The sequence below is a fragment of the Macaca fascicularis genome, chromosome 16 (assembly GCF_037993035.2).
Source record: "Macaca fascicularis isolate 582-1 chromosome 16, T2T-MFA8v1.1".
NCBI lineage: Eukaryota > Metazoa > Chordata > Mammalia > Primates > Cercopithecidae > Macaca > Macaca fascicularis.
The window spans coordinates 6,757,405-6,892,982 of NC_088390.1; the positions used below are offsets into that span (position 1 = coordinate 6,757,405).

At 42.7% G+C, this 135,578-nt stretch overlaps 3 protein-coding genes and 1 pseudogene across 9 annotated transcripts; 3 read left to right on the plus strand and 1 right to left on the minus strand.

The window, feature by feature from the left end:
- The first annotated feature begins 28,365 nt into the window (after positions 1-28,365).
- Positions 28,366-28,855, plus strand: LOC107127715 (large ribosomal subunit protein uL23 pseudogene; annotated as a pseudogene).
- Positions 28,856-34,365: 5,510 nt separating this feature from the next.
- Positions 34,366-53,748, plus strand: XAF1 (XIAP associated factor 1). Of its 4 annotated transcripts, XM_005582681.5 has the most exons (7): positions 34,366-34,430; positions 36,744-36,879; positions 37,639-37,695; positions 38,188-38,383; positions 39,925-40,010; positions 48,027-48,368; positions 50,769-53,748. In XM_005582681.5, exons 1-7 carry the CDS (start codon positions 34,399-34,401, stop codon positions 50,823-50,825), a joined length of 906 nt encoding a protein of 301 aa, XP_005582738.4. In that variant the 5' UTR covers positions 34,366-34,398; the 3' UTR covers positions 50,826-53,748. The 4 variants fall into 4 exon arrangements, with proteins under 4 accessions (XP_005582738.4, XP_045231431.2, XP_005582741.3 ...); XM_045375496.3 differs by lacking the exon at positions 39,925-40,010 and having other exon boundaries at positions 50,769-52,386; XM_005582684.5 differs by lacking the exon at positions 37,639-37,695 and having other exon boundaries at positions 50,769-52,386.
- Positions 53,749-57,547: 3,799 nt separating this feature from the next.
- Positions 57,548-65,314, plus strand: FBXO39 (F-box protein 39). 2 transcript variants are annotated; one of them, XM_005582678.5, is made up of 3 exons: positions 57,548-58,662; positions 64,459-64,635; positions 64,963-65,314. In XM_005582678.5, exons 1-3 carry the CDS (start codon positions 57,640-57,642, stop codon positions 65,089-65,091), a joined length of 1,329 nt encoding a protein of 442 aa, XP_005582735.1. In that variant the 5' UTR covers positions 57,548-57,639; the 3' UTR covers positions 65,092-65,314. The 2 variants fall into 2 exon arrangements, with proteins under 2 accessions (XP_005582735.1, XP_065388716.1); XM_065532644.2 differs by having other exon boundaries at positions 64,459-65,314.
- On the minus strand, positions 63,726-103,575 carry TEKT1 (tektin 1). 3 transcript variants are annotated; one of them, XM_065532645.2, is made up of 9 exons: positions 103,495-103,575; positions 102,100-102,323; positions 91,411-91,576; positions 88,082-88,210; positions 87,404-87,547; positions 85,080-85,302; positions 78,600-78,796; positions 77,869-78,078; positions 63,726-64,699 (listed from the first exon to the last, which is right to left on the minus strand). In XM_065532645.2, exons 2-8 carry the CDS (start codon positions 102,287-102,289, stop codon positions 77,871-77,873), a joined length of 1,257 nt encoding a protein of 418 aa, XP_065388717.1. In that variant the 5' UTR covers positions 102,290-102,323; positions 103,495-103,575; the 3' UTR covers positions 63,726-64,699; positions 77,869-77,870. The 3 variants fall into 3 exon arrangements, with proteins under 3 accessions (XP_065388717.1, XP_015293034.1, XP_005582750.3); XM_015437548.4 differs by lacking the exon at positions 63,726-64,699 and having other exon boundaries at positions 75,003-78,078; positions 102,100-102,259; XM_005582693.5 differs by lacking the exon at positions 63,726-64,699 and having other exon boundaries at positions 75,003-78,078.
- Between the last annotated feature and the right edge of the window lie 32,003 nt (positions 103,576-135,578).

Here is a 135,578-nt window from a genome sequence, read left to right on the forward strand (position 1 = left end):
ACCACCTCGCGCTCTCCAAGCCTCTGCTGCGCTACCCGGGCAGAGGTGCGTCCCGGGGCTGCCAAGCGGGGCGTGTTTAGGTCACTGGTGCTACCCGCTTTGGCGTGAGGCGCCCTCCCGCGTCCGCACCTGCTCTTTCCTGGGCTCTGAAGGGTCCCGGATGAAAATCTCTGCAGGCCTCTGGGTCTCTCAGGTCCATCTCCCCGATCTCCCTCTCCTTTCCATCTCCTTACTTCCGCCCCAACCATGTCTCTCCGGGAGGTGTCCCCGCACGCCCCGCGCCCTCTGCACCGCGGGCCTCGTTTCCCGGTCTCCCTGGCTTCCTCGCCACATACGCCCCGCTCTGGGTGCAGGACCCCCTTTCCCCGCTCGCACTCTCTGCCCCTGAGCTCCTGGGCGATCGCAGAGGGAGGCCAGGCCACTGTCCTCCGCGGTCCCAGGGGCTCTCGCGCTCCAGTGGACACTGCGCCCCGCGGACACCCGGCGGGCAGATGCGGACGCGCGTCTTGGAGGGGCCCCACCGAGCCCCAGCAGCCACAGCTGCCCACCCGACCCAGGTCAGAGGGAAACGGAGGTCTAGAGAGGAAGGGACACAATTAAGGCGACACTGAGACAGTCGCCCATGTATTCAGCCCGCCAGGCAACAGACGGGTACTGAGCACCTCTTCTCCGCGACGCCCTGTTTTGGGCACTGCAGACACACGGATGCAAAGACATCCCCACCTCTGTGATTTTCTTCTTTCCTCTCTTCTGCCTGCCTCTCACTCTGCAGCTTCCCTTCGGGGAGTCTCTTCCATGCTGGTGGCTTAACCACAGCCTGCTCCTTAGTGATTACCATCCTGTGCCTTCAACCCAGCCATGATGCCAGAGTCCCAGATTTCCGTATGTCCAACCTTCCGCAGACTGGAGGTGTCTGGGGCTGAAAATTCAACACATCCTGAATCAAGCTCATGAGTTCCTTTCTGTGACCTGCATCCAAGGACATGCATTCCCCCAAGCCCATCCGTAATTGCCCTCCTCCTGTCCTCCTCTCTTTGTGATTCTCATTTATATAGCCCTAGGTTTTCCCGCCTTTCCTCTTGTCCCCAGGGCACTTCGCACAATTTGTACCTCTTATATTTATTGGTGTAACTTTTTTTTTTACTTTTTATTTTTTTAAGTGTTATTTCATTTTTCATTGACAAATCATTGCCTATATTTACAGGGTACCATGTGATTTTTCAATATATGTATAATTGTGGTGTGTTCAAATCAGGCTAATGAGCATATTTATCACTCAAATATTTATCATTTCTCTTGTTTTTTTGTTTGTTTGTTTGAGGCAGAGTTTTGCTCTTGTCACCCAGGCTGGAGTGCAGTGGCCCGATCTTGGCTCACTACAACCTCTGCCTCCCAGGTTCAAGTGAATCTCCTGCCTCAGCCTCCCAAGTAGCTGGGATTACAGACATGCTCCACCATGCCTGGCTAATTTTTTTTATTTTTAGTAGAAACGGGGTTTTACCATGTTAGCCAGGCTGGTCTCGAACTCCTGACCTCAGGTGATCCACCCATCTCAGTCTCCCAAAGTACTAGGATTACAGGTGTGAGCCACCGCACCTGGCCCAAATATTTGTCATTTCTTTGCGGTGAGAATATTTAAAATATCTTGTAGCTATTTTAAAATACATGATACATTATTATGATGTATTTTCTATTTACTGTCTGTTTTATTCATCACCACCTGTCTAGCTAGTGCCTTTCCCAGTACCTAATCCAGGGTGTGCACTCAAACCTTTTTTTCTGGGATGCATGAATGACAGCAAGTAAACAACTTCGGTTCTTTTTTCTTTTTTTTAAATTTTACTTTAAGTTCTGGGATACATATGCAGAATGTGCAGGTTTGTTACATAGGTATACATGTGCCATGGTGGTTTGCTGCACCCATCAACCCGACATCTAGGGTTTAAGTCCCGCATTAGGGGCTTTGTAGGTATTTGTCCTAATGCTCTCCCTCCCCTTGCCCCACACCCCCCAACAGGTCTCAGTGTGTGATGTTCCCCTCCCTGTGTCCATGTGTTCTCATTGTTCAACTCTCACTTATGACTGAGACCATACGGTGTCTGGTTTTCTGTTCCTGGATTAGTTTGCTGAGAATGATGGCTTCCAGCTTCATCCGTGTCCCTGCAAAGGACATGGGCTCATTATTTTTTATGGCTGCATAGTATTCCATGGTATATATGTGCCACATTTTCTTTATCCAGTCTATCATTGATGGACATTTGGGTTGGTTTTAAGTCTTTGCTATTGTAAATAGTGTGCATGTGTCTTTATAGTAGCATGATTTATAACCCTTTGGGTATATACCCAGTAATGACATTGCTGGGTCTAAATGATATTTCTGGTTCTAGATCCTTGAGCAATCGCCACACTGTCTTCCACAATGGTTGAACTAATTTACACTCCCACCAACAGTGTAAAAGTACAACTTCCGTTCTTAATACAACTGCTTCCAAGGCGATTCACCAGAGCATGGACTCTGAGGCTAGAGTGCCTGGGCTTATATCCTGCCCTAGCTCATCCTGGCTGTGTGCCTCAGACAAGTTACCCTCTCTGAGCTTATCCTGTCATAAATGGAGATAATAGCACCAACTTTGATTTTAAACGGCTGTTTTGGAGATTATATGAGTTCATGCTCAGAGAGTGCTTAACTCAGTGCGTTGGCATATAGTCGGCTGTTAGTAAATATCTGTTCTTGCAATTGTATGCAAAATACCCTGGTTGGTGGGGCCTTAGGAGAAGGATCCACCAACTGAGCCTAAAGTAATGAAGGAAGGTTTCATAGAGGAGGTGGCATTTGAGCTAAGACTTAATGGCTAAGTAATAATTTGCCAGGCAGCAGTGGAGGACAGTCAAAATTAGCACCAAATGAAAAAGAATGTTAAGATTGTTAAGAAAAATTCCAAGGTCAAAGTGCTACAAAAACAACAACAAAAAGTCAAATGAATGGAGAGATTATACCAAGTTCATGGATAGGGAGACCAAACATTGTAGGACTATCCATTTCTCTAAAATTAACCCATACATTCAATTCAATTCCAATTAAAATCCCAACGGGATTTTGGGTTAACAAGCCTAAGATTCAGTTTAAATAGCAGGTAAGCCAAGAATAATTAAGACACTTCTGGAAAAACATAGGGGAAATCGTTATTTAGACTTGAAGAATGACTAAGTTGTAATATTTGATGTAATCATTAACTGTTGGCATGAGGTTAGGAAAATAGTAGAATAGAGCCTAGAAATAGACCCATGGTTGCCTGGAAACTTTATTTACAACAGAGATTGCATGATCTACCCAATGTGTATTCTCAGTTGCTGGATCAATTAGTTTTTAGCAATACAGACATTTTTCTTTCACTAAGTATGCTACACACATATAGGAGAAGTTTGAGCATAATTTCTAATAATAAGGTTATTTCTGATTTTTTTTTTTTTTTTTTTTTTTTTTTTTTGAGATGGAGTCTCGCTTGTCACCCAGGCTGGAGTGCAGTGGTACAATCTCGACTCACTGCAACCTCTGCCTCCTGGATTCAAGCAATTCTTCTGCCTCAGCCTCCCAAGTAGCTGGGACTACAGGCACGTGCCACCATGGCTGGCTAATTTTTTTTTTGTATTTTTAGTAGAGATCATGTTTCACCATATTGGTCAGGCTAGTCTCGAATTCCTGACCTCGTGATCTGCCCACCTTGGCCCCCCAAAGTGCTGGGATTACAGGTGTGAGCCACTGTGCCCAGCTTATTTCCAATTTTTTAAATTTATGAGTCTTATTTAATTATTCCCAAGAGTTGAACATAAGAGTTCAATTTACGCACACAAATTTATTTACCAAAGGAAAGCCCTGCCTCTTGTCATACTCCTACTTCACAGATAACTTAAAATTTTAGCCACATACTACATTGCACTATAAAAAATGAAGTAATGAAAAAGAAAGTGCATCCAAATTTATATCTTGTATTGGTAACTTACCATAAAATGCATAAACTATATTAGGTCATGATAATTTTATCTTGATGTAGCTACTTTTAGTAACCTGTTAAGGGAGGAGACCACCCCCTCATATTGTCTTATGCCCAATTTCCTCCTCCAAAGAAAAAAGAAGTAAAAAGTAAAAGGCAGAAATGAAATCCACAGGCAGACAGCCCAGCGCTGCGCCCTGGGCCCTGTAGTTAAAGATTGACCCCTGACCTAACTGGTTATGTTATCTATAGATTCCAGGCATTGTATAAATTCCTGTCCTGTTCTGTTTCATTCTGATTACCGGAGCATGCAGCCCCCAGTCACATACCCGCTGCTTGCTCAATCGATCACAACCCTCTCACGCAGACCCCCTTAGAATTGTGAGCCCTTAAAAGGGACAGGAATTGCTCACTCAAGGAGCTTGGCTCTTGAGATAGGAGTCTTGCTGATGCTCCCGGCCGAATAAACCCCTTCCTTCTTTAACTCAGTGTCTGAGGAGTTTTGTCTGCGGCTCGTCCTGCTACACTATCATCAGGTTGTGTTCTGAATTTCTCAGGTCTTACAACAGTATTTCTCAAAATATAAATCCAGACATTAGAATATGCTTCTTGAATACGAAAATAAATTATTCCCTGACTTAAAGTATGTTACTTACCTACATAAAACTATTTGGGAATATTTAGTTATAATGGTATATAGTACATAATTGTGTGATGCAACTTTTTCCCCACTTGAATCATTTAATATAATTTTAATCTTAAAACTGAGATAGTAAACATTTACTTTTTGGTATAAAAATTCTAAAATGTGGTGTGTTACATTAATTTGACCTCAGGTTCATTTTGCAGTTACCGGAGAAATGGCACCCTCTGTACTATTTTGTAACACCTCGTGAGTCAAACTATTTCAAAATAAAAAGCAGTTTTAATTCATGGCAAATAAAAAATATACCTCAGACTGATGAATCCAATTCTTTCCAACTTATTTTGATTTTAATTTTTTAATTATTTTATATTTATTTATTTATTTTTGAGACGGAGCTTCGCTTTTTTGCCCAGGCTGGAGTGCAGTGGTGTGATCTTGGCCCACTGCAATCTCCGCCTTCCAGTTTCAAGTGATTCTCCTGCCTCAGTCTCCCAAGTAGCTGGGATTACAGGCACCCGCCACCACCCCCAGCTAATTTTTGTATTTTTAGTAGAGATGGGGTTTCACCATGTTGGCCAGGCTGGTCTCGAACTCCTAATCTCGTGATCCACGAACCTTGGCCTCCCAAAGTGCTGAGATTACATGCATGAGACACCACACCCAGCCCCTGCTCACATTTTATGACTGATGTGGGTAGCTAAGAAAATCGTGATACTAGGTAGGCTGGGTGCGGTGGATCACGCCTGTAATCCTAGCACTTTGGGAGGCCAAGGTGGGCGGATTGCCTGAGCTCAGGAGTTTGAGACCAGCCTGGGCAACAATGGTGACACCCCATCTCCACTAAAATACAAAAAATTAGCCAGGCGTGGCAGCATGCACCTGTAGTCCCAGCTACTTGGGAGACTGAGGCAGGAGAATCGCTTGAACCCAGGAGGAGGAGGTTGCAGTGAGCTGAGATCACGCCACTGCACTCCAGCCTGGGCAACAGAGTGAGACTCCGTCTCCAAAACAAAACAAAAAGGAAAATTGTGATATTAGGCTAGGCACTGTGACTGGTGCCTGTAACCCCAGCACTTTGGGAGGCCAAGGCAGGCAGATTGCTTGAGTTCAGGAGTTTGAGACCAGCCTAGGCAACATGACGAGACCCCCATCTCTACTAAAAATACAAAAACTTAACCGGGTGTGGTGGGAGGGTCGCTTGAGCCCAGGGGGTGGAGGTTGCAATGAGCCGTGATCGCTCATTGTGATGAGATTGTGACATGCAGACAAGCCAAGAAGTGCAGTAGGTGATTAGGATTTTCTTAGATTTTGGATGCTTTCATTTGTATCTTACTTATTTAAACTTACTTAAATAAGTTTATTTACACTTACTTGGGTATGGTATGTGAGTATTTCTATGGACAGAGCTGCTCCATTGATCAGTAGAGTAGCCTTATCAGTTTTTTTCCACCCCACATTTTAACTTGGGAACACTGTTTTATTTATAAACAAGCTTTGATTGCTAAAAAGGCAGGTCCTGAATGTTGTCAATAGAAAAGAGTATTGGTCAGCGTTCCCTGGGTTAGACTTACAACTAACTATATTTTGGGGGGTGCCGCAAGTCAGCTGGGAGTCTATGGTTTGGCAACTCTGCTCCAGGCTGTAGGTAGATGGTGGGTGACTCCATGGTCCTCTCATTCCGTGCTGTGGAGGGGCTTCACCCAGATTGAGGAAGCAGAGGTTCTTGGGGACATGTTCTCATCACAGGAGCCAAGAGTGCTGGTGGGAATTTGCAGTACCTCTAAAAGCTTCTGCTCAGGTACAGCACGCTCACCTCTTTCACCTTCTGCTAGCCAATGCAAGTCTCATGGCCAAGTCCAAAATCAATGGAGTTGGGGAAATATACTGTGTCTATAGGGAGGGGTGGCAAAAGTGGGGGAAATTAATCATTGTGAACAAATAATATAATCTACCACCCACAGTAAATATTATTAAGTCCAGTGTCTCTCTCTTTAAAGCGTGTGGAAATGGTATCAACTTACGTGAGTTAGAAGAGCTCAGTTCTATGAGTTATATAAATTCGAAGATGATTGGCACAGGGATGATAATTAACATATATATTCAAATTGGAAAATGAAATCAGACTCTTTTGGGGGGCCGGAATTTAGTCTGATTCAGGTGATTGACAGTCAAGACTAACTTTGCCAATTAGGGTTTACAAAGGATGCTTCCCATAACCAGCTGAGCTAAATTTGTAGCTCCGAGGTTTTGACAAAAGTATATTTAAAACACATGTACCAGAAAATCATTTTATATCATGTTGGCCAACGTGTGTTGAAATTAACATTTTTATTACCCAAGAGCTTTCTGAGTATACTGAGTCTTAAAAGATGCTTCTCGGCCGGGCGCAGTGGCTCACGCCTGTAATCCCAGCACTTTGGGAGGCTGAGGCAGGCGGATCATGAGGTCAGGAGATTGAGACCATCCTGGCCAACATGATGAAACCCCGTCTCTACTAAAAATACAAAAAATTAGCCTGGCATGGTGATGGGCGCCTGTAGTCCCAGCTACTCAGGAGGCTGACGCAGGAGAATGGCGTGAACCTGGGAGGCATCACGAGAATGCCGTGAATTCAGGAGGCATCATGAGAATGGCGTGAACCTGGGAGGCATCGCGAGAATGCCATGAATCCGGGAGGCATCGCGAGAATGGCGTGAATCCGGGAGGCATCGCGAGAATGGCGTGAACCCAGGAGGCATCGCGAGATTGGCGTGAACCTGGGAGGCATCGCGAGAATGGCGTGAACCCGGGAGGCATCCAGTCACTGTACTTCAGCCTGGGCGACAGAGCCAGACTCCATCTCAAAAACAAACAAAAAAAAGATGCTTCTCACAAGGATCACTTCAACACAGGAGTTCAAAGGTACCGTGAGCTATGATCATGCCACTGCTCTTCAGCCTGGGAGACACAGCGAGACCCTGTCTCTAAAAAAAAGAAACAAAAGGAATATAGGGATAAATAAACCCCAAATTTAGTTTAGCTTTAATCTGTGGCCAGGGGGCATGTGATTAAAGAGTGTGATGCTTCGGCTGTATCTGAAGTGTTTTATTATTTGTAACTGGCTATGATACAGAGATATTTATCATATCATCCTTTATTCTTTTAAAAATATTTTAAAGATGGCATCATAAACATTTCTAACATTTTAAAAGGGACTCAACGTGCATTTAATACTAGAAATATATTCATAAGGTGCAACGTATAAGATAAAGAAAAAAAATATTTCCGACAGAATAAGGAGAGCTGATGTCCCACTTACTGAAAATGTAGTCCCCTCCAACACGATCGTTTTTTTTCTTGGAGGCAAGGGTTGTTAGGTTGGACACAGAGAGCAGCCCGGGATGGCAAGGCTGTACTGTGTGTTTTTTACTTACGCAAATTTCTTTTATCACTGTGTGTATAAATGACGTCTGAATTAAAATGCAAACTTTGATCTCTTTCCAGATTGATGCTGGGTCCAAAGTTGTGTGTCACTGTAGTATTAGTAGCCTTGAATTCCACAGTTTCCTTCGGGCTGAGTGAGGTTTCACATTTTCTCCTTCACTCTCTTTAGTTCCTTTTTTTGCTGAATGGCATGCAATTCTTAAGTCCTTTCTCCCTCCTCCAGATGCATTCATCAATAGAAAAGATGAAAATATTTGTGTTGGGGGGCTATCTTTCCATCAGTAAAATGTGTACTATTTATTTATTTATTTATTTATTTATTTATTTATTTATTTATTTTTTGAGACTGAGTCTCGCTCTGTCGCCAGGCTGGAGTGCAGTGATTTCGGCTCACTGCAACCTCCGCCTCCCGGGTTCAAGCGATTCTTCTGCCTCAGCCTCCCGAGTAGCTGGGACTACAGGCACCCGCCACCACACCCGGCTAATTTTTGTATTTTTACTAGAGACGAGGTTTCACCATATTGACCAGGATGATCTCCATCTCTTGACCTCGTGATCCGTCCACCTGGGCCTCCCAAAGTCCTGGGGTTACAGGCATGAGCCACTGCACCCGGCCAAATGTGTACATTTTTATGGCACGTTGCATATCATTGTTAAAGATGCCATATAAAGTTTACCCTCTGAATTAAATTAGACGATGATTTCTTTTTTAAAGAAAGTTGTCAGAATCCCAAAGAAGACATCTGTGTTGGGAATGGAAGGAGAGGATTAGTGTGAGGTATTTCAGAAAAAGACTCTGTAGGACAAATTTTTCCTCTCTACTGGAAGATTCTCAACAGTGTACACACATTTGGTAACGTCTATCTCAGCAAAACCCTCTCTTCCTTACACGCCGGTCCCTCACCTGTTTTTCTCGTGGCCTTGGTGGCAAAGCTCCTGGGAAGGGTTGTTTATACTCACTGTCTTCACTTTTTCTTTGCCCATTCTCCACTGAACCCATTCCAGTCAGGATTGTGTAACTCCATTCAGACCGTCTGTCAAGGTCAGCAGTCACCTCCAAATCACTGATCTCGTGGCCACCTTTCAGTCTTTATCTCTCTCCCCGTTGGCAGCATCTGTTACTACGGAGCCTTCTGTCTTACAACACTTTCTCGACTTGCCTCCCAGACACCACACTCCTTGGTTTTCCTTTCACCTTCTCAGTGACTTCTTCTCAGTCTCTTTTGCGAGTCAAGTTCTTCTGAAACTCCAAACACTGGAGTGTCCCAGGGTTCAGCTCTTCCCTGATTTCATCCAGTCTCACGGCTTTCAACACCATCACATGTAGACAGCTCCCAAATGGATGTTTCCAGGCCAGCCCCAGCCTCTCTCCTAACTCCACATTTGCGTCTCTGGCAGCCTACTTGACAACTCTACTTGAATTTCTAATGGGCATCTCACACATAACACATCCAAAATCACTCCAGAATACCATTCCCCAGCCCAAACTGGAATCTTTCCCATCTTAGCAAATAGAAAGTCCGTTTTTTTCCAATTGCTCAGGCCAAAAGCACTTGGATTGGGCCAGGAGTATACCTGTAATCCCAGCACTTTGAGAAGCTGAAGTGGGCGAATCACTTGAGGTCAGGAATTCAAAACCATCCTGGCCAACATGGCAAAACCCCATCTCTACTAAAAATACAAAAATTAGCTGGGTGTGGTGGCACGTGCCTGTAATCTCAACCACTTGGGAGGCTGAGGCAGGAGAATTGCTTGAACCCGGGAGGCAGAGGTTGCAGTGAGCCAAGATCACGCCACTGCCCTCCAGCCTGCGTGACAGAGTGAGACTTTGTCTTCCCCTAAAAAAGCACTTGGATTATTCTTGACTTTCTTTCACACCCAGACTTCCAACCCAGTCCTCTGGGCTCTAACTTCTAAATATATCTATCATGCAATTATTCTCACCTCCATGGGAGCCAACCTGATCTAGCCCTCATGACTAGATTTCTAACTAATCTCCCTGCCTTCATACTTACCTCTGTTCAGTCTATTCTCAGAACAGCCCCCAGAGATAACCTTTTAAATCATAATTCCGATCATGTCACTTCTGTGCTCAAAACCCTCCACTGACTTTCCACCTCACTCACCATAAACTCAAGGCCTTCAAAATGGTCATGTGTGTATTAGTCCATTTTCGCATTGCTATAAAGAGATACCTGAGACTGGGTAATTTATAAAGAAAGGAGGTTTAAGTGGCTCACAGTTCTGCAGGCTGTCCAGGAAGCATGATGCTGGAATCTACTTGGCTTCTGGGGAGGCCTCAGAAAAATTTCACTCATGGTGAAAGGCAAAGCAGGAGCAAGCATCTTCAAATGGCTGGAGCAAGAGGAAGAGAGAGAGAGCAGGGGGAGGCACTACACACGTTTTGTTGTTGTTGTTGTTGTTTGTTTTTTTAGATGCAGTCTCACTCCATCACCCAGGCTGGAGTGCAATGGCGCGATTTCGGCTCACTGCAACCTCTGCCTCCCAGGTTCAAGCGATTCTCCTGCCTCAGCCTCCCAAGTAGCTGGGATTACAGGCGCCTGCCACTATGCCCAGTAAAAGTGGGCAAAGGATATGAACAGACACTCTCAAAAGAAGACATTTATGCAGCCAACAGACACATGAAAAAATGCTCATCATCACTGGTCATCAGAGAAATGCAAATCAAAGCCACAATGAGATACCAATGAGACACCAGATAGAATGGTGATCATTAAAAAGTCAGGAAACAACAGATGCTGGAGAGGATGTGGAGAAATAGGAAAGCTTTTACACTGTTGGTGGGAGTGTAAACTAGTTCAACCATTGTGGAAGACAGTGTGGCAATTCCTCAAGGATCTAGAACTAGAAATACCATTTGACGCAGCCATCCCAGTACTGGGTATATACCCAAAGGATTATAAATCATGCTACTATAAGACACCTGCACATGTATGTTTATTGTGGCACTATTCACAATAGCAAAGACTAGGAACCAACCCAGATGCCCATCAATGATAGACTGGATTAAGAAATGTGGCACATATACACCATGGAATACTATGCAGCCATAAAAAAGGATGAGTTCATGTCCTTTGTAAGGACATGGATGAAGCTGGAAACTATCATTCTCAGCAAACTACCACAAGGACAGAAAACCAACACCACATGTTCTCACTCAGAGGTGGGAATTGAACAATGAGAACACTTGGGCACAGAGCGGGGAACATCACACCCCGGGGCTTGTCATGGAGAGGGGGGCAAGGGGAGGGATAGCATTAGGAGAAATACCTAATGTAAATGATGAGCTAATGGGTGCAGCAAACCAACATGGCACATGTATACATATGTAACAAACCTGCACGTTGTGCACATGTACCCTAGAACTTTAAAAAAAAAAAAAAAAACAAAAAAAAAAACCTTTTCTGCTCACCCCACACAAGTAGCAGTCCCAAGCATAATTCACAACTGCCTTTCATGCTTTGTTTATTTTCACCACCTGATAGAGCATAACTATTTTGTTTGAATCTTCTCTTCCCTAATAGAAGATAAGTTCTATTAGACCAGAGACCGTCTGTTCTGTTCAATGCCATAGCACCCATCACCTGGAATTTTCTCTTCCATGGTCGGTGCTCAACAAACACTTGTTGAACAAATGAAGGTGGGAAGAAGAGGGACAGGCTAGTGTGACTTCCAGGTTTCTGGCTTGGGTGGCGGGTGGCTGGTGATGTCATTTACGAAGATAGGGGTATTTCAGCAGAATGGAGGTGGATGGAGGTGGGGAGGGCAAGCTAGTGAAGTTTTATTTTTGCCTGGTTGGATTGGAGTCATCTGCTGTCTGGAAGGCAGATAAGTAATTTAGATTTCAGGGGAGTGGTCCTGCTGGAAATGGAGAGTTGGAAGCCATCTGACAGTGATTTCCCCAGAGAGAAGATTTTACCCTGCAAAAAAAGAAAGGGCTCTGCCAGAACTCTGGGAGACACCAGACTTTAGCAAATGAAAGGAAGAAAAGATGCTGATGGAGAGGACAAAAAAGGTGCACCAATGGAAGAAGGAGGAAAACAAAGACAGAGGAAACCAATGGAAATCAAGGATTGGAAGGGCTTCAGGAAGGAGAACCAATGGACATCAAGGATTGGAAGGCATTCAGGAAGGAGAACCAATGGAAATCAAGGATTCAAAGGGATTCAGGAAGGAGGGAGGGGCCTACAGTGCTGACTGTTGAGTGCATGAGGACTGGGCAACAAGGTCATTGCAGATGGAGTGGAGTTCAGTAGCAGTGGAGGCAAAAGCCAGGTTGAAGCAGAGTAGGGAGAGAATGGGAAGCCATACAAAGCAACACCAGCAAGATTAGACTGCTCCTTCCAGAATTCTGACTGTGAGGAGAAAAGAAAAGCGAGGTGTACTTGAAAGGACGAAAGGGTCAAAGGAGATTTTCTGTTTATTTGCTTTTTAATGGGAGAGACATGCACACATTTATATGTGGGGGTGGGAGGAGAGAAGAGGCTATAGGAGGTAAAGAAAAGAAATAGGAATAGGAATGCTATGAAAGAAAGCTATGGAGGGCTGGATAGAATTGCCTTTGATGGGAAGAAGGAGATTGGGTAAGGGATGAGTCAGAATGCAGAAGTGCAGGTATCAGGGAAGATAGAGCTGTATCAGTAAATAAAGCCAAAAAGAAAGCAGAAGAAGCTGTGCATGTTACCACAAAACTAGTGACGGGACACTGGGACCTCTGCTGATGTTATACTCAGAAAATCCCAAAGCCTTGAGGACTGAGCTGGCCAACAGAAAGAAGCAGGAAGCCCAGACTCCACCTTCCCTTTCTTACAAATCTCTTGCAATGCATCTGATTGTCGAAATGCGAATCACAGCTGAATCCCTGGCTGCAAAGAAAACTGCAATGTGGGAAAGTACACAGGAGGAGGGTAGAATGGATGTTGAGTCCCAGTGTTCCATATTCAGCCACCCATGTTTTATATATTGTTTTTTATATATAGACACATACACACACACACATAAACAAATATATATGATAATGTATTTTTACATAAAATATAAAATTATAAAACAATGTATAAAACATATAAACAGTCTAATAATATTTTTAAAATTTAAATATATAAAGATATTTTTACATATACAATTGTTATGCATTATATGTTTTATACGTGTATATATATATATATATTTTTTGAGAGACAAGGTCTCACTCTGTCACCCAGGCTGTAGTACAGTAATGTGGTCATAGCTCACTGCAGCCTTGAACTCCTGGGCTCAAGGGATCCTCTCTTCTTGGCCTCCCAAAATGCTGAGATTACAGGCGTGAGCCACCGTGTCAGGTCTATATTTATTTTTTATATGTAAATAAAAATAATATGTAAATATTTTATGTGTTTTATGTAAATTATTTTATGTAAATTATTTTATATGTAAATAAAAATTACATTTATATGTAAATAAAATTTTATTTGTATGTAAATAAAATTTTATTTATATGTAAATATAAATAAAAAATTTTTAATATAATTAAAATTTTTATATATAAGTATAAAAATTATTTACCTATAAATAAAAATTTTATTTATAGGTAAATAAAAATTTTATATGTAAATAAAAATAATTATAAAAATAAAAATTATGTAAATAAAAATAAAAATTTAGACACATATCATCTTTACTGAGATAAAATGCACATCTCATACAATTTATCCATTTAAAGTATACAATGAATGGTTTTTAGTATATTCACAGAACTGTGCAACCATCATCACGATCAATCTTAGAACATTTTTATCACCCCAAAAAGAAATCCTGGAGGTGGAGCAAGACGGCCAAATAGAAGCCTCCACCAATCATCCTCCCTCAATTGCCTCCCTTCTGGACAGCAAGTGACTCCAATTCAACCAGTCAAAAATGATATAGGTTCTGCTATATCATTTTGAATTCTGGCTTCTACCACCAGTGCTACTGAACTCCAGTCCATCAGCAATGACCTTGTTGCTCAGTCCTCATGCTCTTGACAGGTGGTGGTGCAAGATGGCTGAATAGAAGCCTCAACTGTCTACACACATAAAGCGTCATTGCAAGAACCGAAAATCAGGTGAGTGATCACAGAACCTGGTTTTAACTTCATATCTCTGAAAGAGGCACTGAAGAGGGTAGGAAAGACAGTCTCAAGCTGTTGATGCCGTCCCTCCCCCATCCCCTGACAGTGGTCATGTGGTATAGAGAATTTGTGCATTTCAGCAAGGAAGAGTACAAGCTATTGTGGGACTTTGCATTGGAACTCGGTGCTACCTTATCACAGCAGAAAGCAACACTGGGCAGGACTCAGCCAACACCCACAGAAGGAGCATTTAGACCATCCCTAGCCAAAGGGGAATCATCCATCCCAGCAGTTGGAAGCTGAGTCCTGGTGAGCCTTGCCACTGCAGGCTAAAGTCCTCTGGGGTCCCAGATAAACTTGAAAGGCAGTCTAGGCCACAAGGACTGCAATTCCTAGGCAAGTCTTGGTGCTATGCTGGGCTCAGAGCCAGTGTCTTACCAGGGCATGAACCCTGTGAGATACCAGCCAGGGTGGCTAAGGGTGCTTATGCTACTCTTCCTCCAACCCCAGGCAGTGCAGCTCATAACTCCAAGAGAGACTCCTTTCTTCTGTTTGAGAAGAGGAGAGGGAAGATTAAAGACGGCTTTGTCTTGAATTTTGGATACCAGCTTAGCTACAGTAGGATAGGGTACTGGGCAGAGTCCAGAGGCCTGATTCCAGGCCCTAGGTCCTGGATGACATTTCTAGACATGCCTTGGGCCAGAAGAGAACACACTGCCTTGAAGGGAAGGACCCAATCCTGGCAGAATTCATCATCTGCTGACCAAAGAGCACTTGGGCCCTGAATAATCAACAGTGGTAGCCAGGTAGTACACACCATGGGCCTTGGATGCGACTCTGAGATGTGCTGGCTTCTGGTGTGACACAGCACATTACTAGCTATAGTGGCTATGGAGAGAGATTCCTTTTGCTTTTCTAAAGCAGAGTAAAATGGACTTTGTCTTGCAACATAGGTACCAGCTCAGCCAAGGTAGAGTAGAGCACCAAGCAGGCACTTAGGGTTCCTGATTCCAGGCTGGGCCCTTGGTTGGCATTCCTGGACCTGCCATGGGCCAGAAGGGAGCCCACTGCCCTGAAGCGTGAGACCCAGGCCTGGCAGCATTCACCACAAGCAGGCTGAAGAGCCCTTGGGCCTTGAGTGAACATTGGTGGTATCCCAGCAGTACCCCACCTTTGACCCTGTGGGCCTGTGGTGGTGGTGGCCATGGGGAGAGACTCCTCTGCTTGTGGAAAGGGAAGGGAAGAGTGGGAAGGATTTTGACTTGTGGCTTGGGTGCCAGCTCAGCCAGGTAAATTCAGCCAGCTCAGTACAACACCAGGTAAATTCCTAAAATTTCTGACTCCAGGTGCTGGCTTCTAGATATCATCTCTGGACCTGCCCAGGACTGGGGAGAACTTGCTGTCCCGAAAGGAAAGACATGAGTGTAGCTAGTTTTACTACCTGCTAATCGCACAGCTCTAGGACCTCAGCGGACATAGGTGGTATCCAGATAGTGATCACAGTGGGCCTTGACAAGACCCAGTGCTAGGCTGGCTTCAGGTCTAACCAAGTGCAGTTCCAGTGGTGGTGACAACAGAGGTGCTTGTGTCACTCCTGCCCCAGCTGCAGGCAGCTCAGCACGCAGAGATAAGCTCTTTATTCGGGAAAAAGTAAGGAGGAGAGCAAGAGCCTCTGCCGGTAACCCAGCCAATTCTTCTGGATCTTATCAAAGACCACAATGTAGATCCATTCTGCTATTAAGAGAGTCTGATGCTTTCTTGAGTATGACAGATGCATTTTTCAACTCCAAAATTTCTGCTTGATTCTTTTTAATTGTTTAAATCTCTTTGTTAGATGTATCTGGTAAAATTCTAAATTCCTTCTTTGTGTTATCTTAAATTTCATTGAGCTTCCTCAAGCTATTTTGGGGCACATGTTCTCAGGACCTCCTGAGGGCTGTGTCATGGAAAAAAAAAAAAAACCAGCTATTTTGAATTATCTGTCTGAAAGGTCACATATTTCTCTCTCTCTGGGATTGGCCCCTGGTGTCTTATTTAGTTCATTTGGTGAGGTCACATTTTCCCAGATGTTGTTGATGCTTATAGATGTTCATTGGTGTCTGGGCATTGAAGAGTTAGGTATTTATTGTAGCCTGTGCAGTCAGAGCTTGTTTGTACCCATTCTTCTTGGGTAGGTTTTCCAAGAATTTGGAGGGACTTGGGTTTTCTGATCTAAAATTTTGGTCACTGCAACTGTATCTGCACTTGGGTTATCCCAAGCCCAGTAACACTGTGGCTTTTGCACAATTGGTCAAGCAGAAGAAAAAATCAGTGAGTTTGAAGACAGGCTATCTGAAAATTCATAGTTGAAGGAGTCAACAGACAAAAGAATGAAGCACACCAACGAGAATTAGAAAATAGGCTCAAAAGGGCAAATCTATGAGTTATAGGTATTAAAGAGGAGGTAGAGGTAGAAAGTTTATTCAAAAGGATAATAACAGAGAACTTCCCAAACATAGAGAAAGATATCAATATTCAAGTACAATAAGGTTATAGAAAAACCGAGCAGATTTAACCCACAAAAATGACTACCTCTAGGCATTTAATAGTCAAGCTCCCAAAGGTCAAGGGTAAAGAAAGGATCCTAAAAACAGCAAGAGAAAAAACACAAATAACATACAATGGAGCTTCAATACATCTGGCAGCAGACTTTTCAGTGGGAACCCTGCAGGCCAGAAGAGAATAGCATGGCATATTTAACGTGCTGAAGGAAAAAAAAGATATGCTACCCTAGAATAGCATATCCAGTGCAAATATCCTTCAAGCATGAAAGGCAAATGAAGACTTTCCCAGACAAATAAAAACAGAGATTTCATTAACATCAGAGCGGTCTGAAGGAAATAAATGCTAAAGAGAATTCTTCAATCCAAAAGAAGAGGACACTGATGAGCAATAAGAAATCATCTGAAAGTACAGAACTCACTGGTAACGTTAAATACACAGAAAAACACAGAATATTATAACACTGTAATTGTGGTGTTTAAATTACTCGTATCTTAAGTAGAAAGACTAAAAGATGAACTAATCAAAAATAATAACTACAATAACTTTTTAAAGACATAGTAAAATAAGATATAAATAGAAGCAACAAAGTTAAATAGTGGAGGATGAAGTTAAAATATAGAGTTTTTATTCGTTTTCTCTTTGCTTGCTTGTTTGTTTATGCAATCAGTATTAATTTGACATCAGTTTAAAATAATGGGTTATAATGTATTATTTGCAAGCCTCACGGTAACTTCAAACCAAAAGCCAAACAACAGATACACAAAAATTAAAGGTGAGAAATTAAAACATACCACCAGAGAAAATGACCTTCACCAAGGCGAACGCAGGAAGGAAGAAAAGACCAGAAAGCAACCAGAAAACAAATAACAAAATGACAGAAGTAAGTCCTTACTTATCGATAATAACATTGAATGTAAACAGACTGAACTCTCCAATCAAAAGACATAGAGTGGCTGAATAGGTGAAAAAACAAGACCCAATAATCTGTTGCCCGCAAGAAACACACTTCACCTATAAAGACACACATAGACTGAAAATAAAGGAGTGGAAAAAGATATTCCTTACCAATGGAAACCAAAAAAGAGAAGGAGTAGCTATAACTATATCAAAATTATATTTCAAGACAAAAGCTGTAAAAAGAGACAAGGCCATTATATAACAATAAAGAGGTTAATTCAGCAAGATAATATAATGATTATAAAAATATATGCACCCAACACTGGAGCACCCGGATATATAAAGAAGATATTATTAGAATTAAAGAGAGAGATAGACTTAATAAAATAACAGCTGGAGACTTCAGTACTCCACTTCCAGCAGTGGACAGATCATCCAGAGAGAAAATCAATTAAAAAAAAATTGGACTTAATCTGCACTATAGACCAAATGGACCTAATAGATATTTATAGAATATTTCATCCAATGGCTACAGAATACATATTCTTCTCCTTGGCACCATTCTCAAGGAGAGATATGTTAGGCTACAAAAAAAGCTTTAAAACACTCCAAAAGATTGAAATAATATGAAGTATCTTCTCTGACCATAATGAAATATAACTAGAAATCAATAAGAAGAAAAATTTTGGAAATTATAAAAACACACGGAAATTAAACAATATGCTCCTGAATGACCAGTGTGCCAATTAAGAGATTAAGAAGAAAATTGAAAAATTTATTTACAAAATGATAACAGGAACAATATGCCAAACCCTGTGGGATACAGTGAAAGCAGTACTAGGAGGAAAGTGTGTAGCTATAATAAGCACTTACATAAAAAAAAGTAGACAAACTTCAAATAAACAATCTAATGATGCTTCTTAAAAAACTAGAAAAGCAAGAGCAAACCAAATCCTAAATCTGTAGAAAAAAGAAATAATAAACATCGGAGTAGAAATAAATGAAATTGAAATGAAGAAAACAATATAAGGATCAATGAAATGAAAAGTTGGGTTTTTTTGAAAAGATAAAGTTGACAAAGCTTCAACCACACTAAGAAAAAAAATACAGAAGACCCAAATGAATAAAATCAGAGATTAAAAAAAGGAGTCATTATAACCAATACTGCAGAAATCCAAAGGATCATTAGGGGCTGTAATGAGCAATCGTATGCCAACAAATTGGAAAATCAATTAATAGAAGAAATTGATAAATTCCTAGACACATAAAACCTACCAAGATTGAACCATGAAAAAATCTAAAATCTGAACATAACCAATAACAATGAGTAATGAGCTCAAGGCCATGATAAAAAGTCTCCCAGCAAAGAAAAACCCAGGGCCTAGTCATTTCACTGCTGAATTCTACCAAACATTTAAAGAAGAACTAATGCCAATCCTACTCAAACTATTCTGAAAGAGGAGAAAGGAAGTCTTCCAAACCCATTTTCCAAGACCAGTACTACCCTGATACCAAAACCAGACAAAGGCACATCAAAAAAAGAAACTACAGATGAATATCCCTGATGAACAATGATGGAAAAATCTTCAACAAAATACTAGCAAACTGAATTCAACAACACATTAAAGAGACCTTTCATCATGACCAGGTGGGATTTATCCCAGGGATGCAAGAATGGCTTTAACATATGCAAATCAATCAATGTGATACATCATATCAACAGAAAAAAGGACAAAAACATATGATCGTTTCAACTCATGCTGGAAAACTTTTGATAAAATTCAACATCCCTTCATGATAAAACCCCTAAAAACACGGGGTATAGAAGGAACATACCTCAACATAATAAAAGCTATATATAATAGACCTACAACTAGTGCCATATTGAATGGGGAAAAACTGAAAGCCTTTCCTCTAAGATCTGGAACACGACAAGGATGCCCACTTTACAACTGTTATACAACATGGTACTGGAAGTCCTAACAAGAGCAATCAGACAAGAGAAAGAAAGAAAGAACATACAAATTGGAAAGGAAGGAGTCAAGTTATCCTTGCTTGTAGATGAGGTGATCTTACGTTTGGAAAAACCTAAAGACTCCACCAAAAAATTATCAGAATTAATAAACAAATTCAGTAAGGTGCAGCATGCAAATTCATCATATAAAAATCAATAGCATTTCTATATATTAGTAGTGAACAATCTGAAAAAGATATCAAGAAAGTAATTCTCTTTACAGTAGCTACAAGTAAAATTAAATACCTAGGAATCAACCAAAGAAGTGAAGGATCTCAACAATGAAAATTACAAAACCCTGGTGAAAGAAATGGAAAGGACACCAAAAAATGGAAAGTTATTCCATGTTCAAGGATTGGAAGAATCAATATTGTTAAACTTTCTGTAGTATCCAAAGTGATCTACAGATTCAATGCAATCCCTATCAAAAATACCAATCACATTCTTCTCAGGAATAGAAAAAAAAATTCTGAAATTTATATAACCCAGAATAGCCAAAGCTATCCTGAACAAAATAACAAAAGTGAAGAAATCGCATTACCTGACTTCAAATTATACTACAGAGCTGTAGTCACCTCACCAAAACAGCATAGTACCAGCATAAAAATAGACATATAGACTAATGGAACAGCATAGAGAACCCAGAAACAAATATATACATCTACAGTGAACTCATTTTTGACTAAGGTGCCAAAAACACACATGGGAAAAAGACATCCTCTTCAATAAATGGTACTGAGAAAACTGAATATCCATATGCAAAAGAATGAAACTAGATGCCTATCTCTTGCCATATATAAAAATCAAATAAAATGCATTAAATACTTAAATCTAAGATCTCAAACTATGAAACTACTAAAAGATAACATTGGGGAAACTCTCCAGGACCTTGAAGTGGGCAAAGCATTCTTGAGAAGTACCCCCATAAGCACAGGAAACCAGAGCAAAAATGAACAAGTACGATCACATCAAGTTAAAAACTTCTTCACAGCAAAGGAAGCAATCAGCAAAGTCAAGATACAACCCACAGAAATATTTGCAAACTGGCCAGGCGCAGTGGCTCATGGCTCTAATCCTGGCATTTTGGGAGGCCAAGGTGGGCAGATCATGAGGTCAGGAGTTCAAGATCACCCTGGCCAATATGGTGAAACCCCATCTCTACTAAAGATACAAAAAAATGAGCCAGGAGTGGTGGTGTGTGCCTGTAATCCCAGCTGAGGTAGGAGAATCGCTTGAACCTGGGAGGCAGAGGTTGCAGTGAGCCGAGGTTGCACCATTGCACTCCAGCGTGGGTGACAGGGTGAGACTTGGTCTCAAAAAAAAAAAAAAGAAAAGAAAAAGAAAAGAAAATATTTGCAAGCTATCCATCTGACAAGGGATTAATAACCAGAATAGATAAGGAACTAAAAAAACTCTATAGGAAAAAAATCCAATAATCCAATTTTAAAATGAGCAAAATATCTGAATAGACATTTCTCAAAAGAAGACATACAGATGGCAAACAGGTGTATGAAAAGATGCTCAATATCACTGATCATTAGAGAAATGCAAATTAAAACTAAAATGAGATATCATCTCACCGCAGATAAAATAGCCCTTATCCAAGACAGGCAATAATGAATGCTGGCAAGGATGTGGAGAAAAGGAAACCCTCATACACTGTTGGTGGGAGTTTAAATTAGTACAACCACTAAGGATAACTGTTTGGAGGTTCCTCAAAAAACTAAAAATAGGTTAGCATATGACCCAGCAATCTCCCTGCTAGGTGTATACCCCAAAGAAAGGAAATCAGTATTATCAAAGAGATGTCTGCACTCCCATGTTTATTGCAGCACTGTTCAAATAGCCAAGATTGGAAGCAGCCTGAGTGTCCATCAACAGATGAATGGTTAAAGAAAATGTAAGATATATACATAATGGAGTACTATTCAAGTATAAAAAAGAGTGATATCCTGTCATTTGCAACAACATAGATGGAACCGGAGGTAATTTTGTCAAGTGAAATAAGTCAGGTACACAAAGACAAACTTCACGTCTTCTCACTTATTTGTGGGAGTTAGAAATGAAAACAATTGAACTCATGGAGATGGAGAGTAGAAGGATGGCTACCAGAGCTTAGGAAGAGTAGTGGGTGATGGCTCCAAAAAGCTCCTAGAATGGATAAATGAATTCAGCAAAGTTTCAGGATGCAAAATGAATGTATACAAATTAGTGCACCAACAGTGACCAAGCTGAGAGTCAAATAAAGAACTCAACCCCTTTTACAATAGCTGCAAAAAATAAAATACTTAGGAATATACCTAACCAAGGAAGTGGAAGACCTCTACAAGGAAAACTATAAAACACTGCAGAAACAAGTCATAGACAACACAAATGAGTGGAAACACATCTCAAGCTCATGGATAGGTAGAATCAATATTGCAAAAATGACTGTACTGCCAAAAGCAATCTACAAATTCAATGCAATTCTCATCAAAATACCACCATAATTCTTCACAGAACTAGAAAAAAAAATTCTAAACTTCATACGGAACCAAAAAAGAGCCCACATAGCCAAAGCAAGACTAAATAAAAAAGAACGAATCTGGATGCCTCACATTACCTGATTTCAAACTACACTGTAAGGCCATAGTCACCCAAACAGCATGGTACTGGTGTAAAAATAGGCACATAGACCAATGGAACAGAGTAGAGAACCCAGAAATAAACTCAAACACTCACAGCCAACAGGTCTTCAACAAAGCAAACAAAAACATAAAGTGGGGAAAGGACGCCCTATTCAACAAATAGTGCTGGGATAATTGGCAAGCCAGATGTAGGAGAATAAAACTGGATCCTAATCTCTCACCTGATACAAAAATCGACTGAGGATAGGCTGGGCATGGTGGCTCATGCCTGTAATCCCAGCACTTTGGGAGGCTGAGGCGGGTGGATCATGAGTTCAGGAGATCGAGACCATCCTGGCTAACACGGTGAAACCCCATCTCTACTAAAAATACAAAAAATTAGCCGGGCGTGGTGGAAGGCACCTGTAGTCCCAGCTACTTGGAAGGCTGAGGCAGGAGAATGGCGTGAACCCAGGAGATGGAGCTTGCAGTGAGCTGAGATTGCGCCATTGCACTCCAGCCTGGGCGACAGGACGAGACTCCATCTCAAAAAAAAAAAAAAAAAACCAAGAGTATAATTGGGTTGTTTGTAACAGAAAGTATAAATACTTGAGGTGATGGATACGCAATCCCAATGGGAATATTATGCCTTGCATGCCTATATCGCAATATCTTACATATTTCATAAATATATATATTTATATATATATATATGCATTGGATCTGTAAATTGCTTTGGGCAGTATGGCCATTTTAATGACACTGATTCTTCCTATCCATGAGCATGGAATGCCTTTCCATTTGTGTCATCTCTGGTTTCTTTTAGCAGTGTGTTGTAATTCTCATCGTAGAGATGTTTTACCTCCCTAGTTAGCTGTATTCCTAGGTATTTTATTCTCTTTGTGGCAACTGTGAAAGGGATTGCCTCCAGTCCCTAGTAACCTTGGACTCTCTAGATCCTGAAGGCAATAATGCCTAAGGCTGTGAAAAAGCAAAGATGGTGGCCTGTCCCTCCCCCTGGGAGCTCTATTCCAGGGAGGTGTAATGCTGCTACCAGTAACTGGCTGGAGTTCCAAGCTAGTGGGCCTTATCTTGCAAGGTGCCATGGAAGCAGGGCCTACAGATGGTCAATGCTCAGCCCCCTGGATTTAGCTCCTTTTCTAGGGGTAGAACCTCCCACTTCATTAGAGTTGCAGCTGCTTTTGCCAGGAAGTCCAGTTATCTAAAGTTCCGGGGGCTCCATGTATGCCTGAGTGGCTGCTCTGCCAAAATTCCACGTAGCTCTGCATGTCAGAATGCAGACCATGGTGGAGTGGGTTCATGAAGGGATCTCCTGATCTGAGAGTTGCAAAAATATATGGGGGACACATGGATCTCTGGGGTTGTTCACTCACTCATGGAGGCTCCCCTGGCTCTGTGTCACTCCTGGGCAGGCGATTGTCCTGCCTTGCTTTTCTCCATTCTCTGTGGGTTAAGTTGTTTTCCTGATGAATCCCAATAATTATACCTGGATGACTCAGTTGAAGGTGCTGTATTTACTCACCCTTTCTATTTGTCTCCATGAGAGTGGTGCACATTAACTGCTTCTAGTCATCCATCTTGACCATCCTTCTCCCTGACTGCCTTTCTTTTGGGTATATACCTAGCAGTGGGATTGCTGGATCATATGGTAACTCTATTTTTAGCTTTCTGAGGAGCCTCCAAACTGTTCTTCACTATTAGTACAATAGTAATTGTACTAATTTACATTCCTATAAACAGTACGAAGGTTTCCTTTTCTCCACATCCTTGCCAGCATTTGTTATAGCCTGTCTTTTGGATAAAAGCTATTATAACTGAGGTGAGATGATATCTCATTGTAGTTTTGATTTGCATTTCTCTGATGATCAATGATATTGAGCACCTTTTCAAATGCCTGTTTGCCATTTGTATGTCTTCTTTTTGAGAAATTTCTACTCAGATCTTTTGCCCACGTTGAAATTGGATTACTAGATTTTTTTCCTATAGAGTTAGTTGAGCTTCTTAAATATTCTGGTAATTAATCCCTTGTCAGATGGGTAATTTTCAATTATTTTCTCCCATTCTTTCCATGGGTTGTCTTTTCACTTTGTTCACTGTTTCCTTTGCTGTGGAGAAGCTTTTTAACTTGATATGATCCCATCTGTCTATGTTTGCTTAGGTTGCCTGTGCTTGAGGGGTATTGTTCAAGAAATCTTTACCCAGTCCAATGTCCTGGAGAGTTTCCCCAATGTTTTCTTGTAGTAGTTTCACAGTTTGAGGTCTTAGATTGACATCTTTAGTCCATTTTGATTTGATTTTCAGGTACGGCAAGAGATAGTGATCTAGTTTCATTCTTCTGTACATGGATATCCAGTTTTCCCAGGACCATCTATTGAAGAGACTGCCATTTTCCCAAAGTGTGTTCTTGGCATCTTTGTTGAAAATGAGTTCACTGTGGGTGTGTGGATTTGTTTCTAGGTTCTGTATTCTGTTCCATAGGTCTACGTGTCTGTTTTTATGCCAGTATCACGCTGTTTTGGTGACTATAGCTCTGTAGTATAATTTGAAGTCAGGTAATGTGATTCTTCCAGTTTTATTCTTCTCAGGTAGCTTTGGCTATTCTGGGTCTTTTGTAGTTCCATATATATAAATTTAAGATTGTTTGTTCTAATTCTGTGAAGAATGCCATTGGTTTGGGTTTGGTTTTTTTTTTTTTTTTTTTTTTTGAGATGGAGTCTCGCTTTATCGCCCAGGCTGGAGTGCAGTGGCCGGATCTCAGCTCACTGCAAGCTCTGCCTCCCGGGTTCACGCCATTCTCCTGCCTCAGCCTCCCAAGTAGCTGGGACTACAGGCACCTGCCACCTCGCCTGGCTAGTTTTTTGTATTTTTTAGTAGAGATGGGGTTTCACCATGTTAGCCAGGATGGTCTCGATCTCCTGACCTCGTGATCTGCCCGTCTCAGCCTCCCAAAGTGCTGGGATTACAGACTTGAGCCACCACGCCCGGCCGTCGTTGGTATTTTGATAAGGATTGCACTGAATCGGTAGATGACTTTGGGTAGTATGGACAGTTTAACAATATTGATTCCTTCAGTCCATGAACATGAAATATTTTTCCATTTTTGGTGTCCTCTTCGATTTCCTGCATCAATGTTTTATAGTTTTCATTGTAGACATCTTTCACTTCTTTGGTTAATTCCTAGGTATTTAATTTTATTTGTAGCTTTGTACACAGGATTACTTTCTTGATTTCTTTTTCAGATTGTTTGCTGTTGGCATATAGTTCACCAGGGATACAGCAGTAAACAAAATAGGCAAAAATGTTTTTCCTCGTGGAACTATATTCTAGTTGAGAAAAATAGATAAAAAGCAAATCAAATATATAGTATTATGAAGAAAAACTAAAGCATGGAAGCAGAATACAGAATATAATGGAATTGGGCAGAAATGTTAGATTGGTTGCTTTGGAAAGGCTTTACTGAGAAGGTGTCTTTTGAGAAAAGACCTGAAAGAAGTGAAGAAACTGTGTCCACACGGATTCCTGGGTAATAGACTTCCCAGTGAATGGCTAATGCAGCTGGCTTCTGTAGTGGAAGCATGCATGGCTAGTTCCTGAAACAGCAAGGAGACAAGTGTGGCTGCAGTGGAGTCAGCATGGTGGGTAAGAATGAGATATGAATGAGAAAGACAACAGGTGAGAGAAGGTTATGTAGGACCCTGTAGATTATAGTAAGGGCTTTGGCTTTTACTCTGTGTAAGCTGGAAAACTGTTGGAGGATTTTGAGCAGAGACCTGACATGTTCTGACTTACATTTTAAGTGGATCACTGTGGCTGCCGTACTGAGAACAGACTTTGGGGGGCAAGAGAAGAAGCATGGCTAGAGTTTTGTTGTTATTATTGTTATTGTTTAATTTTACTTTAAGCTCTGGGATACATGTGCAGAATGTGCAGGTTTATTACATAGGTATACATGTGCCATGGTGATTTGCTGCACCTATCAACCTGACATCTAGGTTTTAAGCCCCATATGCATTAGGTACTTGTCCTAATGCTCTCTCTCCCCTTGCCCCCACCCCCCAACAGGCCCCGGTGTGTGATGTTCCCCTCCCTGTGCACATGTGTTCTCATTGTTCAATTTCCACTTATGAGTGAGAACAGAAGCATGGATAGAGTTTGAAGATCACTACAACAATCGAGGTGAGAGATAAGGGTGGCTTTGACTAAGGTGATAACAATGGAGATGACAAAAGATCAGGTTCTCAGTATATCTTGAAAGCAAGCCAACAGGGTTTGCTGAGAGACTAGATGTGGGATGTGAGAGAAGCAGCAAGGATGTCTCCAATATTTTTGGCCTGAGCAACTGGGAAAAAAAGATGCCATGAACCCACTTGGGAAATATCAGAAGACAGCTTTGGATATGTTGAATTAGCTAGCCTATTGGATATCAAAGTACAGATGTCAAGTTGGCATTTGGAGAGGAAGGATTTTGCCCCACAAAACCTTGGAAGGCTTAGAAACTGGGGGCACTGATTTCCATGGACAGTAGGTGTGAGAGTAGGGGCTGAAAACTGTGTGACTGGTAGAAAAATCTGCAAATATATAAGTTAGACCTCAGGTTCCCTATTCCAATACTAGCGAGTTCATTTTTGAAGAAGCTGAACCAGAAAGTCCCTGGACTCAGAACACCGGGTACTGTGCAGGGCTGGATGCAAACATGGAGGTTAGGTGAAAGTCTACGTATTGAACAGTGAGGTCTGCAGCTCCTCATCCCCATGCACTTCTCAGGTTTATATTAACCAGGCAAGCATTTGTAAGATCCTTCTCTGAATGGCCCAAGAGAATAGACCTGCAGATACTGACATCTGGGGGTCAGTTAGATGAGTGAAGGAAGTCAAGTACCCAATCCTCTATAATAAGCTAGGGTTTCACCATATTGGCCAGGCTGGTCTCGAACTCCTGACCCTGTGATCCACCTGCCTTGGCCTCCCAAAGTGCTGGGATTGCAGGCGTGAGCCACTGTGCCTGGCCAATAAATTGTATATTGATCTTGGAAAGAAACAAAAAAAGCCCAAACTGAGATTTGAGAATCAAAGTTTGCCTTTGCATCCAGGCAGTTAACTGCCTGCAACAAACAAAAAAAATTTCAATGGTTTCAGAGGGAGCTAAAAGAAACCAGCATCTATACAACGTAATATTTACAATGTCTAGAATTCAATCCCAAATTACTTGACAAGCAAAGAAACAGATAAATGTGATCCCTTATCAAGAGAAAATACAATCAAAAGCCCAATCCAAGATGACCCATATGTTGTAATTATTAAATAAGGATTTTAAAACATCTATTGTAACCATGCATAATGATGTAAAGAAAAATATATATTTGTAATAAATAAACAAATGGAAAATCTCAGCAGATAAATAAAAACTGCAAATAAACCAGGTGGAAGTTCTAAAATTGATTAAAATATCTAAAATTAAAAATTAACAGCAGCAGATAGAAGATAACAGAAGAGTCAGTGAATTTGAAGATAGATCAACAGAAATTATCTAATCTGAAGAAAAAAATTAAAATAGAAGAGATCCTCAATATCAAAATCTCTGAGATACTTTTAATGAGTCCCAGAGAAAGAGACAAAGAATGGGGCAGAAAAAAATCTTGCAAAACAATAGCTGAAATTTCCCCCAATTTGGTGAAAGACATTAATTTACAGGCACAAGAAATTCAGCAAACCCCAATCAGGATAAAGATGAAGAAAACTATGCGTAGACAAATCGTTATCAAACTGCTGACAACCAAAGACAAAAAGAAAACCTGATACCTTTCAGAGAAAAATGACAGATTACATACAGGGAATGACAACTCAAATGACCATGTACTTCTCACCAGATACTATGGAAGCCAAATAATTATGCTTGATGCATCCCCAAGCATAAACTAAAAGGGAATTCGAAAAAATATTCAAAGAATTCAAAAGGCGGCAAGAAAGGAGGAACGCGGGAACAAAAAAACAAGGGGTATACAGGAAAAATGACAATAATGTTGCAGACCTAAATTCAACTGTATCAACAATTATATTAAATGCTAATATACTAAGCACTCCAATTAAAATATGGAATTGGACCCTGTTCACAAGATGATGCCAAAAGCCAAGAAGGAAGCTCCTGCCCCTCCTAAAGCTGAAGCCAAAGCAAAGGCTTTAAAGGCCAAGGAGGCAGTGTTGAAAGGTGTCCATGGCCACATAAAAAAGAAGATCCACCAAAAAATCAAGATCCACCCACCTTCTGGCAGCCCAAGACACTGTAACTCTGGAGGCAGCCCAGATAGTCTCAGGAGAGTGCCCCCAGGAGAAACAAGCTTGACCACTATGCTGTCATCAAGTTTCTGCTGACCACTGGGTCTGCCATGAAGGAGACAGAAGACAACAACACACTTATGTTCATCGTGGATGTTAAAACCAACAAACGCCAGATCAAACAGGCTGTGAAGAAGCTCTGTGACATGGATGTGGCCACGGTCAACACCCTGATCAGCCTGTTGGAGAGAAGAAGGCATATGTTCAACTGCCTCCTGATTATGGTGCTTTGGATGTTGCCAACAAAATTGTGTTGAGTCCAGTTGGCTAAATCTAAATATATGTATGTCTTTTTCACCATAAAAAAATATGGAATTGGAAGTAGCTCCCCAACTTACTGCTTGCTGAGGAAAAGGCATAGATCATCCATTCCCATTGCTTCCATACTCATTTGATATGTATCTACCCAAAAGTAATATGCTGTTTCACTCCCCTGTACTCTGCCTTCTGCCTCAAATGCCCTTCCTATCTCACACCATCCTCACCCCCAGCATTCAACACACACACACACACACACACACAAACACACACACACTCCCTCATGTCTTGCCTTTCCATGAAAGTGATATGATCTGACCACTCCACTTACTGCAATAAAAATAGATCATGTTTACGCATGGGTGAAATTATATCTTGCTATGCAAGCTCACTAAGAGCTGAGACTTCATTTTGTTTGTGATTGTAGCCCCTGAGCTAGGTGTATTTAGCTATTATGTCTAGGTGTATTAGGCTATTTAGCTATCAAAAACATTAATCAGTAATCAAAATTAAGTAGTGAATATGGTAGACTGTTCCCCACTAATAAAATTTATAATAACAAACTTAAAGAGTAATTCAAGCCAGACTATGTCCTCTGCTTTATAAAATAATATCCTGCTAACTTGGCATGACATAGTATTTTTTTTCCTGACAAATACTCACATATTTGCTCAAACAAATTAATATTCTTCCTTTGATTCACTTTTTTTTGGAGGAAATAAGTTCACATGTCAATGTAAAAGCTGATCCTTACAACCTCTCCTCCAAATGAATTTTTATATCTTCATGATAACAAGATAATTAAGGAACAATAAACTTTTCTTTAACTTTGTCTTTTTTTTTTTTTTAGACCTAACCCTGGCCTTCCAAATGGAGCCCTCGTTACTGAGATAGAAAAACAATGATATGCTGCTAAATATTTAACAACCAGATCTTGGGGATGGGGAGATACTCTGATTTGCAGCATTTGCCCGTTTCCATGGTTTAAATACTCTCATTATTGCCAATTTTAAGATATCGACATGATCTTACAAATGGAACATTAAGAAGAGCTGCACAAGTCGGGCGCAGTGGCTCATGCCTGTAATCCCAGCACTTTGGGAGGCCGAGGCGGAAGGATCATGAGGTCAGGAGTTCAAGACCAGCCTTGCCAAGATGGTGAAACCTCATTTCTACTAAAAATACAAAAATTAGCCTGGTGTGGTGGTGGGCACCTGTAATCCTAGCTACTCGGGAGGCTGAGGCAGAGAATTGCTTGAACTCGGGAGGCAGAGGTTGCAGTGAGCCGAGATGGCACCACTGCACTCCAGCCTGGGTGACAGAGCGAGACTCCATCTCAAAAAAAAGAAGAAGAAGAAATGGACACAATATCTCGGAGCCAGTGTGAATCATTGTAAGAAAGACTACGTGATGTCAAGGTCAGGGTAGGAAGAAATACTTGTAAGTTTCCATTTTTAAAAATTAAAACACTAGTTATTCTCTAAAATGAGAGTCTGAGTGATTGTTCATTACCACAACTTAACCATATGAGTAAGTTCACCCCAAATTCTGAATGAAAAGACTCTGAGTCTCTAAACTTTTTCTCTTTCACGTCCCCCACTCCACCATAAAAAGCAACAACAACAAAAAATTGACATATATGGTCATTTGTCCTGAGTTCCATGAGATTTGCTGCAACCAAGGTGACTATACCATGATCAAGATATTAAAAAATTGGTTGCATGCAGTGGCACATTTCCGTAATCTCAGGACCTTGGAAGGCCGAGGTGGGAGGATCACTTGAGGCCAGGAGTTCAAGACCAGCCTGGGTAACATAGTGGGACCCCGTTTCTATAATTTTTTTTAAGTTAGCTGGGTATGGTAGCGTGTGCCTGTAGTCTGTGTGAAGGCAGAGGGATTGCTTGAACCTGGGAGTTCGAGGCTGCAGTGAGCTATGATCACTACTGCACTCCAGCCTGAGTGACAGAGACAGACTTTATCTCTTTACCATATATATATAATCTGGGAAAAGGAGAAGGCTCATAACACTGACCCTCGTAAACGTCAGGGAAGAGACCTGGACATCTGGGCTGTGATTGCTGATTGGATGGGAATGGGTTGGTGGCAAAAGTGGGTGAGATGTTTTAACCCGGGGCGGGGCACAGGGGAAATGTGAATGTGTGAAAAGAGATTTCTCACAGAAAGAAAGGAAGAGAAAAGTACTGGTCACTCCCCACAGAGAATGCCATGGAGTTGCTGTTTCTTGCCCATGAGTTTAATGACAAGCTTCCTTCCCCTTCACATGCCAACTAAGCAGCAGCCAGCAGGCCATTCCCCGTCTTTGCTGCCCAACCAAGCGTACAGTCTTCCCCAAACACAGTCACAGATATTCACAGGCTTGAATGCCATCCAGAGACTAGTCATTTGATGCAATTGCCTGTGGTCTGACAAACAAACTCCCACCCACACACGTTTTGCTTGAGGAGTCTGAAATCTACACATCTCCCGGGACTCGGGGCCCACTCTGACCACAGGATTCTTCTAAAGACACCACCGACAGAAGTGTGTGCAATTGCACCATATAATTTTTGTCTGGGAAGTGAAATGTCTCTGTTGTTACATCATCTTCCTTAGCGTAGTGATCCCTCAAAAGAAGAAAGCCGAAATAAGATCCCTTCTCAAAGTCAACTATTAAAACAATCCTTTTTAAATATTCTCTCCTGTCTTCCATATTGTACAAGTAGAGCTCTCACACAATTTCTCTTCTGATCTTCAAAACGATTCATGGAGGGGTGTATTATTCCTGTGTCCTAGTCCAGCCAGGACTTCCTGCTCCCCCTTTCCCCCATTCCTGCAAAGGTGACATGGCCAGCCGGGCCAATTCACGTCTGAGAGACCAGCTTCCTGTGACAACCTTCGCCCGCCTCCCCTGACCCACGGGCCCTGACACAATGAGACCGCTGGAAACTCCCAACAACGGCCAAGCGGGTAGCCACAGTGTCCTGGAAAGGAATTCTAAGCCCACAACAGAGCATTTCTCATCTAGTTTTTTTTTTTTTTTTTTTTTTTTTTTAATGGGATTGGGGTTGGCAACCAGCCAAAGACGGGTGGCAGAATGATGAAATCATGCAAGTCCACGGCACCGATTGATGTTGTAGTGGAAATGGGGACAGGCTTTTGTGCTAACCAGAATGTTCCTCATACACTGTCTGATTAATAATAGTGATGGCCCAGGAACAGCCATGGTAGTCAAAGAGAAACATTGCTTTATCTGTAATATTCTATTTTTTTTTAAAGAGCATATATTCATATATTCGTTATGTAATATAAGTTATCTTGAGAAATGAAAAGAAAATGGCCATTGCTGCCGCTTGCAGAGCCCTCAGACTCGGGGCTGTTGTGTGAGTGGGGGAAGATTTCTAACTCCTGCTTAATTATCTCAAAACACCCCATCCATTCCGGTCAGTCAGCATTTGACTGCCTGCTACTGCAAAGCCCAGTACTGCACTGCCTAATAAGCGCAAAGCCCACAGGTCCCTCCAGGAAGGCAGGGGTGGTTGGTCAGAAAGAGCTGGCTCTCAAATCGCCCATGCCTGGGACTGGATGGGGAGGAGTTGAGACAACAGACACACAGCCAACTAACCATAACCAGAGACGAAGGAGGTAGGTTCTAGATCAGTGTTGCCATAGGAGTTGGTCCTGAAGAACTGCTGGGATTTTGATGGGGAAGGGAAGGGGTGGTGTGGGTGGGACAGTCTGCAGGAGGAAACATCTTGGAAGAAAATTAGGATGTAGATGAAAAGCAACCTATGGTCACTTCTAATTCCACCCCCATACCCTGGCCACACCTTCCATTCCTCTAAGATGTCCAATCTATACACCCCTGCCACCACCCCTATCCCATCTCAGCAGGAGACAATGTGTGAAAAGAAAGCTCTTCGTTTTTATTTCTTTTTTCCTTCCTTCCTTCCTTCCTTCCTTCCTTCCTTCCTTCCTTCCTTCCTTCCTCCCTCCCTCCCTCCCTCTTTCTTTCTTTTGACAGAGTCTCGTTCTGTTGTGCAGGCTGGAGTGCAGTAGTGCAATCTCGGCTCACTGCAACCTCCACTTCCTGGGTTCAAGCGATTCTCCTGCCTCAGCCTCCTGAGTAGCTGGGGTTATAGGCACACACTACCACACCCGGCTAATTTTTGTATTTTTAGTAGAGACGGGGTTTCACCATGTTGGTCAGGCTGGTCTCCTGACCTCGCGATCCACCCACCTCAGCCTCCCAAAGTGCTGGGATTATAGGCATGAGTCACTGCGCCCGACCTGCTTATTTTTCATTCTTAATATTCACAGACTGCCCAGAGACAGACAGGAATGGGCAGTGAGGGTCAGAAGGATTAAGGAGCTTGCCTAGCCAGTGAGGAAGGGAACAAGATAAGATGCAAACCTCAGTCTCTGACTCTTGGTGAAGTGCTCCCTACCCCAACCAGCTGTCAAATGAGGTGGACGGGGTCTTGATTAGGTACATAGACACCTGAATAAGATCAACCTGGTGTGAATCCCAGCTCTGATGTTGAGTGATTGACCTAGTCTCTCTCTGCCTCCATTTTCTCTTTTTTTCTTTTCATTTTTCTTTTTTGAGGCAGAGTCTCACTCTGTCACTGCCTCTGTTTTCCACAGGAAAATGGAATCAACCATGCTTACCTGAGGGATTAAAACGAAGACAATGCCTACCTAATGCTTAGAACGGTGCCTGGAACCTAGACGATGCCGAAGCAGTCCTTCATGCTTCCCTCCTATCGCTGTGATCATCAGTACCACCACGCACTGCTTCTCATTTAGTGCCTGAGTTTTAGAGCCTGCCTGGAAGCTGGAGCCCTGCCTGGACATTTCCCTTAATTTTGTTACCCTCCTCAGAGAGGCGGCACCCACCCCACTGGCAGACTCCTCGGGAATTCTCTGGGCCTGCTTGTCATCACTCCAGACGTTGTTTAGAGTCCTTCTGTAAGCACAGCTGTTTCTAGTATCTGCAAAAACTCTTAAGGGCCCCGGGGAGGATACACACCAGATTGGGTCTGGGCTCACACTACCCTGCATCCCCAGAGCCTCCCTGGACGCTGTTTGCGAAGTCCTCACCGCCTCAAGTCCAGGAGCCATTTTTAGGGAACAGCATTCAAGCTCAACACGGCAAGTTCCCTCTTTCCTGCAGAGGGAGGAGCAGAAGGGAGCCGGAGATGGGGGAGAAGGGTGGGAGGTGGATGGTTTGGAAAAGGGATGGAGACCCAGACAGAGCGAAGCCAGTCAGCCAGGTTAAGCGAACAAGCTGCTGCCCAGGAGAAGCCTGGCCTCAGGCTTCCTGTGATAGCAGCAAAGAATGACCGCAGAGAGCGGCAGCAGGTGCTGGCCATGCTGTAGAGGGGCTTCCTGGGAGGGTCCAGCCACAGGAATCAACGGGGAATCCTGAGCCGAGAATTCTGAGGGTAGGATCTCCTCCCTCCCTGAAGCTGTGGGCTGGGCCGTCGGAAGACTTTCAGTTTTGTTTCCTTGCCTGCAAGAAACGAAACTCAACTGAAAGACTCCAGAGAGCAGAACATGGAAGGAGCCTTCTCGGTGTGCAAGAACTGGTAAGAAAGCGCTTTCTCCAGCAGCAGACCCCGGCTGGTGAGGGAGAAACGCCGAGGAGATAGGGCTGTTTCTGAAGGGAGGAGAAAGTAGTTCCGGCATAAAAACACTTAGGAGGACAAGCAGCTGGAGACCGTGGGCCCCGAGGGTAGGAGGGTCTAAACGTGATAATCTCTGGGCGAGGGTGGACAGCATTACCTCCACTTCACTGCAGCCCCTTCCCCCCAAATTTTAGGCTTCCTGGGACTGTTCTGAAGACAAATAGCCCGGCCAGTGGTCCCAGCTGGGCTACTCATACTTGTGAGACCTTGGGTCCTAATCTGGGGTTCTGATACTCTGACCTTCACACCAGTCTGTGAAAGAAAGGGTCCCACGGAGATTCTCCAGGACTACTCTCACCCTCCTTGAAAGGGAGCCGTGGGGCAGAGCAGGGAGGACAGAGCAGGGGGCTGGGACCACACCTCTAACGGGGCGGGGCGGGGGCGGGGGCGGATTCTGACCCGTGGAAAAGCCCCATTCTCAGAGCTCCCTACCTGTGGCAGGGACTTGAGTGGGACCCTCCCCGGAGAGCTTTGCTCCAGCCAGACCCTTCAACTACTCTGGTTTCTCAACCAGCCTAGGAGGAGCAGGGGGAGAAGGGACCAGGCCAGGCAGAGGAGAGAGAACAGAGGAAGGGAAAATGCTGCCGCCTGTGTGCCCGCTGCCTGGGCAGAGCAGAAGCAAAGAGCTTGTTCACATCAAGAGGAGTGAGGCTTTGACAGTCCCTCTCTGGGCACGCCCCATGTGCCAGGGACATGGGCATGCAACTGTTCTCGTCCTCTGGGCCTTTATGGCTACCGCAGTTTATCTGTAGGTCAAATATACTTCTATAAGGCTGTTTTTAAAATGAAACATTTCACTTTAAATAATGTAAATAATTAAATTATTTCAATTTCAACAATTCGAGAGAAGTGCCAACTTCTCTTGAATCTTTTTTCTTGTTTTCTGGTGCCCCTCTTTGGTCCACAGTGTTAGGAACGCAGCCCTGCTAGGGCAGCCTTGCTCCCCATTTCCCTTCTCCCGAACTGCCACGAGCAAGAGTTGATGGAAGTGAAAAGGGTCATTTATTTCTTTCTTCGTTTTTTTTTTTGTTTTTTTTTTTTAAGATGGAGTTTCGCTTCCTTTTGCCCCGGCTGGAGTGCAATGGTGCGATCTCAGCTCACTGCAACCTCCACTTCCCGGGTTCAAGTGATTCTCCTGCCTCGGCCTCCCGAGTAGCTGGAATTACAGGCGTGCGCCACCACGTCCGGCTAATTTTGTATTTTTTTAGTAGAGATGAGGTTTTACCATGTTGGCCAGGCTGGTCTCTAACTCCTGACCTCAGGTGATCCACCCGCCTCGGTTTCCCAAAGTGCTGGGATTACAGGCGTGAGCCACCACACTTGGCTAATTTTGTATTTTTAGTAGAGATGGGATTTCTCCATGTTGGTCAGGCTGGTCTTGGATTCCCAACCTCAGGTGATCCACCCGCCTTGGCCTCCCAAAGTGCTGGGATTACAGGCGTGAGCCACGGCGCCCAGCCGAAAGGGGGCGCTTCTTGGTGAAGAGGATGGTTGGAGAAAAACGCCCTGCCCAGGAAGTGGGAGGCTCAGAACCCTTCCTGCATTGTGGTCTCTGGGAAGAACCTCGCAGTCTCTGTGAGTTAGCGCAGGTGAACCTGGAGGCAGGAGAGATGGGAAGCTCTCGCTTTGGAGATTCTGGAAGTTGACATGGCCCTGGCAGGAAGCATGAGCCTAGCAGGGCTGTGTTCCTAACACTGTGGACCAAACAGGGGCACCAGAAAACAAGAAAAAAAGATTCAAGAGAATTTGGCACTTCTCTCGAATTGTTTAAATTGAAATAATTTAATTGTTTACATTATTTAAAGTGAAATGTTTCATTTTAAAAACAGCCTTATAGAGGTATAATTGACCTACAAATAAACTGCACATTTTAAAGGGTAATAATTGGTAAGTGTTGGCCTATGTTATACACATCCATGAAACACCATCACCCCCAAACCTCCCCCGTGCCCCTTGGTAATTCCTCCCTCCTGCTCCTTCCCATGCCCCGCCCCAGCAATGTAAGAGCTCTGCAGAACGTCCTTATTCTTATTCGATGCTGCCCCACTGTTCTGGTTTTGGACCCACACAGGGAGTGTGGGGCAGGAGGTCATCATCATCACATGTTCAGTGCTTAAGGCCTCTGGAGATCGAGCCCTGGGTATGAAATACAGCTCCATGTTTTATAATTTGAAAATAAGTCTGCTTTCCCATCCCCCCACCTTGACCCTGTAGCAAAAGACACGTAGCCTCTGCCCACTTCGCCCTCCATGAGGCTCACTGCCTGCGGTTCCTGGTCTTGTGCCCGGAGTGTGAGGAGCCTGTCTCCAGGAAAAACATGGAGGAGCACTGCAAGGTTGAGCACCAGCAGGTGAGGAAGTGGCAAGGATGGGGTCTGGGAATCGGGGCAAGGGTGCAGTCCTGCCTGCAGGAGAGATGGGGTCTGAGAGTCGGGGGACGAGGGCCCAGTCCTCCCTGCAGGTGAGATGGGGTCCGGGAGTCAAGGTGAGTGTTCAGTCCTCCCTGCAGGAGAGATGGGGTCTGGGAGTTGGAGCGAGGGCTGGGGACTTAAGGCAAGGGTCCAGTCCCCCAGGCAGAGACTCACTTGAGGGTCATGGGAAGTCATTCAGCCCCTCCACACGAAGCCCCGTGGAAAGGAAATGTTAATCCTGCCTTTTCATGCTAATCTGAGTCTACCTCCAGTTTTCCCATTTCCAATCCTTTCCCTATAGGCTTATGGATCTGGCACAGGCAAGAGGTTCTGGTTTCAGGAAAGGTTGGCTGTTCTCTTGAGATCTCTAAAGAGAGGACGTGAAAAAGGCCCTGGAAGGCAGTCAGGTTGAGCTTCATTTCCCGCCTTTCCATGTCCATTCCTCCTGGGGCCCCTGATCTGTCTCTCTGGAGATACTCAAGCTCAGGCAGCCATTGCAACTCAGACTGGTCTGACAAACCACTTCTTGAACACTGGGCTGGGTGCTAGAGAGAGACTGAGGTAGGCACACCGGATCCCTGCCCTGTAGGAGTTCACAGACCGAAACCCAGAACACTGTGAGCCAAAGTGGATGTGGGGCAGGCCCTGGGTGCTGGGTGGACCCACATCTGGTGTGTGTGTGTGTGTGTGTGTGTTTAGGTTGGGTGTACGATGTGTCAGCAGAGCATGCAGAAGTCCTCGCTGGAGTTTCATAAGGTAAGAGCCCCATGTGGTCCATGAGTCCAACAGAGCTCAGATCTCCGGAGGGCAGTCCCCCACTCTGGCCCTTCTCATCTGCTTTCTCGTATTGGCCGCAATTCCCTAGGGAGATGGGCACAAGTCCTTGATCTGCCTACAGTCAAAGAGGCCAGTGATCGGCCAGGTGCAGTGACTCGTGCCTATAATCCCAACACTTTGGGAGGCCGAGGTGGGCAGATCACGAGGTCAGGAGTTCAAGGCCAGCCTGACCAACATGGTGAAACCTCGTCTCTACTAACAATATAAAAATTAGCTGGGCATGGTGGCGCATGCCTGTAGTCCCACCCACTCAGGAGGCTGAGGCAGGAGAATCACTTGAACCCGGGAGGCAGAGGTTGCAGTGAGCCAAGATCAAGCCACTGCTCTCCAGACTGGGTGACACAGTGAGACTCTGTCTCAAAAAAAAAAAAAAAAGGCCAGTGGTCATGCCCTTCCTGCTCCCTCCCACAGGCCAATGAGTGCCAGGAGCGCCCTGTTGAGTGTAAGTTCTGCGAACTGGACATGCAACTCAGCAAGCTGGAGCTCCACGAGTCCTTCTGCGGCAGCCGGACAGAGCTCTGCCCAGGCTGTGGCCAGTTCATCATGCGCCGAATGCTCGCGCAGCACACAGATGTCTGTCGGAGTGAACAGGCCCAGCTCAGGAAAGGTGAGCACACGACTGGGGTGGAAGAGAGACGTTCCAAGGGCCAGAGCCTTTCCTGGATGGGATGCAAGGAAAGGAAGCTCTCAACAGGATGGATGACAGTGTATTTGCTGTATATATCTCAATTCATCTGACTATTCTAATTCTAAACCATGCCTCAGGGTGGCCTTCCTGTGTATCTGCTATGGTCTTCAAATGACTGGTCCAGGGAGACCAGGAGGCCGGGGCTAGAGCCTGGCTGCCACAGAGTTGAGTAAAGAGGCCACGGAGAAGCTGGGCGGGGTGGCTCATGCCTGTAATCGCAGCACTTTGGGAGGCCGAGGCGGGCAGATCACCTGAGGTTGGGAGTTCGAGATCACCTTGACCAACATGGAGAAACCCTGTCTCTACTAAAAATACAAAATTAGCCAGACGTGGTAGCGGGCGCCCATAGTCCCAGCTACTTGGGAGACTGAGGCAGGAGAATTGCTTGGACCCAGGAGGCGGAGGTTGCAGTGAGCCGAGATCACACCATTGCACTCCAGCCTGGGCAACAAGAGCAAAACTCTGTCTCAAAAAAAAAAAAAAAAAGAAAAGAAAAGAAAAGAGAGACCATGGGGAATCCTAGGAAACAGGGGGCTTTCTTTAAGTGCCTCCAGCACAATCCTAGCCTGGCAGAGATCCATTGCATCCTTTTACAGATGAGAAACCTACACACAGAATAAAGCAGGGGCTTGCTAGAGGCAGAAATAAGACTGGACTCCCACATTTCCTGGCACCGAATCTAAGGCTTTTTCCATTATCAGCAATGGCCAGAAGGGAGCTGGCGATAGCTCCTGGCCTGGGGGCCTATGTATTGGCTCCCTGGTACCATTTTATGTTCACTTGACTCACTCACCTCTTTATGAGGGTATATTTACTGTCACACAACCATCAGTGTGATAGATCCTTTGGTGCATTTGCTGGTTGTTTTGGTAACATGGGAGAGAGTCTAAAACTCCCCAGTCCATAACCCTCTCCTGATAAACAATCAATCCAAGGGCAAAACTGGCCAATGCAAACCTGAAAAGTGTGAGAGTCATGTCCATTTCCTTCATCCCAGCATGGCTGGACTTCAACAGAATCAAACACAATCTTCACAACTTCAGTGCAACACAACACAACACAACACAGCTTCAACACCATCAACAAAGATGTGTTCAACCAACACCTGGTCTGATCACAGAGGCTGGAAACTGGTGGAATGAAAGAGCAGTCAGGTTGGAGTGGGTTGGCATCCGCAGCTACAGCTTCATTCATCGCCTCAGAAACCAGTCCTGCTCCAGGAAAATGTCTGTCCATTAGGGTTGCTGCTGCCCTGAGTGCACATCTGCGGCCGTAAAGGAAATGATGTGGATGACTCGGCCACGAGTTGCCTGTGTGGTCAAGGATGCCGGCAGCGCAGAAAAGTCGAGGCCAGGCAGGCCCGGGGGTCAGTTCACGCTCATGAGTACAGGCCATGTAGGCAGGTGTGGGAGAGCTGGGCTAGCCATTGACAAGGTGTTGTTGTTTCTCTGCTTATTCAGGCGAAAGAATTTCAGCTCCTGAAAGGGAAATCTACTGTCATTATTGCAACCAAATGATTCCAGAAAATAAGTATTTCCACCATATGGTGAGTAGCAGTTAGTAATTTTCTGGTGGTGCCAATAGTTCGTCCACATTCTGAAAAGTATCACAGGAAAGGCAGACTCTGGGCCCAATTTTACATAGCATGAGTATTAAAGGGTCCTATATTTATTTTTTGCTTTGTTCAAAAAGATATTTTAGTGACTCGTTTAGGCTAATAAAGCACACACAATTGGTCTTCATTTGTGCCCAGCCCTTCAAAGGGGCCTCCCTTACCACTCTCAACACCCCCTAATCACCTCTGACCATCTCCAACCTTCACGGCCTGGACATTGCAATTTGGTCCTCAATAGGGCCTGTCCTACTGCTTTCTGTCCCATGTGGGAGTCTTCTCTGTCAGACTGTGAGTTTCCTACAAAACTGAATGACTTTTTCCATTTTCCTGATTTCAGGGCTTGGTGCAAAAAGAGGACTTTGTAGAGATGCAGTTATGTGATTGACTGACTGACTGATTTTGCCTGGGAACACTCACAGGCTCTTCCCTCCATAGCCCTAAGTGCCTTTTAGTGCACTGCTGTGCCAAGTTGCTCCCTTCTTTTGCACAGAATGAAGCATTTCCCCTTTGGGAAACTTACCAAGACTTCTCTCCAAAGAACTCTTCTCCTTGGGCAGAAAGTTGTTTACCTTTCTGAACACTTCAGTTCCTAAAACTACAGAATATCAAAACTAAACAAACCACAGAGATGATCCAGCTTTTTGCTCTTTTTTGTTTGTTTTTACTGTTGTGGTAAACCACATATGATGTAAAATTTGCCATCGCTGTAGAGACATTTGGTATGTTCACAGTGTTGTGCAATCTGGTTCTAGAATATTTTCATCATTCCAAAAAGAAATCCTGTACCCATTACCAGATACCATCCATTCCCTCATCTTCCCAGTTCCTGGCAACCACTAGTCTGCTTTCTATCTTTATGGATTAGTCTATTCTGGACATTTCACATCAATGGAGTCATATACTATGTGGTCATATATAACCGTCTTCTTTCACTTAGCATAATATTTTCAAGGTTTACCCGTGTTGTAGTTGTGGTGTGTATTAGCACTTTATTCCTTTTAATGGCCCTTTTTTTTTTTTTTTTTTTTTTCTGAGACAGGGTCTCACTCTGTCGCCCAGGCTGGAGTGCAGTGGCGTGATCTCGGCTCACTGCAACCTCTGCCTCCCAGATTCAAGCGATTCTCCTGCCTCAGCCTCCCGAGTAGCTGGAACTATAGGTGCCCACCACCATGACTGGCTAATTTATATATATATATATATATATTTTTTTTTTTTTAGTAGAGACGGGGTTTTACCATGTTGGCCAGGCTGGTCTCAAACTCCTGACCTCAGGTGATCCGCCTTCCTCGGCTTCCCAATGTTAATGGCCTTTTTCATCCCACATTTTGTTTCTCTACTTGTTGATAAAATTTGGATTGTTTTCACCTTTCAGCTCTTTGCTTTTTGAAGTGCAGTCTGTGGACCAGCTGCATCAGCATCACCTGGGATCCTGTTAGAAATGCAGACTCTCAGGCCCTCCCCCTAGAAATGCTCAATCAGAATATGCAGGGTCACATGATTTCCCAGGCATGTCAAGTCTGAGATGCGCTGCCCCAGCCACGGGATTCTCAGCCTTGGCTGAACATGGAAATCGCCTACTGACTTGTTTTCCTTAGTACTGATGTTTATTCGATGCTATAAGTGGTCCATGTCTTCTATTTGAATGAGAAAATACTTGGTGAGCACCCAAACAAGAGTGAAGCTGACGACTCCCCTTCAAATGTTCAGCCTGGCAACCAAGGCCCCTACCTACATACTTATTTGAAGGCTGCAGGGAGGTGGGGAGCTCCAGTACACATGGAACTGGATTTGTGCTCAGAAACTCTGAATTTTAGTTCTGCTCTGCCCCTTACTGGCTGTGTAACCTCTCTGAGCTTCTTTCTTCTTTGGAGGAAAATGGGGATAATGGTTTATCCTCGTTCAGGAAAAGAAGACATCCATGACCAGCCAACACCAGATCTATCTCCTTTGCAGCATCCACACTCACTCACTTTGCCTTCCCACCTCTTAACCATAGAGGAACTTTCTTTGTGCCCATCTAAAGCCTATCTCCTCCTACTGGTATACTATATCCTCTCTTTCTGCCTACACAAGGTCACACAAGGTTTTCGCTACACTGCTCCAGCAATTCTCCCCTCTCTGTCCTGCAACAGGGAGAGGTTAAATGAGCTGTACCCACAGGCAACAACAAAGTCTCAAAACTCTAGGACGTCCTAACATTTCTTACAATAAGTTTTTAAAGGGGTACCACTACTGAGTATGTATATATCAGTGGTGAATCTTTGGCCTTGCACGAAAATAATTTTCTTTTTTAATTTTTGAAAATTAAGGATTGAAATCATGTATACTAGGTGGTTTGTGGTTTTCAGTCTTTAACTTTTTATTAACATGACCTAAAACCAGAAAAACATGTAATACTTCTGATCCCATTTCCTACAAGCTACTATCTTGCTTCTTTGTTGCCCTCCTCAGAAAAACATTTGAACTAGTTGTCTATAGTCACTGCCTCCATGTTTTCTTCTCCCGTTCTTATTCCCACTCCAGTCTTGCCCTCCAGTGTAACCAAATCTACTCTTGTCAAAATCAATGACCTCTGCATTGCTAAATCCAATGCTCAGTTCTCAGTTCTCAATTTATGGGGACCATTTACTGCTCATCACTCCCTCTTCCTTAACGTACTTTCTCGGCTTCCAGGGTACCATACTATTATGGTTTTCAATGACCTTGGTGGTCTCTCATTCTCTACCTCCCCAACCTCTTAATTTTGAGGGGCCCTGGGGCTTAGTCTCTGGTCTCTTCTCTACCTATATTCACTGCTTTATTTCATTCTACCTCCTGATTTTTAAAAATGCCATATGTAGTCAGACACTTCCAAATTTATAGCTCAGTCTAGGCTTTTCTCCCCAAACTCTAGATTTGTATATTACTATTTACTGCATCTTCACTTGAATGCTTTATAGACATCTTAAATGTAACACATCTGAAATGGAATCCTCTCTGCCACAGCTTGGCCCATCTCAATTAATGGCAACTCTATCCTTCCAGTCGTTCAGGCCAAAATCTCAGTTTCACTCTCGATTTCTCTTTCCCTCCATGTTGCTGATATGAACCATCATCTTCTCTAGCCCAGACGCTGCAGCAGTCTCCTAAACAGTCTTCCTACTTCTCACCTTGCCCCCTGCAGTCTATTCTCATCACAGTGGTCAACGTGATCCCTGAAAAATACAAGTCAGATTGTTTGGCTCCTCTGTTCAGATATCTGCACTGATTCTTGCCCCATTTTATGCAAACTCAAAACTACAGTGACTTTAGAGATCTATGTCATCTTTGCCTCCCTTCCTATCTCATCACCTCTTTGATCTCACGTACTACTCCTGTTCAGCTTACTGGCCTCCTGATCGTTTCTTGAGCATACTATGCCTTAGAGCTTTTTCACTGGCTACTGCCTCTGGCTGGAAGCTACCTCTTCACCTTCCCCACCTTATTGCAGGAGCTAACTCTCTCACTTCTCTCAAGTGTTTACCCAGATGGCACCTGCTCAAGGAGATGTACCACAACAACCTATTTAAAATTGCAACCCCCTTTCCATCACATATTTACTACCCCCTTACCTTCTTCTATTATTTTTTTTCCATAGCATTTGCCAACTTCTAACATATTATCTAATTTACTTACTTATGATGGCCCTTGTTAATTATCTCCCACCACCTCAGTAAAACTATAAGCCCCACTGCTCCCCTTCATGCTAACTACTCCCCACACACAAATACTCTACTTTCACTTTTAGCTGTTTCTTCCAGTAATCACCTTCATATGTCTAAAGAACCTTCTTACATTTTGTCCAATTTTAGATATTACCTGTTGACTCATAAGGATTTAGGAATATAGATTTCACTTTTTTATACCACCCATCCCACACACATACCTCCAAAGTTCTTCATTTCATCCTTTCAATTGATTGATTTCACTCATTCTGGTTAAATAAATATTCAATATTACATTAGTATAACCACATAAACATTATAAATGGTTTTCCACATGAACTGTGATTATGTGTGCTTTCTCCTACAACTTTTTGTTTTCCCTGGACTTAATAATTGCTTCAGTTTTTCATTTGCTTCACTTTCTAGGTACTTATCATTAAATCATCCCTAATATTCTCTAGCAGATATGAAAATTCCCCTGAGTACAACTAAACACATCAGATAGTCTATCCATTTCATTTTGGGAGCATGTGATTCTCCAGGCTTGATGATTAGCTCTTGGTCTGGAATTTCTTCCACTCTCTCCACGGTTGGAGTTCTGATTCCCAAATCTCAGGTCTCATCTTTCTCTTTCTTAGGTTACTCCTTGTTTGATAGAACATATCCTAAATAGTTTCTTGAGAAAGAAAGCATGAGAGGCAAATTTTTAAGACCTTATATGTCTGAAAATGATAGCTTGAGTGGCTATAGAATCTATTGACCATCTTAATTTAAAAAAAAAAATTTATTACAATTCTGATTTGGCCACTACACATTGTATACATGTACAGAAGATCATTCTGTATTCTGTAAGCATGTATCATTATTACTTGTCCACTAAAAATAAAAGAAATAAAGTTAATTACAAAAAAATTCAAACAAATATGAAAGTAGAAAGTTAATACAATAAACATTCATGTATTCACTCCCAGATACAACAGTTGTTGTTCTAAACAAAGTTAATAAAAATAAATCTACTCTTAGATACATTACAGATAAAAGGCAAAGGTAAAGAAGAAGATTACAAGCAAAGGAATGGCAATTAGGCTGAAAGAAAATATATCAACAGCAATAATAGAAGTGGGTATGCAGTGGAATAATCTTCAAAGTGCTAAGAGAAAATAGCTGTTAACATGTGGAAATCAAAAGTTTTCCAGACTTGAACTATTCTGTTTTCTTTTTTCTAAAGTATGTTAAAGCAAATCCAAGATATCCTGTTATTTCACCATCATTCTTTCATATCTCAAAAATACAGTCATTTTCTTAATCACGATGCCTTTATCACTCTCAATGACATTAACAATAATTTTTCCCCAATTGTTTTGAGGCCTTGCATTTACCACTCTTGTTCATTACTACTGCTGGTGCTGCTGCTGCTTGCTTCTCCCTTGTCTTCTATTGGATTGAGCAAGATTTCTTTATTCTCTTTCTTCTTTTCTACTGATTCAGCAATTTTACATTCTGTTTCTATCATTTCAGTAGTTATCCTTAACATTTTAATATGAATACTTAATAAAGTCTAAAATTAGTCATTAGCTCTACTCTCCTTACAAACAGTATATAAATTTGAGAACATGTTAATGCTGATCCTCTACTCCTATCTTACATGAAAATACTGCCAGAATTTTGTTTCATTTTGCTTTCATACTACCCCTCTTTAGTGATTATTGTTGTTATTTATGTAACTCATGCCTGTTTAGATATACTCACAAGTTTTTTGTTTTTGCTTTTTTTCTTTCCTTTTTTGAGACAGAGTCTCACTCTGTTGCCTGGACTGGAGTGCAGTGGCATGATCCTGGCTCACTGTAACCTTCGCCTCCAGGGTTCAAGCAGTACTCCTGCCTCAGCCGCTTGAGTAACTGATACTACAGGGGTGTGCCACCATGTCTGGCTAATTTTTGTATTTTTAGTACATATGGGGTTTTTCCATGTTGGCCAAGCTGGTCTCAAACTCCTGATCTCATGTAATCTGCCCACTTCGGCCTCCCAAAGTGCTAGGATTACAGGCACGAGCCACTGTGTCCAGCTGGATATACTCGCAAGTTTACCTTTCTCTTTGCTCACATTCTTTCTTGGATCCTAAGCTTTCCTTCTGGGTAAGATTTCTGTCTTCCTGAAACACATCTCAGCAGTTTCTTCACCAAGAACCTTGAGTAGTAAATCTTCAGTTGCCTGAAAATGTGCTTTTTGTTTTTTGCATTCATGAATGATAGTTTAGCTGAATATCAAATTCTAGATTAACAGCTATTTTCTCTTACCATTTTGTAGATTATTTCACTGCTGTCCCACTTCTGTTATTGCTGTTGATGTATTTTCTTTCAGCCTAATTGCCATTCCTTTGTATGTAATCTTTTTATTTAGTTGATTTCAAGATCCTCTTTGCCTTTTACCTGTAATGTATTTAAGAGTAGATTTATTTTTATTCATTCCGTTCAGAACAATGTACTCAAATGTGTTTGCTTTTCTCCTGCTCAGGATTTCTCTTTCCTTGATATAAAGATTTATATCACTAATCACGTCTGAAAATTCTCATCTATTATCTCTTTGAATTCCCAACGTTCCCCAACTCTCCCACATTCTCTCAACTCTCCTTCTGGAACATAACACATGTGTATTAAACATTCTCATTCTAGCTTCATGTCTCTCTTTTTTTCATGTAATCTTTCCCCTTTTAATAGCCTTATGTCTCTTAACCTTTCATATTTTCTCTATTTCTATCTCCTGTATTCTGGGTAATTTCTTCAAATTATCTCCAAGTTCATTCATTCTTTCTTGGCCAAATCTAATCTGCTGTTTTTAGCCCATCCATTTAGATTCAATACCTGCATTTTTCATGTCTAGAAGTTCAGTTTATCTTTCTTTCAAATTTGCCTATTTTTGTTCTCACTACAAAAAAAAAAGATAGGTATGTGAAGTAATGGATATGTTAATTAACTTGACTTAATCATCCCACAATATATACATATATTAAAATATCACATGAATATATAAAGTTATTATTTGTTAATTACAAATTAGAAAATTTCTAATTTGCCTATTCTGTTTTTCATGAGATGTTATTCTTTTCCCAGAGTTAACCATTTTTTATTAATTTATTTTACAGTCTCTATCCTATAGTTGCATAACCTGAACTTCTTGGAGGCTAATCTTACTACTTTTGTGTCTGTGATTCTTACTCAAGGTGGATTGCTTCCCTGTGTGTTTGTAATTTTGGATTGTGAGTTTTTATGTGGCGGGACTCTACCTATGAGGATCCTCTATGACCTATTTTGAGGCTCTTGTCCCTCCAGAGGAATTTTGTGATTGCTTCTGCCAGACATCTCAATGTTTGTGTTAATTCTTCTGCTCAGGGATTCCCAGACCATGAGGCTAAAGTAAATCCTAATGCCAAACACAGGAATGGCATGGACCTGTGATTTTGAGTTTTCAGGGGCATGAGTTTTCTTCTCCACACTCAAATACCGGCCCAAGAAAGAAAGGCTTCCTTGCCACCTTCCTTTTCTCATTAGGTGATACTTTTCCTCTTACCCACCACAATTTACCCTTTAAAGCTTCCAGTTTTATGCAGGGTCAATAGAGTCTTACTTCCAATTCCCCTCCTGTGTGAATGGGATTTCCTCTCATCCAAGCCCCTAGTTACAAAATTGACCCCGCGTCTCCCATAACCAGTGTCAACTCCTGTGCTTAACCAGTCCATTTGTGCTGTTATAACAGGACATCACAGACAGGGTAATAATAAAGAACAGATAATTATTTCTAACAGCTCTGAAGGCTGGGAAGTTCAAGATCAAGGCACCTACCATTTGGTGTCTGGTGAGGGCCTTCTTGCTGCCTCCTAGCATGGTAGAAGGCAAAAGAGTAGAAGGCTGGAGCCAAATGCTTCATGAAGCCTCATTTATAAGGACCCTAATCCCATTAACAAGGGAGGAGCCTTCATGATCTAATCACCCCTAAAGGCCCCACCTCTTAATACCATCACGTTGGCAACACCTGAATTTTGGAGGAGACACATTCAAACCATAGCAACCAGTCAGACCTTCATTCCTGGAATGCAAAATTTTCTTTCTTTCCCGCAAAGCCAGCTATTAAATTGAATGTCTGTCACATTTTATACAGCATATAACAGTGTTTACAGTGGGAATTTTTGTGTTATCTAGTCTACTGTATTTTCTGACCATTAAAGCTGAAGTCGTTTTAAAATTTGATATATTATTCACAATTGCAGGGTAAATGTTGTCCGGACTCAGAGTTTAAGAAATGCTTTCCTGTTGGAAAGCCAAAAATTCTTCCTTCATCTCTTCCAAGTCAAGCTGCTGAAAATCAAACCTCCACGATGAAGAAAGATGTTCGTCCGAAGACAATTAGTATAAACAGATTTCCTCTTCATTCTGAAAGTTCATCAAAGAAAGCACCAAGAGGCAACAACAAAACCTTGGATCCACTTTTGATGTCAGAGCCCAAACCCAGGACCAGCTCCCCTAGAGGAGATAGAACAGCCTATGACATTCTAAGGAGATGTTCTCAGTGTGGCATCCTGCTTCCCCTGCCGATCCTAAATCAACATCAGGTACTCAGCCTCTGTTTTCTGCTTACCGTGCTGTACACCATCTGCACAGTGTCTCTAAAAAATCCAACATCTGAAAGCCACAACAAATGTTGTGACTGAAAAGGCTCTTTTCTCTGACTCCTGCTTCTCTGGGTGCCCAAATGCACTCTCTCGTAGCACTTACCACCTGGTTTATTTGCATCACCTCCGAGAAACTGAGTCACCTTTGACTCAAGCCAGGTCTTTGAAGGTGGAGCCAGGTCCCTCATCTCTGTGTCTTTAGCTTCTAGGCCAGGGATTGACATACAGCAAGTGCCCCAAAACGGTTGAGTAAACGAATAAAGCAGTGGATACCCAGTCTATCTCTCTCATGGTGTAGACATGCCAGTGAGGCCCAGAGATGAGATGTCTTGGTCAAGATCCTAAGCCAGTCGGTGGCTTACCTCCAGCAGATCAAGGTTTGCTTCAAGAAGATCAGGGTTTGTAGGCATCTCCCTGAATATCCTGATTTTTACATCCTAGGTTATTTTCTTTTTTTGAGATGGAGTCTCGCTCTGTCGCCCAGGCTGGAGTGCAGTGGTGTGATCTCGGCTCACTGCAAGCTCCGCCTCCCGGGTTCACGCCATTCTCCTGCCTCAGCCTCCCAAGTAGCTGGGACTACAGGTGCCCACCACCTTGCCTGGCTAGTTTTTTGTATTTTTTAGTAGAGACGGCGTTTCACCGTGTTAGCCAGGATGGTCTCGATCTCCTGACCTCGTGATCCGCCCGTCTCGGCCTCCCAAAGTGCTGGGATTACAGGCTTGAGCCACCGCGCCCCGCCCGTCCTAGGTTATTTTCTAGTAATAACAACAATTGACATTAGACGTTGTTAACCATGGTGTGCCAGTTACAATGCAGAGCTCTTTATAATCTTCATCATAAACAATAGGCATGTATTTCATCCCCATTTTAGTGATAAGGTAAAGTAGCTCCCCAAGGGCTGTACAATTAGAGGGTGGCAGGATCCAGCCTGAGTCCCCATGTATATAGCTCCAAAGTTTATGCTCTTAAGCTCCAGACTAAATGCCTCACTTAAAAAAAATTTTTTTTTTCAAAATACAAAAGTACTAGATTTTGTTGGAGCTAGTTAACATAATATCATCTAAAGAAGTATAAAAGCAAAGCTAACCCTACTTCTCCAACCCGTACCCTGAGATACCAATTTGGACAGTCTTATGGGCATCTTTTCAAAGCTCTCTCTTTGTGTATACAAACCTAAACAAGGTTTTACTCGTTTCTTTTTCTGCACATACTATCTTACTATACCTATTACTCTGCCACTTGCCTTTTTCACTTAGTATATGATGCATGCTCCTTACAAAAGACTTAGTAGGCCAAAACCTTTTTTTTTAACTTCCTTATGCATCTATGTATGCACATAAGCATATAATTTTACAAAAATGCGTTGATTTCATATTTGCTGGGGGTGTTACTAGTGCCTTTTTTCCTGGCCTCCCACGATTTGGTATATTTCCTTTCACAATTTTCTCCATCCTTATATAACAGAGTTGCCAGATTTGGCAAATAAAAATACAGGACAGTCAGTCAAATTTGAATTTCAGAGAAACAAAGAATTGCTTTTAGTATAAGTATGTTCCATGCAATGATTGTTTTGCTGAAATTAAAATTTAACTGGGGCACCCTGTATTTTATTTAGCAATTTCTTACATGACCACATACAAACATACACATTTGGAGTCCTGTTATATACATTTTTTTAACTTTTTTTTTCTTTCTTTTTTTTTTTTTTTTTGAGACAGAGCCTTGCTCTGTCCACCCAGGCTGGAATGCAGTGATAGGATCTTGGCTCACTGCAATCTCTGCCTCCCAGGTTCAAGCGATTCTCCTGCCTTAGCCTCCTGAGTAGCTGGGATTACAGGCATCTGTCACCAAGCCCAGCTAATTTTGCATTTCAGTAGAGACGGGATTTCACCATGTTGTCCAAGCTGGTCTTGAACTCCTGATCTCAGGTGATCTACCCACTTCGGCCTCCCAAAGTGCTGGAATTACAGGCGTGAGCCACCACGCCTGGCCAACATTTCTTTACATCCTAATGTAAATTCAGCAATACCCAAGGAAATCCCTACAAGCCAAACAATATGGCTTATTTTTATTTTTATTAATGGCTGCCTATGATTCCATGGTGTGAGTGTTCTCCCATCTGTCCCTCCACCCAGTGATAGCAACAGGCCCCTGCTAAACTTTGTTGCAAGCCTCCTGTACTCCTGGCTCAGTGGGCTCCTGACCATTTCTGTGCCATTACACTCCAGTCTTTGGGCAGGGCTCATGCTCTGTAACAAGGGACAGCAATATCCAGAGATATTCTAGGAGCTAGCACTTCCTACTTTAACCATATCAAACTTTTTTATATCTATTTCTTAGGAGAAATGCCGGTGGTTAGCTTCATCGAAAGGAAAACAAGTGAGAAATTTCAGCTAGATTTGGAAAAGAAAAGGTACTACAAATTCAAAAGATTTCACTTTTAATACTAGCTCTCCTGCCTGCTTGCTGGGGTGGTCTTGTGAAACGTGATGGGTTTTATTCGTTGGGCTTTAAAAGAAAAGGTTTGGCAGAACTAAAAACAAAACCCACATATCATCTCAATAGATACAGAAAAGGCTTTTGATAAAATTCAGCTTGACTTCATGTTAAAAACCCTCAACAAACCAGGCGTTGAAGGAACATACCTCAAAATAATAAGAGCCACCTATAACAAAACCACAGCCAACATCATACTGAATGAGCAAAAGCTGGAAGCATTACCCTTGAGAACTAGAACAAGGCACTTCAGTCCTGTTCAACATAGTACTGGAAGTCCTTGCCAGAGCAATCAGGCAAGAGAAAGAAATAAAAGGCAACCATATAGGAAGAGAGGAAGTCGAAGCATCTCTGTCTGCAAATGATATGATTCCATACCTAGAAAACCCCATGGTCTTGGCCCAAAAGCTCCTAGATCTGATAAACAACTTCAGCTAACTTTCAGGAGACAAAATCAATGTACAAAAATCAGTAGCATTTTTATACACCAACAACATCTAAGCTGAGAGCCAAATCAAGAACGCAATCCCATTCACAATTGCCACGAAAAGAATAAAATACCTAGGAATACAGCTAACTAGGGATATGAAACATCTCTACAACAAAAATTACAAAACACTGCTGAAAGAAATCAGAGATGACACAAATGGAAAAACATTCCATGCTCATGGATAGGAAGAATCAATATTGTTAGAATGGCCATACTACTCAAAGCAATTTATAGATTCAATGCTATTTCTAACAAACTACCAATAACATTCTTCACAGAATCAGAAAGAAAAAATGCTTTAAAATTTATTTGGAACCAGAAAAGCACCCAAAAAGCCAAAGCAATCCTAAGCAAAAAGAACAAAGCTGGAGGCATCATATTACCCAACTTCAAACTATACTACAGGGCTACAGTAATCAAAACTGCATGGTACTGGTACAAAAGCAGACACACAGGTCAATGGAAGAGAATAGAGAGCCCAGAAATAAAGCTACAAACCTACAATCATCTAATCTTTGACAAAGTAGAGAAAAATAAGCAATGGGGAAAGAACTCCCCATTCAATAAGTGGTACTGGGATAACTACCTAGCCATATGCAGAAGATTGAAACTGAACCCCTTCCTTACACCAGGTGCAAAAATCAAGATGGATTAAAGACTTAAACGTAAAACCCCAAACTATAAAAACTCTGGAAGATAACCTAGGCAATACCATTCTGGACATAGGAATGGACAAAGATTTCGTGACAAAGATCCCAAAAGCAATTGTAACAAAAGCAAAAATTGACAAATGGGACATGGTTAAACTAAAGGGCTCTGCACAGCAAAAGAAACTAGCAACAGAGTAAACAGACAACCTATAGAATGGGAAAAAATATTTGCAAACTCTGCATCTGACAAAGGTCTAATATGCTGAATCTATAAGGAACTTAAATAAGCTAACAAGCAAAAAACAAACAACACAATTAAAAAGTGGAAAAAGGACATGAATAGACACTTTTCAAAAGAAGACATACGCGTGGCTAACAAGCATATGAAAAAATGTTCAACATCACTTCTCATTAGAGAAATGCAAATCAAAACCACAACAAGATACTATCTCACATCAGTCAGAATAGCTATTATTAAAAAGTCAAAAAGTAACAGATGTTGGTGAGGTTGCAAACAAAGGGGAACGCTTATACACTGCTGGTAGGAATGTAAAATTAGTTCAGCCATTGTGGAAAGCAGTTTGACAATATCTCAAATAACTTAAATCAGAACTACCATTGACTCAGCCATTCCGTTATTGGTTATATACCCAAAGGAATCTAAAGCATTCTGTCATAAAGACATATATACACAAATGTTCACGGCAGCACTATTCACAATAGCAAAGTCATAGAATCAAACTAAATGCCCATCAGTGGTAGAATGGATAAAGAAAATGTGGCAGCCAGGTGCAGTGGCTCACGCCTATAATCCCAGCACTTTGGGAGGCCGAGGCGGTGGATCACCTGAGGTCAGGAGTTTGAGCCCAGCCTGGCCAACATGGCGAAATCCCGTCTCTGCTAAAAATACAAAACTTAGCTGGGCGTGGTGGCAAGCGCCTGTAATCCCAGCTACTTGGGAGGCCTAGGCAGGAGAATCGCTTGAACCTGGAAGGTGGTGGTTGCAGTGAGCAGAGATCATGCCACTGCACTCCAGCCTGGGCAACTAAGCGAGACTCTGCCTCAAAAAAAAAAAAAAAAAAAGAAAACAAAATGTGGCACATATACACCATGGAATACTATGCAGTCATAAAAAAGAATGGGATCATGTCCTGTGCAGCAACAGGAATGGAGCTGGAAACCATTATCCTAAATGAACTCATTCAGAAACAGAAAACCAAATACCACATGTTCTCACTTACAAGTAGAAGCTAAACATTGAGTACACGTGGATACAAAGAAGGGAACCGCAGACACTGGAGCCTACCTGAGGTTGGAGCATGGAAGGAGGGTGAGGATCGAAAAACTACCTACCTGGTACTATGCTTTTTATCTGAATGATGAAATAATCTGTACAACAAACCCTCGTGACATGCAGTTTACCTGTATAACAAGCCTGTCCATGTGCCCCCGAACCTTAAAAAAATAAGTTAAAAGAAAAATGTTTGGACTATTTTCCTTCTTTCAAAGAAAGACAATGGTTTGCCCAAGGACTACAAATAAACAAGGGGAAAAAAGAAAGGTTCCAGTTTTGTTTGAAAGTTCTGATTAAACCTCTGGGGCCTGCAGCCTGGAGAACCTGGAGAACTCTACACCCACAGAACCCGGCTTTGTCCCCAAAGAATAAAAACACCTTTCTAAAAGCTGCTTTTCCACCTTTCTTTGGGTTCTGCCCTGGTTTTCTAGGGCCAGGGATGGCAACACCCGGGACCCCAGGAAGAGGGCAGTGCTCAGGGAAAGGGGAGCACGAGGTATTGAGGGAGGGAGAAAGAAACGAGGCTGGGACAGTGGGTAAGGGCCAGGTGAAGTGGAGAGGGGCGGCTTCAAAGGCTTCAGGCAGGGAGAGTGGCTGGGGGAAGCCTAGCGATGCAACCTATCCAGCTGCAAACGGCACACTCCCACCTTTCTGCCTGGGCTTTGAGGAGACCCAGTTAGGGCACCCGCCTCTGCTAGGGGAGGAAAATAGGTGGGTAGGACGTCTTTAGATTTCCCTCCCTGGTTGGCACCTGTGTGATATGGTGGACCAACCCTGGGTTCGAATCCCACCTCCCCACTTTCAACACGTTCTCATTGGGAAACTTTATTCACCTTCCAACACCTCCGTCTCCGTATTTGCGAAATGGATGTGTCTGTATTCCTATCTTCCTTGACGGGACGGTGGGAGCAGTTCTCTAGCTTTGTCTTGCCCAGGTAAGTCTGGTGCTTAAGGCTTTCCTTTGGGAGCCTTGTCTAAAGGGAGGAAAGTGGACCCAAGGGCTGAGCACGCTGCGGCGGCTTCGATAAAAAAAAAAAAAAAAAAAAAAAAAACCGGGGCTGGGTCAGAATGGGAAAGGCAGCGAACTGAACGGGCTTGAGCCCCAAGTTTGGGGCTGAACGTCTTCCCTGCGTGCAGAAGGAAGGGCAGGAGCATGCCATCCTCACCTGGAGCGCCGGCCGAGTCTCCCGCCTCCCAGCGCCTGGCCAGGGCCCCGTCTGGCCCTCTGCATGTGGGATCCACTGACCCGGCAACTGTAGGTTTGGGACTGAGACCTGGGGCCAGGAACAGAGTCTTGCAGGTGGCGGCGCGTCACAAAGGCGGCCCGAGCTTGGCATTTAGCCTGGGCCAGAGCAAGGTGCAGACCCCGGGCGCCCACGGAGTTGGCGTCGGAGCAGCAGCTACGCGGGCGGAGCAGGCAGGCGTGCTCGCAGTCCCCGCAGCCCAAACTGGGCGCAGCCCGAGCAGGGCTCACCGAACGGGTAACGGGCGAGCGTGGGCGGGAGCAGGCTGGGGTGGCGGTGGGATGCCCCGAGGCCGGCGTAGGGGAGGCGAGCTGCTCTCATCACCTCCTCTGGGAAGCGTCTTTGGCTGCAGGAGTTGCCGGGCCAACTCTCCTCCCGTGGTGGGTAGGATATCTGTAGATTTCCCTCCCCGATTGGCAGCTGTGTGATATGGTGGAACAACCCTGTGTTCGAATCCCATCTCCCCACTTACTACACGTTCTCCCTGGGAAACTTTATTCACCTTCCAACACCTCCGTTTCCGTATTTGTGAAATGGATGTGTTTGTATTCCTACCTTCCTTGACGGGACATTGCAGAAGTACCTGAGCACCCACTTTCTTATTAATGGCAGCCAGCTCTTGTGCAGCGTTTACTATGGGGTAGGCACTGTTCCTGGTGCTTTCCAGGTATCAGCTCACTTAATCCTCCCAACACTAGGAGAAAGGCACTATTACTACCCCATTTACAGAGGTGAGGACTGAGACACAGAGAAATGGACTTGCCTAAGGTCATCCGACTGCAATGGGCATAGCTAGGATCCAACCCACTAAGCTACACTGCCTCTGATGGGGTCTGGGGGGATAAGGGGAGGCTCCCAGGCATTAAATAGGACTTCGAGTCTCCTTGCAGCAACTCTTCCAGACAAACATATTCTTCCAACCCCACCCTACAGCACCAGCGTCTGATGATTTTTCTCACCTACGACCTTGCTGGCCAAAAGGTTTCATGGAGCTTTTATTTATTTATTTATTTTATTATACTTTAAGTTCTGGGATACACGTGCAGAACGTGCAGGTTTGGTACAAAGGTATACATGTGCCATGGTGGTTTGCTGCAACCATCAACCCGTCATCTAGGTTTTAAGCCCCGCATGCATTAGGTATTTGTCCTAATGCTCTCCCTCCCCTTCCCCCCACCCCCCAACAGGCCCCAGTGTGTGATGTTCCCCTCCCTGTGTCCATGTGTTCTCACTGTTCAACTCCCACTTATGAGTGAGAACATGTGGTGTTCGGTTTTCTGTTCCTACGTTAGTTTGCTGAGAATGATGGCTTCCAGCTTCATCCATGTCCCTGCAAAGGACATGAACTCATTCTTTTTTATGGCTGCATAGTATTCCATGGTGTATATGTGCCACATTTTCTTAATCCTGTTGATCATTGATGGGCATTTGAGTTGGTTCCAAGTCTTCGCTTCGTGGAGCTTTTAAATTGGTTTATCTCTTCTGCAGCACCTTTTAGGAGCTTTGCTTGGTGGAGTGCTGTGGAGGCCCCTAGCCTTGGGCAGTTTACAAGTGGTTGAAGAGACCTATTTCTTCATTTGTTAAATGTTTAAGTAACTTCTTAAAAGCAGAAGGAGGACGTCAAGGGGTGTGTGGGTCCCTTGGGAGAAAAGGCAAGGACATAGATTATAGGTCAGACACTTTCCAGACTTCCCCACGTCTTCCTTCAACAGTTACCAAATCGTGTCTTCTAAAGAACTCGCAAACACATCCCCATTCCCACCACAATGCCGGGACTCTGCTCTTGACCACCCTTCCTCTACCCACCCTCCCCCTAGAGTGTCCTTTCCACACCTCAGAACTCACCATGTGGCTTCCAGACATGTGACCCATCAACCTTCAAAGGGCTCTCCATGACCTCAGCTGGGGTTTTCCACCCCGTTCTGCTGTTACAGCTCTTGAATGTAAACACAACTGTCCACAATGTAGCTAGATACTGGAAGGGGACAGGCCATGTCAGGATTCCAAAATCTTGGGGAAATGGGAATTGGGAATCTCTGGCCTCTAGGACATAATCTTTATCCCTTCACTCAGGACCCCTTGATCCAGCACCTCCCACTGCTCCCACGTGATCCAGTTCCTCCATTTCCAGCCCACGTAACAAGTGCCAGATGACCAAACCATTTTTAGTTCCCTGAACGGGAACATGTCACATACATTCACAGTTCTTTTTTTTTTTTTTCTTTTTTTGAGACGGAGTTTCACTCTTGTTGCCCAGGCTGGAGTGCAATGGCGCCATCTCAGCTCACAGCAACCTCTGCTTCCTCAGCTCAAGCGATTCTCCTGCCTCAGCCTCCCAAGTAGCTAGGATTACAGGCATGCACCACCATGCCCGGCTAATTTTGTATTTTTTTTAGTAGAGACAGGGTTTCTCCATGTTGGTCAGGCTGGTCTCGAACTCCCGACCTCAGGTGATCCGCCCGCCTCGGCCTCCCAAAGTGCTGGGATTACAGGCATGAGCCACCACGCCCGGCTCACAGTTCTGTGGCTTTGCACGTGTTGTTCCCTCTGCCCAGAATGCATCAGTTCCTCCACCACTACCACTAGGCCCACCTGATCTGCCTCACAAATCCTACTCACCCTTCAAAACCCAACTCAGGCGTCACCTCCTCTGAGCAGCCCTCTCTACTTCCAAACACTGTATTTAGCCAAACAGTAAGTCACCCTCCATGTGTGCTACCCCGCACTAGAGTCTGCCTGAACCTTCCCACTCTCTCACAGGGTTATAATTGAGTACTGGTCTGTATGCCTGGATAGACTGTGAAATCCTTGCAGGTGTGGACTGTATCATGAATGTATCATTGAACCACCCACACCTAGCACAGTGCCTAAGGCACTTGGGACCACAGGGAAAGCTGGTTCATTTGAGTTTCGTCTCTGTTTGACAGGTAATGGCTCTTCTTTTTTACTCCCCACAGAAAGCAAGTGATTGCTTTCCTTTTCTCAATTTTGGAAGCCCTGCCTAACATACAGCTGCACTCTACATCCCAGTTCCTGGATGGACGAAGAAAGTGAACTGATCCAGCCCCAAGACCAGAGCTGCTGGGCCGCTCTGCCCGATGTGTGTCTGTGCCGTGTTTTCTGGTGGCTAGGAGACAGGGACAGGTCCAGGGCTGCTCTTGTCTGCAGAAAGTGGAACCAGATGATGTATTCTGCTGACCTCTGGCGGTACAGGACCATCACCTTCAGCGGGAGACCTTCCAGGGTACATGCATCTGAAGTTGAGTCAGCTCTTTGGTATGTTAAGAAGTTTGGTCGTTATCTGGAGCGCCTGGAGGTCAAATTCCTGAATCCTTACAATGCTGTCTTGACCAAGAAGTTCCAGGTCACCATGCGGGGCCTCCTGTCTTGTCTGAGTAAGAGCAACAACCGTCTGAAATCTCTTTCCATCCAACACCTGGAGCTGGACCGCCTGGTGTGGAGGAACAGCATCAGGAGCTCATTCATCAGGAGCTTGAGCTTCTTCTTAAAGAAGATGGGCAAACACCTGGATTACCTCAACCTAAAAGGGGCCAGGCTGACCGTGGAGCAAGGCTGCCACATTCTCGACTCCCTCAGCCACCTGAGGAATGAGAATGTGATCTCGGAACTCAACATCGAGGACTACTTCAGTCATCATCTTGCTGTCTACAGCAGCCCCCAGTTCAAAAAGACCATGTCCACATTCCACAATCTTGTGTCCCTGAACCTCAACTACAACTGTATCTCCGACGAGCTGCTTGAGAACTTGTGTGAGAACGCCAGCACCCTCTGGACCATAAACATCAAATGCCACATTCATGACCCCCACGGACAGGTCATCTGGGGTATGTCCTGGGCCAAGCTGGCCAGGCAGGCCACCAATCTGAAGGTGAACTTCTACTTTGAACGGATCATGAAATACGAACGCTTGGCCCGAATCCTCTTGCAGGAGATCCCAGTCAGGAGCATCAGTCTGAGAAGCTGCTATTTCAGTGACCCAGACTGGTCCATGAGACCCACTCTGATAGATCTCCTGCCCACCTTCCGGCACACTCTGCAGGTAGGTAGGACTTGTGAGGAGTGACTGCTGTTTAGGTGACTGGCTTCCCCAGAAGAAAGCCCACTGCTGCCTGCTCTTGGCTGGGCTCCCAAATGTTCACTCAATCTCAAATTGAAGTTCTAGCAAATATCACCAACTAAGCCTTCTCCCCTCCTCCCAAGACCACAGTAGGCAACAAAAGCTGCTACTCACTTCCTACATGTGGTAGACACAAGGAATTATCTGGTTAGCTGTCAGCCAGGGAAAGCCCCTAAATCCCCACTCAGAGCTATGAAGCCTGAGCCAGGAGGTGCCCTGCAGGTGAAGAGCAGCTGGGCTGCCTCTTCCTACCTTTCTACCAGGTCACAGCAGCATGCAGGAGACCCTGTGACTCCTATGGTCAGATCTCAGTTGGGGGATCTGTCTGATTATAGCAGTGCCAGTGCCTGGTAACTGGGGAGATAGAATGGGGAGGACCAGTCCAGACAAAAAGTCAAATTTGATTTACACAACTGAAGAACTCAGAGTTTCGGGCTGTTCCCTAATCTAGCAGCTTTCTCATCCATAAGATCAGGATCATTTTGTCTTTCCAAGGACCTCACAGTGGTTGTGACAATTGATATTAACAGGTTTATGTATCTCTGCAAACATGGATGGACTGCAAGGTGCTAGTACCTCATTAGGGATCCATATAACCCTAAGGTGGGGTAGGGCAGACATCGTCATGGTGCTTGTATGCTGCAGAAGAACTTGAGGTTCAGCGACCAGCCCACAGTCATCCAGCCAGTCCGCTGCAGGGCTGGGACAAGCACCTTGTATACTCCAAGTACACTGCCTCCAAATTCCAAGTTTTGCAAACTTGGATGAGATCACCATCATTCTCAAATCTCTTCCTCTAAGAACTACATGTCCAATGTCCCTTATCTAAAAAGCCACCAAATTCCATTAACACCAGACCTGTCCTACAAGAAATGCTAAAGGGAGTTCTTCAATCTGAAAGAAAAGGGCATTGATGAGCAATAAGAAATCATCTGAAGGTACAAGATGTATACTTACTATTACTTACTGGTAATAGTAAGTACGCAGAAAAACACAGAATATTGTAACACCGGAATTGTGGTGAGTCAACTACTCATATCTTAAGTAGAAAGACAAACATATAAGCTGATCAAAAATAATAACAACAACAACTTTTCAAGACATTGACGGTACAATAAGATACAAATAGAAACAACAAAAAGTTAAACTGTAGGGAGACAAAGTTAAAGTAAAAAGTTTTTATTCGTTTATTTATGCAATCAGTGTTAAGTTGTCATCAGTTTAAAATAATGAGTTATAAGATATTGTTTGCAAGCCTCATGGTAATCTCAAATCTAAAAACATACAACAGATAAATAAAATAAAAAGCAAGAAATTAAACATAACTCCAGAGAAAATCACCTTTCCTAAAAGGAACACAGGAAGGAAGAAAAGAAGGAAGAGAAGACCACAAAACAACCAGAAAACAAATAACAAAATGGCCAGAGTAAGTTCCTACTCAATACTAACATTGAATATAAATGGACTAAACCCTCTAATCAAAAGATGTAGGTGGCTGAACAGATTAAAAAGAAAGACTCAGTTATCTGCTGCCTACAAGTAACATATTTCACCTATAAAGACACACGTAGATTGAAAATAAAGAGATAGAAAATGATATATAATGCCAACGGAAACCAAAAAAGAGCAGCAGTAGCTATGCTTATATCAGACAAAATAGTTTTCAATACAAAATCTATAAAAAGAGACAAAGAAAGTCATTATATAATGACAAAAGAGTCAATTCAGCAAGAGGATATAACAATTGTAAATATATATATGCACTCAACACTGGAGCACCCAGACATATAAAGCAAATATTATTAGGGCTAAAGAGAGAGATAGTACCTGATATAATAACAGCTGGAGACTTCAACACCCCCCTTTCAGTATTGGGTAGATCTTCAAGACAGAAAATCAACAAAGAAACAGCAGACTTAATCTGCATTAGGAACAAAAAGGGCCTAAAGGATATTTACAGAAAATTTTATCCAATGGCTGAAGAATACACATTCTTCTCCTTAGCACATCATTCACAAGGATAGGCCACACGTTAGGTCACAAAAAAGTCTTAAAACATTCAAAAAATTGAAATTATAACAAGCATCTTCTCTGACCACAACAGAATAAAACTAGAAATTAATAACAAGAAAAATTTTGGAAATTATATGAACACATGGAAATTAAACAATATGCTCCTGAATAACCAGTGGTTCATGAAGAGATTAAGAAGGAAATTGAAATATTTTTGAAACAAACAATAATAGAGACACAACATACCAAAACCTATAGGATACAGTGAGCAATACCTAAGAGGGAAGTTTATAGCTATAAGCGCCTACATCAAAAAAGAAGAAAAACTTCAAATAAACATTCTAATGATACACTTTAAAGGACTAAACAAATCAAGAGCAAACCCAATCCCAAAATTGGTAGAAGAAACAATAAAGATTGGAGCAGGAATGAGTGCAAGTGAAACCAATAATGCAAAAGATCAAGGAAATAAAGTTTTTGAAAAGATAAACAAAATTGACAAATCATTAGCCAAAATAAGAAAAAAATGAGAGAAGACCCAAATAAATAAAATCAGAGATGAAAAAGGAGACATTACAACCAATACTGGAGAAATACAAAGGATAATTAGAGCCTATAGTGAGCAACTATATGCCAATAAATTGGAAAACCTAGAAGACATGAATAAATTCCTAGACACTTACAACCTACCAAGATTGAACCATGAAGAAATCCAGAACCTTAACAGACCATTGACAAGTAACAAGATAGAAGCTGTAATAAAAAGTCCCAAAGCAAAGAAAAGCCCTTGACCTGATGGCTGTACTGCTGACTTTTATCAAATATTTAAAGAAGAACTAATACCAATCCTATTCAAACTACTCCAAAAACATAGAAGCAGAGGGAATACTTTTAAACTCATTCTACAAAGCTGGTATTACCCTGATACCAAAGCCAGATAAGGACACATCAAAAACAAGAAAACTATAGGTGAATATTCCTAATGAACATTGATGGAAAATTTCTCAACAAATTACTAGCAAACCAAATTTGACAACACATTACAAAGATCATTCATCCTCACCAAGTGGGATTTATCACAGGGATGCAAGAATGGTTCAAAATATGCAAACAAATCAATGTGATACCTCATAACAACAGAATTAAGAACAAAAAACATATGATTATTTTAATCAATGCTGTAAAAGCATTTGATAAAATTCAACATCCCTTCATGATTAAAACTCTCAAAAAACTGGGTGTAGAAGGAACATACCTCAATACAATAAAAGCCATATATGACAGACCCACAGCTAGTATCATATTGAATAGGGAGAAACTGAAAGCCTTTTCTTTAAGATCCGGAACAAATTAAGGATGCCACTGTTACCACTGCCATTCAACATAGTACTGGAAGTCCTAGCTAGAGCAATCAGATGAGAGAAATAAAAGGCATCCAAATAGAAAACAAAGTCAAATAATTTTTGTGTGAAGATGTTATATTATATTTGGAAAAACCTAAAGACTCCACCAAAAAAAAACCTATCAGCTAAAAAAATTCAGTAAAGTTGCAAGATACAAAATCAACATACAAAAATCAGTAGCATTTCTATACGCCGACAGTGAACAATCTGAAAAATAAATCAAGAAAGTAATCCTGTTTACAATAGCTACAAATAAAATTAAATACCTAGGAGTTAACCAAAGGAATGAAAGATCTCTACAATGAAAACTATAAAATATTGATGCAAGAAATTGAAGAGGACACAAAAAATGGAAAGATATTCTATGTTCATGAGTTGGAAGAATCAATATTGTCAAAATGTTTACACTACCCAAAGCCATCTACAGATTCAGTGCAATCCTATCAAAATACCAATGACGTTCTTCACAGAAATAGAACAGAGAATCTTAAATTTATACATATATGGAACCACAAAAGATGCAGAATAGCCAAAGCTGTCCTGACCAAAAAGAACAAAACTGTAGAAACCACATTACCTGACTTCAAATTATACTGCAGAGGTATAGTCACTAAAACAGCATGAGACTAGCATAAAAACAGATTTTGAGCTCCTTATATATTCTGGTTATTTATTAATCCCATAAAGACCAACAGAACAGAATAGAGAACCCAGAAACAAATTCATTCATCTATAGTGAACTCATGTTTGACAAAGGTGTCAAAAACATACATTGGGAAAAGGACAATCTCTTCAGTAAATGGTGCTAGGAAAACTGGATATCCATATGCAGAAGAATGAAACTAGACCACTATCTCTTGCCGTATATGAAAATCAAATCAAAATGGACTGAAGACTTCAATCTAAGACCTCAAGCTATGAAACTACTACAAGAAAACGTTGCGGAAACTCTCCAGGACATTGGACTGGGCAAAGATCTCTTGAGTAATACCCCACAAGCACAGGCAACCAAAGCAAACATAGACAGATGGGATCACATCAAGTTAAAAGGTTTCTGCACAACGAAGGAAACAATCAACAAAGTGAAGAGACAACCCACAGGAAGAATGGGAGAAAATATTTGCAAGCTACCCATCTCACAAGGGATTAATAAACAACCAGAATATATAGAGCTCAAACAACTCGATAGGAAAAAAAAAATAGTAATCCAATTAAAAATGGGCAAAAGACCTGAACAGGTATTTCTCAAAAGAAGACATATAAATGGCAAAATAGATATATTAAAAGGTGCTCGACATCACTGATCATCAGAGAAATGCAAATCAAAACCACAGTGAGATATTATCTTACCCCAGTTAAAACGATTTTTATTCAAAAGACAGGCAATAGCAAATGCCGGAAAGGATGTGGAGAAAAGAAAATTCTCATATACAGTTGGTGGGAATTTAAAGTAGTACAGCCACTGTAGAGAACAGTTTGGAAGTTCCTCAAAAAACTAAAAATAGAGCTTACATACGATCCAGCAATCCCACTGCTAGGTATATACCCCAAAGAAAGAAAGTCAATATATCAAAGAGATGTCTGCACTCTCATGTTTATTGCAGCACTGTTCACAATAGCCAACATTTGGAAGCAACCTAAGTGTCCATCAATGGATAAAGAAAATGTGGTACATACACACAATGGAGTACTATTCAGTCACAAAAAAGCATGAGATTCTCTCGTTTACAATAACATAGATGCAACTGAGGTCGTTATGTTAAGTGAAATACGTCAGGCACCGAAGGACAAACTTTGCATGTTCTCACTTATTTGTGGAAGCTAAAAATTAAAACAATTTAACTCATGGAGATGGAGAGTAAAAGGATGGTTACTAGAGGCAGGGAAGGGTAGTAGGGGGTGGAGAGGGAAGTGGGGATGGTTAATGGGTACAAAAAAACTTAGAAAGAACGAACAAGATCTAGTATTTGATAGCACGACAGGGTGTCTATAGTCAAGCATCATTTAATTGTACATTTTTAAATAACTAAAAGAGTATAATTGGATTGTTTGTAACACAAAGGATAAATGCTCTATTTACCCCATTGTGATTATTACACATTGTATGCCTACATCAAAATATCCCATATACCCCGTAAATATATATACCTATGTACCACAAAAATTAAAAATTAAAATTAAAAGCCCCCAAACCATCATAGCTATCAGGCCCAGAGCCAGGTCGTGGAACTGGGTTACAGGGCAACCCAGCCAGTCTCAGCGTCTCTGCCCACACACATCTTCCCTTTTGGTGCTTTTCCAGAAATTAACTTTTGAATTCAACAACAACCACGAGTCACTCGACGAGGAGCTGCACCTCCTCATCGTATCCTGCAGGAAGTTGTTTTACTTCAAAATCTGGGCTTTCCTTGATGTTAGGTTTGTGGAGCGGATCCTGAAGAGTCAGAAAGAACGGCAGTGTGCCCTGCGCACGCTCAAGGTAAGCGGTCCCCAGGCTGGTTCCACGGGGTGGAGTGGGGGCATCCGGGAATGGTACTTCCGCTCTGGAATGAAGGGCAGAGATAAGGCAATGAACAGAATCATCTGTTCATTGGAAATCAGCAGTTTCACAGAAGGGAATTTGGAGCTCTTTTTTCTAGCAGTTGGGTTTGGTCTTTTCCTGATTCTGCCAACATATTTTCCTGATTCAACAACTGTATGTGTAGATCATTTAAGTTGTTGTCAAGCCCTGAAAAGTGTAGTGACAATGTGTGTGTGTGTGTGTGTGTACATGCTCATATGTGGATGTATTTCTCTGTTGACACAGGTGAGAATTTATACAAACAGATATGAGACGAATGAAGAGGACAGGACCCTGCGGGAAATTTACAGGAAGTATAGAAAGCTGATCGACTCAGAGCTTAGCTATTTCGTCATCGCTTACCCTATGATGTAATGAACGCTCTACAGATGAAGAAAGCTAGGAGCACTTTGAACTTGAAAATCATTTCTCTTAGAACTACACTCGGGCATGGCCAGCCCTTTTGCTCCTCTCTCTTCCCCTCCTCTCTTTTTTTTTTTTGGTCAGTTCAATACCAAGACGAGCAGCCCAGCAAAGGCTGAGACTGCTGATGACCTGAAGGCTCCAGGTGGCTTTAAAGTGCTATGTTTACCAACTATCCAGGTGTAATTTCTCTTTTTGTCAGTTTTGCTTTTTGACACCCTCACTCATCCACAGAGCTAAAAACCCAAAGCCACTCAGAGTAGCTTCCTTTTTTTTTTTTTTTTTTGAGATGTGTTGATGAAAAGACTCAAACTGTGTAAAATATTTTTAGAGATTTATTCTGAGCCAAATATTTTTAGAGATTTACTCTGAGCCAAATATGAGTGACCATGGCCTGTGACACAGCCCTCAGGAGGTCCTGAGAACATGTGCCCATGGTGATTGGGGTACAGCTTGCTTTTACATATTTTAGGAGGCATGAGACATCAATCAAATAGATTTAAGAAATACATTGGTTTGATTCAGAAAGGCGGGGCAACAAAGCAGGGGCTTCCAGGCTGTAGGTAAATTTAAACATTTTCTGGTTGACAATTGGTTGAGTTTATCTGAAGACCTGGGATCAACAGAAAGGAAATGTCTGGGTTAAGATAAAGGATTGTGGAGACCAAGTTTTACTGCGTAGAGGAAGCTCTCAGACAGCTGACTTCAGAGAGAGCAAGTTGTAAAATGTTTCTTACTGGACTTAAAATGGTCCCTGGCTCTTAGTTGATTATCTCCTGGAACTGGAAAGGAAGGAAGGAAAACAAAGAGGAAAGGAGATTCTCTGTAGAATGTGGATTTTTCCCACAAGAGACTTTGCAGGGCAATTTCAAGATATGACAAGGAAATATATTTTGGGATTAAACATTTTGATTTTCTTCCTTGTTATGCCAGAGTCAGATTGGAAAGTCACTATATACAGGGTTAAATAAAACCCATCTGACTAGAATTTATGGATTGTAGGGCATGACTCCTCCTCAGACCCCTTCAATAGGAATTTGGGCAAGATTTAAAAAAAAAATAAGAGCTTAGTCCTCAGACGGAGTCTCGCTCTGTTGCCCAGGCTAGAGTGCAGTGGTGCAATCTCAGCTCACTGCAACTTCTGCCTCTCAGATTCAAGCAATTCTCCTGCCTCAGCCTCCAAGTAGCTGGGACTACAGGCATGTGCCACCATGCCCAGATAATTTTCATATTTTTTGTAGAGATGGATTTCACCACATTAGCCAGGCTGGTCTCCAACTCCTGGCCTCAAATGATCCACCTGCCTCAGCCTCCCAAAGTGCTAGGATTACAAGCGTGAGCCACCACACCTGGTCCCAGAGTAGCTTCTTACTAGAGGACCCTGACTCCTGCTGACCTGTGCACCTGAAAAGGTGTGTGTAACCATGGAGCAAATCAAATCACGTTTTCTACTGACTGACATTATCAGTTTCTAAATCCTTTGTATCTGCTGACCTTCATGTAGGAACCTCCTGACATTGACATTGTCTGGGCCCGATCTCAGATGCATAGAAATAGACTGCCCTTGGATGAAGCAGGAAAAGCCCCACTTTTAGGAGGAGTCTGCTCAGAGCTGGAACTCCCTCCCACAGAAGGAACCCAGCCCCTGACTTAATGGCATCATGGACTTGAATCTCCTGCCTCTATTTTTGCTATGTCTCCTCCATTTTTCCACAAATATGCTGGGACTGGGTCTGTGATGTTGAACATAGACATAAATGGCCAAGTTTGATGGCCCCAAACCTGGCGTTTGGAGCCAGGTGTCTGAGGTTGAGTACTGGCCTGCCATGCACTTGTCTTGTGCCTTTGGGTAAGAATTTAACCTCCCTGAGTTTCAGCTTCTCTGTGTGTAAATGAAGAAAAAAAAAATAATTACATGCATTGCAACAGACACACCTGGCCTGTGGACGCTTTTATCTTGTTTAGTATATGAAGGAACAGGTTCTAAGGAAGTTAATTTACCCCGAGGCATACAGCCAATTTGTGGCAGAACTAATAACAAAGTCTCCAGATTTAGAACCCAAGACTGTTTCTTCCACCTAAACAACAGAATGCGAAGAACCCATTCCCTCTCCCTTCCTCCACCCAGCTTATCTCAGACAGATATTAAAGTGGTCACCGGTTGAGTGTTTACATGCTAGATATAAATTCACCTAGTTTCATTTAATCCTCACACAGCTCTAGAAAGTAGAGACTACTGTTATCCCTCTTTTAGAGGGATCCTGAAGGGTTGCCAAGTCTAACCTGCCCCGTCACGCATTTAGGAAGTGCTGGAAGGGAGTGTCAAACCCAACCCAATTCCAGAGCTCTGCTCTTAATTCCTACATATTATCCCCCACAGCAAGAGGATTTGGGGTCTGTTGTACCGTAATTCTACTAAGTGAAGAGCATGGTTGGAAGAGAGGATCAATGATAATAATAAATTCCTGAGCCCATGCCATAGACATTGTATTACTTCTGGTCCTTTGAGGGTTTTGTGCATGCGATGGCATAGAGTTCTTTTTTTCAATAGATACAAATTAATAAAATCCCAGAACACTTTTAACAAGTGACATTTCAGATTTTGTTTGTCTTGCCTCTTGTGTGCTGTGCCCATATAGTTGCTTAGCTGAGGTTTTCGAAAGTGAGAAGTGTTGGTGACATTGTCAGACAAAGGATTTGCAACTGTCATAGACTCACCATCCACCACATGGCACTCACAGGTGGCATTTATTCACAAACAGACCTCAAGGACTCCAAAATACTGAGGATTTTCCATGGTATCCAGAGATGATGAGGGAACAAAGGTCTGTACCAGCTTGAGCAACAGGCACCCGTCAATACGGCTTGTTACTGACATGTTAATCTCCATGGCAACATAAAGCTATTCTTTCCTTAAATTTAACCATCCCAACAAATTTGAGAAATGCTAACTCCCTCCAATAAGGACTGTCTGAACCTAATTGAGATCGTCCTTTTAAATGCCATTTATGATATGAGGCAGGCAACGGGAAGTATTTTATAAGTAACTTGTCTTCTTTAAGGATTTTAAGGAATATATACCAGGGACTGACAGCCACAACTCACATAAGCCTCAAAACAAGCTACCCTGTGCTCCATAATGACTTTATTATGCAATTGGTATAAAGGTAAACCAGAAAAAAGAAAAAAAAGCTGGCTCAGGCTTTTTAGGTATTAATGAGACTTCAGTGTTTGGAATACAAGTAGGTTGATAGCATTCTGCTAATTCCATTTCTGGGCTAGACTAGATACTTTTCAAAGTCTCCATTCACAGCTGTAAGGTTTATGCCTTCAAGACACATATTTTTTAGGGCTGTAGGCCAAATTGAAAGAAGCCAACCTGCTATTTTATAATGTGGACTGTAGGCTTGCCTGTAGTAAACAGGGAGATGTTTCACTATTTCTTCTCTGTCCTATCAGCTTTTCTCAGCCCTTGAGGCAGTTGTACGTATCAGCAGATGGCAGAGGTTAGTCAATTTCTTTTCAAAGTCCAGCCAAAGATAAGCATCTTTAAGCCTCTGTCACACCACTGCACTCCAGCCTGAGCAACAGAGCGAGACCCCATCTCTAATACAAATAGACAATAGGTAAAACAAACATAAGCCTCTACACTTCTTGACTTCTTCCTCCAATACTCTTTTGGAATTGCTTTTGGCAAAGTGTCATTGGTGGCTGCCTAATTGCCACATCTAGAGGATGCTTTTCCTTTCTTAGCTGACTCTCTGGAGCCTTTGACCTGCTGACCCAGTACCTCAAAAAGTGGCACCCGAGGCCGGGTGCAGTGGCTCACGCCTACAATCCCAGGATGTTGGGAGGCCGAGGCAGGCAGATCATAAGGTCAGGAGATCGAGACCATCCTGGCTAACACGGTGAAACCCCATCTCTACTAAAAATACAAAAAATTAGCCGGGCGTGGTGGCGGGAGCCTGTAGTCCCAGCTACTCGGGAGGCTGAGGCAGGAGAATGGGGTGAACCCAGGAGGCAGAGTTTGCAGTGAGCCGAGATCGCGCCACTGCACTCCAACCTGGACCACAGAGCAAGACTCCGTCTTAAAAAAAAAAAAAGTGGCAGCCATGACACCCATGCTCTCCTGGCTTCCTCCAGCCCCTGGGATGTTTCGCCCAACCTGAGAGTGTTGATGTTTCTCAAGACTCAGCCCCTCGGCGGCTTCTACCACCACCTGTCTGCAGATGTCTCCACCACCTGTCTGCAGATGTCTCCACCACCTGTCTGCAGATGTCTCCCAGCCCTCTTGCTACAGCCAGACGTCTCTCCACCCACGGGCTCCTCATACTCAGAGAGAGAGCTTGCCCCCTTGGCTCTCCCGCCCTCACCCTTAATTTATTTTATTTTATTTTATTTTATTTTATTTTATTTTATTTTTAGACAAGAGTCTCACTCTATCGCCCAGGCTGGAGTGCAGTGGCACTATCTCAGCTCACTGCAACCTCTGCCTCCCTGCTTCAAGCGATTCTCTTGCCTCAGCCTCCTGAGTAGCTGAGATCATAGGCACTTGCCACTACATCCGGCTAATTTTTGTGTTTTTAGTAGAGACGGGGGTTTCACCATGTTGGCCAGGCTGGTCTCGAACTCCTGACCTCAAGTGATCCACCCACTTCAGCCTCCCAAAGTGCTAGGATTACAGGCGTGAGCCACCGTGCCCGGCCTTCACCCTCGTTTTAGAAGCCCTCCTCCTCCTCACCCTGGAGCCACCCTACATCCCTCCCTGTCCCTCGCCCTGTATAACAAATCAGTCTCCAAGCCACTTAGCCCCCAGACATTTCTGGACTCTGTCCCTTCTTCACTATTTCTATATTCCTGTCTTAACTCAGTCTCTCTTATGTCTACCTGGATTGCTGGGCCTCCTGCATTGCCTTCAGGCCTCCAGTTCCAATCTCTGCCCAGCCTCCAGCCCTCAGCCCCATCTACACTTGCCTAAAAGCACCCTGCTCTTTCAAGCAGCGGTTTCTTCCTTCCCGTCTTCCTGGAATGTGCTTCCTACCTTTCTCCTTGACTGCTGAATTTCTGCTCATGTTCCATAGCAGGTGTCACCAGTTGGTAATGGCTGTTTCAGACAGGCTCATCAGCGTCCTTCCTGTCTCAGTTTAGGCGACTTCTCTTCCAGGAAGCTGTTCCTGATCCCTAAGGCCGTTCTCACAGCTATCATGGTTATTGTCGCTTCGCCTCCCTCCCTACTCTGCCTGCTACATGATAGGTGCTCAATAAATGCGGGAGATATTATTTTGAAATTTGTACTTTTCTCTAGTCCCAGCTACTCAGGAGGCTGAGGCAGGAGGATCACCTGAGCCTGGGGAGGTCGAGGCTGCAGCGAGCCCTGATCACGCTGCTGTCCTCCAGATTGGGTGACAGAGCAAGATTCTGTCTCAAAAAAAAAAAAAGAAAAGAAAAGAAGTTTGTACTTTTTATTTTTATTTTTTTCTTTTTTTGAGACAGAGTTTCACTCTGTCACCCAGGCTAGAGTGCAGTGGCGTGATCTCGGCTCACTGCAACCTCTGCCTCCTGGGTTCAAGCGATTCTCTTGCCTCAGCCTAGCGAGTAGCTGGGATTACAGGAGCCGCCACCACGCCTGGCTAATTTTTGTAATTTTAGTAGAAACGGGGTTTCACCATGCTGTCCAGGCTGGTCTCAAACTCCTGACATCAGGTGATCCACCCGCCTCGGCCTCCCGAAGTGCTGGGATTGCAGGCATGAGCCACCGTGCCTGGACAAATTTGTACTTTTTAAAGCTCTGGTACTACTTTTCAATATTTACTGTTAGTTCACAGATGCTTTTTCTCAAAATATTGGAAACTGACTCATTTAAGAAGAAACTAGGTACCATTTAGTGGGAACCCACTACATCAGGCACTATACATACCATAACTCATTTTATCTTCACAACAACCTGGCAAGAAGAATGGTCTTCATCTGATTTACAGACCAAAAAATGAAGATCAGAGAAGTTAAGTAACTTCCCTGAAGCCTCACAGCCACTTTGTGCAGAGCAGGAATTCCAATCTCACCCACTCCTTTCGCTGCCCCACACCCCACACCTAGGGCTGTTACAGAGGCAGTATCCTGGCAAGATGTTGACTCAGGCTTTTTAGGAAATGGTGATTTGGAACTTGACAATGACCTTTCAAAAACTTCGGTCTTAAATTAGGCAGTTACCTGCTGACTTGATACATAGAAACCCCTGCCTAGAAAGGCACCCTTGGGATGTATCTACACTTGTTAAGAGGAAGAAATTTCCCTGACATGCATTGGTCAATTGGAAACCACAAGAATCTCACTAGCCTCCTCTATCCCAGAGCCTGATGGCAAAGTGCTGCAGCAGAAAAGGGTTATGTGGATCACAAGGACAGCGTAGGCCTCATGACTCTGAGATAACAGAACAGAGGCACAGAGAGGCTAAGCAACTTACCCAAGGTCACACAGTAAGAGAAAGAGTGAGCCAGGATTTGAACCTTGGTCTATCTGACATAAAGGTCAGCATCCATGTATAAAATGGAGCTAGTAATCATACCAGCTTCTTCAGGTTTTTGTAAAGATTTGATGAGAAAATATACAAGAAGTCACTTTATGAACCGTGGGTCACAGCCGAGTGTGACAGGTCATCGCTGTTGTTGTCCATCAGTCAATTATCTGGGATGGCCTGAGGTTGTGTCACACCTACATAAGCCACGGAAAAATCGACTCATGGAAAAATCAGGACTGGGCATGAATGAATGAGAAACTACGTTTAAATGGAGCCCAGACTGAACGGGAGCCAAAGTTGGATTCTAATACCATCGGGGTGGTTACCTATGGCAGAAACAGCCCAAGCAAATATGTGACCAAATGCTCACATCACACCTAAATGTTTAAGTTGGTCTCTCATTTTGAACATTAATCTGTTTTCAGGGGATGATCCAGGGAGAAGAATAAATCAAACCATTACTGTGGTATTTGGACCAGCGGCCACATGCCATTGAGATGCTGAGAACAAGGATGCAGGTTTACTTTTCATGCTCTTAGGAATGTAAGTCTAGGATCTGGACCCACTCTGAGGAATCCTTCCTCTCCACTCCCACTGGCTATTGGGAATCTTAGGAGCCAGTAAGCCAGGAATTTGACTGTTTATACTTTCCTCTTATTTGTTACAATGGATTAAGGTACCAGATTGGTCTGTAACACCCTATGGTTTCTAACTGGCTTTCATTTAACATTGACACCATTAATGCCACCATGCAAGAATGAACTGTTTACTTGCCTGAGAAATTACATATGGGATTTAAAACTTTCTCTAATATTCATTTTTTCAACCGATGATCTCTCAGGAGTTTTTTCTGGTGCTGTTTGAGACAGTGACTGATGTCGGCATTTTCCCAGGATGTGCAGGCCCCCAAGTTTAAAGCCCAGTTGACCCTGTGTGCCAGATCTTCAAACAAGAAGGACCAGTGATGTAAGAGGTTCTCCAAATCACACCACTAGCTTTGGAAAATTAGCTGAGAAAAAATTTTATGTAGAGAATAAAAGACTTGGAAAATTGTCTTCTGAATTAAACATATTAGTCTTCTTCAGGTAGCAGCAAATAGAACAATTGATTGTGACCAAGTGCCTGCCTTTCCTTCTTTCTTTCTTTCTTTCTTTCTTTCTTTCTTTCTTTCTTTCTTTCTTTCTTTCTTTCTTTCTTTCTTTCTTTCTTTCTTTCTTTTGTTTTGCTCTTTGTCACTCAGGCTGGAATGCAGTGGTGTGATCTCGGCTCACTGCAACCTCTGCCTCCTGAGTTCAAGCGATTCTCCTGTCTCAGCCTCCCGAGTAGCTGGGATTATAGGCACCCGCCACCACGCCTGGATAATTTTTGTATGTTTTCTTATTTAGTAGAGACGGAGTTTCACCATGTTGACCAGGCTGGTCTCGAACTCCTGACCTTGGGTGATCTATCCCCCACCCCCCCCCCGTGGCCTCCCAAAGTGCTGGGATTACAGACATTAGCCACCACACCAGGCCTCCAAGTACCTTTCTTATGGACCAAGTTCATTCCCATATTTTAGCAGTGGCCTTAGGTAGACTGTATATGATGATTCTCCTAAATAAGGTTATTCTCTTTCTGTTAAATGTGGTTTTCCTTGATTTATGGATGCATCTGGAACTATTATTTTGGCAGGTTTTACAAGGCCTCAGAATCAGTTTGGATGCAGGAACTGTGTTTGACGTTTGTGTCGAAGTTCTCATGATAGCCTGGAAAATGTGAAGCCTCTTTTGCAAGAGTGGAAATGGTTGCCTTTAAGCCAGATTTAAACACTGTTAGCTCGTTGTGAAAAACACAAGTGCCAGTGATTAACAAAGCATGTTTACCTAATTTACTTCAGATCTGGTCTCAGTTAAAGGTTAGCTCATCCTTATCAGGTGGCCACAGAAACTAGATCCCAGTAGCAGAGTGACCTTTGGAAGCTCGAATTCTAGTCAATGGACTTAAAGTGAGACCGTGGGAGCCAGTTCTTCACTTCATTAAGCAGAGTTGAAAGACTGTCTTCTTTCCAGCTCCCTGTTTTCCTTCCTTGGGCTATTTTCTGTAAGTCAGACTTGGTTTGCCTCAATACTACACATGCCCTGTAAAAATAAATTAGCTACACGAGACTGTTGACTGTATGGCCACCAGCCCTGCCCTGGTGGGCAAATGACTCTAGGGAGTGTCCTTTGCAACACTAGTATCTGAGGTGCAGCCCTCCATTCCTCGTGTTTTTCATCCACTCCCCCTTTCCTTCCTCTCCCCCCAACATAGGACTCTTTGCACAAGAGACCAATGGGTTAGCCAGCAGGCCTAGGCAGCTGCGAGGATAAGTCTCTCTTTTGCCTGGGGGGAAGGAGATACCAGCTTGACTCATGATCAGATACTTTATTTCCTATGACAGGCAGCTCAGAATCCAGCATCAGTGTTCCTATTAATTTCTTGTTAGTTTTGCAGCTTTGGGTGTCTGAACTTGTTGACAGCAGGCTGTACGAACATTTGTTGGAAACCTCAAGAATCTCACTAGCCTCCTCTATCCCAGAGCCTGGGATGACAAAGTGCTACACCAGAAAAGGGTTATGTGGATCACAAGAACAGTGTAGTCCTCATAACTCTGAGATAACAGAACAGAGGCACAGAGAGGCTAAGCAACTTACCCAAGGTCACACAGTAAGAGAAAGAGTGAGCCAGGATTTGAACCTTGGTCTATCTGACATAAAGGCCAGCATCCCATCTATAAAATGGAGCTAGTAATCATGCCAGCCTCTTCAGGTTTTTGTAAAGATTTGGTGAGAAAATATACGAGAAGTCACTTTATGAACCATAGATCACAGCCGAGTGTGACAGGTCATCGCTATTGTTGTCCATCAGTCAATTATCTGGGATGGCCTGAGGTTGTGTCACACCTACATAAGCCACGGAAAAATTGACTCATGGAAAAATCAGGACTGGGCATGAATGAATGAGAAACTACGTTTAAAACAGAGCCCAGACTGAACGGGAACCAAAGGTGAGTTCTAATACCATTACTCACTACTGTTACCCAAATATGATCCTGCTCCCCTGGGAGGGCGGCTCTGACCTTGTCACTCCCAACCCTGGCACCCCCAGAGCATGCTAGAGTGGCGGTGGAGGGCGAAGATGACAAGACATGGGGTCTCTGGGTTAGGGTGAGTGGCAGGCAACAGAATCCACAGAACAGAGAAATACCTAGATTGGGTACCCTGGGAGAAAAACAAGCGTCTGGAGGTTTTCCCAGCGTGCCAAGTCCTGTGCCACCGGGAGAATTCCCACTTATCACTGCCAAATGAACCACAGGAGAGACAAAAACTTTGCTCTGTGTTTCTTTTAATTATGTGGATGACAGACACGTTCGACTTTGGTTCTATCTTAAGAAAATTCAAGTTTAAATGACTCCCAATTTAAGCGATGCTATTTTAAAATAAATTTTGTATTATCTAAGAAGAAAGCTGTATTTTATCTTAAAAAGATATCTGGCTTCGATGGGTCAGAGCAGTATGGAACAGGATGGCCTTCATCAGTAGCTACGAAGGCTTTTGCAACTGTGGGCTAATTGCAGGTGTCCTTCATGAAACACAGCCTAAGACCAGATTTCATTTGTGAAACACGTCGATACCCAGTAAGACCTAGGAAGTGCATGAGCAGGTTTACCAGCAAAACATGGTTTTCTTGAAATCTTAGATGTTGCTGCATTTTGTGTCTACATGTTGAGAAATGGCCTCAACCGTAATCAAAATTGCATTTCCCTTAAAATCAGCGTATTCCAGACACTGTTGAGAGTCTTCCATACGTTATCTCGCTCATCTAGGCTTTATTACTCTTGTTTACAGATTAGGCAACTGAAGCTCGGGGAAGTTGAGTAACTTGGCGGGGATCACACCACAGGCAGACCGTAGAACTCATTCACCAGCTGATCTGAGTCACATCTCCCTGCAAAGCCTGAGATCTCAATCCACCACTGAGGCTGGCTGCCTCTGAGAGCAGTATTCACAAGAAAGGATTTAGCCCAGTGTCTTCACATCCTCTGGGACACACCTCATAACCCTGCTAAGTTAGCAGAAACTCTGAGGTCTGCCCAGTGAGCTGGAAGGGCCTATTTGGACTCTTCCAAGCCAGAGCAGAAGAGCACCCAGAGGCTTCCCAGTGAGCAGAGAGGGGCCTCCCTCCTTGATTGGGGCTTGGGAAGGGCTGCATATTTGCTGAGCACTCTGAGAGGAGATGTTCAGCACTGGAGTGGCATAGATCAGAATTAAGCCAGCGCTTTTGGCCTCAAAGGGGATTTCTCCATCCCAGATTGGGAACATCCCTTTCTGATGGCAAAGAGTCTCTGGACCAAGGAACACCTAGATTGCAAAGCTCCCAGGTATTAGGCCCACACTCTGCATTATCATTTTGCCCTACGACAGCCAGATTCAGGCAACAGCAAGGATTAGGAACAGTTCCGGACCATATAGTCCATTCCATACTTTACAGGTGGCTCTGAGGAAGGAGAGAAACTTGCCTGGCAGTGTTGGAACTAGAAGCCAGGTCTCCTGAGCTCCACACCATCAGGTGTCCACAAGCATCAGGGAACCAACTGTTAGCAGAGTGTAGCAGCGGCTTCACACATGGGAGGGTGCTGAGATGGTAAGCCTCGTGCTTGGAAGGTGTTCCTTCAATGTTAGCGGAATAAGAAATGAATGCACAGTCTCCCACAGCCAAGGTCTTCCTTTGACAGTAACCCACATCGATCTCCGACCTGCTGCAACTCAGCGGAAGGCAGCCTCCCATAAGTAGAACTCTTTTTGGACAAGAAACAGTAAGTATATAAAACAGTCTTGCTGAAAACTTGTAAAGAGGTACGTAACCATTAAAATAATTATAAAGACAATTTAGCAGCATGAACAAAGGCTTGCAATAATTAGCAGTGAAGAAAAAAACAATCATGAAATTGAGTTTATGCCGTAAGTACAATTGTGCAGAAATTATGCTGGTAAAGGGTTGGACTGCTCACAATGGCTCACATTCATTACACACTTACTGCCCCATGATACAGGCTCAGTATGAAGCCCTTTAGGGAAGTGATTTCATTCAACGCCCCCATAGCCTATGAGTAGGGACTATTGGAGGTCCCGTACTGCAGACGGCGAACTCCAGAACCTCCAGTCTTACCCATTGACTTGAACCCATGGCATGAATGGAATTTTTTTCTTTTTCTTTATGTTGTTTGAGTATTTAAAAGAAAACAAAAAACCTCTCACAATATTACTAATGGTCTGGAAATCTCCACCAAACTCACACTCTGAGGATATTTACATTCAGGAAAAGAAGATATGTAAATATCTTACCGCGTGGTGGCGCTAAAGGACGCACTCTACTGGTACCCGGAAAAGCTCGAGCCTGGAGCCCGGGAATGTTTGCCTCCTCTTTTCCAAGCTGGCAATTCTGAGACTGCAGTTCCTGGGGTGGGCACACAGGCTGTGTACCCCCATCAGCTGCCTCTCCCACGCCTGCCACCCACAACTGACACGCGCGTCCACAGGTGCCCCTTAGAGCTCTCCTCCAGCCTGTGATATCCCCACCCTATGACCCCATAACCCCAGACAACAGCAACCTGGCTCACCCACTCTGCATTCCCTGCCCCCAGATCGAATTTTACTCCGGAGAAAGACCCAGAGAGGTGCCTACAGGCTCAAGACGACTCCCGATGGGGGCTGCTGCTCTTCACCTAGGTTTTGTAGGACTTGAATAAGCTTCCTATGGACCAGCCAGAGGGGTCTAAGTCAGCCATCACCACATTGTTTTCTAGAGAAAAGAAATTTTGAGAGCCAAGAGAAAGGTTAGCATCCCATCTCATGAGCAAGAGGGGCATGGTCTACATAGGTGATCCAGCCCAACTACTTTATTGAATTGAATCTGAACTGAAATATCTTGAAACCCTGTCCTGGGGCCCCAAGTCCTGTGATATTGTAAGAGTGGCCTGTGCTAAAACATGGATTTTAATTGTTAGGCAACCACCACACCAGCAGCATAGGAAAAGAAACTTGTCCCAAAATCAGCCCCCTGAGCGGGCTTGGAATGCCAGTCAAGAGGTTGCAGCAGGCTGGCTAGAGGCTCCGCCAGCCTGAAATGAGAGCTCGGTACGACTGTAACTACTGTTTACAATGTGGTTTAATGAGAATTGGAACTAGCCCTACTATTAGCAGACAGCATCAGGGCGGAGGCCCCCGGCCCAGACCCCTTGGTCTTCCCCGTCCCGAAGTGAGATGGACTTCCTCATCTGCATACACAGCACTTCATCGATATAGATGGTGTTCTCTTTGACCTGGATCTCCTCCTGCAGGGCAAGCTGTCTGCGATGCAGCCCTTTCAGCTCAGACTGAGCTTGGGCTAAAGTTTCCTTTAATCTGGGAGAAAAGGAAGAACAGAAGAGAATCATTTCTCTCTATGCATTGCTTTTTCAAGGGAAAGAATGTTCCCCAGTGTTCAGTGCAGGAGCCAAATTGACATGTGCTCTTCCCCTTCCTCTCTCCTCATGAAGACAGAGATTTCATTAATTTTAGAATAAAATGCATACTGAAAAGGCCCTGAAAAAAAAAAAAAAAAAAGAGAGAGAGAGATTTCAAATTGGTGGCCACAGGCCAGATTCATGACGTTGACACCTTATGAAATGCTGATGTTTAAAACTGCAGATTTGACCTAAACATCTGGATTTGGGCTTCTGTAGAATCATTCAATATTGGGATCCATTTTCCCCACGTCAACAATTTTGGCGGGAGGTGGTGGAGACTGCCCTGTAGCGGGGATTCCTCAAACATCACAGAGCAGGCTGGCTTCATTCAGCCCGCTGGTCACTACCTAGCCTCTGCTTGAGATCCAGGTTGGGACTAAGACCCTAAGGCCCTCTGCCCATTGGCTGCTAACCTACCTTGCAACGTTGTGGGTGATCTCTTGAACCTCCTTCATTAGCCTGTACTGTGCGACATCACGACACAGCTCCACGTTCGGCCGGTGTGTCCTGGTCTCCAAGCGCGTATGAGCCACCTTGGCTGGCCCTTCTTGGTCAAGGATGGCTTTTTCAAGAGCTGTAATATTTTTCTCCTGGGAAGCAATCTCTTCCATGACCTTACAAAAAGGATTAGAGTAGGTGAGGCCAAGCTGTGCTCCTCAAAACTCAACAGCTGACAGCAGATGCGTTGTGATCATGTAAGTTAGGAAGAGGGAACCTCGGATTTCTTCTTAAGCAGCATGCCAGAGTGAGTCTGATCTCTCTTCCCTAAAGCAGTGATTGCTGGTGGGCAAGGTCACTCACCCAGACTTAGAACCTTATGGACTCAAGGGGCAGGACAGGCCATTGTCACCTCATCTACCCACAGAAGAATGCCCTCAGCAAAGTCCTGGCTGGCGTGGGGATGTCACTGCTGCTCAAAGCTGCCTGCTCGCCTTGGTACAGGGTACCTTTGTATCATGAGCAGAAAGCTGCCTATTTCCTTACACTCCTATCCTGCTAGCATCAGCTCTGTCCTCTGGAAGCCTGGGGAAAGAAGGAGCAGTTCGGTCTGAGTATGGTTGTTATTTTTGTGAGTGACTTTATGCACAGAAAAAGACTACTTTTAGGCCGGGCGCAGTGGCTCACACCTGTAATCCCAGCACTTTGGGAGGCCGAGGCAGGCGGATCACGAGGTCAGGAGTTCGACACCAGCCTGGCCAACACGGTGAAACCCCATCTCTACTAAAAATACAAAAATTAGCTGGGCGTGGTGGCACACACCTGTAATCCCAGCTACTCAGGAGGCTGAGGCAGGAGAATTGCTTGAACTCGGGAAGTGGAGGTTGCAGTGAGCCGAGATCGCGCCACTGCACTCCAGCCTGGGGGACAGAGTGAGACTCCATCTCAGAAAAGAAAAGAAAAAGACTACTTTTAAGTTACTTGGTTTTAACAAAATTAATATTTAACTGGTTTAAAATGTATTTCTTCATGAAGCATTTTTTTAAAAGCTTGTACATCTACTTTTGCAATATACACAAAAGTAGATAGATTAGGGTAGATAGACTAAAGAACCTCGTGTATCCATCATCAGTTTGAGCAATGAGCAGTATGTGGCCAATCGTGCTTCATCTATACTGCTGTCCATTAGCTTCGTTATTTTAAAACTAATCCCAGATATTATCTCCTTTTAAATATTTCACTTAAATATTTGAGTGTGTATTTCTAAGCATAAGGATCCTTTTTTTCTTTTGACATAACCACAATACCTTTATCACACTGAAAAAAGACACAAAAGACTTATTCTTTAATATTATAATAATATTTAGTGATGAAATTTCACCAATTGTTTCATATATTTTGGTAGAGTTGGTTTGTCCAAATTATATCCCAATGAGGTCCAGAAATTGCACTTGACTTTCTTAAGCTTCTTTTTAAACACTTCTTAAGCTTTTCATAAGTCCAGTTCTATTTATTTTTAAATTTAGCAGATATTAGCAATTACTTTAAGCTGATTTTGACTAATAATTGCTCCCACGCAAACTTACTTAAAGTCCTTTGAATATTTATTTAAAGCAGCATTTATAAATTTGATATATAACTTTTTAAAAGATTTGAATTATCTTAACAAATAAGACCTCTAGAGTTCTTAAATAGATTTGTCAATCTAACAAATTAGTAAAAAACGATGATGCTTTAAATTCTCTTAAACATTCTAATGCTTTCTTCAAATTTAAATTTTCAACTAAAATCATAAGGTTAAAACAATTATTATATATTTTAAAGAAATTTTTAAGAAACAGTCCAAATCTCTTAAATTTTATAAATACCTTAACCATCCAAAATACACAGATAACAATACACTTATAATAAAACTACTGCTGCTACGAGTGAGATCAAGAATCAGCAAACAATGCCTACGAACTAAATCCAGTCTGCAATCTGTTTTTGTACAGACTGAAATAAGAATTTATTTAAGTAATAGTCTTCATTTTTTTTAGAGCCATTTTAGGTTTAAAGAAAAATTGAGGCCGGGCGCGGTGGCTCAAGCCTGTAATCCCAGCACTTTGGGAGGCCGAGACGGGCGGATCACGAGGTCAGGAGATCGAGACCATCCTGGCTAACACGGTGAAACCCCGTCTCTACTAAAAAATACAAAAAACTAGCCGGGCGAGGTGGCGGGCGCCTGTAGTCCCAGCTACTCGGGAGGCTGAGGCAGGAGAATGGCGTAAACCCGGGAGGCGGAGCTTGCAGTGAGCTGAGATCTGGCCACTGCACCCCAGCCTGGGCCACAAAGCGAGACTCTGTCTCAATAAAAAAAAAAAAAAGAAAAATTGAGCAGAAAGTAGAGTTCCCATATGCTTTCTCCCCTTTACCTAGGTTTTCCTTATTATTAGCATCTTCCATTAGTGTGGTACCTTTGTTATTAATACAATTGATGAGCCAACATTGATATATTATTATTAACTAATGTCCACAGTTTACATTAGGGTTCACTCTTTGTGTTGTACATTCTATGGGTTTTGTTTGTTTGTTTTGTTTTGTTTTTTGAGACGGAGTCTCACACTGTCGCCCAGGCTAGATAGCAATGGCATGATCTCAGCTCACTGCAACCTCTGCCTCCTGGGTTCAAGCAATTCTCCTGCCTCAACCTCCCAAATAGCTGGGATTACAGGCATGCCCCACCACACCCGGCTAATTTTTGTATTTTTAGTAGAGACAGGGTTTTGCCATGTTGGCCAGGCTGGTCTTGAACCTCTGGCCTCAGGTGATCCACCCGCCTCAGCCTCCTAAAGTGCTGGGATTACAGGCATGAGCCACCGCACCCGGCCGATTCTACGGGTTTTGACAGATGTATAACTACATGTATCTACCTTTACGATATCATACAGAATATGTTTTGCTGCCCTAAAACCCCCCGGGCTGCTCCCATTGATCCTTCCTTCCTTCCTCCACCCACCCAAACCCTGACAACTGCTGATCTTTTTCATCTCCATAGTTTTGTCTTTTCCAGAATGTCATATAGTTGGAATCATGATTCATATCCTACAGTATGAGTTTCAGATTGGCTTCTTTCACTTAGCAATATGCATTTAAAGTTCCTCTCTGTCTTTTCATGGCTTGATAGCTCACGCCTTTTAGTGCTGAATGATATTTCATTGTCTGGATGTACCACGGTTTATCCATCCATTCACCTATCTTAGCTGCTTGCAAATTTTGACAATCATGAATAAAGCTGCTGTAGACATTCATATGCAGGTTTTTGTATGAATATAAGTTTTCAGCCCATCTGGGTAAATACCAAGAAAGGAGATCGCTGAATCCTAAGAATATATGTTTAACCTTGTCAGAAACTGCCACATTCTCTTCCAAAGGGACTGTACCATTTTGCATTCTCATCAGTAATGAATGAGAGTTCCTGTCGCTCCACGTCCTCAACAGCATTTGGGGTTGTCAGTGTTTTGGATTTTCTGTAGGCTCAGAGGTGGTGCTTTAATTTGCAATTCCCTAGTGACATAGGATGTTGAGCATCTTTTCGTATGCTTACTTGCCCTCTGTATATCTGTACTGGTAAGGTGTCTGTTTAGATCTTTTGTTCAGTTTTAGTTGGTCTGTTTTCCTATTGTTGAATTTTAAGAGTTCTTTGTATATTTTGGATAATAATCCTTTATCAGATACGTGTTTTGCAAATATTTTCTCCCAGTGAGTGGTTTGTGTTTTCATTGTCTTAAGCGTTTTTAAATGTTTAAATGGCTGGGGAGAAAAACAAAAGCAGAATATTGTCATGTGAAAATTACATAAAATTAATTTTTAATGCCCATCAATAAAGCTGTATTGAAACACAGCCATGCTTATTCATTTATTTATTATTGCTTCTGAACTGCCATGGCAGAGTTAAGTCATGGTGACACACTGTATGTGATGTTCTCATGGCTTTGCACTGTTGCCCAGAGCACTATAAATCACAGTGACATGTTTATAACTTGACAGTTTTCCAACCGTGTATCACCATACAGTGATATCTTATTTTATTTTATTTTTATGTATTTTTTTTTTGAGACGGAGTTTCGCTCTTGTTGCCTAGGCTGGAGCGCAGTAGCGCAATCTCAGCTCACTGCGACCTCCGTCTCCTGGGTTCAAGTGATTCTCCTGCCTCAGCCTCCCGAGTAGCTGGGATTACAGGCGCCCACCAACATGCCGGGCTAATTTTTTGTATTTTTAGTAGAGACGGGGTTTCACCCTGTTGCCCAGACTGGTCGTGAACTCCTGACCTCTCAGGTGATCCACCCACCTCGGCCTCCCAAAGTGCTGGGATTACAGGCGTAAGCCACCACGCCCGGCCATGACATCTTATTTTATTGTTTTATTACCAGTGTGTCTTTGTTTCTGCTCCTTAGCCTCTTCTCTTCCTCTCTTCTCAGTGCTCTCCCCTCCTCGCTCCTCTCCTATCTCAGATCCGTCTTTCAAGGCCTATACTAAGTTCTTATTCCACCAGGAAGCTTCTGCAGTATTCCTTGGCTAACATCATCATCATCATCAATCAACTAATTTTTATTATTTAAATGTATGATATTATATGTTAATCATATATGCGAATTGTGTGTGTGTGTGTGAAATGTATACATGCCAGGCACTGTTCTAAATATTTCATATGAGTTGCCTAACTTAACCCTGGCTGGAGAAAACTAGTTTCTTCCCATTTTATCAAGGAGGAAACTAAAGAACAGGGGGCTGGCCGGGTGTGGTGGCTCATGCCTGTAATCCCAGCACTTTGGGAGGCTCAGGTGGGTGGATCACGAGGTCAGGAGATCAAGACCATCCTGGCTAACATGGTGAAACCCCGTCCCTACTAAAAATACAAAAAATTAGCCGGGCGAGGTGACGGACACCATAGTCCCAGCTACTCGGGAGGCTGAGGCAGGAGAATGGTGTGAACCCGGGAGGCGGAGCTTGCAGTGAGCCAAGATCTGGCCACTGCACTCCAGCCTGGGCGACAGAGCGAGACCGTCTAAAAAAAAAAAAAAAGAAAAAGAAAAAAAGAAAAAAAAAAGAGCAGGAGGCTTCAGGGTCTCCCTAAGGTCCCACGGCAAGTGTTGAAGCCACAATTCAAACTCAAGATGTCTGGCTCTGACATCTACCAATTTCCACTAGGCTAGTCTACCTCTCCGTTTGCTGAATATTGCAGTTTCACCCTCGATGATATTCTGGTTTCTCCTGCACATCACAGAAATAAATCTTGTCCGCAGCTGGGCTCTGAGTTCCGGGAGGGGGTGTTCAGGATGTGGCAACAGGACAGGGATTCAGGGGCTGAGAAGGCCTGGGCTCCACTCCCACGCTGCCGCCTTGGGGCCCTTCCCCTCTCTGTTTTAGCTGCACCAGCAGTAAAGTGTAGGGTGGGCTGCCAGTGACCTGCTGAAGTGGGTAGCTTGAAATCCACCAGTGTGGGCGTATTTGTACTACAGATATCGACAAATTCTACAGGAAGGACCCTAATCTGTAGAATTTGCCAACATCTGTAGTACAAATGCTCCCACATTGTATTTGCAATACAAATACTAACCCCTCTGATATGGTTTGGCTCTGTGTCGCCACCCAAATCTCATCTTGAATTGTAATCCCCACATGTTGAGGGAGGAATCTGGTGGGAGGTGATTGGATCCTGGGGGCAGCTTCCCCCATGCTGTTCTCATGACAGTGAGGGAGTTCTCACGAGATCTGATGATTTTAAAAGTGGCAGATTCCCCTGCACTCTTTCTGTCTCCTGCCGCTTCGTGAAGAAAGTGCTTGCTTCTCCGTCACCGTCTGCCATGACTGTAAGTTTCCTGAGGCCTTCCCAGCCATGCGGAACTGTGAGTCAATTAAACCTCTTTCCTATATAAATTACCCAGTCTTGGGGAGCTCTTTCCAGTGGTGTGAAAGTGGACTAAAACACCCTCTGAGGGCCAGTTTACCAGCACAACACTGGATAACCAGGAGGAACGACTGGCTAGAGTCCTAAAGCTACAACCAGGTTTGGAGAAACTGACTTCATTGACTCCTGTAGCTTCAGAGCCCTAAAGGACACGTGAGAGCATGTCGTCCATTTCTATATTTCACATATGGAGGAATGGCAACTGGAGTGGGAAGACAGCCAGGCACAAAGCTGCAGCCAGCCCCTAAGCCTCAGGGTTCTGTCCTCTGCATTTGTGTTCTCTGCAGCAGTGAGTGAAAATGGAGGCCCAGAGTGGGGCAAAGTCCCACTCCAGTCCCCAAAAATGCAAAGCCTGCCGCTAAGCTGGAGAGATAGGAATGACCTTTACCCACAAGTTAACCCAATATCCCAAGCCCAGAATTCTAGCGGTCTGGCCCAGGGGGCATTCTTGTTTTCCATGGTGAAACCTCGAATCTGCTCTTCTTCCGTGCTCCCTCAAGGGACCTCACCTTGGCCAGATGAACAGCCAGCTTGTCCCTGGCATCCTTGGTATCCTTCAGCCCATTCTTGAATGCCGTGTCTACCACATCACACTGCTTGCGCAGATCATTGGCTGTCTGGGACAGGATTCGATCCACCAGGGCTTTCAGCGTCAGAGAGTTGTTCCGCTGCTTGTCAGCCTTCTCCACATTGGTGCTGGAGAAGTCCAACCAGTCTTCCAGACTCACGGAGCTGAAACAGACCCCACGCTTTCATTCACAGCATATTTGGGGTGGGGAAGGGGCTTGGGGAAGAGGGATGAGCTACACCTACCTCTCATCAGAAGCACTTAGAACGTTTCCCTATCTCTAGGCAGAGCAAATGGTGGTCTGTCAGTCTCAATAGCTGTTCCTTTGGGCAACCTCCCTACTCTGGCATTGGGCTGGCACCTTGTAGACATTATCTCATTTAATCCTCATGATGGCCAAGTGAGCTAACTTTTTGAATCCTCATTTTACAGATGAGGGGAACTGAGCTCAGAAAAATGAAGTAACTTGGGTGAGATCGCTCAGCTAGAGATAATTTGAGCATCAAAATAAATACTAATGTAACAGATTATAATACACTGAAAAAAACAGAAACCATCCATCTATACAGATTGAAATAAACAAGTGAATAAATTACTAGTTTGAAGAGGAACTGTCTTCTGGAACGACACTGATGAACTTCACAATAATGTTACTTGGAAGAAACCAGACACACACACACACACCTAGCACATAATGCTGTTTAATGAAAACCTGGCAAAACCACCCTATTAGAAGTCAGGAAAGTTATTACCTTCAGGATGGAGGGAGGGACTATTGATTGGAAGAGGATAGGATGATAGGGATGGTGATAATGTTTTCTTTCTCGACCTGGTAGTGATATGAGGCTTGTTCAGTTTATGATTAGAGGCAGTCTCTGAGATGGCCCTTAGTGATCCCCGCTCCTGGTGTTCATGCCTTTGTGTAATCACCTCGTCTTGAATATGGTATGAATTTATTGACTTGCCTCTCACAAATAGAAGGTTGTCACTTCTGGGATTAGGATATAAAAAGACTGTGGCTTCTGTCATCAGTTCTCTCTCTCTCTCTCTCTCGGATCACTCATTATGGGAGAAACCAGTTGCCATGTCATGGGACATCCCCATTGTGAAATTCACAAGGCAAGGAACCAAGACCCACCATCACCCACAATCAGGTTGGAATTGGACCCCATCTGGGTCAAGCCTTCAGATGGACTGCAACCCTAGCAGCTGGCTTGACTACAACCTCAGAAGACATCGAGCCCGGGGCACCCAGGTGAACAGGGCCTGGCTTCCCCACCCACAGGAACCATGAGATAATACATGTTTATAGTCTTAAGCTGCAAAGTTTTGGGATAATTTATTATACAGCAAAAGATAACTAACACAACGAGAATGCTTCGAACTTGTGCACTTTTCTATATGTATGTTTTATTTCAAAAAGAAGGTTTTAAAAATTAGAGTGAGTTAGGCTGTGATATAATGTTAACTGAAAAATGCAAATTAGATGTCACAGAAAAGGTACATAGTATAATCTCATTTTTACAAACTAAACAAAGTTTACCGTATGTGTATGAGTGCATATGTACATATGTTTGTATGAACATGCAGCTAACAGCAGTTATCTCAGTGGATGTAAAAATGGAAAGGGAAGGCTGGGCGTGGTGGCTCACACCTGTAATCCCAGCACTTTGGGAGGCCAAGGTGGGCAGATCACGAGGTCAGGAGATCGAGACTATACTGGCTAACACAGTGAAACCCCATCTCTACTAAAAAATACAAAAAATTAGCCGGGCATGGTGGCGGGCACCTGTAGTCCCACCTACTCGGGAGGCTGAGGCAGGAGAATGGCATGAACCCAGGAGGCGGAGCTTGCAGCGAGCCGAGATCGCGCCACTGCACTCCAGCCTGGGCGACAGAGCGAGACTTCATCTCAAAAAAAAAAAAAAAAAGAAAAGAAAAAAAAAAAATGGAAAGGAGAAAAATTCACTTGCTCTTTATACATTTTTAGATTCTTTTACTTGTTAAAAAGATGTATAGATAAAGGAATAAATTGTTTTAGTCTTTAAAGGTTTAAAGGTTTTATCTCAGACTTTCTTAGTGGGCCTAACCTGGAGGATCGGGAGCCTCTGGGCCCAATGTCAAGGTCACCACTCAACACCGCCTTTCCCCAAGCCCACCACCTCCAAGCTCTCAGCCAGCTGCAAGGACGAGTCACTAGGTCTTGCCTGTCTGAGAAGCACTGGGACATCACCAGCAGGGAGGAAGACGGCAAGGCTCACTCACTTTGGCTCAATCCTCACGGCGTTCTCAGAATATCTGATGTTTGGTGAGTTGTTGTTGAGCGAGAAGCAGATATCATCTATGGTCAGGGCCACAAACTTGTCCTTCAAATCCTTCTCAAGATTGTACTTGGCAGAGCGGTTCATCCTGAAGGGAGAAAGTAAACTGGGTTTCTGCCTCTGGAGTGCCCAGGTGGCACCCACAGGTCCTTGGGGAGGTCCTGGAAAGTGAAGCTGCAGCTAGGTCTGGTGCAGGATGATGGTACTGCCCCACCCCGACTCCCATCACCCCAACACTCACTCATACATCGTTTGATGCCTGGTGACAAATCAACATGACCAAACGTGGACTTGGAGATCCCCCTTCTACTGTGACATTTTCCAGTGTCACCACTGCGGCCTCCTGTGTGTGAGGGGTCAGCCTCGCCAGTGGGCTCCAGCGCCCTCCAGTTTATAACCAGGGTGAAATCCAGCTCCAGCCCCACCATTACCAGAGGGCGGCTGCCATGTATGAGGGATGTGGCCAGCTCTTACCCTGAGTGCTGGGGCGATCTGGGGACACAAAGTGGGAGTGGGAGTGTTGAACCCCTTTCTTTCTGTGCCATGAAGCCCAGCTTTTGTGGACACTGCCTCTTCTCAAAATTCCCAGAGGAGATGTGGAGGGCAGGCCGAAGAGTCATACCGAATCTGCTCGGAAGCCTCCTCCAAGGTACGGGTCAGCAGAGCCATAATGCCCTGGATGATCTCAGCCTCCTTTATCAGCTCATGCTCCACTGTGTCATGCACCAGGTCAATGCCAACACGCTTCTCCCTGGCAGGGGGAAAGGCAGCCAGTCAGCCAACACGTGCAACACGAGGTGACTCAACACTGGCTAATGTCTGCACACTCAGAACTACCTGAACAACTGATTTGAGTGTCACCCGATCCATCTGATGAGGCAGTGGGTGACAGGTATTAGTTGGTATCTATGTGACTTCAAAATATCCAAACACAAGGAAGAAAAATTGATTGATGACTGGTCACTTGGTCTGAAACATGCCAAATGGACTTTTTCCTCTCTTTTTCTTTTCTTTGCATTTTTAAAAATTATACTTTAAGTTCTAGGGTACGTGTGTACAACATGCAGGTTTGTTACATGTGTATGCATGTGCCATGTTGGTGTGCTGCACCCATTAACTCATCATTTACATTAGGTATATCTCCTAATGTTATCCCTCCCCCCTCCCCCCACTCCATGACAGGCCCCATTGTGTGATGTTCCCCGCCCTGTGTCCAAGTGTTCTCATTGTTTAGTTCCCACCTCTGAGTGAGAACATGCAGTGTTTGGTTTTCTGTCCTTGTGATAGTTTGCTCAGAATGATGGTTTCCAGCTGCATCCATGTCCCTGCAAAGGACATGAACTCATCCTTTTTTATGGCTGCATAGTATTCCATGGTGTATATGTGCCACATTTTCTTTATCCAGTCTATCATTGATGGACATTTGGGTTGGTTCCAAGTCTTTGCTATTGTGAATAGTGCTGCAATAAACAAACGTGTGCATATGTCTTTATAGTAGAATGATTTATAATTCTTTGGGTATTTACCTAGTAATGGGACTGCTGGGTCAAATGGTAATTCTAGTTCTAGATCCCTGAGGAATCGCCACACTGTCTTCCACAATGGTTGAACTCATTTACACTCCCACCAACAGTGTAAAAGTGTTCGTATTTCTCCATATCCTCTCCAGCATCTGTTGTTTCCTGACTTTTTAATGATTGCCATTCTAACCAGCATGTGATGATATCTCATTGTGATTTTGATTTGCAACCAAATGGATCTTTTTTCCCAAGAAGAAGAAAGTTTAAAATAATAATAATAAATTCAAAGACCTGTTTCCTTCCTTGATCCTCATTCAATGTTTAGACAAACAATTGAATATAGAAAGATGTTTTAGGGTGGGCGCAGTGGCTCACACCTGTAATCCCAGCACTTTGGGAGGCTGAGGCGGGTGGATCACCTGAGGTTGGGAGTTCGAGACCAGCCTGACCAACATGGAGAAACCCTGAATCCACTAAAAATACAAAATTAGCCGTGAGTGGTGGTGCATGCCTGTTATCCCAACTACTCAGGAGGCTGAGGCAGGAGAATCACTTGAACCCAGGAGGTGGAGGTTTCAGTGAGCCGAGATTGCGCCATTGCACTCCAGCCTGGGCAACAAGAGCGAAACTCTGTCTCAAAAAAAAAGACATTTTATAGTAATAATAACTATTAATAGTAATAACACTAATAGTAATATTGCCTCCGCCAGTGAGCACTTACTCTGTGACAGGCATTGTGCTAAGCTTTTTATATATAAACATTCTTTCTTAGCCCTTTCAGGTACTGATGGGGAAACTGAGTTTCAGAGAGATTAAGTGACCTACCCAGTGTCACGGAACTGTGTATCACTTGTGCTTCTAGTCATGATGCCATCCTCCTCCCAAAGTGACCCTGCTGCACGACGTTTTGCTCTTTTTCAACCTTGGAAAGGAGGTTCCCCTACTCACTAGTTGCGTGCCCTTAGCCACTATGTAACCTACCTGTGCCTTGGTTTCCTTTTCTGTAAAATAGGGATCATTATTAGTACTTCATAGGATTGTGGCACAGTACGAATGAGCTGTAAAAGCATAAGCTACAGTACCTGGCACACAGTATATGCTCAATAAACTTAGCAGCCTCTACGTTATCATTATCTTTAGGCTTAGACTTGGGCCAACTGGGTGTTGAGCTCTTTGACGAGCTGCTATTTCTCTTTGCTGCATAGACTTTCTAAATCTGGCTGGGGAGACTGCTGTCTGGTTCCTGCAAAGGATCCTGGTTAAGCTTACGGAAGGAACAGGGCTTTCCAGGAAGACAGCAGCATGGTGCATTTGAGAAACTGCAAGGAGCTCCCCACACCTAAGCACATCCTGCTATTGGGGACGAGATACGGACCCAGAGAGGTCACTGGGGGCTCTATCGTGATGAACCTTGGTTTGCTAAGCTAAGAAGCTTAAAATGTATCTTGACGTCATTGGGGTTTGAAGGATTCTAAGCATGGCGGTGACCTGAAAAAATCTGCATTTGGAAAAGTTCACTGAACAGCCGGTGTGGAGGGTGCACTAGATTATAGGGGACTATGCTAACAGCATGAAGACGTGTTAGGACACTCCAGCTAGGGCTGCGGCAGGACCCAGGTCCGGAAACCAGCATCACCCCAGAGTAGAAAGGATCATTCTACTCACTGGATTTAGAGGAGGGAAACACTAATTAAAAGCACCTTCATATAGTGCTGTCTGGATTACAAAGTGCTTCCGTGTGGCTCAGCATGGGAGAGACATACTGTCCCCCGGGAGCTGTACTGCCTGTTCTCACCTTCTTCCTTGGCAACAGAACCCCTGGAATTTTAGCTGAGCACCTGGCTGCCCAAAGTAAAGCCAATCATTTCGCAGCTTCTGTTGGTGTGGCCATGTGATTAAGTTCTAGTCAACAGGATGCAAATAGAAATGATGAATGTCAGACCCCACTTACTCCTACTTGCTAGAATGTAGACACAATGGCTGGAGCTCCAGCTGCCATCTTAAACCATGAGGTAACATTAAGAGTGAAAGCCATGTGCAGTAGAACAACAAGATAGACAAAGCCTGGAACCCTAAAACTGTGGCCCACCACTCCAACCCTGGACTGACTATCTCTAGACTCTAAATGTAAGAGAGAAAGAAATCGTTTTCTTGAAATTCAATGTCATTTTAGAGTTTTCTGCTACCCACAGCCAAACCTAGTCCTAACATATATTTGAGTTGAGTTACTCAAGAGCAGAGTTGAGGCATGAACTAAGTCCAGTGCCCCTTGCCCTGTCCAGCACCAGGGGCATGCCGGGATAACTTCAGGCTCTAAAAGAACACCTGCTCAGTTGCCATTTCTAACTCACGATCGCGCACAGCCAGCATTTACTACCCAGCATCTCATTTGTCACAACACGTGAATCATTTGAAGGACCTTCGCTCCTACCTGTATGCCAGGCACGTCTCAGTAATGTGCAAGGGCTCTTTCAAGCACTCCAGGGCTTTTTCCAATCTGATCTTATATAGGAGTAGATCATCGGTTACATTCACAAGCTGCTCAAGTTTGTCATCTAACTCCTTCTTCCAGAACCGGACTTCCTCGAGTCTCTGTTCTGAAGCACACAGGGAAGTTACACCAGGGTTAATCTATCCCAAGGTAGCTAACATTCGAATTAGCAACTTGAGGACTGTTGTAAAACTACCTGTGATATGCTCTTTTCCTCTTAGCACTGTGCTACTTGGGGCATCTTTTCATCTTTCTAAATGTTTATTTGCAGGAAGGAAAGGAAGATATATTTTCTTACAGTCCACATCAAATGTGTCATTCTACGCTCACTAGTTCTTTGGTGCCTGCTGTTTTTAATAACTTTTAATTTTATCAAAGATATAAATGTGTGTTGTTTGAAAAGTCAAATAGTATCACAAAGAGTTGAAACTCTCTGACCTGTCCCCACCCATGCCCACCTTCTGGGGGCAGCCACTTTAAACACGCTTATCACTTCTTCTGACATTTGCTTATACTGCTATTCACTCATGATCAGTTTTGATATTATATGTTGATTTCCTAGGATGAAAGATAATGATTTGCTCTTAACCAACTCACACGACATACTTCCATCTCCCAATATAGTTGTATCACCATTTTGTTAAACAATACATAAGTAAACTTATTGTTTATTTACATTTTATAAATATGTAAATGTTATTTATACCTGAGCCCTATCATACACTGTGATACATTTCTTATAAAATTTGCTGTTTTGGGGAGGGGTTAAAATGGCATTTTTGCTTCACTTTCTTTTTTAAATGATAATTAAAGGCAGATTTATTAGGCACTATAAGTAAAAAATGACTATACTAGGAAAACTATATGTTATATATATTTAACTGATAATGAGTAGTTCGGCATTTGGATCTTAAAAGTCATAATGTACTGCTTGTATTGTAGTGTCAGTTTCCACTTCCATAAACTGACCCTGTTTTTTAAAAAAAATGTTATTGTATATATTTGAGGTTTACAACATGACGTTATGAGATAGCAAAATGGGTAGCATAGTGATTGCTTCACTTTCTTTATATTATTAACTTTTTCTCAATATGCCTTTAATATATTCCAACCCATCAAGTAAGCTATCAGTTTTCTTTCTTCCTTGGAGACGTCTCTCCTAGAGCATCTTCTCCTGCTGCAATCTTCTGCTGGATTGGTTCCTCTCTAGTTTGCTGTGTAGCTATCATCCTATGACTTTGCTTCCAGGAATCCCCTTCCTTCTTCTTGTGTTGCTGTCCCGTTTCCTGGATTGTTTTCTTCCTCTTCCTTGATTTACTCTCTCAGTATGCTAACGCATATCCTTCAGTAACTTCCTAAGAAATGGATGCACATGAGGTAAAGTTTTTGAAAACCTGCAAGTCTGCAAATGTCTTTATTCTACCCTCACCATTTCATTCTATTTGGCTGTGCCCTGAGTTACAGTTCGTAACTCTTTTTTATTTAGAATTGTGACTGTGTCCCTCTATTTCCTTCTAATTTCCAGAGTTTCTGTTGAGAAGTCTGATGCCATTGTGATTCCTGATTCTTTGTATGTGACCTGTTTTTTCCACTCTGAAAAATTTTAGTCATCTTTCCATTTTCCTAGTGTCCTGAAATTTCACACTGGTGTCAAACTTATTTAATTGTTGTGCCACATGCCAGACATATACCCTTTGATATGGTTTGGCTCTGCGTCTGCACCCAAATCTCATCTCGAGCTGTAATCCCCACCTGTTGAGGGAGGGACCGGGTGGGAGGTAAATGAATCATTGGGGCAGTTTCCCCCATGCTGTTCTCCTGATAGTGAGTGAGCTCTCCTGAGATCTGATAGTTTTATAAGGGTCTCTTCCCCTTTCACTTTCTCTTCTCTCTCCTGCCACCATGTGAAGAAGGTCCTTGTTTTCTCTTCCCCTTCCACCATGATTGTAAGTTTCCTGAGGTCTCCCTAGCCATGTGGAACTGTGGGTCAATTAAACTTCTTTCCTTTATAAATTACCCAGTCTCCCGGTATTTCTTTATAGCAGCGTGAAAATGAAGTGATACAGAGAATTGGTACTGGAAGTGAGGCACTGCTATAAAGATAACCTGGAAATGTGGTAGTGACTTTGGAGCTGGGTAACAGGCAGAGGTTGGAACAGTGTGGAGAGCTCAGAAGAAGACAGAAAGTTGTGGGAAAGTCTGGAACTTCCTAGAGACTTGTTGAATGGTTTTAATCAAAATGTTGACAGTGATATGGACAATGAAGTCCGGTTCAGGTAGTCTCAGATGGAGATGAGGAACTTATTGGGAACTGGAGCAAAGTTCACTCTTCTTATGCTTTAACAAAGAGACTGGCAGCATTTTGCCCCTGCCCTAGAGATCTGTGGAACTTTGAATTTGAGAGAGATAATCTGAAATTGGAACTTTAAAAGGGAAGCAGAGCATAAAGGTTTAAATAATTTGCAGCCTGATCATGTGGTAGAAAAGAAAAACCCATTTTGAGGGGAGGAATTGAAGCCAGCTGCAGAAATTTGCATAAGTAACAAGAAGCTGAATGCTAATTGCCAAGACAGTGGGCAAAATGTCTCCAGGGCATGTCAGAGATCTTCACAGCAGCCCTTCTTATCACAGACCCAGAGGCCTAGGAGAAAAAAATGGTTTCCTGGGCCAGGCCTAGGACCCTGCTTCCTCATCTTCTTCTTTTTAGATACAGGATCTCACTCCATCACCCAGGCTGGAGTCAGTGGTGCAATCATAGCTCACTGTAACTTTGAATTCCTGGGCTCAAGAGATCCTCCCACCTCAGCCTCCTGGGTAGCTGAGACTACAGGTACACACCACCACACCCACCTAGTTTTCTTATTTTTGTGGAGGCAAAGGTCTCTCTATGTTGCCAAGGCTGATCGGAAACTCCTGGTCTCAATTGATCTTCCCATCTTGGCTTCCCAAAGTGCTGGGATTCCAGGTATGAGCCACCATATCTTCTCCATTTTCTCTATGTACTCTTTCTGAAACTCCTGTTAGTTATTAAGCCTCCCAGATTGAGCCTCTAATTTTCTTGTCTTTTCCTTGCTGTTATTTTTTTTGTTGTCCTTTTTTCCCACTTTCTGGAGATTCTCAACACTTCTTTTGATTTCTAAGATTTTCCTGCTCTTATATTCTTAATTTCTAAGAACGCTTGTTCTCCAAATGTTATCTGTTTTAAAGACTCCTCTGCACATCCCAAGGATGCAATCTCTTCTCTAAATTCTTGATGGATTTGATAGTATATTTCTTCTTTTTCTCTATGCACTGTCTGTCTGCTGAGTTTCTGTGTCTTTTATTATTTGTTTTGGTGTCTGCCATGTTAGGGGCTTTCCTTGATTATTTGGTGATCATCTGATTTAGACCGAGATGCTAAAGTGCTACCTGGAAATGCTGTCTACAGGGACAGTGCTTGTCAACCAGAATGCTTTACTGTAAAGAGTGATCAGGTGAGACCCTGACATCTTGCTGGAGAATCCTCAAATGTTAATATCTATAGATCTTTCCTTTTGGGCCGGTTACTTTCTACTTTCTCTACAGAGAAGTCCTCCAGTCTCCTTCCTGAGGGTAGAAGCCTGGCTACCAATGTCCTAGGAACCAGCTGGAAGAATTACTATGTAGACATAGGAATGAATGAATCACTAAGTAGATATTCATTGAACCCTTTAACCTTTAACCTTCTACTGGAGTGACGGAGAGCCAGAGTGAAGAGGAAGTTCTTTTTAAAGACTTTCAACCAATCTTGTTTCTGGTTCTATCCTGACCCTTCAGCTTCAGAAGTAACTGGACGCATCCAGTTTTGAGCACTGCAAGATTTCTGTAGCACGAATCAACTGGCTTCTTATTGTTCTCTACCCACCCTGACTTTCTGCAGTCCCTAGGTCTGTTACCAGTTGACCTTTGCTTTCTAAAATCTTGATTTCATCATTTGTTTACTGTTGCTTCCTCTTTAACTCTGTGTGTGTGTGTGCGTGTGTGTGTGTGTGTGTGTGTATGTGTGTGTGTCTCAATCTCTCTCATGCTTGGGGCATAGCTTTATTATTATTTGTTAGCTTTACTGTTATTAATTCTTTACTGCTATTTTGTTGCAATTCTAAAAGGAAGAGAAGACAAATGCATGTGCTCAATCCACCACATAGATTGGCGTCCTCCCATTGACACCTTGTAACTGATTTTCACCTCCACTGTGTACCCTCCACTACTCTACTGGACATCTCTTATCTCAAAGGTCACCAATCTTCAAGTCACCAGTCCAAATTTATTTTGGCTCAGCTCTCAGCCTCTTTGACATTAGACAACCACTGATACAATAGAAGACTTCCTTGCCTGTGAAACCTCATCTTTTGGCTTTCATAACCTTGGTTTCATCTTTTTGTTCTTCCACCTGAACTTCTGTTCCTCAGCTCTTCTCTTGGTCCTCTTCAACTCATGTGCCTTTTTCTTCTCTTTCAATACATTCTTTGGGTAATTTAATCTACACTTATGGCTCCCCTTACCCATCTTTATGTGATTACTTCCAGATTTCTAGCGTTACCTCTTAAATTCTAACAGGCTACCCACTGAACTGAACCTTCCAAATTCAAGGTCTTCCTCAGGCTTGGCCCTGCCTCATCTCCCTCTCATCTTCATCATGCTGCTCTTCCTCACATACTCTATACATCAACTTGGACCTCTCTACTCATTCCCCATAAATGTCACACTCATCCTGCCTTTATTATTTTGTCCAAGCTATCTCCTTGACTTCTGTTGTTAAAATTCATTCATAAATCCAACATACATATTATCGAGCACCTTTTCTCTCCATCTTTACTGTCATTGCCTTCATCTAGGCCAGCAACTTACAATAATTTTAGTTACTTGTCTTTTTACTTGTGTTTTGTCTCTCTTGTATAGTAGAATGTATCAGTCTTTTTCAATTTTATACTCCTAAGCATCTAGCACAGGGTCAGACCTATTTGAAGGATGAATGAATGAATGAATGAGCTCTGGTCCCATTAACCAGGATAGGGAACTACAGAAGCAGAAGCAAGTTTTGAAGGACAGTCATGAGTTCATCTTGGGATATACTTATTTTGAGGTGCCTGAAGGAATCTAGGTGGCAATATATAGCAAGTAGTTCTCTATTTCCCCAAAAAGTTCTCATGAGAAATTAGAGTTGAAGATTTCTATTTGCAAACCAATAACACAAAGAAAATAGTGATAAAATTTCTAATGAGGTCATCAAGAGAGATTGCATAGAGGGAAGAGAAGAAAAAGCTAAGAAGACCAAGAACAAAACACTAAAGAACACCAATAGGAAATGAATGGAGAAAGAAGCATCAACAACAGAGAAGAGGAATAAATGGCCAGAGAGAAAGGAAATGAATCAGGAAAAATTTGTGCCATAGAATTCTAAAAGTAACTGGACGCATCCCGTTTTGAGCATCCAGTATTGTAGAGAGGTCAAGTTGGATGAACACTAAGTGAGTGTTAGATTGGGAAATTGAGTAGTCATTGGATGTGACCAGTTGGAAGTGATTTGCCCTCTCCTCCAATCTGACGGTGCTTTATTGGTGCCACTTATGGGATGAATCACACCATATCCTGGGTATCCTGTACTGGACTCATCTCTACTTTCAGACTGCAAGCTCCCCAAGGGCAAGCACCAGTCTGGTGTATCTGTATCATCAGCACCAGCACAGGTACTTGCAAGTTATTTTTAACTTTTTATTGAAATATCAAAAACCTATAGAGGAGTACACATATTATAAAATCATAAAATTCAATGCATTTTCATAGTGAACACACACGTATAACACAGACCCAACTCAAGAAACAGAATATAACTGGCATCCTAGGAGGTCTCTCATGACCCCTTCCAGTTCCTATCATGCCACACACCAAGGTAGACTTCTAACAGTATAGATTAACTTTTCCCTTTTATTTGGTTTGCTTTATTTTACATAAATAGAATAATACAGCACGTACTCATCTGTGTGTCATTTATTTCACTCAACATCTTACTAAGTTTGTAAGAGTCATCTGTAGTGTTGTGTATAGCTGTAGACCACTCATTCTCTTTACTGTAAAGTGTAGCAGATTTATCCATCCTACTGTTGATGAGCATGTGGGTAGTTTTAGTTTGGGGCCATTACAAATGGCACTCCTTTGGCCATTGCAGCATATATATTTGGTAAACATATATTCCTGTATGATAAAACTCTAAAGGTAGAATAACCAGGTGAAAAGTAGGCATATCTTCAACTATAGTCAATACTGCCAAAGCTTTCCAAAGTGATTATAGCAGTTTATATTTCCACCAGCAGAGTATGACAGTACCAGTTGCTCCACATCCTCTTCCCTCTCCTTTCTTTTTGTTCTCTTCCTTCTTTTTAATTGTAGCCATTCCATGGCTGTATAATGGCATCTCAACTTGATTTTAATTTGTATGTCCCTGATGACTCATAAAACTAGAGCACTTCTTCACATGTTCATCGGCTGTTTGAATGTCCTCACTTGTAAGGCGTCTGTCAAGGTTTTGTCCATTTGTTTGTTGAGTTATCTGTCTTTTTCTTTTGTATTCTTAAAAGTTCTTTATATATTCTGAATATGGATTTGTCAGATACATATATTGCAAATATCTTCTCGTACTCTTTAGATTGCTGTTTAGCCTTTTGATGAGGTGTTTTTGTTAAACGAAAGTTCTTCATTTTAATATAGTTCAATGTATTATTTTTCTTTTCTATGAATGGCTCTTTTCAGTCCTGCTTAAGAATAAGAAATCTTTACCTTCTCCAAGTCATAAAGATCATAAAGATATTTTCCCCTAAGTGATGATTGTTTCACCTTTCCCATTTAGATATACACTCCACTTAGATTTGCAGATAGATAGATAGATGATAGATAGATAGATAGATAGATAGATAGATAGATAGATAGATAGATAGAAAGAAAATACAAGTTAGGGGTTGGAATATCTTTTTTTTTTTTTTTTTTTTTTTTTGAGATGGAGTCTTGCTCTGTCGCCCAGGCTGGAATGCAGTGGCGCAATCTCGGTTCACTGCAACCTCCACCTCCCAGGTTCCCGCCATTCTCCTGCCTCAGCCTCCAGAGTAGCTGGGACTACAGGCGCCTGCCACCACGCCTGGCTAATTTTTTGTATTTTTAGTAGAGACAGGGTTTCACCGTGTTAGCCAGGATGGTCTCGATCTCCTGACCTTGTGATCCTCCCGCCTTGGCCTCCCAAAGCGCTGGGATTACAGGCATGAGCCACTGCGCCCAGCCGGAATGTCATTGTTTTATATGAATATCTAATTGGCCAATTAGAAAAGGCTCTCCTTTTCCCATTACACTGTAGTGTTGCTTTGTCATACTCAGATGAATGTGTGTGGGTTTGTTTGTGGACTCTGTCATGTTTCATTGGTCAACAGGTCTCTCCCCACTTATACTTTGCTGTCTCAGTTGCCATAGCTTTGTCACAGCTCTCAGTACCTATGGTAGAAGTCTTCCAACTGTGTTCTTCTTTAAGATAGTTGTGCCTATTTTTTTTATTTTCTTTCTTTTGAGATGGCTTCTCGCTCTTGTCGCCCAGGCTGGAGTGCAGTGGCACGATCTTGGCTCACTGCAACCTCCGCCTGCCTGCCGGGTTCAAGCAATTCTCCTGCCTCAGCCTCCTGAGTAGCTGGAATTACAGGTGCGCACCACCATGCCCAGCTACTTCTTTTATACTTTTAGTAGAGACAGGGTTTCGCTATGTTGGTCAGGCTGGTCTCAAACTCCTGACCTCAGGTGATCCACCTGCCTCAGCCCCCCAAAGTGCTGGGATTACAGGCATGAGCCACTGCACCCAGCCTAGTTCCTATTCTTGATGCTTTGCATTTCCATATGAATTTTAGAAGCAGTTTGCCAATTTCACCATAAAACCGCTGAGATTTGCATTAGCACTGCATTGAATCTATAGATTAATTTTTGAAGGGAATCAACACTTTTAAATACTAGGCTTTCCAATTCATTAACTCATAAATCCCTGCATTTACTAAGAGTTTCTTTAATTTCTTGCAAAAATGATTTTTCAGTGCAAAACACTTGCACATCTTTTGCTAGATTCATTCCTACGTATTTGATTTTTTAATGCCTAATGGCTAATTTTTAAAATGATTCAATGAATCAATGAAGGTTCACTTTTTCCCATATATACTGAAACACAGTATTGTAAAAATGAATAATGCCTTCTCTTTTTTCTTTTGAGACAGAGTCTCGCTCTGTCACCCAGGCTGGAGTGCAGTGGCGCGATCTTGGCTCACTGCAACCTCCATCTCCTGGGTTCAAACGATTCTCCTGCCTCAGCCTCCTGTGTAGCTGGGACTACAGATGCGTGCCACCACACCCGATACATTTTTTGTATTTTTAGTAGAGACAGGGTTTCACTGTGTTAGCCAGGATGGGCTCGATCTCCTGACCTCGTGATCTGCCCACCTCATCCTCCCAAAGTGCTGGAATTATAGGCCTGAGCCACCACACCCAGGTGCCTTCTCATTTTTAACACCTATCTATTTGCACAATTATTTAGAACAGGCCTATCTGCAGGGTGGTATCAATGTAAGGGTCAACCTATAAGGAGAGCCTAACATCTAACATTGCTGACCTGAATGAAAGTTTAGTTTATTGGAAATTAGAAACTACAGTCCTCAGACCAGGTTTGATCCACAAATGTGTTTGTACAGCTGGCCCAGTGTTATAAATAAATTAAATCAGTTACCAACATTGAAAACGTGAATAAATTCCAGCTTTCCAGATTTTCTTGAAAAAAAAAAAAAAATCCAACAATTAGGCAACACTGGGCCCATGTTCTTTCTTGGAAGAAATGGGTTGAAATCGAGTAGCACCTTCCTCCTTAGATGGGGCACATGTTCTCCAGGTCCCCACAGTCTCTACTAAACCCTAATGCCTTACACCCAACCCCTATGCTACCTGCTTGGTCCCTGTAGATAGTTGAGTTGGTGACCCCTGGTTAATCCCTTTTTGGCATTTATGAGATATTGGTTGTTTGTTTTGTTTTATGTTTATTTTTGTTTTGATTATTTAAGGACACTATCTTTTGTTTTAATGTGCTTTCCTGAGATCTTTGCTAAAGAACACTACCTTTTAAATACTGTGTTAGGCCAGGTACAGTGGCTCGCGCCTGTAATCCCAGCACTTTGGGAGGCCGAGGCAGGTGGATCACCTGAGGTCAGGAGTTCAAGACCAGCCTGGCCAACATGGTGAAACTCCATCTGTACTGAAAATACAAAAATTAGCCAGGTGTGATGGCGTATGTCTGTAATCCAAGCTACTCGGGAGGCTGAGGCAGGAGAAGCTCTTGAACCTGGAAGGCAGAGATTGCAGTGAGCTGAGATTGTGCCACTGTACTCTGGCCTGGGTGATGCAGCGAGACTCTGTCTCAAGAAATTTAAATAAACATAAATAAGTACTGTTTTAAGTAAGGAATTGTCAAGAGGAAATGACTCTTCTTTTAAGACTCAAGTAAATGTTCTTCTCTAGAAAAACTTTTCCAGTGTTTCATGTCTACTCCACCCCTGTCTTTGTTCCCCCACCCCAGCACCTATCTGGTTATACAATTGTCCCTTGGTATCCTCGGAGGATTTGTTCCAGAGTCCCTGACAGATACCAAAATCCATGGATGCTCAAGTCTTTTATACAAAATGGTGTAGTGTTTGCATTTAACCTATGCACATCCTCCCATGTACTTTCCTTTTCTCTTTTCCTTCTTTCTTCCCTCTTTCTTTTTCTTTCTTTCTTTCTTTCTTTCTTTCTTTCTTTCTTTCTTTCTTTCTTTCTTTCTTTCTCTCTCTCTCTCTCTCTCTCTCTCCCTCCCTCCCTTCCTTCCTTCCTTCCTTCCTTCCTTCCTTTCTTCCTTTCTTTCTCTCTTTCTCTCTTTCTTTCTTCTTTTCTTTTTCTATTTTTTTTAAGAAACAGGGTCTTGCTGTATCACCCAGGGTGGGCTCTAACTGCTGGACTCACGCGATCCTACTGCCTCAGCCCTCCAAGTAGCTAGGACTCCTAGCAGCTGCTACCACACCCAGCCAGTATACTTTAAATCATCTCCAGCTTACTTATAATACCTAATACAATGCAAACACTATGTAAATAGTTGTTGAACTGTATTGTTTCTATATGTATTTTTAATTGTTGTATTGTTATCTTTTATTGGTTTTTTTCCTAAGTATTTTGGACCTACAATTGGCTGAACCCATGGATACGAAGTGCTGACTGTATTCTGATGATTAATTTTTTTGTCTTTATCCTCTTCAAGCTAAAAGCCCCTACAAAGCAGAGATTCTGATCATTCCCTGTGATATGCCTCGTGTGTAGTATATAGATGCCCATAGATGCTCAATAACTGTGCATCAAATCAACAAATAAATGAATGATGGGTGGCTGAAAATCAGACTGGGTTACCTTGTGTCTATCTTAGGGCAGTGAACTTAAACATAGAATCTGGGGAATACACTCGATTTTCTCTAATACTCAAGAATAATACGTTGCCACACCTGAACATGACACTATAGCTAAGCTCATCAGCCTCATCCTAGCATGTTCGCGAATATGCCAAGCATGTTTTCTTACCTAGTTTCTTGTTCACATCACTTTGAGATTTTCTTGTAGTCTTTCCAATTTCATCCACAAGCCTCTGGCTTTCTGCGACCAGGCGTTCCGATCGGGACCTTTGGGCATCTGCTCTGTGGTACTGGTTCTTGTTAGCAATGTGCCACTCTGAGGGCAGGAACTTGGGCGGAGGTTGTAATAGTTTAGCCATTTGAGGTTTCCAAAGTCCGGATCAGAGGTAGACTCTTTTAGATTAAATGAAAGCAATTTGTCCTTTTTATGTCAATTTTTATTAAAGCATGACATACATATGGAAAGTTGAATAAATCATGATCTGTACACAAAATGAATCCACCTGTGTAGCTGGCACCCAAACCAAGAAACAAGCATTACCGGCATCTCTAATCTCTTCCCAGTAACTCCACCTCAAGCCCCTCAGGGTAACCAGTATCCTGACTTTTAACACTACAAATTCGTTTTGCTGTTTTTGAATTTAACATAAATGGAATCATACTGTGTGTATTATTTTGTATCTGACTGCTTTAGCTCAACATTAGAACTGCGAGGTCGTGGAGTAATGTTCTGCCAAACAGATGAACCCAGACATGTTTTCTAGGAGAAGAAGAGGAAGAGGAAGAGGAAGAGGAAGAAGAAGAAGAAGAAGAAGAGGAAGAGGAAGAGGAGGAGGAGGAGGAAGAGTAGGAGGAGAAAGAGGAGGAGGAGGAGAAGGAGGAGGAGGAGAAAGAGAAGGAGGAGGAGAAGGAGGAGGAGGAGGAAGAGGAGGAGGAGGAAGAAGAAGAAGAGGAAGAGGAAGAAGAAGAAGAAATGTGACGTGTAAACTGACAACTGGGTATCGAACCTGTTCAACACGTAAAAGAATCTAAAAACTTCCAGGACAAAGGAAAGTAGAGGACAGGAAGGGGAACAACACAGGGGAAGCCAGCTGGCAGAAGCTGTCGGCAATGGAAACACTAAAATTACCCACTTCATCTCCATACAACTCTGATGGACCGTGAGAACTGTCTTCCTCAGATAGGGCTGAAATCTGCCCCCAATTCCAACTCTACCTCAAAGTCTGAGCCGCTGCTTTTAGGGGCCTCTGGATCTCTGAAGCCTTCACATATGTAAGGATGAAACTAGAGTCAGATCTTGACCAGGCTGAGAACCGCAGCCCACCCAGCCCCCTCAGACAACATGGAGTTTCTCCATTTCTTCCTAGTCCAGTCCCTTTTATGACTTCTACCAAATTTATCTGAGTGTGGAGCCCAGCATTTAACCCAAGACTCCTGGATAAGTCTGAGTAGTCCCCAGAGAGGTGGGGACCTAAATTAGGGCTCATCCCCACGCCATGAGGATTTGGTTAGGCGGGGAGGGTTGCGGGTGGGGGTCGGTGGGGTAGGGTCAAGGTTTACTTACCTCAGCGCCACACAGAACCACTTCGCAAGCTCGGGATGGGAGCCTCCTTACCCTAAATGGAGCTTCCAGCTCTTGCAGAACAAAGAGGTAAACATCGCGGTCTCCATGACAACAAGTGACGCGTTGCCAGGGCAAAGAGGGCGGGTTCCGCCCCGAGCAGCCTTGCCTCAGTGGCTTGGCGCAGGCGCAAATTCTGCGGACTCCAGAGCCAGAGACCCGGGAGTGTGGCGTGTGAGAAGGGTAAGGCCAGATGCTCTGGCCACCTCAACCTACCGCGAAGACGCGGGTCACCAAGCAGAATACAGCAGCCAAAGCCCCGAGCTGGGAGTCAGGAGACCTGCGTCCAGTCCGGGCCCTCCCGCAGGCCGAATCATCTCGGGTCGCGCTGTACCCCGGGTCTCGGACTCCCCGGGTATACAGCGGGGTTGGGCTGGGTGATGCCTCCAGGCCCTCGCAGTGGCAGGTGAAATTGAGGGTTAAAAATCAGGAAAGCAAGTTGATGGATTATGTAAGCTCCAATGAGTTTCCTCCAGCGTTTGTATAGGTCTGTTACCACCACTGGCTTATTTCTGCGTGGGACGCCCGATAGGGCACTCCCTGAGGGTAGGTGTGAGTAGGACGCCTTCAGACAAACACTCCAGAAGTCACTCTACATCCACTAGGAGATGGAAAATATGGGAGAAAAATTAAATCAGAGGGGATAGGTCCAGAAGATTTAATATTTGTCAAGTAGGACTTCCAGAAGGAAAGAAAAAAAAATGGCAAAACAATTATGAAGGTGAGAGACATAACCTGAGCTGAAGACTCAAGTCTTTAGATTAATGACCCAAGGCCGGGCGCGGTGTCTCACGCCTGTAATCCCAGCACTTTGGGAGGCCCAGGAGGGCGGATCACGAGGTCAGGAGATAGAGACCATCCTGGAAAACATGATGAAACCCTGTCTCTAATTTAAAAAATACAAAAAAATTAGCCAGGCATGGTGGTGGGCAGCTGTAGTCTCAGCTACTCGGGAGGCTGAGGCAGGAGAATAGCGTGAACCTGGAAGGCGGAGCTTGCAGTGAGCTGAGATTGCGCCATTGCACCTCCAGCCTGGGCGGCAGAGCCAGAAAAAAAAAAAAAAAAAAAAAAAAGATTAACGACCCACCTGAAATTAACACACACACGCCCACTCCTTACTTATAGTCCTCCCTGTGGATTATACATATAATCCATATAGTGATTAGCTCCAGGATCCCTCTCAGATACCACAATCTGCAGATTCTCAAGTCTCTTATATAAAGTGCTGTAGTATTTGTATATAACCTATGCATATCCCTAGATAGACATACTTTACATCATCTCTAGATTGCTGCAATACCAAATACAATGTCTAATACAATACTTAATACACTGCCTAATGCAATACATAATACAATACCTAAACCAATGCCTAATACCTAATACAATACCTAATAGAATGCCTACTACCTAATACAGTACCTAATACAATATCTAATACAATGTCTAATACAATACTCAATGCAATATCTAATACATTATACAACATCTAATACCTAATATAATACCTAATACAATGCCTAATACAATGTCTAATACAATACTTAATACAATGCCTAACAATGCCTACTCGTCACTTCATTCGCATGGATTCAACACAGCACTCAGAGCGCAACAAATTCAAGTTTTGCTTTTTGGAACTTTGTGGAATTTTTTTCCTGAATATTTTTGATTTGCGTGTGATTGCATCCAAGGATGTAGAATCCACGGATATGAAGGGCCAACTTTATATTTATAACTATTCTGGTGGAATTTCTTAATTCAAAGAACAGGGAGAAAAAGAAAGAATAGGTATCAAGCGTTTCATCTCTAACACAGGTTGCTAGAAATGATGGTTGCTAGAAATGATGCTAGAATAATGCCTTCAAAATTCTATAGAAAATTATTTCCAATCTGGGATTCTACAACCAGTCAAAGCATTTCATGTATGAGAGCAAAATGAGGACTTCTTTGGACATGCCAGTATTCAAAACGGTGAGCTGTACATTCTTTATGGAAAAAAAAAATAGAGCAAAAGTGAAAAATCCAGAAAGAAGAAGACATTGGATATTTGGATATAAGACATAGTGGAATCGACCCAGCTGTGTGCTGAAAACAAGGCTCAGTGTAATAGCTGTAGAACTAAAAAGCAATCAGTCCAAATTACAACTAAAAGTCCAAAGAAGTTTTGAAGAACATCTTTAAGAGGAGTTTTACAAACTATGATTCATAACCCAGAAGTATAACCACGTGGGGAGTTGAAATTATGTCTCTTCTGATCGATAAAAAGTAGATAAACGATGTCAGGCTCCATGCTGCATGCCTGAAGTGCCGTCACTTGGGATGCCTGGGAGGGATGGCTTGAGCTCAGGAGTTTGAGACTGCAGTGAGCTCTGATCACACCACTGTACTCCAACTTGGGTGACACAGATCCCTGTCTATTAAAATATTTTTTAATTTTTATGAGTTAAAAAATACACAAATACAAATTCTGAGAAAAGTTAAAAGCTGCACAAGGGCCGGGCATGGTGGCTCACACCTGTCATCTTGGCACTTTCGGAGGCCAAGGCGGGAGGATTGCTTGAGCTCAGAAGTTCAAGACCGGATTGGGCAACATGGTAAGACCCTGTCTCTAAAAACCTAAAAATAAATAAAAAATAAAAACCTGCAGAAGAAAGTTATAAGTATGAAGAACATTAAATTTTGATGTCATTTTCAGAATAGTATATGAAATACAAGAGATGGTGCCAAAAGTCACCATGCCCTTCATGATCATCCCAGCTGAACTCATTCATTCTCTGAACTCATTCATTCTCTGAACTCATTCATTCTCTGAACTCATTCATTGATTTGTTCCATAAAGATTTGTTGACCACTCTCTGAACTCGTTCTCTGAAATCACTCATTCATTAATTTGTCCACATACCTATTGAACATCTATGAAGTATCAAGACCTGTGCTAGACACTAAGGATAGATGAAGATAAAACACAGTCTCTGCCTTCTGTGGAGATTACAGATGCACAGCTGTTGACACAGCTGTTCGATTCTACATCTAGGGATTTATCCTACAGATACATCTGCACATGTGCAAAATGATGTAACTGTGTGGAAAAAGTTATTCATTGCAAAGTTGTTCTTAGTAGGAAAAAATTTAAATATCCCAAATGTCCACCAAGAGGAGACTGGTTAAATACATTATGAAACAGTCATAGAGTATTTTTTACTGTAAAATATATAATTAGAAATCTTTTTTACATCTCTTTGATATGGCGTGACCAACAAGATCTATTAAATGAAAAAAGCAAGGTTCCGAGGAATCATACATATAATATTTTACCATTGTGATGATAGAAAATGGTAGAATGTAATTGTTTGTGTACCCATAGAATTTCTCCAGACAGATACATAAGAAACTGGTAACACTGGTTGCTGGAAAGAGATCTGGTTGGCCGGGATGTGGAGAGGAAAGGAGACTTTACTGAATAATCTTCTGCCTTTTGAGAGTTGTACAATACATTATCTCTTTTAAAAGAATATAAAAATGCAGAAACTCTATAATAAATGATTTAAGTAAACAAATGACACAAATAGGGCAGCTGCTAAAAGAGCAGGAGGTGTGAGAGCATTGAGACAAAGCTAACTAGTCATTTTGAAACCAGAAGAATTCGGAGGGAAATGAACAGAGGCAGTATGTCTAGGAGACGACACACTTAGCCAGGGGCCTGAAGACTGGCTTCCAGCTCAGATCTCACCACGGATGAGCCTCAGGTTTCCCATCCATGATAAATCTGTCATGCTCTCCTGAGCATTTTATGGATGCAAAAGTGCTACCCAAACGTCAGATCTTATTCACTTCCCAAACATCAGATCTTACTCACTTCTTGTTTAACTTTCATACAGTGGCCACTATGACCCTTGACCTCTGTTTTGCTAGCACTGCCAGTGGTATTGGAATCCGTGTCAACTTCCTCACTGAACTGGACCTGGATAAGGGGGAAAAACTTCCCTCATATGAGGGTATTGGTAAGATGTGAATTGTTTTCCATCTTCAGTTTCACTGTGGAACAGTGAGTTCATTGATAACAGTGAGTTCATTGATAAGAACCAGCCTTTTATTCTCGCTACGCCTTATAATAAGTATCAATATCACAGGCCATTGTATGAAGCTGGGCATTCAAGACCCCAGTGTCCTGGGTCTGTAGCAGGGACTGAGTCCCCTGTTACATGATGCTATCCCCAAATTAGCAGTTAACAAACATGATAACTTAAAAGCTTATCATTGGAATTTTAACCTACCAAATAACTGTGGTGTGCTTTTAAGAGGCCCTTAGGAGAATAAGAGGATATAAAGCATGAGCTTCCCCTTTGAAATAACAGATTTTCACTGTCAGTAAGGATGAAGAGATGTTCTCCACCATCTTTCTTTCAGATGGTCACAGCCAATCAACAAGGAAGAAAAAAATGGGAAAGATTCAAAGGACGCTGATCAATTACAGGACTGTATGGCACACACCAGGATGTCCCAGCACAGTTCACAAATGAGGCCCCATTCAGGGTCCCTATCTCTCGTTTCTAGAATGTGGTTTTTCTCTGTAATTGACACCACAGTACAAAATAAATCAAAATCCTGAGGCTAGAAACATGATAGTCAAGAATATGTGAACAGGTATTTATTTCTACGGGTCTTCACGAAATGTTCAAGTAGCATGCTTGTGGTATAGAATTAAATTGTGAAATGCTTCCTGTTTCTCAAAGGATCACCATCGCCACCATTTATCAAGCACATATTATGTGCCAGGCACTGTGCTCAATACTTTGGAGATCTTATCCCGTTTAATCTACACACAGCCCTTTAGGGAAGCTATGATTAATGACCCAATTTTTTAGAAGAGAGGAGGCACAAAGAAGTTACTTACAGCTACTAAATGGGAGAACAGGGATTTTAATTACCTGACCCCAGAGTCTGTAATGTTAACCACTATTCCCATTGTCTGGGCACCACATTGACTCAGATGCTCCTAAGAGACAGGTTAGTCCTTTTCAAGATAGTGCATAATGATCTTTTCAATGTGTAACATTGGAGGCGGGACTAGACCTTTCTGAAGTCTGGTTCCTATTTGCCTTCTGGAGTTTGAGCAAAGTGGCTATTTCCTGCCCTTCATCATACGCTGTATGGCTCTCCTTAAAGAAAAACCAGCTATGTACGTGATCCTTTGAGCGCCCCATCTGCGTCCACAGACTCTCCTGTAAGCTTCTGCTCACCCAGTCCTGAGCCAGAAGTCTTGTTACCAGGCTGTCTCCTACGTCTGGAAGTCTGGGCTCTTGATCACAGCAGGATCTTGACTGTGCTTTGGCAGTTTGAATTTGAGGACGATGAGCAGTCCCTCATCTCCAAAATTACTGGAGTAACTTTTATGAAACTCTTTTGTTTTAAGGGTTTAGGGTTTTTGCTTTGGAGACACTCAGGGAATATGTATCTACTCGATCAGGCTTAGAAGGCTTGCTTTTGGCTGCTTTCTAGGCAACCAAACCAAATGTTGAACATATTCAGGGTTTTACCAAGTATTCCAAAAACAAGACCAAATATAATCAAAAGTAAGCAAGAAAGAAACGATGAGATGGCTTTAGAATGACACCTGCATGCACAATGTTATTCATTTCAGCATCGCTGATAATAGTAGAAGACTAGAAGCAACTTACATGCCCATCAGTAGGTGTCTTGCTAAACAAATTATGGTACATCCTTACCATTGGAAACTATGAAGCTACAAAAGAATGAGGAAGAACCCTTTTGTAACCAAATGAAATGACCTCCAAAGGATAATTTTCAGTGAAAAACAATAAAGAATCAGTGTGATCCTCCTGCCTCGGCCTCCTGAGTAGCTGAAGCAGAAAAGTTGATATTACCTATTTTGTCCTCAAAAATATTTCTAAAAATAAGAGGGGAGGAAGAAAACACATATACATATTTGCTTGTGAATGCATAAATATCTCTGGAAGGATACACAAGAAACTGGTGACCTTGGCTGACTTTGAAGCAAACTAGGTAGCCAGGGACAATGGTAGAAGGAGACTTTTCACTGAATACCTTTTTGTGTCTTTTACACTTTGAACCATATACATGTATTTACTACTTTTGCAAAAATAGTAATTGAATTTTATTTATATTACTATTATTAAAATTAGTTCTAGACCAGTATTGATAAGTAGGAGCAAGATAGAAAATCTTACAACAAATAAGACAAAGGGCTAGAATATTTCAGTTACAATGATGGTCTGTGAACCGGTAAGGACTAGCCAGTTAAAAGAGTAGCTACATTTGGTCATTTGCTTTAGAGAAAGCCGAAATCAAATCTCTGCTTTGGTTAAAGCCATTACATAATCTGCGTTTGGATTAATTACAGTTCCTAACCATTGTTTCTTCTTGTAATGAGGCCCCAGAAGTCATTCAGGCACAATAATGAATAGAAATTTTGTAGTTTTCCTTAATAATGGTAGTTGAGTGCCTGTATATCAGAAAGTGTTTGCATTATTTATACATCATTGAACCAGTCCCTTTTTAAGCTCCGCTCTCTACATCGCACAGTGCTAGGTGCTTCAGGGTGGGTAGCACGGGGTCAGCCTCTGGTGTCAGACCCAAGTTCAAGTCCAGTTCAGGCTTATACTACTTGCAGGATTTGTTTCCCTTGTTTTTTGCTTGTTGGTCTGTTTGTTTGGGGGTTGTTTAGCTTAGTTTCTTTTTCTTTTCTTTTCTTTTTTTTTTTTTTTTTTTTTGCCAGGATCTTGCTCTGTTTTTGCCCAGGCTGAATGCAGTGGCAGCAATCGTGGCTTACTGCAGCCTCCAACTCCTGAGCTCAAGTGATCTTCCCACCTCTGCCTCTTGGGTAGCTGGGACCACAGGCACATGCCACCACATCTCGCTAATTTTTTAATTTTTTGTAGTGACAGTGTTCTACTATGTTGCTCAGCCTGGTCTTGAACTCCTGGGTTCAAGCGATCCTCCTGCCTTGGCCTCCCAAAGTGCTGGGATTACATGCGTGAGCCACCTCACCTAGCTTGCATATTTTTAATTGGGAATTTTTGGCTCTCTCTCCAGTTCCTCATTATGTAAGGTACATAACTTGCAGAGCATGACCTCAGGCAACTTTCTAGTTGCCTGAACTTTCTAATAGCAACAACTAGGACACAAGAACACTTTTGCCACCTGTCCTACTGTTGCTAGAATAATGTTGGCCCTTGAGTTCATATACAAAGAGAAAGCAATTTTCTCCTGGCCACTCATTGGAGCAGAAAAAGCATCCCCACCCCTCTGCATTAGGAGAAAACACATTTTCTATGCATGAAAGAAAAGGAAGCAGAACTTCTGCTAAAATGATGCCCAGGAAAATCATTTCTTTTGAAATTATTCTATCTTGTATTAGTCAATAAGGAAGTGTATAATATATAATCAATATATATTATATTCACTGAAAATTGCTTTAAAGATGGTGCTAGGCCAATACTGAGAAGAGTGCCTTTAACAAAATAGGCACTCAGTAATCTTTTTTAAAATTCATAAGCAAAAAATAAAAAATAAAAATATGTGGTTAAACTGGATTGTATTTCCCATACAAATACCAGAAGCTTCCAAGAAAAGTATATTTTGATAACTTTTTTTCTTGAAGGGCATTTTTTTCATATAAAGTTTGTATTGAAAAAACTTTTACAAAGAACAATTCTGTGCTATGGCAGAGTATGTCTGCACATCACAGTTGTCTTTGTTCTTTATGATGAAATTATCAAACACATGAATGAGATCTGAAGGTCCAGTTTCCAAGAAAGGAGGATAGTCATGGATGCTGGTGTAAGCCTTCTAGAAAATGTTCAGGCCTTTAGAAAAATTTGAACAACTGCCTGATCCCTTGAGTTGTGAAAGGTATTTTAAAATTAGTATTACATAGCAAAAATTATGTGTTAATTATTGTTAATAGTCTTCAGTGTTAATTGTGGACTTACTAATTGCATAAATCATGACTATTCCTTAATGTTTTATTTAAAAGTAGAGTTTAGGATGCTAAACATATGCTTATTGTTTGCAAATGCCTATGCGCTGGGATTTATGTAAGCCAAGCAGTCTGATTGGGCCAAACCCTGGGAAATGTAAATATATTTATTTTTATTTTACTATTTGGCACAGCCTGTGTCTCCCGATAATTGTAATAATGTCTGCTATTGAATCTTGGCAGACACCATCCAGTGTTTCTCAGAACACAGGCAGCCCTCCTACACTCTGCATCAGAACCCCGCCCGCCGGGGATGCTTGTTAACGGATGGATTCGCAGGACCCGCCGCAAACCTGCTGAATCAGAACTTAAGTTTAAAAGACGCTGCACCTTCACGGGTGCTTGCTCTGTCCTGCCAGTGGGCTCCCCTTTGGTTTCGCGTTTCCACAAGAAACAGGACATAGATCTAAAATTGTCTTTGCACAGGGACTGGTTTCCTTTGCTGATCTAATACAGAATAACTGTTTGTACTGTGAAATTGCGAGTGCGTTGAGCAGATCCTTTGTATTGTAGGAGAAGAAATTTAGTGCCTCGTTGCTCACCATCACCACTGGCCCTGGGAGCTCAATGGATAAACCAGCTTGGATTTCACCTCGAGGATTAACATTGCAACATTGCATAGGCACATAAAGCCGCCTGAAAGTCAAGACGAGGCAGGGAAAACCCTGCCTGGAACCCTGGGATCTTTGTGTGGTTGGTTTCTTGTCTTTTGCCATTTGTCAGGCACAGTAACTGTGGTTGCTGAAGTTGGGAGTAACTTTTCAAGAGTTGAACCAACTGCAAGAACCTCTCCTAGAGAAGGGCCTGAAGGCTGCTGACCCACGTCCTGCTCCTCTGCCGAAAAACTCCACACCTGGCATTAGAGAGGAGGAAACCTTTACCCCATACTCTCTTATGATTCAGTCCTGGGGACATTCAAATTAAGCTGATAAAACAGATTAACAAGAGAAAAACAATACAATTTTAACTGATGTTAATATTTTTATGTGCACAGGAGCTTCACAAAAAGAAGTGAAAACTCAAATAAGTGGTTAGATGTGAGAAAGTATATACTGTTTTCACAAAGGGCGATAAATTATGGATAAGTGACTGGACAAAGGAAAGAATGTTTGGGCTTCTGGGGTAATAAATTGTGAGAAATTGCTTAGGAATATATTGGAGAAAATAATGGAAGATAAAAATTCTCTCTGTAAGGTTGGTTTATGCAGATTCTTCTCGATGCAACTCCCATCACCGGTGATAAGAGTCACTGTCCTTCTTCCGGGTACAGGGGGGCGTCTTCCTCAAAGCAAAATTTAGGTCCTGCATTTAGGCAGATAAGGGCGGGCGGAGAACTTTTACTACATCTGTTGTTTCTTCATTGCCTACAGCTCGAAATGTCTTTCTTCCCAGGTAGCGTATTTTGGGGGTGGCATGTTCTGATCCTCTTCAGGATCATCGGCGCCTCCAGCTGCGGTGAGGCTGGACGGGGACTGGCACAAAGGAGGCTTTCAGGCAGTTTTCTTGAGTTTTAACCGCAACCCCCGCAGAACAATTGGCCTGTGGCCTGTGGCCTGCTCTCCCCACTGTGCCTCAATTGCTGTGGACTAATTTATGAGTCGCCTCTGAACCCAGAAGAAGCTCGAGGAGCAGGATTGACATACCCGCTGGGTAGAATCGCTGTAGGAAGATAGAATCGGTGAACATCAAGCCTCCAAGTTCAAACAACTGAAAATGAAAGAATAATTCATTTTTTAAAGAGTTTTGTGAAATATGTGGATAAAGCATACTTTCCAATGAACCTAATACTATGAATGATAAATTATAAATGGGAGTCCTATTTCAAATCTAAGCAAGGATTTTAAGTCAAGGAAATCAATGTGTTCCACAAGAGGGCAGTATAATAACTCGTTTATAAAACTAGGCTTGGAAGAGCCAAGGAAGTTTGGTGATCAGTTTTTAAATTTGTGATAAGAACTGCTTTGAACAAAAACAAAAATCAAATACCATTTTTGCCATAAAGGGCTTTTCTATATGACATGAAAACTACTCAAGAAGATTGGGGTTTTTTTAAGTCTGAATGACATACTTTTGAAAACGTAAGCTCCTGGACTTGGAATTATACAGAATTGCTTTCATTAGCTGCTGTGTTGCTCGGCTGCTATGTGATCTAGTAGAAGCTACATACAAAATCAAGGAAATCACATTTCCTCTGAGTCCTCACCTCAAGTTGTGCCTGGAGCTACAAAGTTTGCAGGAGAGTTTAAATTGGGAAAGATAGTAATCTTTATAGCTAGCTTTATTTGAACTCTGAGTACCAGGCTGGGAGCGTTACATGGATTATTTCTTTCAGCCCCACGGTAGCTCTATGAGTTAGGAACTATTATTATCTTCATTTGACAGATGAGGAAACCAGGCCCATAGAGGACTGAGGGCTTGCCTGTGGGACACGGCTCATGCAGAGTTGGGATTCAAATCGGGCAGATCAAATCTAGATCCCAAGTTTGAGCTATTTCTAGGCAATTAGTGGCAAAAACAGAACTAGAACCCATATATCTTTGTTACAAATTAAAGAGTGACTTTACTGTTGAAAAAGATGTGTATGGGCAGGACTGAGTAGAAGAAACCTTTGGAAGAGGGCTGATGGGCCAGACACAAAGAGACTGTGTTTGCAAAAAGACAGGTTCATGCCGAGAAACAAGAATATTCCTGTCTGAGCTGGGATCCCAGTTATGCCGATTATGCAGTGTCAGAGTGGCCAAGACCAGAGGGATTTCCCCACTGCCTTCGCAAACTCCAAAGAGCTCTGAGATCCACAGGCTGGTGGGGTTCCCAGGAGAAGCCTGCAGAAGGTTCTTCCTCCTTCAGGGCAGAGAAGAGGACAGACAGAAGTTCCCCTAAATCCCCAGAGCCCTTAGTCAAGTTCATCCTGAAAGTATCAGAATAATCATCACTGCTATCCCTTGAGAACTCAAATGCCAGGCCCCGTGCTAAGCATTTTACTTGTATTAGCTCATTTAATTCTCATAGCAACTCAGTGAGGTGGGTCCTATGTTCACCATCTGGGAATTTCATGGGCTGGCCCCTATCGCAGGAGTTTCATCATGTAAGGCATGCATACATATATGCATGAGAAAGTATGTCTTGTACAAAAATTGGTTTTCCTAAACCCTCCCTCATCTTTGAGCAATGCAGCCGATTTTGTTTTTAAAATGCAGCCCCACTTCTGAGTAAGCACGGCAGATTGCTCGCTTCTCCCTTCCAAAACTCCACTGAAATGGCAATCAAGGAATCAAGAATATATCAACTCATAAGGGGATAAAATGAGGGAAGAGACGAACATGGATGAGAGAGTCCCGCAAATATCTGGAAGAGGGAGAGGAGCAGGAGCTGACTTGGCAGAGCTGGAGATCACTACCTGGCTCCCTGCAGATGAGGAAACTAACAAGAAGAAAGGGCATGGTTTTGTAGAAGTCTAGGTGCTGAGGACGGGGAGATCCAAATCTACAGAAGGTGGGCATGAGGCATGGGACTAAAAACAGGGTGGGGTAAGTGGCCTGTATAGGGGGAAGATGGACTTCCTTCCTCCTCCTACAGCAGGCGCACCCCAGCTCTCTCCACCCACCCATTGCACACCTCCCCACCCTCACTGCCAGCAGGAGGTTTGACACGTTCTCTCTGGATAACCGAATGGCTCCGGAGAAAAGACCTCCAAATTCTGACATCTTGGAGTCCTGTCCCAATTTAAAAGCCAGTTTGCTGCCCAACGACCTTGTTGTAAGTCCTTCTGTGGACAAGCCTCACCTACTCCCTCAGAGTTCCCATTCATCTTTTCAGTGAGTCACACTTAGACAGGAACAGGCAGCCCAGGATCACCAAACGTTTAAAGATAGCCTCCAACTTGGAAGAAAGAGATCCAAACAAATAGGAAAAAGGAACTTGGAGAAAGCGGAAATGATGGAAGATGTAGAAAAAAATGTGAAAATAAAAATTTGATAAGCAATTTCTTCAGAAAAATAAAATAAGGGTGATATCCATTAATCAAGAGTTAGATTTTTTTTTAATAAACTTTCAGTTCTGGGGTACATGTGCAAAATGTGCAGATTTGTTACATAGGTATACACGTGCCATAGTTGTTTGCTGCACCCATCAACCTATCATCTACATTAGGTATTTCTCCTAATGCTATCCCTCCCCTTGCTCCCCACCCTCAACAGGCCCTGGTCTATGATATTCCCCTCCCTGTGTCCATGTGTTCTTATTGTTCAACTCCCACTTATGAGTGAGAACATGCGATGTTTGGTTTTCTGTTCCTGTGTTAGTTTGCTAAGAATGATGGTTCCCAGCCTCATCCATGTCTCTGCAAAGAACATGAACTCATCCTTTTTTATGGCTGCATACTATGCCATGGTGTATATGTGCCACATTTTCTTTATCCAGTCTATCATTGATGGGCATTTAGGTGGGTCCACGTCTTTGCTATTGTGAATAGTGCTGCAATAAACATACGTGTGCATGTGTCTTTATAGTAGAATGATTTATAATCCTTTGGGTATATACCCAGTAATGGGATTGCTGGGTCAAATGGTATTTTTGGATCTAGATCCTTGAGGAATCATCACACTGTCTTCCACAATGGTTTAACTAATTTACACTCCCACCAACAGTGTAAAAGTATTCCTATTTCTCCACATCCTCTCCAGCATCTGTTGTTTCCTGGCTTTTTAATGATCGCCATTCTAACTGGCGTGAGATGGTTTCTCATTGTGGTTTTGACTTGCATTTCTCTAACGACCAGTGATGATGAGCTTTTTTTCTTGTGTCTCTTGGCTGCATAAATGTCTTCTTTTGAGAAGTGTCTGTTCATATCCTTCTCCCACTTTTTGATGGGGTTGTTTTTTTCTTATAAATTTGTTTAAGTTCCTTGTACATTCTGGATATTAGCCCTTTGTCGGATGGAGAGATTGCAAAAAGTTTCTCCCATTCTATAGGTTGCCTGTTCATTCTGATGATAGTTTCTTTTGCTGAGCAGAAACTCTTTAGTTTAATTAGATCCCATTTGTCAATTTTGGCTTCTGTTGCCATTGTTTTTGGTGTTTTAGTCATGAAGTCTTTGCCCATGCCTATGTCCTGAATGGTATTGCCTAGGTTTTCTTCTAGGGTTTCTATGGTTTTAGGTCTTACGTTAAAGTCTTTAATCCATCTTGAGTTAATTTTTGTATAACGTGTAAGGAAGCTGTCCAGTTTCAGTTTTCCGCATATAGCTAGCCAGTTTTCCCAATACCATTTATTAAATAGGGAATCCTTTCCCCATTGCTTGTTTTTGTCAGGCTTGTCAAAGATCAGATGGTTGTAGATGTGTGGTGTTATTTCTGAGGCCTCTGTTCTGTTCCATTGGTCTATATATCTGTTTTGGTATCAGTACCATGGTGTTTTGGTTACTGTAACCTTGTAGTATAGTTTGAAGTCAGGTAGCATGATGCCTCCAGCTTTGTTCTTTTTGCTTAGGATTGTCTTGGCTATGTGGGCTCTTTTTTGGTTCCATATGAAATTAAAAGTATTTTCTAATTCTGTGAAGAAAGTCAGTGGTAGCTTGATGGGGATAGCATTGAATCTATAAGCTACTTTGGGCAGTATGGCCATTTTCACGATATTGATTCTTCCTATCCATGAGCATGGTATGTTCTTCCATTTGTTTGTGTTCTCTCTTATTTCATTGAGCAGTGGTTTGTAGTTCTCCTTGAAGAGGTCCTTCACATCCCTTGTAAGTTGTATTCCTAGGTATCTTATTCCCTTTGTAGCAATTGTGAATGGGAGCACTCATGATTTGGCTCTCTGTTTTTCTATTATTGGTGAATAGGAATGCTTGTGATTTTTGCACATTGATTTTGTATCCTGAGACTTTGCTGAAGTTGCTTATCAGCTTAAGGAGATTTTGGGCTGAGACGGTGGGGTTTTCTAAATATAAAATCATGTCATCTGCAAACAGAGACAATTCGACTTCCTCTTTTCCTATTTGAATACCCTTTATTTCTTTCTCTTGCCTGATTGCCCTGGCCAGAACTTCCAATACTATGTTGAATAGGAGTGGTGAGAGAGGGCATCCTTGTCTTGTGCCAGGTTTTGCTCATTTGGTATGATATTAGCTGTGAGTTTGTCATAAATAGGTACTATTATTTTGAGATACATTCCATCAATACCTAGTTTATTGAGAGTTTTTAGCATGAAGGGGTGTTGAATTTTGTCGAAGGCCTTTTCTGCATCTATTGAGATAATCAAGTGGTTTTTGTCATTGGTTCTCTTTATGTGATGGATTACATTTATTGATTTGCATATGTTGAACCAGCCTTGCATCATAAGGATGAATCTGACTTGATTGTGGTGGATACGCTTTTTGATGTGCTGCTGGATTTTGCTTGCCAGTATTTTATTGAGGATTTTCAAATCGATGTTCATCAGGGATATTGGTCTGAAATTCTCTTTTTTTGTTGTGTCTCTGCCAGGCTTTGGTATCAGGATGATGCTGTCCTCATAAAATGGGTTAGGGAGGATTCCCTCTTTTTCTATTGATTGGAATAATTTCGGAAGGAATTATACCAGCTCCTCTTTGTACATCTGGTAGAATTTGGCTGTGAATCTGTCTGGTCCTGGACATTTTTTGGCTGGTAGGCTATTAATTACTGCCTCAATTTCAGAACTTGTTATTGGTCTATTCAGGGACTCAACTTCTTCCTGGTTTAGACTTGGCTGAGTGTATGTGTCCAGGAATTTATCCATTTCTTCTGGATCTTCTAGTTTATTTGCATAGAGGTGTTTATAATGTTCTCTGATGGTAGTTTGTATTTCTGTGGGATCATTGGTGATATTCCCTTTATCATTTTTTATTGCATCTATTTGATTCTTCTCTCTTTTCTTCTTTATTAGTCTGGCTAGCAGTCTATGTGTTTTGTTGATCTTTTCAAAAAACCAGGTCCTGGATTCATTAATCTTTTGAAGGGCTTTTTGTGTCTCTATCTCCTTCAGTTCTGCTCTGATCTTAGTTATTTCTTGTCTTCTGCTAGCTTTCGAATTTGTTTGCCTTGCTTCTCTAGTTCTTTTCATTGTGATGTTAGGATGTCAATTTTAGATCTTTCCTGCTTTCTCTTGTGGGCATTTAGTGCTATAAATTTCCCTCTAAACACTGCTTTAGCTGTGTCCCAGAGATTCTGGTAAGTTGTGTCTTTGTTCTCATTGGTTTCAAAGAACTTATTTATTTCTGCCTTAATTTCATATTTACCCAGTAGTCATTCAGGGGCAGGTTGTTCAGTTTCCATGTAGTTGTGTGGTTTTGAGTGAGTTTCTTAATCCTAAATTCTAATTTGATTGCACTGTGGTCTAAGAGACTGTTTGTTATGATGTCCATTCTTTTGCATTTGCTGAAGAATGTTTTACTTCCAATTATGTGGTCAATTTTAGAATAAGTGCAATGTGATGCTGAGAAGAATGTATATTCTGTTGATTTGGGGTGAAGAATTCTGTAGATATCTATTAGGTCTGCTTGGTCCAGAGGTGAGTTCAAGTCGTGAACATCCTTGTTAATTTTCTGTCTTGTTGATCTGTCTAATATTAACAGGGGGGTGTTAAAGTCTCCCACTACTGTGTGGGAGTCTAAGTCTCTTTGTACGTCTCTAAGAACTTGCTTTATGAGTCTGGGTGCTCCTGTATTGGGTTCATATATATTGAGGATAGTTAGCTCTTCTTGTTGCATTGATCCCCTTACTATTATGTAATGGCCTTCTTTGTCTCTTTTGATCTTTGTTGGTTTAAAGTCTGTTTTATTGGAGACTAGGATTGCAACCCCTGCTTTTTTTTTTTCTTTCCATTTGCTTGGTAGATCTTCCTCCATCCTTTTATTTTGAGCCTATGTGTGTCTTTGCATGTGAGATGGGTCTCCTGAATACAGCACACTGATGGGTCTTGACTCTTTATCCAATTTGCCAGTCTATGTCTTTTAATTGGGGCATTTAGCCCATTTACATTTAAGATTAATATTGTTATGTGCAAGTTTGATCCTGTCATTGTGATGCTAGCTGGTTATTTTGCCCGTTAGTTGATGCAATTTCTTCATAGTGTTGATGGTCTTTACAATTTGGTATGTTTTTGCAGTGGCTGGTACTGGGTTGTTCCTTTCCACGTTTAGTGCTTCCTTCGGGAGCTCTTGTAAGGAAGGCCTGGTGGTGACATAATCTCTCAGCATTTGCTTGTCTGTAAAGGATTTTATTTCTCCTTCACTTATGAAACTTAGTTTGGCTGGATATGAAATTCTGGGTTGAAAATTCTTCTCTTTAAGAATGTTGAATATTGGTCCCCACTCTCTTCTGACTTGTAGGGATTCTCCAGACAGATCTGCTGTTAGTCTGATGGGCTTCCCTTTGTGGGTAACCCGACCTTTCTCTCTGGCTGCCCTTAACATTATTTCGTTCATTTCAAACTTGGTGAATCTGACAATTATGTGTCTTGGGGTTGCTCTTCTTGAGAAGTATCTTTGTAGTGTTCTCTGTATTTCCTGAATTTGAACGTTGGCCTGTCTTACTAGGTTGGGGAAGTTCTCCTGGCGTGTTTTCCAACTTGGTTCTATTCTCCCTGTCACTTTCAGGTACACCAATCAAACGTAAGTTTGGTCTTTTCACAAGTCCCATATTTCTTGGAGACTTTGTTCATTACTTTTCATTCTTTTTTCTCTAATCTTGTCTTCATACTTTATTTCATTAAGTTGATCTTCAATCTCTGATATCCTTTCTTCTGCTTGATCGATTTGGCTATTGATACTTGTGTATGCTTCACGAAGTTCTCATGCTGTGTTTTTCAGCTCCATCAGGTCATGTATGTTCTTCTCTAAACTGGTTATTCTAGTTAGCAATTCGTCTAACCTTTTTTCAAGGTTCTTAGCTTCCTTGCATTGGGTTAGAACATGCTCCTTTAGCTTGGAAGAGTTTGTTATTACCCACCTTCTGAAGGCTACTTCTGTCAATTCATCAAACTCATTCTCCATCCAGTTTTGTTCCCTTGCTGGCAAGGAGTTGTGATCCTTTGGAGGAGAAGAGGCATTCTGGTTTTTGCGATTTTCACCCTTTTTGCACTGGTTTCTCCCCATCTTCATGGATTGATCTACCTTTGGTCTTTGATGTTGGTGACCTTCAGATGGGGTTTTGGTGTGGACATTCTTTTTGTTGATGTTGATACTATTCCTTTCTGTTTGTTTTCCTTCTAACAGTCAGGCCCTTCTTCTACAGGTGTGCTGGAGTTTGCTGGAGGTCCACTCCAGACCCTGTTTGCCTGGGTATCATCAGCAGAGGCTTCAGAACAGTAAAGATTGCTGCCTGCTCCTTCCTCTGGAAGCTTAGTCCCAGAGGGGCACATGCCAGATGCCAGCCAGAGCTCTCTTATATGAGGTGTCTGTCAACCCCTCCTGGGAGATGTCTCCCAGTCAGGAGGCATGGGGGTCAGGGACCCACTTGAGGAGGCAATCTGTCCCTTAGCAGAGCTCTAGTGCTCTGCTGGGAGATCCACTGGTCTCTTCAGAGCTGGCAGGCAGGAACATTTAAGTCTGCTAAAGCTGTGCCCACAGCTGCCCCTTCCCCCAGGTGCTCTGTCCCAGGGAGATGGGAGTTTTGTCTATAAGCCCCTGACTGAGGCTGCTGCCTTTCTTTCAGAGATGCCCTGCCCAGAGAGGAGGAAGCTAGAGAGGCAGTCTGGCTACAGCAGCTTTGTTGCACTTGGTGAGCTCCGCCCAGTCCGAAATTCCAGGTGACTTTGTTCACACTGTGAGGGGAAAACCATCTACTCAAGCCTCAGTAATGGCAGATGCCCCTCCCGCCACCAAGCTCGAGCATCTCAGGTCGACTTCAGACTGCTGTGCTGGCAGCAAGAGTTTCAAGCCAGTGGATCTTAGCTTTCTGGTCTCCATGGGGGTGGGACCCGCTGAGCAAGACCACCTTGGCTCTCTTGCTTCAGTCCCTTTTCCAGGGGAGTGAACAGTTCTGTCTCACTGGGGTTCCAGGTGCCACTGGGGTACCAAAAAAAAAACTCCTGTAGCTAACTCTGTGTCTGCCCAAATGGCCACACAGTTTTATGCCTGAAACCCAGGGCCCTTGTGGTGTAGGCACCTGAGGGAATCTCCTGGTCTGCTGGTTGCAAAAACCGTGGGAAAAGCATAGTATCTGGGCTGAATAGTACCATCCCTCATGGCACAGTCCCATGGCTTCCCTTGGCTATGGGAGGGAGTTCCTGACTCCTTGCATTTCGCAGGTGAGGCAATGCCCCACCCTGCTTCTGCTTGCCCTCTGTGGGCTGCACCCACTGTCTGACCAGTCCCAATGACATGAACCAGGTACCTCAGTTGGAAATGCAAAAATCACCCATCTTCCTCATTGGTCTCGCTGGGAGCCACAGGCCAGAGCTGTTCCTGTTAGGTTATCTTGCCGAGTTCCCCCTGCATTTTCTTGAATTATACCTTTTAGTATTTTTTCTGATCCTTTGCTTTGGTTTTTGTTCATCTTTCCATTGTGCTTTTATTTTGTGTAATGATATAATTTTGCCCTTTATTGTCTCTCTTCTTCTCTTTTTCTTTTCTTTTTTTTTTTTTTTTTTTTTGAGACAGAGTCTTGCTCTGTCCCCCAGGCTGGAGTGCAGTGGTGCGATCTCCGCTCACCACAAGCTCCACCTCCAGGGTTCACGCCATTCTCCTGCCTCAGCCTCCCAAGTAGCTGGGACTACAGATGCCCGCCACCATGCCCAGCTAATTTTTTGTATCGTTAGTAGAGATGGGGTTTCGTTGTATTAGCCAAGATGGTCTTGATCTCCTGACCTCATGATCTGCCCAGCCTCAGCTGGGATTACAGACGTCAGCCACCGCGCCTGGCCATCTTTTTTCTTATAGTAACTTTGTATGGGATTTGACTTCACTACTTTTCTATTGCCATTTTTATGTGCATTTTGTTTTCCATGTTAATAAAAAGAAGCTTGTTCAGATAACACATCTAACTTCTTGGATTCCCATCCATTTTTGTTCTTGTAATGTTCAAAAACACGATGGCCTGCTTTCTGAGATTTCCTGGCTTTGTTTCCCCGCCCTGTGCTTTTCTGGATCTTTTCTTTCATTTATTTCAGTTGAGTTTTTCCAAGGGTTTCTCTGAACTGTTCTGCTGCATCCTGGAAGAGAATCCTGGCTGCCCAGTTTCAAGAGTTCCCTTAGGTCCTTAGGTCTTATCACGGGGCCTGGCACTACTTGCTATTAGAGTGGTGATAGGCTTTGGATCTGTGTCCCCTCTGAATCTCATGTCAAACTGTAATCCCCACTGGTGGGAAGTGACTGGATCGTTGGGGAGATTTCTCGTGAATGGTTTAGCACCATCTCCTTGGTGCTGTTCTTGTGCTAGTGGATGACTTCCCCTGACATCTGGTTGTTTAAAAGTATGTGATGCTGTTCTAGTCTGTTCTTGCATTGCTATAAAGAAATACCTGAGACTGGGTAATTTACAAAGAAAAAAGGTTTAATTGGCTCATGGTTCCACAGGCTGAACAGGAAGTATGATGCTGGCATCTACTTGGCTTCTGGGAGGCCTCAGGAAACAAAATCATAATGGAAGGTGGAGGGAGAGCTGGCACTTCACATGGCTGGAGCCAGAGGAAGAGAGAGAGAGGGGAGAGGTGCCACACACTTTAAAGCAACCAGATCTCATGAGAACTCTATCATAAGAACAGTACCAAGGGACAGTGCTAAGCCATTCATGAAGGATCCACCCCGATGATCCAATCGCCTCCAACCAGGTCCCATTTCCAACATTTGGAAATTACAATTTGACACAAGATTTAGGTGGCGACACAGATCCAAACCGTATCAGGCACCTTCTCCCTCTCTCCCTTGCTCCTGCCTTCAGGATGTGATGTGCCCGCTCCCCCTTTGCCTTTTTCCATGATTGGAAGCTTCCTGAGGCCTTCCCAGAGGCAGAAGTCACTATGTTTCCTGTACAGCCTGTAGAACCATGAGCCAATTAAACCTTTTCTTGTAAATGAGCCGGTCTCAGGTATTTCTTTACAGCAGTGCAAGAATGGCCTAAAACAAGGGGGCATGATCCCTCCTAGTTCCAGCTGTTGTTCCCAAATTGGCCTACTACAATTTTACCATTTTCAGGTTTGTCATATGTCCTGTTGTTTTCTTCCATGTTCTCTTGCACAGGTGAGATGTGGATAACACATAGGTCTTATGGCTATTGGTGGTTTGTCCCGTTTTGGAGTTTGCAGGGATTACTTGTCTGGCTTTTTGTAAAAGTGATTCATGGGTATTTGATTTTGCTACCTAGTTGTTCTGTCTGTGTTTATGCGGATATCCAGGAAGATCCAAATTCTGTGCTGCCTCCACTGAAACTATCTTCCCAGGAATGTATTACTTTTTATCATTAAAAAGGAGGTATAGGAAGATTAATCTACGCACTGAATTTGGAAAGGTGTTGTTTGTTTGTTTGTTTGTTTTTAGGTTGCAGTGATGGCAGGGAGCCAATGTTGATTTCTGATATAGGAGGATAATGATCAGAGCAGGTCATTTAAAGATTAACTTGGCAGAAGTTTGAAGATTTAAGAAAGGTAGTGGAGTGAGAAGGCTAATTCTGACACTACATCAGCAATCCAAATAGGAGATGATAACGAGGGAAAGGTAAGTGGGAAGGGCAAGGAAAAGACAGCTGTGGGGAATTCAATAAACGCTGAATCAGTGGCTTGGTGGTGAGGGAAGGGTGAAGAAGAGTTAGAAAAATCAGAATTGACTGAAAATTTGTAGGATGAACGTCTAGGGGAATAACATTACCCAAAACACCAATGTAGATGAGGATAATGATATGGTGACAGTAATAATGAGGGGTTAGAGGGAGAGCAATGACTAATTTTTTTTTTTTTTTTAAACTTGCATTTGACTACCTGGAGGTACCTCAAGATAAAGATGTTGTGTATGCACGTGCAGGGCTCAGGGAAATGTCCATGCTAGACACACAGATTTGAGAATCATCTGCAGGGTATACTCCAGGAAAGATAGAACAAATGGCACTAAATATCCACAGAAAACTTAGAAACACTATTCCTGAAACGAAGATTGCCTTTGAGCATTGAAAATGTTCACGGTGTTTCAAGTTAACAATTAGTAAAGGACCAAGAGCAAGAACTATCCTCAGGAAAATACTGGCTATAAAAAGAAAGAACTGAAGCTCTACGTGTACAGGTGGTGCTTGTGAACTTTTCTGAGTAGTCTGCTGGTGATTATTGGGGCATCCCCAGATGTTGATATTTGGAGATATTTTCTCTAGGACCATTCAGAATTTTTTTTAATAGATGCTTCTTCCAATTGCCTGAATTCAGAACAACACCTGGCTCCTGATGTTCTAGGGGCAGGCAGTGGGAAAAAGGATGGAGCTTCACTGTTCATTTTGCAGACTTTGACGTTATGCCCATTTTACCTTATCCCCCAATCCAACGGATCTCTGTACCTAATGCTCTAAGTTCAGATCCTCTTCATTTCATTTCTCCAGAGAATAAAACTCTAGGGTCTTGACAAAGGTGAATCTTCTGTGCAAGGTGGGGTATGTGGGTTGGGCATTGTTCCATATAGAGACTTTTAGCCCGTCCTGGCATTTCTCACTTTCATGTATTCTAGGAAACGGGTAACTACAAGGCTTGGATCTTTGAGGGGTTCTCTGAGAGCTCTTTGGCTTGGTACTTACTGGTATTCCCCCTCAACGCATTTTAGGGTATAGCTTCTACTATGTAAAGCTGGAATCCATTTCTCCATCTGCGCTAGTCTGTTTTGTATTACTATTAATATAAAGGAACACCTGAGGCTGGGTAATTTATAAAGAAAAGAGGGGCTGGGTGCAGTGGTTCACACCTGTAATTCCAGCACTTTGGGAGGCTGAGGCAGGCAGATCACGAGGTCAAGAGATCAAGACCATTCTGGCCCACGTGGTGAAACCCATCTCTACTAAAAATACAAAAATTAGCTGGGCATAGTGGCACGCACCTGTAGCCCCAGCTACTCGGTAGGCTGAGGCAGGAGAATCACCTGAACCCGGGAGGCGGAGATTGCAGTAAGCCAAGATTACACCACTGCACTCCAGCCTGGCTACCGAGCAAGACTCCGTCTCAAAAAAAAGAAAAAAAGAAGAGACGTTTGAGGTTTGTTTGGCTCATGATTCTGCAGACTGTACAAGAAGCATGTCACTAGCATCTATGTCTGGTAGGGGACCCAGGGAGGTTCCACTCATGTTGAAGGGTGAAGGGGGAGCAGGCGTGTCACACGGTGAGAAAGTGAGCAAGAGAGATGCCAGGCCCTTTTAAACAACCAGCCCAGCTCTCACGTGAATAGGACAAGAACTCACTACTTACCAACGGGAAGGCACCAAACCATGGATGAGGGATTTGTCCTCATTACCCAAACACTTCCCACCGGGCCTCACCTTGAACATTGGGGATCAAATTTTAACACGGTATTTGGTGGGGACAAACCATATCACCCGCTGCTTTTAATACTTAAAAAAATATTTTGAGAGAAAGGTAGTGGAGTGAGAAGTTTAAAGGCCCCTGTCTTTAGTCTTCACAAAATTTTTCATCATGAGAAAAATACTGACTCAACTCTGGCTAGTCAAATGCAAGTTTACCAAAAAAAAAAAAAAAAAAAAAAAAAAAAAAAATATATATATATATATATATATATATATATATATATATATCTTTCAGACCCTCTGAAAGAAGCAGACTGCTCCTGCAGGACCCGGGAGACACCCCAAATACTGTGAGTGCCCCAACTGCGGAAGTGAGAAAGGGAGACCCTCCTTTCCGGAACACACCCTCCCCTCTGGAGAAGCTGAAGGTCTGTTTCCGGGAGATGCTCCCGACTTCACCTGGAGCTGAGTCAAGTTAGCTGGGCCAAGCGAAATACAGGGGCGGAGGAGGCAGCAGGGAGGCCCTGGGAGCTCGCTGAATCCCCAAGTAGCCTGTTCCTGCCTAGAACCACTGGGATCCATCAGGAGGGAGGCCAGAGGAGCAAGGGGTAAAACCCTACCCAGGAGAAGGACTTCCCTAGCTGAACTTTGCAACAATTTGAGTGGTGCGAGAAGCCTCCTGGCCAGAACCTGGGGAAGGACGCCCATCTGGCTTGCAGACTTCACAGGTGGGGGAAGAACTAAAGCCCTTTTGTTTCACAGGTGGGAGGCAGAAAGCCTCGGACAAGTTTTCAAACCCGCCCTTTGCCTGGAAACAGACTTGGAGGTGTTGGCGGGACACGGTGGGAGTGAGACCAGCCCTTCGGTTTGTGTGAGATCTGGGTGAGGCCTGTGACTGCTGGCTTTCGCCTGCTTCTCTGACAACCTGCATGACTCAGCAGAGGCAGCCATAGTCCTCCTAGAGGGCCCCGGTTTAAGATCTCCAGGTGAAGTAGATTTTTATTATAAGTAACTCCTGTACTTTTTAAGTTGTGAGACATGCATCCAAGGTCGAATTCTGAAATAATGTCTGAATTAACTTCACTGGAGTCTTCTGTTACCCACGTAGAGTAGGGAATTCTCCTAGTTGTGCTAGTGATTATTTTTTGGTAGTGGGGTGCTGGTGTAGTCTAGCAAGGAAAGGCTAGAGAGCAATTAAGATCAAGGGAAATACCTTGGGACATGGAAGGCTGAGTTCTCTGAAGGTTTTTAAAATATAAATATGTATTTTTACCATAGAGATGTGGTCTCACTATGTTGCCCAGGCTGGTCTCAAGTGATCCTCCTGCCTTAGCCTCCCAAAGTTCTGGGATTACAGGAATAAGCCACCACACCTGGCCTCGCCTCTGAATTTTGAAAATTTTAGTTTCAATTGTCTATTTGCTTGTTCAGTCATTCTGCATGACTGGATATGGTGAGGATCATGTAATTTGGGGAACAGAGGAAGAACTCTTGGATTTTTTTGGATGACTTTACTGGTGTGAAGAGTTCCCTGGTCACTTGACAGGGCAAGTAGAATTCTTCAGGAAGGGAAAATTTGTTCTAACAGAACCAACAGTAGTAGCTGTGGGCTTCTTACATGGGAAAGCTTCTAGTCAATAAGTGAACATAAAAACAATGGCCAGGGCATATTAATAACACGGACTTAGGAAGATGAATAAAATATCATTGCCAACGGAGAAAGAGTCCTGCTGGAGGTGGCCCTTTTCCTTGCTCTACCTTTATAACTTGTCCAGGATTCTATTTTTGGCAGATATCCCAAGTAAAGAGTGAAGTTTCCCCCACAAATGATGATGAAGGAGTTGAGTCCGTATTCTTCTCATGATGAAAAATGTTGTGAAGACTGAACGTCAGGTCAGGGACCAAGGAGAGACCAAGTAGCCTTCTTAGTGTCTTTGAAGCCTATCTTTGGACTTTTCGGTGGGTAAAACATCCACCTTGTTTTCAGTCAGCCTTTTCATCTTCAGGGGCCTTTAACTGAGATATTTTAATGTCCTCAAATAGAGGATAAATTGGCAAACTGAGTAGGTTTAATATCTGGTCTGATTACAGTGGGACTGGGACAGGTTTATAAACTGCTACTTAGCATATTTGTCAGCTGAGCTTCCGCTTGTCTTAGGGGTCTTATTGCCCATATAAGCTTCTGGGTTTTTTTGGTTTTTTTGTTTGAGACGGAGTCTTGCTCTGTCACCCAGGCTGGAGTGCAGTGGCGTGATCTCGCTCACTGCAAGCTCCGCCTCCCAGGTTCACGCCATTCTCCTGCCTCAGCCTCCCGAGTAGCTGGGACTACAGGCGCCCGCCACCTCGCCCGGCTAGATTTTGGATTTTTTTAGTAGAGACGGAGTTTCATCGTGTTAGCCAGGATGGTCTCCATCTCCTGACCTCATGATCCGCCCGTCTTGGCCTCCCAAAGTGCTGGGATTACAGGCTTGAGCCACCGCACCCGACCATAAGCTTCTATCTTGAGTATGGCCAGCTGTTGTAATAATAAGGTCTCTAGAAGGTTATCCACATTTCCCATTTTTAACTAGTGTTCCAGCTGTAGTCACAAATTCCCTGACTTTCCACAACATGTCAAAGTCATGTGATACCCTAAAAACATATCTATTATCTGTGTTGATGTTAACTCTTTGATTCTCAGCTGAAGTGTAGGTTCTTGTGAGCGCCACAAATTATTCTATCTGATCTAATTTGCACTGGGTAAAGCCTCATATATTATGGGACTGTGGATATATGCAATGGCATATCCAGCCTGGAAACCTCTTTCTGAGGTCAGAGGCATGAACTATCAACAAAGAAAACGAGATCTGGATCTATAAGAGGTACTTCAGCAAGATCAGGACAGGGAAAGGTTAGAGCTTAGGTGGCTGAAATACAGTCATGGTGGTTGTACTTCAGTTGGGAGAGAAATGGTAACAAGGTTAAGATTTTGGTTATGGTGAATAGTAATGTGAGAAGGAACAAACAAAAGGATCTCATAAGAGGTAAGGTTAGAGGTTGAAAAATGTTGAGGGTTTGCAGTCAGGACAAAGATGTGAACCACTTGGGCACAGAAGCGTGTGAAGTGTGACCTAGCACAAAATCAACTGTGGCTTGAATCAAATTTGCTGTTGCTATGACAACTCGGAAGCAAGGAAGGCTTGAGCCATAGGGCCTAGCATGAAGGTAAAATATCCAATGGGCCTCGGGCTCCTTTTGTATTTCTGAGACAGGACATCCAAAGTATGTTCTTCTCTCTCATGAATGAATAGGGAGAAGGGCAAGGAGTAGTTTGGAAGTCCCAAGCTGGTGGAAGAGGAAAGGGGGGGTTTTAAAAGGATCCAATACTGTGATAGTGGCTAATTCTCCTTATAGGGGTTCAGACAAGGAATCCACATTCTACAACAGCCAACCAGTCTCAGAAAGTCCAGGAGTTGTCTCATTGTTTTAGATAAAGTATAATTAGGGATGCTCTTGATACATCTGGAGACAAAGATTTTCCCTTACAGGCGATGTCATGTTTTAGGAAGTGAAACTAAAAATAGCAAAACTAAGGATAGTGAAATTATATTTTGTCTTTTGAAAATGATGTCCCATGGCCGGGCGCAGTGGCTCACGCCTGTAATCCCAGCACTTGGGGAGGCCGAGGTGGGCGGATCACAAGGTCAGGAGATCGAGACCACGGTGAAACCCCGTCTCTACTAAAAATACAAAAAATTAGCCGGGCGCGGTGGCGGGCGCCTGTAGTCCCAGCTACTCAGGAGGCTGAGGCAGGAGAATGGCGTAAACCCAGGAGGCGGAGCTTGCAGTGAGCCGAGATCGCGCCACTGCACTCCAGCCTGGGCGACAGAGCGAGACTCCGTCTCAAAAAACAAAAAACAAAAAAACAACAACAACAAAAAAGAAAATGATGTCCCTTTTAAGTCAGATCTTCCAAAAGGTACTGAGTATCTGCCAATAAATTATCAAATGTACTGGGGCAAAGAAGGAGGACATCTACATATTGCATGATGATGCAATTACAAGGGAAAACCAAATCCTTTAAATTTGCATTTTTAAAAATCTTAAACATTTATTTTAGGTTCGGGGTACATATGCAGGTTTGTTACATAGGTAAATTTTGTGTCATAGAGGTTTGGTGTACAGATTATTTTGTCACCCAGGTGATAAGCAGGTTTCTTCATAGGTGGTTTGTTTTGATCCCCACTCTCCCCCCACCCTCCACCCTCAAGTAGGCCCCAGTGTCTATCATTCCCTTCTTTGTGTCCAGTTATAAGTGAGAACATGTGGTCTTTAGTTTTCTGTTCCTGCATTAATTCGCTTAAGATAATGGCCTCCAGTCCCATCCATGTTGCTGCAAAGGACATCATCTTTTTTTAATGGCTATGTAGTATTCCATGATGTATATGGACCACATTTTCTTTATCCAGTCTACCATGGATGGGCATTTAGGTTGATTCCATGTCTTTGCTATTGTGAATAGTTCTATGATGAAATTAAGTGTCCACGTGTCTTTAGGGCAGAACAATTTATGTTCCTTTGGGTATATACCCAATAATGGGATTGCTGGACCAAATGATAGTTCTGTTTTAAGTACTTTGAGAAAATGCCAAACTGTTTTCCATAGTGGCTGAACTAATTTACACTTGCACCAGCAGTATATAAGCATTTCCTTTTCTGTACGACTTCTCCAGTGTCTATTATTTTTGTCGTTTTATTAATAGCCATTCTAACTGGTATGAGATGGTATCTCAGTGTGGTTTTGATTTGCATTTGTCTGATGATTAGTGATGTTGAACATTTTTTTCATATGCTTTTTGGCCCTATGTATGTCTTCTTTTGAAAAGTGTCTGCTCACGTCCTTTGTCCCAATTTTTAATGGGGTTGTTTGTTTTTTGCTTGTTAATTTGTTTAAGTTCCTTATAGATTCTGGATATTAGACTTTTGCCAGATGCATAGTTTGCAAATATTTTCTCACATTGTGTTGGCTATATGTTTACTCTGTTAATAGGTTTTTTGTTTTGGTTTTTTTGTTTTGTTTTGTTTTTTGCCTTATAGAAGCTCTTTGTTTTAATTAGGTCACTTTCTCAATTTTTGTTTTTGTTGCAGTTGCTTTTGTTTTCTTCATCATGGACTCTCTCCCAGGTCGTATGCCCAGAATGGTATTTTTTAGGTTATTTTCCAGGATTTTTATGGTTTTAGGTTTTACATTGAAGTCTTTAATCCATCTTGAGTTGATTTTTGTATACGATGAAATGAAGGAGCCCAGTTTCAATCTTTGGCATATGGCTAGCCAGTTATATCAGCATCATTTATTGAATACGGGCTCCTTTCCTCATTGCTTGTTTTTGTTGACTTTCTCAAAGATCAGATGGTGCCAGTGTGTGACTTTATTTCTGGGCTCTCTATTCTGTTCCATTGGTCTGCGTATCTGTTTTTTTGCCAGTATCATGTTGTTTTGATTATTGTAGACCCATTGTATAGTTTGAAATTAAGTAGTATGATGTCTTCAGCTTTGTACTTTATTTTTTAAATTATACTTTAAGTTCTAGGGTACATGTGCACAACATGCAGGTTTGTTACATATGTATACATGTTCCATGTTGGTGTGCTGCACCCGTTAACTCATCATTTACATTAGGTATATCTCCTAATGCTATCCCTCCCCCCTCCCCCTACCCCATAACAGGCCCCAGTGTGCGATGTTCCCACCCTGTGTCCAGGTGTTCTCATTGTTCAGTTCCCACCTATGAGTGAGAACATGTGGTGTTTGGTTTTCTGTCCTTGCGATAGTTTCCTCATAATGATGGTTTCTAGCTTCATCCATGTCCCTACAAAGGACATGAACTTTTTTATGCCTGCATAGTATTCCATAGTGTATATGTGCCACATTTTCTTAATCCAGTATATCATTGATGGACATTTGGGTTGGTTCCAAGTCTTTGCTATTGTGAATAGTGCCACAGTAAACATACGTGCGTGTGTGTCTTTATGGCAGTATGATTTATAATCCTTTGGGTATATGCCCAGTAATGGGATTGCTGGGTCAGATGGTATTTCTAGTTCTAGATCCTTGAGGAATTGCCACACTGTCTTCCACAATGGTTGAACTAGTTTACGGTCCCACCAACAGTGTAAAAACATTCCTATTTCTCCACATCCTCTCCATCACCTGTTGTTTCCCAGCTTTTTAATGATCGCCATTCTAGCTGATGTGAGATGGTATTTCATTGTGGTTTTGATTTACATTTCTCTGATGACCAGTGATGATGAGCATTTTTTCATGTGTCTGCATAAATGTCTTCTTTTGAGAAGTGTCTGTTCATATCCTTTGCCCACTTTTTGATGGGGTTGTTTGATTTTTTCTTGTAAATTTCTTTAAGTTCTTTGTAGATTCTGGATATTAGCCCTTTGGCAGATGGGTAGATTGTAAAAATTTTCTCCCATTCTGTAGGTTGCCTGTTCACTCTGATGGTAGTTTCTTTTGCTGGGCGGAAGCTCTTTAGTTTAATTAGATCCCATTTGTCAATTTTGGCTTTTGTTGCCATTGCTTTTGGTATTTTAGTCATGAAGTCCTTGCCCATGCCTATGGCCTGAATGGTATTGCCTAGGTTTTCTTCTAGGGTTTTAATGGTTTTAGGTCTAACGGTTAAGTCTTTAATCCATCTTGAATTAATTTTTGTATAAGGTGTAAGGAAGGGATCCAGTTTCAGCTTTCTACATACGACTAGCCAGTTTTCCTAGCACCATTTATTAAACAGGGAATCCTTTCCCCATTTCTTGTTTCTGTCAGATTTGTCAAAGATCAGATGGTTGTAAATGCATGCTATTATTTCCGAGGGCTCTATTCTGTTCCATTGGTCTATATCTGTTTTGGTACCAGTACTATGCTGTTTTGGTTACTGTAGCCTTGTAGTATAGTTTGAAGTCAGGTAGCATGATGCCTCCAGCTTTGTTCTTTTGACTTAGGATTGTCTTGGCGATGCAGGCTCTTTTTGGTTCCATATGAACCTTAAAGAAGTTTTTTCCAATTATGTGAAAAAAGTAATTGGTGGCTTGATGGGGATGGCATTGAATCTATAAATTACCTTGGGCAGTATGGCCATTTTCACAATATTTATTCTTCTTATCCATGAGCATAGAATGTTCTTCCATTTGTTTGTGTCCTCTTTTATTTCGTTGAGAGTGATTTGTAGTTCTCCTTGAATAGGTCCTTTACATCCCTTGTAAGTTGGATTCCTAGGTATTTTATTCTCTTTGAAGCAATTGTGAATGGGAGTTCACTTATGATTTGGCTCTCTGTTATTGGTGTATAGGAATGCTTGTGATTTTTGCACATTGATTTTGTATCCTGAGATTTTGCTGAAGTTGCTTATCAGCTTAAGCAGATTTTGGACTGAGATGATGGGGTTTTCTAAAGACACAATCATGTCATCTGCAAACAGGGACAATTTGACTTCCTCTTTTCCTAATTGAATACTCTTTATTTCTTTCTCTTGCCTGATTACCCTGGCCAGAACTTCCAACACTATGTTAAATAGGAGTGGTGAGAGAGAGCATCCCTGTCTTGTGCCAGTTTTCAAAGGGTGTGCTTCCAGTTTTTGCCCATTCAGTATGATATTGGCTGTGGGTTTGTCATAAATAGTTCTTATTATTTTGAGATGCATCCCATCAATACCTAGTTTATTGGGAGTTTTTTTTTTAGCATGAAAGGCTGTTGAATTTTGTTGAAAGCCTTTTCTGCATCTATTGAGATAATCATGTGGTTTTTTCTGTTTATATGATGGATTACATTTATTGATTTGCATATGTTGAACCAGCCTTGCATCCCAGGGACGAAGTCAACTTGATTGTGGTGGATAAGCTTTTTGATGTGCTGCTGAATTTGGTTTGCCAGTATTTTACTGAGGATTTTTTGCATCAATGTTCATCAGGGATGTTGGTCTAAAATTCTCTTTTTTTGTTGTGTCTCTGCCAGGCTTTGGTATCAGGATGATGTTGGCCTCATAAAATGAATTAGGGAGGATTCCCTCTTTTTCTATTGATTGGAATAGTTTCAGAAGGAATGGTACCAGCTCCTCTTTGCACCTCTGGTAGAATTTGGCTGTGAATCTGTCTGGTCCTGGACTTTTTTTGGTTGGTAGGCTATTAATTATTGCCTCAATTTCAGAACCTGTTATTGGTCTATTCAGGGATTCAACTTCTTCCTGGTTTAGTCTTGGGAGGGTATATGTGTCCAGGAATTTATCCATTTTTTCTAGATTTTCTAGTTTATTTGCATAGAGGTGTTTAAAGTATTCACTGATGGTAGTTTGTATTTCTGTGGGATCGGCAGTGATATCCCCTTTATCATTTTTTATTGCATCTATTTGATTCTTCTCTCTTTTATTCTTTATTACTATGGCTAGCGGTCTATCAATTTTGTTGATGTTTTCAAAAAACCAGCTCCTGGATTCACTGATTTTTTTGAAGGGCTTTTTGTGTCTCTATCTCCTTCAGTTCTGCTCTGATCTTAGTTATTTCTTTCCTTCTGCTAGCTTTTGAATGTGTTTGCTCTTGCTTCTCTAGTTCTTTTACTTGTGATGTTAGGATGTCAATTTTAGATATTTCCTGCTTTCTCCTGTGGCCATTTAGTGCTATAAATTTCCCTCTACACACTGCTTTAAATGTGTCCCAGAGATTCTGGTATGTTGTGTCTTTGTTCTCATTGGTTTCAAAGAACATCTTTATTTCTGCCTTCATTTCGTTATGTACCTAGCAATCATTCAGGAGCTAGTTGTTCAGTTTCCATGTAGTTGAGCGGTTTTGAGTGAGTGTCTTAATCCTGAGTTCTAGTTTGATTGCACTGTGGTCTGAGAGACAGTTTGTTATAATTTCTGTTCTTTTACATTTGCTGAGGAGTGCTTTACTTCCAACTATGTGGTCAGTTTTGGAATAAGGGCGATGTGGTCTTGAGAAGAATGTATATTCTGTTGATTTGGGGTGGAGAGTTCTGTAGATGTCTATTAGGTCTGCTTGGTGCAGAGCTGAGTTCAATTCCTGGATATCCTTGTTAACTTCTGTCTCATTGATCTGTCTAATATTGACAGTGGGATGTTGTTAAAGTCTTCCAGTATTCTTGTGTGGGAGTCTAAGTCTCTTTGTAGGTCTCTAAGGACTTGCTTTATGAATCTGGGTGCTCCTGTATTGGGTGCATATATATTTAGGATAGTTAGCTCTTCTTGTTGAATTGATCCCTTTACCATTATGTAATGGCCTTCTTTGTCTCTTTGGATCCTAGTTGGTTTAAAGTCTGTTTTATAAGAGACTAGGATTGCAACTCCTGCTTTTTTTTGTTTGTTTGTTTTCCATTAGCTTGGTAGATCTTCCTCCATCCCTTTATTTTGAGTCTATATGTATCTCTGCTCGTGAAATGGGTCTCCTGAATACAGCACACTGTTGGGTCTTGACTCTTTATCCCAGTCTGTGTCTGTTAATTGGAGCATTTAGCCCATTTACGTTTAAGGTTAATATTGTTATATGTGACTTTGATCCTGTCATTA

Coding starts and splice junctions, on each gene's coding strand:
- XAF1 (XM_005582681.5), top strand. CDS start 34,399: ATGGAAGGAGCCTTCTCGGTGTGCAAGAACTG. Junction 34,431..36,743: donor TTCTCGGTGTGCAAGAACTG/GTAAGAAAGCGC, acceptor TTGACCCTGTAG/CAAAAGACACGTAGCCTCTG. Junction 40,011..48,026: donor ATAAGTATTTCCACCATATG/GTGAGTAGCAGT, acceptor TCACAATTGCAG/GGTAAATGTTGTCCGGACTC.
- FBXO39 (XM_065532644.2), top strand. CDS start 57,640: ATGGACGAAGAAAGTGAACTGATCCAGCCCCAAGACCAGAGCTGCTGG. Junction 58,663..64,458: donor CCTTCCGGCACACTCTGCAG/GTAGGTAGGACT, acceptor GTGCTTTTCCAG/AAATTAACTTTTGAATTCAA.
- TEKT1 (XM_065532645.2), bottom strand. CDS start 102,289: ATGGCTAAACTATTACAACCTCCGCCCAAGTTCCTGCCCTCAGAGTGG. Junction 87,548..88,081: donor GAGGCTTCCGAGCAGATTCG/GTATGACTCTTC, acceptor TTCTCCCTTCAG/GATGAACCGCTCTGCCAAGT. Junction 78,079..78,599: donor ATCACCCACAACGTTGCAAG/GTAGGTTAGCAG, acceptor CTTTTCTCCCAG/ATTAAAGGAAACTTTAGCCC.